The 132,171-nt window shown below is 44.1% G+C and overlaps 6 protein-coding genes and 1 long non-coding RNA gene across 7 annotated transcripts; 5 read left to right on the top strand and 2 right to left on the bottom strand.

Annotated features, from left to right (window-relative positions):
- The first annotated feature begins 64,412 nt into the window (after nt 1–64,412).
- On the top strand, nt 64,413–66,247 carry LOC111858385 (C-X-C chemokine receptor type 4-like). The gene is made up of 2 exons (XM_023840133.1): nt 64,413–64,504; nt 64,744–66,247. Exons 1-2 carry the CDS (start codon nt 64,481–64,483, stop codon nt 65,794–65,796), a joined length of 1,077 nt encoding a protein of 358 aa, XP_023695901.1. The 5' UTR covers nt 64,413–64,480; the 3' UTR covers nt 65,797–66,247.
- A 4,487-nt stretch (nt 66,248–70,734) lies between these two features.
- Nucleotides 70,735–97,792, top strand: dars1 (aspartyl-tRNA synthetase 1). The gene is made up of 18 exons (XM_072700414.1): nt 70,735–70,893; nt 74,354–74,462; nt 75,616–75,645; nt 75,993–76,050; nt 76,650–76,742; nt 78,153–78,255; nt 85,629–85,731; nt 86,029–86,109; nt 89,474–89,533; nt 91,619–91,730; nt 93,439–93,573; nt 94,199–94,346; nt 94,662–94,808; nt 95,505–95,547; nt 95,732–95,812; nt 95,919–96,030; nt 96,154–96,225; nt 97,337–97,792. The coding sequence occupies exons 1-18, from the start codon at nt 70,871–70,873 to the stop codon at nt 97,426–97,428; spliced, it is 1,602 nt and encodes a 533-aa protein (XP_072556515.1). The 5' UTR covers nt 70,735–70,870; the 3' UTR covers nt 97,429–97,792.
- A 352-nt stretch (nt 97,793–98,144) lies between these two features.
- mcm6 (minichromosome maintenance complex component 6) lies at nt 98,145–106,839 on the top strand. Its single transcript, XM_023840152.2, has 17 exons — nt 98,145–98,349; nt 98,814–98,960; nt 99,132–99,242; nt 99,438–99,687; nt 99,898–100,063; nt 100,251–100,396; nt 100,868–101,018; nt 101,142–101,283; nt 101,746–101,887; nt 101,984–102,091; nt 102,438–102,593; nt 102,691–102,819; nt 103,354–103,515; nt 105,343–105,475; nt 105,568–105,711; nt 106,137–106,276; nt 106,362–106,839. The coding sequence occupies exons 1-17, from the start codon at nt 98,252–98,254 to the stop codon at nt 106,482–106,484; spliced, it is 2,448 nt and encodes an 815-aa protein (XP_023695920.2). The 5' UTR covers nt 98,145–98,251; the 3' UTR covers nt 106,485–106,839.
- A 562-nt stretch (nt 106,840–107,401) lies between these two features.
- On the top strand, nt 107,402–108,438 carry LOC111858401 (uncharacterized). The gene is made up of 3 exons (XR_002841578.2): nt 107,402–107,489; nt 107,908–108,154; nt 108,299–108,438. It is a non-coding gene; the product is annotated as an uncharacterized lncRNA (long non-coding RNA).
- Nucleotides 108,439–110,994: 2,556 nt separating this feature from the next.
- Nucleotides 110,995–112,833, top strand: LOC140578618 (zona pellucida sperm-binding protein 4-like). The gene is made up of 8 exons (XM_072700222.1): nt 110,995–111,259; nt 111,341–111,528; nt 111,612–111,709; nt 111,782–111,939; nt 112,034–112,226; nt 112,304–112,451; nt 112,526–112,601; nt 112,673–112,833. Exons 1-8 carry the CDS (start codon nt 111,031–111,033, stop codon nt 112,783–112,785), a joined length of 1,203 nt encoding a protein of 400 aa, XP_072556323.1. The 5' UTR covers nt 110,995–111,030; the 3' UTR covers nt 112,786–112,833.
- A 3,234-nt stretch (nt 112,834–116,067) lies between these two features.
- On the bottom strand, nt 116,068–117,933 carry LOC140578617 (zona pellucida sperm-binding protein 4-like). Its single transcript, XM_072700221.1, has 8 exons — nt 117,668–117,933; nt 117,396–117,583; nt 117,215–117,312; nt 116,985–117,142; nt 116,703–116,895; nt 116,480–116,627; nt 116,330–116,405; nt 116,068–116,258 (listed from the first exon to the last, which is right to left on the bottom strand). Exons 1-8 carry the CDS (start codon nt 117,894–117,896, stop codon nt 116,146–116,148), a joined length of 1,203 nt encoding a protein of 400 aa, XP_072556322.1. The 5' UTR covers nt 117,897–117,933; the 3' UTR covers nt 116,068–116,145.
- A 7,871-nt stretch (nt 117,934–125,804) lies between these two features.
- Nucleotides 125,805–127,670, bottom strand: LOC140578679 (zona pellucida sperm-binding protein 4-like). Its single transcript, XM_072700418.1, has 8 exons — nt 127,405–127,670; nt 127,133–127,320; nt 126,952–127,049; nt 126,722–126,879; nt 126,442–126,634; nt 126,217–126,364; nt 126,067–126,142; nt 125,805–125,995 (listed from the first exon to the last, which is right to left on the bottom strand). Exons 1-8 carry the CDS (start codon nt 127,631–127,633, stop codon nt 125,883–125,885), a joined length of 1,203 nt encoding a protein of 400 aa, XP_072556519.1. The 5' UTR covers nt 127,634–127,670; the 3' UTR covers nt 125,805–125,882.
- Nucleotides 127,671–132,171: the final 4,501 nt, after the last annotated feature.

Below are 132,171 nucleotides of genomic sequence, written 5' to 3'. Positions count from 1 at the left end.
GCAATGCCTCAACTGCACATTTATTCAGCCCGGTCGAGCGGGGAGAGCGGTTTTCTGGGGCAAAGCAGGTAAGAGTGACAATAATGCTGCTCTGAATGTCTTTTCTCCCCCCTCCCCCACCCAATCCACACTGGCCAAAAAAAACAGTACATCCAGTGAGAGTCCCACAGTTTCTTCGATTCTTCACCATCAAGACAAGTGGAATTAGTACTGCCCTGTAATGCTGTGTTAATGCGATGACGCACCTCAAGACAGATGATGGGTGTGTTACTCTTGTGTTACTCCCAGCAGGAGCCAGGGGAAAAGAACTGAGAGGGAGTGTTCAAACTGCAGTTATTTATGCCAACTGGGTTTGGGTTCATGAAGGACAGGAGTCAAAACAAAACCCATTCCAGTGTCAGCAACCCATTGTCAAGGTCCAGCAAAACACCAGAAAGCGCATCCATGTGAATCCTGCGTATCGCAGAATATTATAAGGTAGCTACGGAAAGCTAGTTTAATTTACATAGTAATGAAAAACCAATAAATGAGAGCAACACTTAAGCTGTTGCACGTACAATTAAGCACTGAGCTACAAACAATACATTTCAACCAATAATCAAGAAAGATGGTAAAAGCTATAGAGCAATTTGGAACACTGTTTTGGCAATATTACAGATTTTTTTGTGGAACTGATGCGCTGTGTTCTTCAGTATCTTATATATGAGTCAATATCACTATGAGGTGCCTTTGGTGTCCTTATCACACTCACTCAGTTATCATGAAAAAGTGGCAGAATAATGAAAGTCTGAGGTTTTATTATAAGTGGCCAAACACTTGCACACATATCAGTACAATGAAAAGTCTCTTAAAATGTGTTTCCTTCATTTTATACACTTGTATTTCATTGGATGCACGTGATTTTGGCATGTCCCACACACCGCTCTGCTAACTACAGAGTGTGTAATAAGTGGTTAAATGAAACTAAATTAATTTTTTTAAAACATGGTTTTATTGTCCACAATAAGTTATTTGATAAAACAAGTAATTCCGATCATGTATATTCTATTTTCATAATCATATTGAACATTTTGCATGTGTCCCTGAAATTGCTGTCCACCTTGTCATTATGGGGTAACTGCCCCTTTAAGAAACCCTCTGACGTTCTCAGTGACATCACTACGAGCATTTTGTCTTTTTTCAATGGAGGCTGAAGCAGTGGCTAGTTGCAGAGTAAGTATTTACACTTATCTTTTGTAATTTTCATCATATTATGTGTATAGTTGGATGTTGTCAAGCTTAACATGTCCACCCTGTCATAGTGAAATATCAATTGTTAAAAAAATCATTGAGAAATTTGAAATATATTTATAAAACAGTACACAGTTAGCTTGCTGACTGTAACATGTTGCTAAGTAAAGGTCCACCATGTGCTCATTAAATGCTAATATTAGCCAAAAATGTCCACCCTGCCATTGTCCACCCTGTCAGCAAGCCTTCCATGACAGGGTGGACATACGCATGGTTTAGGCCACATGCTGAAAATGTAACACATATTACAACAGCTATTACACACGTTTTATGACAGTACATGCTATAAATAGTAAGAATGGACAATATGGACAATTTTTGCCGTATCAATATAAGCAAGCCTAGGAGGTATCGGGAACGTCGTGATACTGACCCAGACAGAAGAAGAAAGTATCTTGAGAAAGAAAGGGCCAAATGGAAAAAAGACAGAGAGACTGGAAAGAAGAAGGGTGTCAATGAGCTCAGTGAGAGAGAAAAGAGGGCAAAAAGAAAGAAATGGAGACAGGCAAAAAGTCGAGCCAGAGCCAAAAACAGGGCCATTGCTTTGCTACAGTCAGAAACACCACCCAACTCCCCTGCTGAAACTGAAAATCAGCGTAGGCCAGGGCCCTCCAGGTTAGATCATTGGAAGTTAAGCTGATGAGACTTTTTAGAAAGTTTAAATTTATTTGAAAGACAATTATCAACTGTTTATGTCCCTATAATATTTAACTTGCTAAAATCCCCAAGCGAACTCGATGGGCCGAATGGCCTCCTCTCGTTTGTATAGTTCTTATGTTCTTATGTTCTAAATCCTTACAAATAGTTTGTGTTTCAGGCAACAGCGTCAAGGGGAAAGCATTCGAAGGAGTTCGAAGAGAAAACTGAAAAAACAGATTGAAATATTAGAGGCACAGCTTTTTACATAATTTTCTTGCATTGCTCCTTGCATTTATGAGGCCATTCAATGACATTTCACAACGTGTCCACCCTGTCATGCCCAGGGTCCACCCTGTCATGTCACTGTCCACCCTGTTATTTTCATGTTTTATGAAAATAAACACATTATTTTCACAAGTTAGCAAAATATTTTGTGTTATTCCTTTATAAACAAATGAGGGCCAAATAGTATTGCTTGAAAGATTGACCAGATATCTTTTTTGTTAGATTTTATTTAAAAAAGAAAGTGTAAATCTCGCAGATTTTATAGAGAAACAAATAGTTTGCCATAATTTCATTATTATCCAAATAGTTTTCCCACTAACTAAAATATATTGTTGAGAAAGGGACTACATAGCTTTCTGAAAATGTACATTTTATAATCACTATGTAATTTAAATGTATTTTCTCTGCTTTGAAATTGTCCATGACAGGGTGGACGTATTTTCATGTTTGCATGTAAATTGTCTGCTTGCAGTTAATTTATAAAAAGTGTGGGAGCTTGACCAACATGCATTTCTAACAGTATAACATGTACTTAATGTAATTAATATGAAGTTCAATGGAAAATCTCAGCTTTTTTTTGATGAAATGGGGAAGTCTCAAAGGCACCTTATGGTGATATTGACTCATATATATCTTCTCATCTGCACTCTTTCTCCTTTTCATGAAATGGATTTTGTGGAAGATGGGGAACATCAAAGGTTTGATTCCACGTGGAGGCCACCTGATGCCCTGTGCATGAGGAAAGCATCACCCCTTCAGCCAAACATCCAAACTGACAATAAGATACAAAAAAAGAATTGTTTGTTGGGATCGTGAATGGTCATCATCGGTCTGTTTGCAGAAACTATCAGATATCAGTGTGAAGAAGTGCTTTGATTTGAAAATGAGGAAGCTCCTTTTAATAAAATTACACCTTGCAATTATTTTTGACCTATAGATATGTATAAAAGCAGGAAAGACATAATGTTTACATACACCACAGGCATTATATAATAATGTCAACAGCGGCTTCTGTTTTCTTATCACTTATTTTATACAGACAATCTGCTGGTTGGCCAACGTATATGAGTTTAGTACTTTCTTCTACATAAAAGTCGTGTACAGACCAAAAATGCCTTGTTTATAATTGTCTTGGCATCATGTTCAAAAAGCCTCTTTTTTGAATCAAAAGAAAAAGGTATTATCACTTTGAATGGTTCATGCTCTGTGACTGACTGGGCCAGTATGGGAACCTTCCACTAACCCCTTAGCTGTGCCAAACGCAACTTCCTGATTTGACAGATGCCTCACCACTTGGTGCTGATGGCCAGCGACCTGCGGATGCTCGGCAGGCCCATGGAAGGTTCTGGATGCACCTGTGACAAAATGATACTCTGCTGAAGTGGATGCGGAATGTGGCCAGCAGCGAGCCGTCCTCCGATTGGAGACCGTGCCGTGGCATGCGGAAGGCCAGCAGCGAGCCGTCCTCCGATTGGAGACCGTGCCGTGGCATGCGGAAGGCCAGCAGCGAGCCGTCCTCCGATTGGAGACCGTGCCGTGGCATGCGGAAGGCCAGCAGCGAGCCGTCCTCCGATTGGAGACCGTGCCGTGGCATGCGGAAGGCCAGCAGCGAGCCGTCCTCCGATTGGAGACCGTGCCGTGGCATGCGGAAGGCCAGCAGCGAGCCGTCCTCCGATTGGAGACCGTGCCGTGGCATGTGGAAGGCCAGCAGCGAGCCGTCCTCCGATTGGAGACCGTGCCGTGGCATGCGGAAGGCCAGCAGCGAGTCCCCTTAGCAGTTACTATCGCTTGACACCATGCCGGCATTTTCATTCATACCATATTGCTGCCCTGGGCTATTTTGACAGAAGACAACTGAGCTAGCTTCAGTGGAGAAATGCCTTTGTTCAGTACCCAGGGGGATGCGCTATTCTGTGACAACAGGACAGGAGTCTCTTTAGTATGAACTGGCATGAGAAAAGGGACTCGTTAATGGCTGAATATTAAATTCTGCCAGGTTTTTGCAGCCACAGAAAGCAATACAAACACAGATAAACATAAACCATGTTTTGGAATTGCGGACTTTGCCATTTGATCGGCCTAGCTTCAGATATTAAATAATCACTAAAATTATATAAATAAAAGATAAATATAAAAGATTATTGTTCAGTGTCTAGTACAACGATAAACTATTTACCTTCATTACTTATCAGTTTCAGATAATTATGGTTTATTTCCTATGTCCCCCATTACAATATAATTTAGAGGAAAATACATTTTTACTGTAACAAGCCCCAAGAGAAAGAAAACAAAAGCTGATTTCTGTAGATGATAAACTCAAGTCAACCTCTATAAACGATGACAGAACATTAAAGGGGAAATAAGAAAGCAAATTACAAAGAATTTCTAATTTAAGATCAGCAAATTATTTAAAATGACTGAAAAAGAACAGGGAACTATATAATGGCTAGTCCTCTGAGACCAGGGAGATTTTAATCACATCACATGGCATCGTTTATCTGCTTCTTTGGACTAGAATTAATAGCTTAAATTTTTAGACAGGCTTCAGTTTTAATCTCAGCGATCATATGGCAAAGGGTGAAGATGCTTGTAAGATGCATTTTAGGTTACAGTTTGCACTATGCAAGGTCTGTAAGAACAGAGTGGTTTCGATGTGCAGCCAGTGGTGAAGAGAAAATCATCCATCATTCATCTCTCGTCTTACTGCTTATCTCAGGAAGTCTAGGGCTGTTGTATACCCTGGACAAGCATAGGGCTATGGTATACCCTGAACAAGCATAGGGTTGTTGTATACCCAGGACAAGAATAGGGCTGTTGTATACCCTGAACAAGCATAGGGCTATGGTATACCCTGGACAAGCAAAGGGTTGTTGTATACCCTGGACAAGCATAGGGCTATGGTATACCCTGGACAAGCATAGGGCTATGGTGTACCCTGAACAAGCATAAGGCTATGGTATACCCAGGACAAGCATATGGTTGTTGTATACCCTGGACAAGCGTAGGGCTATGGTATACCCAGGACAAGAATAGGGTTGTTGTATACCCTGGACAAGCATAGGGCTATGGTATACCCTGGACAAGCATAGGGTTGTTGTATACCCTGGACAAGCATAGGGCTGTTGTATACCCTGGACAAGCATAGAGTTGTTGTATACCCTGGACAAGCATAGGGCTGTTGAATACCCTGGACAAGCATAAGGCTGCTGTATACCCTGGACAAGCATAGGGCTGTTGCATACCCTGGACAAGCATAGGGCTGTTGTATACCCTGGACAAGCATAGGGCTGTTGTATACCCTGGACAAGCATAAGACTGCTGTATACCCTGGACAAGCATAGGGCTCTTGTATACCCTGGACATTTTAATATTCAATTAACTCTGCCCCCCACCCCACCCCCACCGTACATGGAAAAATGTGTGACTGTGGGACAAAATACTTATTTCTTACATTAACTGGGCATAATTGAGGGGTGTATACATGAATAGGACACTTGGTACCTTCAAAGGGAGGCACTGTAGATAGTTTGGGCAAAGGGGAGGGGCTTAGCCACCCCCCCATCGACACGTAGGGTAAACCCCAAAGAAAGACGGCACTGCAAATCACTCTGCTGCTACAATCAGAGGTCAGCTCTGGGACCTGAGCCAGGAATGGAGGACGCCAAGCCACAACAATCGAAGATGGGGGCAGGTGAACTATTGTTGATTGACACAGTAATCTGATCACACAGGTGGCCTCCTCACAATAATCCATCCATCCATTGTCTGAACCTGCTTATCCTGGGACCTATCCCAGAGGCTATGGGTACAAGGCAGGGAACAACCCAGAATGGGGTACCAACCCATCAGACGGCACACATGCACGCACGCGCACACACACACACACACACACACACACACACACACACACACACACCTATGGGCAATTTAGTAACTCCAACCAGCCTCAGCCTGCTTTTGGACTGTGGGAGGAAACTGGAGCACCTGGAGGAAGCACCACAACAACACAGGAAGAACATACAAACTCCACACACATACTGTAGAATCCTGGTGGAGACTCAAACCCAGGTACCAGAGATGTGAGACAACAATGCTAACCACTGCACCACCATGCCACCCTCTGCTCATAATAATCAACCACTAAAAACAAACAACATTAAACCCACCAAAATAAAGACGTAAACATAGCAAAGCAGTAAAATGTCAATAGAGAAGAAAAGTTTCTTTAGTGAAATGGTCTTATCGTTAGTTTGAAGGATAATTGCTGGGAGCGCAGCTGACCCCTGAACATTTTAAAACACCCAGTAATACCAGGGTTTTCTCTGATGAAAAGACAGACTTCTGTTTTCTTATGTCATTAACATTTTTCAAACAAAACATTTAGCATCATTTCATGAAACCAGCAGGAACAATCCCAGGATGGGAAATCTGCATTGTCATTCAGCAGAAGGCAGTTTCAAGTCTTAGTGATAAATATCATGATTATCATGAATGATACTGATGGCCCTGTTTCGGTTTGTCATTTCATCCCCACATATTACTTTGTCATTTTTATGTCCCTATTTTTATTTGCCCTCTAGCCTAAAAGAGGTTCCATGCATTCAGTCTGGCGCATAAAGGAGGACGACAGCTCTGGTGAAATTCACGTCACAAGTCTCGCATTAGCTTGGCCTGTATAGTACCACACCGCTCGCAGGATCAATGAGGAGCTACATATTTTCTGTCCTTTTCATTCAATGGCTAGTCAAAGCAAAGAAACTCATCTTTTACAATAGTGTCAGTCTGAAATCCATGCGGAATCTGCATTTTGTTTAGCTCAGAAAAACCCTCATTTCATTCATCTGAGATGAATTTGTGTGAGATAAAGCAATTAGAGGTAGACCGATTTTCATAATGACACAGTGGAAATTTTCTGTGGAGAGGTGATTACAGGGTCTTGTGTTTTTAGCCAATCTCTCAGTTTATCCACCTCGATATTTAATGACAAAATATAAAACCTACAGAAGATATACTGTAGCTGTTCTGGGATTGCAAACAGCCTTCTGTCATAACTAAGTAAACATCACGAGGCAAGCTTCTCATTGTGCGTGCTGAATTCCTACCATGGAGTCAGGAATCTGCATGAAGTCAATAGAGCCTTATCACTGCTCTCGTTCCTCAGAGCCTGTCTGTCATTAAACTCTATGACACAACTTGCCATTTCCAACAAATTTAATATTCAAAAACAGAAAACACCAATTTGAGTCATTTGCCAGTGACAGAGTTGACCCATGGGAATCTGTTCAGGAGATTATGATCATTCGAAGGGCTAAACATAGCTACCTTTAGGTTCCCAGTAGAAATTATCACTAATTACCATTTAATCATTACTATTTTTTTATTTTTTTGTGTGAGTTGCCCATTCACTCCTAACCTATAGACTTTAATGACCTCTAATTGCTTGGCTGGGCGCTTATCCCAAAGAAAAGCCAATTAACTCAGAGAGTAGCTTGGCAGTAGACTTGACATCGTGTCAGCATCAAACCGGAGAGGTGACCCATCAAGAGCAACAGATGAGTGCAGCCTAGCTCTGAGCGATGTGCTTTACAGTTAAATCTCATTCACGCTTGGAAATATGATTGAGAAGGCCGCGCATCACAACACAACACCTATTGTTCGGCGTCTGGAGTCACGAGAAAGCGTCCCACGCCCACAAAGGACATGGTTGTCCATAGAAATTGCCGGAATCTTGGATTTTACAGTTTCATTCTAATGCACGAGGAGGAGCACAACCGCTTCCAGATGGCAGGCCTACCATTCTGGCATCGTAAATGTAAACGGAGACTCAACAAAGGCCATGGCAAACATAAACAATGTTATGGGCTTGTCAGATTTTCAAATATATTACCATGTAATTGTGGTAACTACAGGAATCACAGCAAATGTAAGGTTTTTAAACAAAACCATGAACAGTCTTCCCTATTAAAAGAGGCCATATTTGCTGTTGCCGACTGGGACTGTGCAGGCAGCCATAACACAGCGACATGATTTTCACTTATTGCATTGAAAAGCTTGTCTGACTGAAAGCTGCAATGCTGGGACTTTTTCATAAAATTTCCTCTTTCAGACGCACCAAACTGGTGAGCACAGCTGAGTAATTAAGCATTAAGTTTACATACCGTTTTCTTGTTCAATGTACTTTTTAGTTCCTTAGGGTCTATTTCGGTTTATGGGCTTTATCATTTCTGTGCACTTGATGTAGATTTTCCCTGAAAGAAAACACCCAGGATGTGAGTCAAAGAGCTTGTGGAGGCAATCTGAAGAAAATGTCCCACATGGTGGCAAGTTGACCTTTGTCTTTAGGCTGGGGCAATGATGAGGCAGTGAAGCAGCAGCAATAAGCACCATCTTCAGGCCGGGATGTCAATGAGGGAGCAGTGAGACTATGAAAGAAAGGCAAATGGGGAAAGCAAGAACTACCTAAAAGACATAAGTAGAATAATACAAGAATGGAGCAGGCCATGGCAACTGGACAGAGAACCGCAGAGAAACCTTCACAGATCATTATACAGCTACCTTCACAATGGCAGACTGAAAAGCAGGACAAAGGCAGGCCCTTAAATACACAAATAACAAGGACTAACAAAAGGCAGGTTTGAATCATCAAGACAACCAATGTGCACAGTACGGGGAAACGGGCCACAGATGGAGAAACTTACTAACAATTAACACGCACAGAAAACTAGGGAACTTTAACAAATACCAAAACTAGGAAACAAACTACATACTGGAAAATAAACACTAGGAATTTTTATACACACCTGAGGGCTAACACTAGGAGAGACTAGGAACACAAACACAAGCAGAACAGAAATACGACAAACAAAACTGAAACACTAGAAAACAGGAACCCAATAAACAAAGCAAGTAAGGCTGGGCTCAAACCCATGACTGTAAGTACCACGGACTCAACCCACTGAGCTATGCAGCAGCCCAGGGAACAAGAAAAAAACACTAGGGACTAGTATAAATACGGAGGGAACAGGATGGCCAGCAACACCTGCTGGCCAAACGGGGACAGAACACATAGGACAGGGATGGACAGGCACCGACCCGGACACACGGGAGGGGAATCGATTTATTCACTATGTCCGACTCCGCTACAATAGGTGACGATATGGCTCCTTTCAACTTGTTACTACTGACCTATTATGTCACAAGCATTAAAAAATCAAATTAATAATAATAAAGGCTGCATGGACAAATGAAATTGACACAAGCTTTAATTGCGATCTGGTCGGAAGAACAGATACAACAAAATCAGGATAGCATAACACGCAATAAAGTATTTTGTATAATATACTATGATAGTACGGTATTGGAAAATTTTCAAATATTGCAATGTGATTTTGCTGTAATAAATATTGGGGTATTTATGAAACAAATAAGGAGTTCAACATAAATTTCTCAGAACCCATCTAGTTTTGATTTATAGAGCAAGGATGAAAATGAATATGATTGTCTCAGAGACCACATGCAGCACTCATGCAAAAGCAGGGGAGGAAACTTTAAACTGTTTTTTAAGCATATACTAGATAATCTTGAAAATGAATAAGCACTAAAACTGCAAAACTTTTTAGATTTTTCCTATGACAGAGTACAAGTGTTTTTGTGAGACTTAAACTCCCTGCGCTATGATACCAAATTGAAGGTAAGAAAAAGCCTCATCTTAATCTAGCTGACTAGCGATGTAAGAATTTGATGTGCATAATATGAGATGTTGGTATTAATATCGCATATTGTCTAGTCCTACTACAGCCATTTTTCGAAATCCAAACAAAATACCCTGCCTCGCTTTGTGATGTCATTCGGTGCTGGTACCTGTTTTTACACCAGTGGAAAACCTACACCTTGAAGTACTGTACTTTTGGTACCATCTTGAAGTACCAAAATTACGGTACCTGGTATGGCGGAAAAGCACCCTTTAGCTGAGCTGTGAATTGGAGAGCTTTACAGTGCTGCTACTCTCTCTCTCCGTGCTTCATCTGTTTACTGGTTTCTTCTGCTACTTCCGGGTCAAAGCCCAGGGAGGGAAATTGCGGATCATGCACAGAACACCTAGGCCAGTTTGAGTCCGATTGAATGTATACATGCAGGAGTAAATTGACTCCCAATCGCATTATCTGCGTGTCTTAGTCCGACTTTGAGTAATTCAATTTAGTATGATCTCAGTCGGACTAATATGTTTACATGTACTTTGTCTGGATTTAGTCGGACTGATGAGTGATGAGAAAGTGATGTGGCAGTGATGAGACAATGATGACATAGTGATGAGACAGTGATGCCACAGTAATGTGACTGTGAGAAGACAGCGATGAATCAGTGATGAGGAGTGTGTTCAACCCAGGATAATGGGACAGCAATAATACAGCAAGCAATAAGGCAGTGATGAGGACTGGCCTCAGGCCAGGGCAGCAATGAGACAGCGATGAGGCAGTGATGAGGACTGGCCTCAGGCCTAGGCAGCAATAAGACAGTGATGAGGACTGGCCTCAGGCCAGGGCAACAATAAGACAGTGATGAGGACTGGCCTCAGGCCTAGCCAGCAATAAGACAGCGATGAGGACTGGCCTCAGGCCTAGCCAGCAATAACACAGCGATGAGGACTGGCCTCAGGCCTAGCCAGCAATAACACAGCGATGAGGACTGGCCTCAGGCCTAGCCAGCAATAAGACAGCGATGAGGACTGGCCTCAGGCCTAGCCAGCAATAATACAGCGATGAGGACTGGCCTCAGGCCTAGCCAGCAATAAGACAGCGATGAGGACTGGCCTCAGGCCTGGGCAGCAATAAGATAGTGATGAGAACTGGCCTCAGGCCTAGCCAGCAATAATACAGTGATGAGGACTGGCCTCAGGCCTAGCCAGCAATAACACAGCGATGAGGACTGGCCTCAGGCCTGGGGAGCAATAAGACAGCGATGAGGACTGGCCTTAGGCCTAGCCAGCAATAACACAGCGATGAGGACTGGCCTCTGGCCTGGGCAGCAATAAGACAGCGATGAGAACTGGCCTCAGGCCTGGGCAACAATAAGACAGTGATGAGGACTGGCCTCAGGCCTAGCCAGCAATAATACAGTGATGAGGACTGGCCTCAGGCCTGGGGAGCAATAAGACAGCGATGAGGACTGGCCTCAGGCCTAGCCAGCAATAAGACAGTGATGAGGACTGGCCTCAGGCCTAGCCAGCAATAAGACAGTGATGAGGACTGGCCTCAGGCCTAGCCAGCAATAAGACAGTGATGAGGACTGGCCTCAGGCCAGGGCAACAATAAGACAGTGATGAGGACTGGCCTCAGGCCTAGCCAGCAATAAGACAGCGATGAGGACTGGCCTCAGGCCTAGCCAGCAATAACACAGCGATGAGGACTGGCCTCAGGCCTAGCCAGCAATAACACAGCGATGAGGACTGGCCTCAGGCCTAGCCAGCAATAAGACAGCGATGAGGACTGGCCTCAGGCCTAGCCAGCAATAATACAGCGATGAGGACTGGCCTCAGGCCTAGCCAGCAATAAGACAGCGATGAGGACTGGCCTCAGGCCTGGGCAGCAATAAGATAGTGATGAGAACTGGCCTCAGGCCTAGCCAGCAATAATACAGTGATGAGGACTGGCCTCAGGCCTAGCCAGCAATAACACAGCGATGAGGACTGGCCTCAGGCCTGGGGAGCAATAAGACAGCGATGAGGACTGGCCTTAGGCCTAGCCAGCAATAACACAGCGATGAGGACTGGCCTCTGGCCTGGGCAGCAATAAGACAGCGATGAGGCAGTGATGAGGAGTGGTTTAAGCCCAGGGATTCATTGCTCAGTGACAGCAGCAGACGCTATGACCTGTGGCCATCTGCGAAACACTCACTACTGCAGTCTCTGGAGAGCATTAATCACTCCCATGGTCCAGTAAACTCCCATTAGACACATGGTCCTTAAAAAGGGCAACTCAAAGATGAGGCAAAGTGTGTCTCATTTACTCCATTGTTTTGGAGTACACCTGCAAGGTCTTTGTTCTTAAAGCACAATCCTTACTATCGACCCAAACATTTTCAAGTGCAACCTACTATATATATTTGTCCTCTACTTGTGTACTACATGCATTTACTTCTTTATGTATTATCTGTATTACTTGTGAGTCACTTTGGATAAAAGCATCTGGCAAATAAATAAATGTAATTGTGAATATCAGCATTTTAATCTACCATGATTGTTCAGGATAATGTATAATATATGGAGGTTGCGAATATCTCCTGATGTGATTTTCCCCATCATCCTGTGACACAATCCTGCTAGATTGCTTCCAAGGGGTCTGTATGAGTCATTGGGCTATATTATAGATTTTACCTTGTGAAGAGGATTTCATTTGACTGTGTTCCTGTTCTTGGATCCCAAATAACATGACCCTACCCCCAGAAATATTCCCTCTCATGTGGGCACTAAGTAAATATCCTTCTGCAACCTGCTTGCACAGTCTGATTCTTCTTAAATTAGAAAGTCACAAAGATCTTCTATCTACAGTCAATAACGATTGCTCTGAAAACCACACTGAATGTGCAACCTAAAATTTTAATTTGGTTTTCAGTTAAAATAACTGGAATAAGGGACAGAGAATATAATTTTCAACAAGACTTGAAAACATCCTGTTTTCAATGTGGCAAAGAGTGGTCCATTTTTAACACGCACTGGGAGAGTGTGCAGATGGAAAAACAATACACACACGCTTAATTCACCAATATACAGAATAAACCACCGTGAGCAGCCAGGGTAGCGCTGGGCTTTATTCCTATTCGAAAATCAACTTTGAAAATATAATCTACAATTTCTTAATTACATCCGCATTACTCCAATTTGGCGAAAAGGCACTTACCCATGTGATGTGCAAATGAAAGGCAAAACACCATTTCAGAAGTAGACGAGACCCTGGCTGATTTAATGGGGCGGCAAGCAGCAGCACGGGCACTAAGTGATACATTGAAACAAATCTCAACTTCCCAATCAGGTCCCAACAGTTGATGTCTCAAATGAATTAAGTGGAATTATGATTGTGAGCCCAGACCAGCTCCTCTCGCGTTCAGAGTGGAGAAAACACTCCGGCTGGGCAAACTTTCAGGACTTCCCAAGGGGTGGCCTGCTTCAGACGCACAGAGAACGCCATAACTGACAGACCCTGTTGGAACTAATGAAAGGCATAAGAAGTGGGGACATTGAGTAATTACAGAGCCGGCACAGCCATCCATTACCGCCGAGAAGCTACAGAGTGTACAGGCACGCGACGCGCCGCTTTACATTTAGATAACCCAGCACCCTCCCTTGCTCAACAGCTGAGATTAAGAATCTATTAGCTTGTGAAAGAAAGGTGTTGGTTTAATGCGATTGTAATGGTTATTAGCACTGGTTATTAATCCTCACAAACTGTACTGCTGGTTCAGCGAGTCTCTTCATCTGTTCATCAGTAGCAACTTGCTTAGATGTAGATCCTAAGGGCCCAGTGTTCACATGAGCTAGACTTTGTGTTGTGCGTCTGCAATTACTTGTTGCATCATCGTAAGAAGGATGTTTCTACAAATGATGGACTGGGACTCTCGTATAGTGTCACATGTGTTATGCTGTAGGGTTTGGCACACAGCTACTGGATCTGATCTACGGCTTGACTGAGCACATCTCTACCTCGAAATTCAGCTTCACTAAGTCTCAGGAAAATTGCTTAATTTTGCGATGTAACACAAAAGGTCAAGGTTATATTTGTGGGCTTGTCCACACTGCTGATTTGGTGTTCATAGAACCCTCAAAAAATAATATCTAACTATTAAGACTGCAAAACCTTTTTTTAAAAACTGCCTCGACAATGAAAAGGCTCCCAGGGGAGGTATTGGAAAAAATGTGCTTAGACTGAGCGTGAGCGCTATCAATCACTTGCCATTTAAATCGGAGAGGCACTTACCAGCTGGGTCTGTCTGAGGGACCCTCACTCAGCATCTCGCCCAGCCTCTCTGCTTCCCTCGCTCTCTTTCGATATTTTTGAACGATTAAACGTTCTGAGTTACCTTTCCTTTTTGTTGCCTGGGGTGGGAGTACAAAAGTGGGCCATATCTACCATTTCAAATGGTTGAAAATAACTCCCACTGCCTTTATAAATAATAGTAGAAAGCAGCACTCTCTGCGAGCAGGAAAGCCAAAGAGTCCGTCGGCTTTCAAGGTGCCCCGGACGATGCCTGCACAGAAAGATTAGGGTTGAAGCATTGATAGAGGCAAATGGAAAGCGATTTCTACTACATGATTATATAATTTGTAAAATAAACAGATGATTAATTTCTAATTGTGCACTTGTGCTGTTTTTGCAGCTTTTCACTTTGTTTTAATATCAATTTGGGTGTTTCTGGCATCTGGGCTGACTCTTCTTAGATTATGAGTTGCACAAAGTAACCAGTCAAATGACCAGAAGTGAATAGGCATCTGATTTCATGACTGCGAAAGTACTCTTCTGCTAATTTATAATGGAAATGCATCGTGGTTTTTGATTAGAAAAAAAACACATAAGTAAAATGTAAATGTGTTGCGTGATATTCACATCATACTCTATTATGTGGCTTCGTCAAAATCGCTGTGATAACCTTTATTTTATGGTTGTGTTCTTGTATCACCTGTTCTGGAAGCCTTACAGAAACACACTGTACAGCTGCCACCGTAGTCGACGTGACTGCACATATTACTAAATGTTCTCAGACCATCATAGCTGTCACAGTTCGCTTTGATGCCTGCAGTCTCTGCAAGTGAAGCAGAAACCAGTTTACGCACAGCCTGCTAGTATGAACAAAAGAGAAGAAAACAGTTTTGTGAAATGTAAAGCGGTCAAATCCTCTGCCAGGCCTCGAGTAGTTACACAATGGGAGGGGAGACTGGTTGAGCTTGGGCCTGAGTTGAACCCAAGTTCATGCTCTACTGATGTGGAAATCTCTTACGCTAAAAGCATTGCCCAGTTTTATATTAATACCAGCATTATAATGTGCATAATGGGGAAATTGATTTCCTTGTGTTGCACTAATGATTGGCTATTCATATAAATCATACATAGGACTAACTTTCAAGAAAACGTAAACTAAATATTGTAGGTATTGAGAATGAGAATTAATAAGAAACTGTCATATATGTATAAGTTCATGCTATGTGTGACTGAGACTAGACTAGTTTACATTGACTAAGCGCTTATATTGACTAGCTTACATTCTTGATTACCTGATGCCAAAGTGCAACAAATGGAATAAATACTAGTTACTACTACGCTAGTTATTTTCCTTAAGTCTCTAAAGCATAAAAAGTGCATTTGGATTTATTCACAGATTTACCTGCCTTGCTGAGACTAATCCGATCCAACTTCCAGAGAGTAATCAAAAAAAAAAACACCCAGCTCTCAATATTTATACTGTTTTATTAGAGCCATTCTGGCTAAGCACTCAAAGGTGGACTCCCCTAGGGTTAGGAGTCAATGTCCTTAACCGCTCACCTCCTCTTTTTCACCTGTTAGTTAAGTAATTTCTCTTTAAGAATTAAGAACGATAAAGAGAGACTGGAGCACCCAGTGGGGCAGCTGGTGGCTCAATGGATGGCAGTGATCTGCGGTGGAGGATTTGAATGCTGCCTCCACTCTGTGTGTATGTGCGTGTGCGTGTGCGTGTGCGTGTGCGTGTGCAGTCCAGGTATACATTACATTGTGGGGACCAAATGTCCCCAAATTGTGATAAAAACCTGTCTTATTAATGTTGTGGGGATTGTCCCACCAGGGGAGATATCGTTTTCTAAAAATATGTGAATGTAATCAAAAAACTAAAAATGCCACAGGTCTTGTGTTTTGATTGGTTACTTATGGTTAAGGTTAGGGCAGGGTAGGGGTTAAGGTCCTCATGTTGGGATTAGAGTTTTCCCCACAGAAATGAATGTCGAGTCCCCACGAAGACATGAGTACAGGTCTGTGTCTGTGTGTGTGTATGTGTGTGTGTGAGAGAGAGAGAGAGAGAGACAGCATAGCCTGGGAAGGCCAAACTTCTCTCAGGATGGTCTAAGCCCAACTTTTTCACAGAATTACTGGTTTTAAATATTCAGGAAGAAAAAACTTCCAACAACAATGTGGAAAGCTGTGGGCAGCTAAACCTGTTTGAAGTGGTACATATATCACACGAATCATCGGCACAATTCTGGAGCTGTGACATCTTAAAATGAGACTGCTATAGTCCCCCTTTTGTTAAAAAAAACATGATGGAAAATTGGATAAATGAGATTTTAAACAAGAACCCAGTGTCAAAGCTGCGGGACATCAAAAGCCAGGCCTATGACCACCGCTGTTTGTGAATAGGACTTTGGTTCAGGAGACTATCCAATGTTTCTGCATTTTTTAGAAGTTCTCCAAAATTAGTGAAATATTTACCTAAATATTAGCCTAAAGTTTCCAGATATGTCTCTGGTATTATTCAGCATGTAGAATTTACTTTTACCTCTTCTGAGAAGAAGCATCTGTTCTTGCCATCCTCGTACCCGGGTCCTGGGGGTAGCTTGGCACTATTCCTAATATCCATCCTTATTCATATAGCACTGTTTTAACCACAGGGTCTACAATGTGCCTTACGGACATTTTTGAAAATGAACAAAAAATGAAAATAAGCACAAAAGAATTAGAAAATACGTGCATAAAAAAATTAATAAAATAACTGAAATGACTGGAAATCGGCATACTGTTTTTTGGTGTGCTCGCAATCAAAATATTTATTCTCAACTGCATAATAATAAGAAAGAAGTACTCAGAAATAATGCAGTGCAAGTACTAAAAACTTGATGTAAATAGTGAAAATAAGTTTTGTCATTTAATATGTGATATTTTTAGTCAAAATTGAACAATAATTAGTCGTTTGTGGTCAAAACCAGAGTCGTCTGCGTACTTAATACTAGTCTTCTCACTATCAACTGTCCAGGTCTCAAAGGAGAGAAGATGATGTTAACACTTAACGTTTAATATTTTGAAGGTACTAAACACTTAAAGGTTATTGTTTGAATATTGACAGAAATATATGAAATTGCTTAATTTGATGTACATTGTTAGATGAAAAAATCTGATGAAATGTAAATTTAATATTAACTACAAATGCCATAATGCCATTTTTTTTTTTATTTCTGGATGTATGTACAAGTTACTTTCATGAAAGTAAAGATTCCGATATACTTGTGCAAACGGCAAATGAAGCATTGTTTCATTTTATCAGTGTATAACTTGGTGGGAATCTTACCTTCAGACAAAACAGATGCAAAGATCTGTATGACCTCAGCACCCATCTCTGCGCATTTGGAATGAAAACCTGTTTCACCTTCCATAATCAAATTTGAATCCCCTAATCAGAATATCTCTAGCAAACTGAGTTGTGTGTTATATGTACAACAAAATAATCTTAGTAATTCTGTATTACTAAAGCTGAATGTCTGAAAGTCTGACCTGCATGTTTGAGCTAAAGTAAATGTCAATAGGAGGAATAAAGCTCTTGGACCAGCATGAACACACATGAAGCTGCTGTCTTGGGTGCCCCTGTCCTCGACGTCCCTCTCCACGCCCGGTTTAAAGTTCTCTCATGGCTGGACTCTGCTAAGTCTGACCTTGTCGGTCTCACCAGTTCCGTGTCAGACTTTGTGTACATTGGGACCGGTTTTCACCTATTGATTTGCCTCAGGCCATCTCCTCTGCTTCTCAGGGCCTTTCCCCAAATCACCTTCTGATTTGGTTTTTCTCCTGTCCAGTTTGGCTCTCAGCCGCTCCATGTTGTCTGACTGCTCTGACTGGGTGTCCCTGCCCAGTCTGCTTCTGACAATTCTGCGCCGAAGCTGGTATCCATCATCTTTCTTTGCCAATTCTGAGCCAGCCCCATCCAGTGTGCTGATCACCTGCTGTACATCATCTTCTTGTTTGTCATCAGCAGGACAATCATTGGCCATCTCATGGCTCACTTCAGCCATGTTAACCATGTCTGTCTGTCTGGGCTTCTTCCAGAAACCGAGAAGAGTACCCTTCTTTTTTGGGCCCTGAACATTTTCTTGTCTAGGGCTCTGCACCTTTGTGCAGCTTAAACCCATCCTGATGCAGAAATTATGCAAACACACAATGCAGTTAAAATTTACCTGCAGGGCTGAAACAGCAAGGGAAACCCAATGTCTTCCATACTAAGCAATGTGAAGCTATCATGTAGGCGAGTCAGCCCCTCTGAATCCATTTTGAGAGCTGCCTGTTTTTCCCTCAGACAATGAGAACTGAGCTCAGGAGAGCTAAATGCAGTAGACTCACTGGCTGCTATTCTGGCTGCAGGTGTCCCAGAGAGAAGCCGGCAGAGATGGCGACAGCAAACTAATTGACGGGGTGCAGATAGCTTGCCTGTTAGCTCTCGATGTTCCCGTGCAATTCCTTGACCTTCACCAGTGGGGGCCTCCTAGGGATCGTGTGGAAGAGGACGGCCTGCACCTTGGACTGTCCCCTGGGTTCATTAGTAGGAGAACAAGGGGAGAAAGTTGAGTCAGCTGAGGTGACAAGGAGTTTGGCACATCGCATTCTTAATTTGGTACTAGAGGAACACAGTCATCTCATACACCAGCTGGTAACAACAGCTTGAGTTAGGGATGTTCTAGAGCATGCTGTAGATTGTCTAGCACATTCTGTCAAACTGGTAGAGAGCCGTCTGCCCCTCCCCTTGGGGTGGAGCCATTTTTAGCGGTATATGAGAGAGGAAAACAACAGACCTCACATCCAGTATTTATTTAACCATCTACTGGTGTGATGTAGCATATACTTCTATATGCTTCTATTCAAGCTGGCTCAGTAGATCATTTTATTGAGGCATTTTCATTACAGAAACCCCTCACAGTATTAAATTGATTGCATTAAACCAGTTTTATTTTTCAACTGTTATGGAGAGAATGCTCATTGAATAATGACTTCATACGTTCATTGAGATATGGCCATAGTCCATGTTATATGCGCATATTATTAAAATATGCAAAACTTGTTTTTTACTGCTTTGTAGTGATACCTAATACCACATTAAACAGGGCCAATGGATGTTAAAAACCCAGTGGTTTTGGTATAGACTTTTAACTCAAGAGATTAACCTTAATTAACTAGTGAGAATATCGGACTGTATAACATTTCCAAAGGCATCAAATAACAAACAACAATAACAAGCACTGAAATTCTCAGGGCACCAAGGACCAAATCAAAGAGAGGTAAAAGTCTCCGTGTTGGTGTTATGGATTCCCACATAAAACCAGCCTCCATTACCAAGCCTGGGGATTCTGGGGGCGGGATACTCAAACAGCCGTGCTGTAGGGATGGGAAAGAACTAAGGAAAAATGATCTCTCTGAACTGATTAAACAAATCAGGTAATTAACTGTGGCACTGCTGTTAATGCATCTGGAACAGCCCTCTGGTTAAAGGTGGGGGGTCTGAGGTGATCGTTACTGAAGCATCTTCTTTGCTGTTGAATATCTCATAAAAATTAATACATCACGGTTTGTGTGAAATTGCCAGTCCATTTAGAAAAGCAGAATAATGACTGCGAACTTACGTTACGTAAGTTGCTTCAAAATTGCCTTCTATATGTGTGATCACTTAAAAAAAAACATAATCACATGTACCTTAGAGAAAAGCCAGTGGGCGTCAGAGAAGTGTATTATGTCTGTCTGTAGCAGAAAGTTTGTGGAATATTATGTTATCCTAAACAGCGGCAGCAATAACGGGAGGATAGAAAAAAGCATTCGACTTCATTACACGAACCAGTCACCCATGTGGGTCACACCCATCCTGCATGCCAATGAAAGCATCATCAATGAAAAAGCAGTTGGGGATACGACAAATATTTCCCATAGGCCATTGTTTTGTTTAGGAACATTAACTGTGTCCATTACTAAAGCATGCTGGGAAGTGGGAGATGGGCGGCTCCAAGTAGCGCTTGTACAAAAAGAGATCATGTTCACCGCCACGTGGAAGCCGGAAATGTGGACGAATGTAAAATCAATATGTACACATGCGGTAATCTGTAGACCTCGGCAGCTCCTGGAAGCCGGCTGCAAGAGCCAAATTGGACGGGTTATTGGATCATCCCACGGAGAGCAGAAGACGTTTCCCGGCCTCCTCAGAGCCTCTCTAAATTGGACATGGGGCACCTCAGCTTGATTCAGATGAAGCGAGTGAATTGAGGTTTTTCCAAAGGCACAGGTGGCACAGCTGGAATATTCTATAGTCAAAGTATGGGGAATCGGCTTGACCTAAGCATGGCGATAAATACTACATCCAAGTGATCAGCTGCTTTCTGTTTCTTGAAAAAAAGTTATGTGATTAAAGTTCCCAGTTCATATCAACGTGACTGAAATAAATAACAGTATTTACTCATTTATTTGGCAAGTTAATTGCTGAAGCAGCTATTCAAGTACTTTAGTCAGGGGAACAAACGTTTTCTCCTGGGGACCAACTTTGCCAGTCCCTTTGTCATCAGATCATTGCTTGAAGCACCACCTGTAGCTTGTATTTTCAAAGTTTCGCCCTAAAATGCCCCAGGGAGGGAGAAACTTGGCGAGGACACATTTGCCATTGAACATTAGAGGCTGCCACTCCACTCTGTAATTTGCAGACATAATTGTTATTTTCGGTAATTCAGAACTCATCCCCACTAGTTATTTTTTTTCCCCATGAACTTTTAAAGTTTTTTTTTCAAAGGAAATTCCCTGATCACAAGCCACTGTTTATTTTTCACCATAATAGCTGTAGGGATAGAGATGTGGAGATATTTTCAAGATCCACACTACACTTGATGAATAACTTATAAAGAAACTTATAATTCGGTGTTAATTAGCTCTGGTAAAATATCATGATGGTATTAAGGTATTAACATTACTTACACTGACTTCACATAACAGTTGATGACAAGGGATGTAGATATCATATTGAATTATAGACCTTTTCATTGCAACTCTGTTATAATCAGTAACTAAATAGTATATGAATTGTAAAAGAGAGTAATAGCTATTCATGCCTATTAATTACATTTGATGAAACTGATTCATTACTGAAGAACCGTAATAGTAGCAGTTAATGCTGCAGCCTAACTTCCTCAATCTCCTCGACGGCACCCTGAATACTAAGCTGCTAATCCATGCTACTCTGTAATTGTGCTACTGACATGTGAATCAGAAGGATGGACTGCAAACTACATTTTTGTTTGTGTAAAAATCTCTGCACAGCAACTGCCAAGCAAATGTGTCTTAATAGTAAATTTGGTTCATTCATTAATTATGCATTTTCCATGTAAGGGAACATAGATAAGCCAGTACGATGTATGAAACCGAAAATGGACACGTGGATTGTAGGCACAGGTTAGTGGGGATTCAGGGTTTCCGACGACCCTCCTTCCTTTTGGCTCACTTTCGTCTTTCCTCGCCTTACTCGAGAGAGAAATATGACTTAATCAATGTGCCATGGAACTTCTGGCCATCTCAGCAGATATGCTCCTCACTCCGCCTGCCCTAAACCCTTATGAACACCCATCTACCCGCCCAAACAACATAGAGGGCTGTTTATCTCGTGATTTTATCGCTGGCGCTCGGATTCACATCTAGGGTCAAGAGTCTCTGCTGTAGCAAATGACTTCAGTGGCTGAGGAGATTAAAAAAAAAAGTGCAGGGGATCCCACCTAGTAACTTGGGACACATCTTCCGGGGTATATTGATAGAGGTGGATTCAACGTCGGTCTTGCAGACAACATGACGTCTCACCATGGTGTACGGGAATGGTTGTTTAGACATGGAGGCGGCAATATTAAAAACCGACGTAAGGAACAGCTATGAAGATTGACAGTCATACCAACATGGCAAACACACTCGCGTATATCAACACAGGTCAATACGCTAATGTAAACAATGTGGAGAGTTTTTTTGAACAGGAGTCAGTCTGTGTTCAGGTTCAGGGAGATTCACTGGGCAGTTGGGTAATTGGCTTCACCGACGCTCCGCTTAATAGCCTGTTTCCTCCCACACACAATTTACCATCTTCCATTGTGACAAGCCGTTAACGATGCTTCGTGACCGATCACGGGTCTCTCCAAAAAAAAAAGAGTCCTTATTTATGCACTCTTCAGTCCGTCACCAACAGCTTGCATACGAGGCGCACGGGAGGCAAAAAGGAGACATCTGCTCGCATGGTAGCGTGGCAGGTCAGAAGGGCTCGCGTTAGGAAAAGAACCGTCCTCTCTGTGGACTGAACTTGAGTGCAATTTAAGGCTAAATGGCCATTCCATTGGCAATAGGCAATTTCTCTCCCAAAATCTATTATAAAAGTAGCTAATGTGCTGAGCTTGTAGGGCTCGGATGTGACACTGTTTAACACTAACATGACTTATTTCCCTGAATCGTCCTGCGACTGAAACATGAACTCAAAGTCAAAGTCAACTCATTCCCAGGATGGTACCCTGCTCATGTCACAGTGAGGACTTTCTATGAATAGAAGCAGTGGAAAATTAATTATAAAAGTGTAAAAATAGGAAATATATTTTCAGAAAGGCGTTTTCCTGCATTCCACTTAGATATATTGGTGAAGACATATCCTGACAGTAAATGAATAGCACCGGAACCGCAGTGGACCAGCTACTGGGGGGGCTAGTTGAGAGCATTGGTGCATCCCTCATACTTTCCCTCACAGGGGAGGAAGACACCCAGAATGCACCCTGCCGGTCCATCTGCACAGTGAGTCACCAACCTCTGGTTAGTTGGACATAACATCCAGTAGGAAAGTATTACTGCTCAGGACAGATTTTTATGTCTCAGGAGATGGAGATTAACTCACTGTTGTCCGAATGACTTATCATACACTTGCTACTAGAGAAACAATACAAGAAAATGTTTGAAATGAAATTCCAGTGACATGAGATAAAATTGAGAATTGACACTGAGATACTGAGTGCAGTATAATGAATGGTGTTTGAGGCAAGAAGCAGACAAGATGTTACCGTAATGAATAATTGCGTTTCAAGATGTTTTAGGTTCTTTGAACATTTTCAGACTCACTGGAGTATTATTTTAGATCCATCCGAGACTTCTGTGAGATGTTCAAAGATTGCTTCGTAAGAAAAACGATTTAAAAAAGTTTCAAAGCACTCTGTCTCATCTTTGTGCCTCAATTTTCATTTCTCTCTCCCTTCCTGAATGGAGCAGGAAAATCAACACGACATTTCAGGGCAGCTACACTTGAGGACTTTCCGAAGTTGCCTGAAAATGTGAAGAGGCATTAGTCACAAACTTTGCAGTCACCTGACCGGCCAAGACCGGCCCAGGGTGATCGCATGATTCACTCTTGCTGTTAATATAAGCAGAACCAATGCTTAGAACACGAACATACATTTCAGAATAGGGGGGCTGGTTTAGCTTCTAATATGCAAACCTGGTGACTACATTGCTGCTGTAAATTCCATATTAAACGGTGACTAAGGGACCATTTTGAATGTAAGTAAAGCATTTTCTCTGTTTGCTATCTGCTTTGCTTTGTGATTTCAGATACATTGGCAGGGTGAGGCTGCTTGACTGCAGGCTATTAAGTCATTATCTCGGCTTACAGCGATGGTGACGCCCACCTTCTGTCCTGTCACCACTTAGCCCCCATCAGTCATGTCTTTTAACCTCCGATGTTTACTGGGAGCTGCCCAAGACAATTATCCACCCACGGCTGTTTGAGGGGAATCCTTTAAATCCACGCCCCCCCCCCAAAAAAAAAAAAAAAAAAACATCGAGTGAGGTTGCAGTTCAGAGACGAATCTGAGAAGCAGGGAGTGTTAAGCTGCCAGTTAGTGTTACCTACTGATAGCTTCTGATCATTTCTCCAGACCTGGACACTGTGGGAATAAGGATTTCAGCATTGGACAAATCTAACAGTTATTTGCAAATTCTCTGCAGATAAGCTGTACATTACATGAAATTGCTGCAAATTATCATAGATTACTTAAGGATTTCGCCTACTTCAAATGGAATTCAAATTGGCGACTGGGTAGGTGTTGCATAAATTCAGGAAGGTGCTGATTATAAATTCCGATATTTTAAGATTAGCTAGCAGTGGGGGGGGGGGAGACACACACTAACAGGCACCACATCCTTCATATACTTAAAGGAAATCCTGGACGTTACTAATACAAATGTGTCTATCAGAAGAAAACAGCTATTTATTATAATAATGGAAGAAGTTTAAGGTAAAAGAATAAATAATTAAGTGAAGATGACGAAGAGTGATGACCCTCGAGCATAAAGGAGCGTCTGTGCGGTGACGGGACGGACGGTACCTCTGACAGCTCTCCTCCTCCAGAGTCCACGTTAATGTGTGACAGGGAGCCACTGCACATGTCATCTAATGGTCTGGAAATAAACACTTACCATGATGTCTTCAGGCTTGCCAACTCTCACGCATCTGTCGTGACACTCAGGCTTTCAGACTCTCACGTAAGAAATCTTACAGCAAATCTAGAATATTCCATTATAAACCTGAAAATAGCTACATCAAAACTTGCCAATGTAGTTTGCAAACCCTACAGACTATTTGCAAGGTAATAAAACTATGACATCCATGTAAATGCGTGTGCGTGTATGTGCAGATTGTCTCGAACTGAAAATCTCACGCCAGCCAGCTGACCAAAGTTGCCAACACTAGTGTCTTCCATCCGCTCATGATAGAGGAAGCCGCAGTGCTAGTGGTAATAGTGGCCCTCATGTCCGGGCTGAAGGTGCGGATGTCCCACTTCCCACCTGAAGGTGTCACTCCACGCCTGGCTTTTCTTTCATCACGTTCATGCAGAGGTGCAAAGCCGAGCTTTTGCTGCATTTAACATTGAGCGAGGGAGCATTGGAAGCTCATCATATGGAGCCGATGGCTGAGTGAGCTGAGGCGCTGGGGGAAGCCCAGAGCTCAAGCCAGGGATTGAACTGCACTGGCACATTATTGGCCTCAGTCTTAAGGATCTGTTCCGGAACATCCGGAATACAGCTAGAACCTGATGTGCTGAAAAATGTGCCTCTTCTCAGCTACAGTAAATCTTCCAGTGTCTGTGAGCTCAAAGGGTGGAGTGACAGCCATTGCATGCTGCATGGGCGTGGGTGTGTGTGTGTGTATTGGTATGTGTGTGTGTGGGCATGTAAGAGCTGCTGTCTGGCTGCGCCTGGCTAAGATGAAACATCAGCACCTTGAAATGAGTCATTAAAGCTGATATTAAGGTTAATAATGCATGAACAATAGGACAATAGAAAAACTGCAAAGATGTTAATCACATTTCATTCAGTGTTAAACAGCCACTTCCAACCTGATTATACTGCTGTACATCGCCAGCCAATCAGATAAAAACGACCTTGAACCTTAAACAGCTGGCTCTTTCGGGGGAATGTGTGCCGTCTTCCCCAGGCTGTCGTGTGCTACCAACCACTATGGTTGACGCCATATGTTCAGCTCCTGGTTCCTTTCTTTACAGTGAGAGGCTTCAGCAAGACAGTCCATTGAGTGGGAGGAAAAAATTAATACTTGCATTTAGTGCCACCTCATATTGTACATAATCCACCCATCTTCTAACCACTTATATTGGTCTGGGTATATCCCAGGCAGCAGAGGGCACAAGGTTAGGGTCCAGCCTGGATGGGATGCGGGTCTGTCACTGGGCACAAGGTTAGGGTCCAGCCTGGATGGGATGCCGGTCTGTCACAGGGCACAGGGCTGGGGTACACCCTGGATGGGATGCTAGTCCATCACAAGGCACAGACTATGGGCAATTTAGAGACACCTACACAAAACAAGGGAAAACATGCAAAGTGAAGGTGGGAGTCAAGCCGCCAATCTTCATTTGCGAGACAAAAGCACAGAGGCACTGGCCCCTGAGCTGCACCAAGACATCATCACTATATTTCATAGCAGGCGGTTTCTTCCAAAGCCCTTTAACACTTTAAACTGGGTATTTTAACTGAGCAAACACAGGTTATATTCCTTGCTGCAGGCCACACCTGCCATCATGTACTTAAACCTGCAATCTTTGACACAGAGCATTTTTAGCCAAAACGTTACTTACTGTGCAGGTTAGCCTAAAAGTTTCAGAAACAGTTTCTGGTGGATTAACATGCTTTATCCCACCAAAGTATTCATGGCTGGCTTGCAGTCAAATTACTCATATGGAACTCTGGTTGTGTAATTTAAAAATTGCAAAAGTTTCAAATTAAAGAAATCCATCATATTGGATTTCATCCCAAAGGCATTTTTGCATCAAATAAAATGGTAGCCCTATAATTACTATTGCATGTGGAAAAAAGTAGTCTAATTTATCGTTATCTAGGATAAATAATGATTCCCCTGCCATCACATTAATATCTGATAGGGTGGGATTTAGCAGACCATTTTAGTAAAGTGGAATGAAGCAGATCGTCCCATTGAAGGCCTTCAGCCTGGGTGTCTTCTTCACATAGCACCTGACACCCCGTGATCTACGCTGAACGTTTTGACGGGCCGAAACAAGCGGCTTCACACCCATCACCGAAAACGGTGACATGGGTCCCAACAACCAGCTGCATGCCTGCCTAAATGGCACCGCATGCTGAGCCTCTCACTCACTCATCGTTTAAGATTTAATAGTGACCTCATTATGATCGCCACCTCTTCTGCATGTCACCCGTCTCTTAATGTAGACAAGGCTCGGTGCTGGCTGGCTGCTGTCGGATTCCTTACGCTGCGACCCCCGCGTTAATGGGTGTTGACAAGGCAATGTCGTCCCGGTGACAATGTGACAAAATGGTGAGCTGGTGAGTAGGGGGCGTGTGGCAGGGCCCACGGTGACGCAGTGGGAAAGAATCAATGCTTGAACTGTTCTCGTCCGTCAGCATCGTCATGGGCCTCATCATCTGGAAACAGTACGCGTCCTTCATAGCTGCTTATGCAGTATGGGGTCATTTTGGTCCCGGAGTTTAACCTAGGAAGCAAATGGCATGAGGCAGGAGACTCACACTCACAATCATATTCTGAGCACAGTTTACGGCCGCCGCTATTCTGCAGGACTGTGGGAGGAAATAAAAGTACATAAAGAAAACCCATGCAACACGGGGACAGCACTGATTAAGATTTTCCTTCACGAATATTTGGCAATATCGCGGAAAGAAGACTGCGCAGAGCGGATGAGGGTCCAAATAAAGGGCGAAGGCATCATTTGTGTGGAAGCACTTCACATTAAAAGTGAATGAAAAAGCAGTCGTCTGTCGGTATTGCAAAGTAGAATTTAAATATCTCAACAGCATGACTACAATGCAAATACATCTTAAAAGGAGACATTCAGGTTTGACGTAATCATCCAGTAATGGTTAACCATAGATATCTTCCATTTAGCCTCTCAGAGTAGCCTAGCCTGTCTTTGCCATCACTTTTTGCTTAATTTACTTTCTACGTTTCCTGCATGTAAAAATAATCGCTGCTAAAACGAAGGTCAGCCCCGTCACTTAGTCCCATCATCTTACATAATCATAGGGCTGAATGAAATTGATTCACATTGTGATATTTAAAGTTTTTTCGATATTTGGGAGTTACAAATTAAAGATATAGCCAGTTTATTATCTACGAATGGAGTTTCAAATAAGCTGGTGGTGTTGCTAACAGATACAAAGCAGTGACAACAAATCGCTTATTCAATATCGTCTTTATGGAAAACGAAGAATTAAACACAGCAGAAGACGAACATCTTTTCGCGAACAGTTCTTGTTTGCTTTTCTCTCCTTCACTTACTTTTCTTTGATTTTTCACAAAAGTGCCACACAGTCTATGCAGGAGTCCAACAGCATGGGTGAGAATGATTTTCACTGTTTCGGAGACGGGATGTCGGTCTCGGAGACGGGATGTCGGTCTCGGAGACGGGATTTTGGTCTCAGAAATGGGATGTCGGTCTCGGAGATCGTGTGCAGAGCTCATGCCAAAATAACGGTGGTAAACTTTTGTTTTAATCATATACTATAGATAACACTGAAAACGAGGCATCATTAAAATTGCAGTTTGCTAAGTTTCGTTTCATATGACTGAGTGAAAATGTTTCAGCACAACTTTTTGATGGTTTGAACCCAGCAGACTATCACAGTCCTTGCCACGTGACAATTGCATTTAGATGAAATGCCCTGTCGATATTCACATTGCACACCGTGCAGGCTGAGGTCCTTGCTTTGTGTGTGTGGCATTTGCCAGTTCACCCAGTGTGTGCTTGTGACATTTTGGCAGATCCTTTGTTTTCCTTCCACTGTTCAAAAACATGCAGATGAAGTGAACAGGAAAGCATAAACTGACCATTTGTGTGACTGAGTCCGCACCCTGCAATGGCTGCTTGGTTCCTGCATCACGTCAATTGCAGTGTATATATTATATATAAATGATTACTTAATGAACCATGAAAGCAATCTGTAGATTACCCAATTAGTGATATAATGAACGGTGACAGCAAGCAGCACAGTCACGGAGCAGAAGGCAGGATTCAGTCCCCTGTGAGGTTTCAGTGCTACACACAGAGCCCCTAGATACGAGTGTTCTTCCTGCTGACCCTTCCAGGCTGCGCTTTGCGATAGCGCACATTGCTAGATGTGCTATATAATATAAATTGAATTACTGTTATTAAACAGATATGTTTAATTTCACATTTGCCCTGAAGAATATGTAATTATTTGGTTTTTGGTTTTAACCAGCAAAAATATAGGACAATATTAATGTTTATAGGCTGCCCAAGGCAATTACCAAGCAGAAATTAACCGTGTAAGCAGCTGAATTTTCACAGAAGTTACTTAGCTTAAGTACCCAGTTGAAAGTTACAAAGGCATATATAGGATGTAACCTTATGATCCCAGAAAGTACTCAATTACATTATTTACTTTACTTTGTCCCCATTGCTGGCAAATCATGTAACCTTCTTGAGCTATGTGCGGTGGAAAGTCTATTTATCAAGCAACTCGTTCATGCATCTGTGACGACATGCAAACAGCTTGCCTTGCAGTTTAGACAGGGAAGAGGTAGCTGAGCGTATTTACACATTTAATTGTGGTGAAAATGGTAAAGAAACAGAGCTCATGCAAGCAGGCCCACATTAATCAGTGACAGCAGGCCTCTTCTCCTCTTAATCAATTCCCCCATAATGCACCATCACAAGCTCATCACTTCAGATCCACTGGGGTTTCTGGGGCTGCTGAATCCTGTCTGTCTTCTGTCTTGCTGAAGAATAACATGCCTTTAAGCTTTAAATTCATTATATGTTACGCTCATTCATAATATGAAGCGGAAGGGCATTACGTCGCCCTGATGAAAAGCCGGTTTTTAATCTGGGGGGAAGGGGGGGGGACTTGGGGGGGGGGGGGAATGGGACAGGATGGAGTACAAAAAAACTGTCCCTGAAACACAGACGAGGCCACGATAGTGTCTTGCCTGAAACTTCCTGGCCGAATAATGACATCGGCAAGAGGATCAGCTGCGGAATATAACAACCAAGGGAGCTGTTTCCATGTGCTTAAAAGAGAATGAAGAGCTGAGAAAGTGAGAGAGCTCCAAGGTTTGAGAAGGAAAGTGAAGGAAAGCAGCTATACAGCAGCACTGGACATAAGGAACAGATATGGATTAATACTGACTTGAAGTAAGAGATGTACTTTTGGACTTTGGGGGGGGGGGGTATAGGAGACCCTCATGACGGCCTTAGTCCTGCTGATGGCCTGAAGAAAAACATCCTGGGGGAGAAGGATGAAAAGCAAAGTGAGAAAGGCACAAAAAAACACATAAATATAGATCATGAATATCTCCAGGCATCAACTCCATGGCAGGTAGAAACCTCTGCAAATTACCAAATGATTTTTTTGTTGTCACTCATTTGAAGGAGGTTTTTTTTACCACCATGCTGCTAACGGTGGCCATATATTTCACATGACATCCAGACAAAACAAAATGGAACATGTCGACGGGAACAATCTGCCGCATACATAAAAGGACGTCGTCACCTTTTTCGTTCTGTGTCATGCCACAACCCTAAAGAGCGCAGAATGTTTTCCATGCGGTAGAAATAAACGTACTGCGGCAAGTGCGTGAGTCATTTTAATAAAGGAGGTGACAGATTTTTTTTAAATGGACGTTACTCTCTTCATTAACAGCCACTATTGGTCTAATACTAGCAGTGACACAGACAGGGAAGCCAACAATTTACACAACAGTCACAGTTACACGCTAACGAAACACACACATTCCACAGCAAACACTACACAGTTACGCGCTAACGAAACACACACATTCCATGGAAAATACTACACAGTTACGCGCTAACTAAACAGATGTATTCCCTCGGAAAATACTACACAGTTATGCGCTAACGAAACACACGCATTTCACAGCAAACACTACACAGTTACGTGCTATTAAAACAGACACATTCCATGGCAAACACTACACAGTTACGGCACAGTTTACTATTAACAGAAATACACGAATACACACATTAATTTACAATATATAAAGTATGTTGCAATGCAAAACATGCTGGTAATGGCATATAATTAGTTCTTCCAATTGCAGTCAGTGGGTGGGATCAGATCTCTGCACGCACGGTGTGCCAAAATGGTGATCAAGACCGTGATTATGCATCGTACAACATTGAATTGCCAAAACAATGTTGATACTATCAATTTCATCTGAATTATACATCTAGCATAATTACGGGACTTTGGAGAACTGAGGTGTTCAGTCAATGAAAAATAGTGTTAGGACAAGCCTGAATCAAAGGGAGTTTGCTCACTCGGCCTGACACAACGACACAAAGCCACCAGAGCAAATATTCAAAACGATGGTATGAGCGGGACCTAGAATAACTGTGTAAGAACGTTCTCACGGCCCTGTTCACACCTCGCTGCTGTCACCACGCTGCTGTGTCAGAACGAATGCATATGCTGCCTTTGTTATATTTAAATCAGGTACATATATAGTACAGGGTCCCTGAAGCATCGCTGAAGAAAGACTTAAGGTCGCCCCAGAAACAACATTTACCTGGAAACAGCAGGTGCCGCACCTCTAGGGGGCAGCGTTCTCTGAAAGCGCAGTACCATGGCAACATGTGATGCGGTTTTGCTGACTGATATGTTTTCTTTGAAGGCCCGACAGCCTGGTCGTAACAATGTCATTTAATTTCAACTAAAGGTCAAACATATCCTCCTTCATCCTTGTTTAAATGGATGGACAAATGCCAGGCTGTAAACGGTTACAGGGTCAGCACTTACAGACCAAAATGCATTACAAAAATAACAAGAACATTAAATAATCATAAGTTGTTATTTCTCGGAATTGATACAAGATTGTATGTGAAATATAAATAAGCATTTGAAACTATACATGTTATTTTTACCTCGATTACCTGAAATAAAAATGACACACATACATATATAATGGTGTAATTTTCTTCATGTTATATATTTTAATATGTATGTATTTTTTCAGAAAAAGCATAAAAAAGGTCTTTCCATGTGGTTGTGGTCGAAATAAATAAAACATCCATCTGGGATACCGTCCCAATACATCTGAATGGAATCCAATTATTTTGATTGTTTCTATTTCCTGTTTTGTTTATTTACATGATTTCGACGGACGTGTCTCCTTCCCTCGCCACCAGATGCTCATTTCTTGGCTGGCAACGGAGCACCAGTTTCAGCCCACTGTGTGTTTTTTTTTTTCTTTTTAATGCAGGTCTTCTTTCAGCGACCGAATGAATAATGCATGCGTAACGGGAGACATCAGTTGTAAAACTTGTGAATTTCTTCACCTTGCTCAGTTGATCACATTGCTCGAGATCCTTCTGCGCAAGCATTTTTTTTTTTAAGTAACGCCAGGCAAGGAAACTACCGTGGCTGTTAAAGGTAAATTATAACGACTGCTTTACGGACATGATATCCCCCAAAGACCTGTGTGCTGTGATGAGACAAAGACATCACGAAGAGATGTAGGACCACAAGAAGCCATCACGTCTTTCTAAAAACAGATGATGGTTGGTAGGGACTCCGGCTGTGTGCTAATGTGAGACCCAGTGTCTGGCCGCCTCCCTTAGCTTTTTGCTGCGGGGAATCGGCAGAGGTGTCTGAAGACTGAATCACCAGGGGACGGGGAGCACTGAGCTGCAAGACAAGGCTCATAAATTACACAGTATCTCAGCCTCCCAGGGCGTCGCTTCTCTCTCTGTCATTATCTTTCATTCGTCTCCCTCATATGGGTGTAAGGTAGCGACACCTGGAAATATCTATCGCGGAACGTTTGCCATCCGGGAAGTAGAACTGTTGCTTTTCCTTCCCTGGCATCATTCCCCGCTTCTCTCTATCTGTCTGCCTTTGGCCACTGTGTCCTTTATTCCCACCAGTGAGCGTGTCAGGGGTGCAGGGTGTCCGCCGGCAGACGAAGGTATGTCACCGGGATGCGTCCCCCGCTGCAGTCACAGGCCAATTAAGTTATCCAGGCAACATCGATCCATCGTCCTGCAGCTGTGCTTTGGGTCAAAAGCCTCCGTCTGTCAGACCGACCCTTTTGTTTTTTAACAAACATGTCTATATTTACCAGACATTAAAAGGAAGAGGTCTGCATTGTGAGAAGGAGAAAAAAAAACCTGCCAGGGTAACTGAAGGCACGAGTCTGGGATCCTGGTGAAAGATATCACGCCGCCTATCACTAAAGCTCCACAGAGCAATTCCCAAATACACACTTGCAATCCAGCAAGCCCTCGACTAGCACAAGTGTGACAGGAAGCATAGAACCGACAAGAGGCATGATATAGGCAGAGGAATGTCACTTCACAGCTATAAAACTTCACAAACTAAATTAGTGATGCTCAGAAGCTAATAAATATCTTTCTTATACATGCTTAGCAGCAGCCAACACAGCAACGCATTAAATCAACTTTTAATCCACACAAGGTCCTTCACTGAAGCAAAAAAACACAGCACATGCTAGTCCTATAATTATAGTCAAAAATGATCAGAATTTGCAAAACAACTTTTTTTTAACATAAGACATATAGTGTGCCTCCACTATAATGATTCAGTTTAAGTGCCTGTAGTTAAGGGTTCAACAGCAGGGACCATTATGTCTTAGGGGCACAAACCTGCATTCTTGGCCAACACACTGCCATAAACATAGAGCAGCAGTTGTGTACATGCACAGAGGAGATGTCTGTCCTGATTCCTCCTGGACACTGTGTACGAGCATCACTGGCAGCTCAATGAATAATACAGCACACTTCAAAAAGCCAGTGCATGCTCCTTACCTCTCTCTTGCTTCCATGCATGGAGGGACAGAAGCGAGGGAATGAGGTTTCAGCCAAAAAACTCAGGAAGGAAGACTCAGGAATCCCATGCTATGGTGACACACAAAGAAGCAAAGAAGAACCCAACGCATCTCCATGCATGTGGAAGACCCTTCCTTTGTGCATCTCAGGAATCTTTCACCGCTCACCTAACCCCCATGTGATCCCCAATGAGGCAGTTAGCCTAACCAGGGCCATATGAGGTTCATTAACTGGGCACCTGTAGGCATAAGACTGGTCATCAGCTGCTTTGGAAACACATGACACCATCATCCAAACTCACATGCATGCTCTCAGTTCACGTCCCCCTGGCTCATGTCTATCACTGAGTTTTCGTGATGCGCAAGTTCCAAATTTATCGACCTAAGAGAGCAGCAAGGAGCCGACCCCGGGCCGAACAGGGAATGCGGTGTCTGTCGAAATGTGTCTACTACAGAAATCACCAGGCAGAGCTTATATTTTATGAATGTTACTGGTTGGAGGTCATTGTTCAAGGTCAGCCAATGTTGCTTAAAACTACAATACTGTAGAATCTCAGTTGGTCAGCCTGTGAAAATGGGCAAATCTACCATGAACATATGATCATCTGTTATATCCATCCATCCATCTGCAAACCACTGATCATGGTCAGGATGGCGGGGAGACCCTGAAGGCCATGCCAGGTGGAGAGGGCACTCGCTAGATGGGGTCCACATCTTACACCCCCCTGAGAATTTAAATGTCAGTGCTGTCCCAGGCCTAGATGAACGATAATTATTGGCAGCGTTTATAATAAAGTAACGTTATTTCTGAAGACCGCAGGGTGAAGTGTCCAGACGTTCATAATGCCACAGAAATATCACGACTGAGACAGAGCAGCTATAATTAGGAAGAGCAAGAAATCCAGGCAACACCGTCCTGTGGCAACACCTTCCTGTGGCAACACCAAGTTCCTGTGGGGTGAAGCCGTCCCTGGCCATTTGCTCCACAAGGTGTTCGTCTGTCACCTTTTTAGCTCCAGGGAGACAGAACTTTTCCACTGGGCCACATTCCTTGGATAATGTGAGAAGGCAGGAGACCGAGAGCACTGGCACGAAGTTCCTTTGGGGTGAAGCCGAACAGAGACTGAGAACGTGCCCCCCCCCCCAGGGTAGGATTAGCATGGTACCACCATGGTTAAGGTTAGGGCTGGGTAGGGGTAAAAGTTGTCATTGTTGGGATTCATGTTATGTTCATAGAAATACATGGAGAGTGCCTAATCTGTGTGTGTGTGTGTGTGATGTGTGCACATGTACTTTTCCAATTCATCCATGTGAAAATGATAAGCATGCACTATTTATCACAGAGGTTAGAGCATCCTCGGCAGCAAAGGGCCGCCTGCAGCAGCACCCATGTAACTGGGGGGTTGGAGCTTTGCTCAAGGGCCCACAGACATGTGACTATTCTGCGGAAGCTAGAGTCAAATTGGCAACCTTCCAATCACAGACACAAAGGTTTAGCCCACTGAGTCACGCGCTGCCCCCAGGTCATCAGCTAAAATATATTATCATCAAGATTTAAAATACCTCAACAGCCCTGAGGTATGTCTCCGCCCCCCTTTCATTGATCGGTCCCAACACCGAGCAGCAATTCCCCCGCCAAGCCACGATGCATCGCATCACCACACCTGAACTTGTCTGACGCCTTCCCAAATTCAAAGTTACCATGGTAATATTCAGGAGCTGTTCCGATTTTGCTGCGCCCATCACCAGAAATGCTGAAAAAGGTTGGTTTCTCTTGCAGCGATAACGAACGCGGCCGTCCTGCCTGATCGGTCTCCTCACGGTTTCCTTAATCAGGCACCGGTGAGACAGCGTTAACGATCACAGTACCTGAGACGCGTCAGATCACGCCATCCTTACATGTTAAGACCCAGGTTGCACCCATTATGATTCGCTGTACCGAGGAGCAGCGATGCTCAGCAGTCTAACTCATCTATTATCATCCCTTCCTTCATCTTTATCTGTAATTATCCCCTCATGCTTGCTAAGGGTTTAATCTTCATTCCACGCTCTCTGAACATTAGCCTCCAGCTAGAGTGACTTTTAGGAGCATAAGTGATGCCAACAATAATAATAATAGTAAATCTCTCCATCCGCTGCACTAGCATCCGCCCTGGGTGGACCCACCTCGTGGCTTTTCTTCTCGGGCAGAATCCAGGCTCACTGCTTGCAAATCATTGTGTAAGAGGTTCTGGGAAGACAGCTAAACGAATGTGTAAACGTCCATCCATCCATTTTGAAGAGCTGCTTATCCAGTTAGACTGTGGCAGCAATATCGAGAAGCACGGGGCGCCCTGCAAGGGAGGCCTGTCTATGGTGGGATCCATCACATATACACATGTTACGCCCTAAGGGAAATTTACTGTCATTAGTTTACCGAGCATGGCAGCACCTTGGGTGACAGCATGACCCAGCAAGAGACCACAGAATTAGGGGCCGTTTTTTCAAACAGGAAGCAAAGTGCACATGACACTAACTTGGAGCAGGTCCATTCTCTCTCCGCCACGACAGGCTCGGAAAGGATGGCCTGACTTTTGTCCTCTCATATCCTGGATATCTGAAGAGCTCAAACTGCAGCGAGGAGAGACTCCTCGAAGCAGCACTGTCCCACACATCCCGCCTGCTCAGGATGCTTGTGCTGTTCAGCACTCGCCGGTTTACAGCCAGGGGTCTAACTCCGGTGGGATGGTGTCACCAACGTGACAAGGTTCGAGATGGAGGGACACCACATGTACTGCAACTGTAACAAATTACACCATCTGGCATCCACAAAAATGCCCCTTCCGCAGCTCACAGAGCAGTAATATTAGCCTGCTGCTAAGTGGACATTTTCATCCAGATTCAATTACAGATTTATTTATCTATAGTGCCAGATTTTTTATAGAAGTCAGCTATCACTGGGACTAAGACCTACAACCTTGAGGGCAGAGATCAGGTGCAGAAGGGAAAAAGAAGGAACGGCAAGAAAAAAAAGAAGAGGAACATTAACACTGCGCCACCGGTTCTTAAAATACACATTTCTTCAAATAAATAAAAGGGCATTATGCACATATCTTGCCCAGAACTTTACTTTGTTTCCTGTTAGAAACTTGAGCTAATAAATTACAACAAAAAAAGAACCAAGTATGCGTCTGTGCCGCATTTACACTCCATTATCTAAAACAGAAAAAGAGCATATACCCTCCACGATCAATTCTTTTCCAGCACGGTGAGTCTGAGAAGAAAAGCTGCCATCTAGTGGTACGTGTGGGTAAAGACTGTCCAGAGGCAGTTTCGACCCAGCAGAAATTAAGGCTGCCTGTCTGCGCTTTGGCTTTGTGTGTATTGATACCTAAATCCACGCTAATCCTTTAAAACCAATTTACTCCTCCAAACAAAAGGCAGCAAGATTGTGTAATGAGCTGGCTTCTTAAAATGAAAACAGAGCTGTTTGAAATGAACGCGGAGGAAGTAAATACAAATATATAAAAAAATATATATAAATGCTTTTGTGAACCGAAAAATAAGAGGCATTTTTGGTGTTGATTATTTTCTGAAAGCAGCACAGTCATCTCCCTTAAACGGCAGCAGGCTCAACATGCTGAAAGGTTAGAAATTCTGCAGGATAAGTGAAGGACAAAGCTGACAGCTATACACACAGAAATACTTTTTTCTTCACACCTGGGTGTCTAATGCAGCTGTATGTGTGCTGGGGGAATTCCAGCTACCTCACACGCAGGTACAAAAGCATCGCCCACTCGAGATCTTAGTTAGAATCCTTCTGCTTCATGCATGTGCAGAACTTTAACAAGAACACCACCCCACGAAAGACATCAGATACTCCCCTCAACTGAAAGGAAGATGTGCCCTTTACTCTAAAACATTTGTCCTTGGAGTATATTTTTACTTCTTAGGTAAAGGCTCCATGTCGCCTTCTATCTATCCCTGTATTCAGAGCATCCATACTATTATCAATATCATTGTGCTGTGACTCAGCTGAGTTCTGGTGCCTGTTACACTTCTACACATTCATACAGCTGGATGTTGCACTTAAGATTACATCATTTTCTCCATGGAGCTGCCTGAGTCCTTAACCACTACACAGCCTAGTGGCCAATAACGCGATGGTACCCTTGGACCCATTTAGCGGTGGCACCACACAGGACAGCCAAGTGGTATAGAGCAAGGGTTCCCAAAGTGGGGGGGTCATGAGATGATTACCAAAAATCTGAAAACGTTCCAGGGGGTCAAAAGTCTCTGCCGTTGTTATTTTGAGGGTCGTGGGCTGAACATTTAAGATTAAAGATGTCACCTCTCACCCTGAAGGTCACCCATTCACGCCCCAGGCGCCGCTCTCTTGTTCTTCGCCATAATATCTGACCGGAACTGTGTAAAAAAAATCCAGCACTCAAAGCCTCTTTGGGTACAAGTGTCAATCAAATAATAATAATAATAATAATAATAAAGGACCTTAAAGCTTTCCACAAGGTACGACAGTAACACCTATCCCCCAGCCACGCACGACTGCTGCAAACAACGTCAACCAAAACCCCAAAGATCCCAAGTGCAGAAGCCATCAGCAGTGAAAAGCCGTGGTAACTCCGCAGTGTGTGAAGCTTTGCCGGTACTGGCTTATCGGATACTCGCCTCCGCATTACTCTGAGTGGTGAAACAGAAAACCAGTCAATGCCGGCTGACGGGCAAATGAATAAAATGGGACACTGTGCTGGAGTAGGACTCAATGCTGCCTTTGTTGCCCTGACTCAATACCCTTCCGATAAGTCTTATTTAAGACTTTACCTTCCAATAAGTCTTATTTAATTAATTGAGATTAATTAACTGGATTCTAACATTGATTTAACATATCTAAATTCTTTATGAAGGAATTCTGGAAGGTGTGTGTTTTAATATTTATTCATAGATTTAATTCATTTTACTTTTTAAAATAAACATTAGCATAAGAGACCTGATAATGACAATATTATATCCCTAGCCCTTGGCAGATTATTTAACTGAACATTTAGTGAGATTTTACCGCATTTGAATGATCTCGCTTGAGGGCATAAATTAATTAGGTTTCTTATACTTGACATGCATTTGACTTCGTTAGAAAGTGCAGTTGTAAAACTGCCTGCAGCTGAAAGCTGTTAACCCATATGGCATTTACATCAGTATTTTATAAGGGCCTAATCCATTAAAAGGTTGGTTGAATCAGGACTAACATAAACAGATGCCCCCCCCCCCCCCCACCAGAATATGAAAGGGGAACAATATGCATATACATAACCGGTGACAGAAATCCTGCTGTGTGACATCTCCAGGATGACCTGGCAAACACAGGGTATTCTGGGAAAAAGTGAAGCAACTCTGTTTCAATGATCCATTGAAAGCAAGGGAAAATGGTCATGTTTGTTTGATAACATGTGGTTTCATTGTGATCCTTCATAAATGTAAAGTGAATGTTGATCAGAAGGTCTTCACCAGATAAGCATTGCACTCATCTTCATGAAATTCATAATCTCTGGGGGGAACACACTGGAGAGGACGTTTTGGACTAATTCCATGATAAGCAACCACATCGGCCAGCATTAGCCTGGGAAGTATGCATGGCATACAGATGCTGATGTGCCCTAAGGGTGTCACCTCTGACGAGTCACTTCCTGCTGGCCCGAGAGAGGCAGATCCCAGGCTTTGTGGAGAATAGCAAACCCACAGCGGTCTTCAGTGGTTAAAGGTGATCTGCCAGATGCTGTGTGGAATCTCAGCTCTTCGGACCCTGCTCTGCACCACCGTGGGCCTGTTTCCATGGAGAATCTTGTTACTGAGAAGATGGCACCACTAGATGGGCAGATGCTGCACTCCTCCAGTGCTGATGTTGTTCTCAAATGCAAATGGGTGGAGCACCATGAATGTGCACGTTTGTGGTGCAAAAATACATGATCTCAATGCGCTCATTCTCTACAAGCCGTCAACTCAGTTAATGGGATCAAGTTATTTATGTGTACAAAACTTCAATAACTCAATGAGCCATTGGAAATCAGTCAATAATTCATGCAAATTCATTTGTTCACCTGGAAGTAAACAAATAAAATGATGTAAACAAATGGGAATTTCTAATTACTGCTATGTTCTGCTATAAGAACCTAAATGTCTGTCTTCTTGCAAACGCCAGTATCATCGATTGGGAATAGCGTTGAACATCTTTGCTTTTTGATATTCTCATTAAATGAATACTTCAAAACACGATAGTAGTGCCTTCCAAATTTAATGCATCTACTTAGGGAGCAAGATAAAAATCTTAACAGTGCGAGGCATCTGATCTATGTAATTAAATAATACTAATTACAGTACATAATTAAACTCCTAATTACAAAAAGTATGCCTAATGCAGCGATAATGCACCTTACAGTGGAGCGTGTAAAAACTAATGATGCGATTTCTAAGATGGGTTCAAAACACTCAGAAGGGGGAACGTCCGTCCGTCCCCCCCCCCCCCCCACATTTCCAATCTGTGAAGTTTAAGCCTCACATGACCAAACTGCTGAACATCCCAGGAAACAGGACACCAAGAAGAGTTGCTTGTGGTATGAGCTTGTGTTCTTTGGACATGAGGTTTGGCCAAAACAATGGCTGATATGGGTGACGTTCCAGTTAAGGTATTACAGCGAGAAACTCATGTCAAAGTAAAGAGCAGAACGCCTAAGTGTCTCTGTAAAACTTTCTATTCTGCGTCTCCGGAGTAGAGTAGGACACTGCATAATATTCCCAAATCTGCCACAACATACTGCAATCTCGTATGCTGAGCTGTAAAGCCCAAGTCGAAGAAAGGATTTTTTGATAAATACCACTTGGAACTGCGGGACAAGGTGTCGCAGTTTGGTCACGGCTGGCGAGCCGTTCTATGAGTCAGGGCGTACACTGGTCATCAGACCCTGGGAGCACTCCACATTAACATGCTCACGGACACAGAAGGCCGCTTCTCAGATGTGCCTTGCTTTCCTCTGGCGGATTTGCCATCGTCTCAGAGAGCCTCAGGGTGGATCCAGCAGAGGATCCCAGGAAACAGGAAGCCTCCATCGAGAACCGTGATTTATGGGGGAATGTTCTGGCCTGTACCTGCTGAATTTATAAACAAGATTGATCAGGGCCTTGCAGGCTCACCAGTGGGGGGGCCATTAAGAAAAAAATGACAGACCATTAGCATTGGTGTGAGGCCTAATCGTACACAGGACCATCGCCCTGAAGAAAATTCAATATGTTTGGAGTTTGGATCGAATAGTAAAATCAATCTTTTGTAAAATAAATACACTAAAAAAAAACGCCCAGCTATACAGCACATGGCACCCACACAGGCACATGTGCCCAGTCTATTAACAACTGTGTCTGGTGTTGAAGCAAACTGTTGAATGGGGTGGTGAAGCGTTGCTTTAAAATCAGACAGCCAACGGGTACCCTGTGACATAACTGGGAGGCCACACTGTGGGCTTACATTGTCAGACCAGACACCCAGCCCCCCCACAAATGTCAACCGGACTATAACATGATGATTTGTTCCCCACCAGCCTACGTGAGATCTTTGCGAGTAAAAATGCGGAGCGCCAAGGACATCAGCGGCATGACAATCTTCTAAGCAGAGGAGTCCGTGCCAAAAAAAGATTCCACCAGAATTACTGCACATCTGCAGTGCAGAGATAAATTCACAGGGGGAATGTTTAAAAACCTTCAAAATGTGACTCGGTGGTTGTCAGGACCATGCGTGTATCATAGGACGAAGCGGAGAAGACAGGACACGTTCGGCAGGAATCGGAAAATGTTCCTCCAGAGGGAATTACTACCATCCACACCTGCTTTTATACAGACATGTTCAGCTCTAGGTTGCCCTCAGATACTCTGTGCTTCTGATGTTTGTGAATTGGCTACACAGAGAAGCGCTGATTCCTTGTACTAGCCATTCAAATCATCTACCCTGCCGATTATCGACTTGCCACACTTGGCGGACACTTTTCCCAGAAGAAAAGAAATTTTAATTTTGGGAAGTGGGTACTGCGACGGTCACTAATGCATGCTGCATGAACCTTGCATTATTCTAAGTACCTCAAGGACCTCAGGGAGAAAGCATGCAAAGTCTTTAGCTCAATTGCTTAATTCAGTAAAAATATTGCAAATGTATTGGTTTTTATAACAAAAACCCTAAATTTATTCATTTGTTTATAATAAATAAATAAAAATAAAAATATATATATCACTTTAGAAACAACCAGTAGTTTTAAAGCTGTTGTGCAGTTTATTTTAAAACATTCATTTCAAGTAGTATTAGATTGAAACCTAAATTATGTAAAAGAGCTGTTCTGAGTTAAAACATTAATTGACAAGCTGTCTTACTGGGCAATAGCCAAACAATTGTGTTTAGTATCCCTTTGGGAGCCAGTGACAAAAATTGCAACTGATATCAAAACGGCAAGAACAGAACTGAATGAGTCAGTCAAAAAATTGATGACACTTAATAAAAAGAAAATGTCTGTGTGGAAGACATGTGCAGATATATTAAACATTGCACGTCAATGAAACAACAAATTTGCAACATTTTTGCAGAATTGAGCAAGCATCCCAAGACTGTCTGTGAGCACTCCACATGTAGGGGTAAAGGACTGGGACACATAAGATTATTATAAATCACATACATGAAAGAGTTCAAGTGGCAGTCCAGTCTTCCCTCAACATCCCCATTCAACCAGTGGTATCCCATGGGCTGCCATTAAAGAAGAGGATGCCTATAACCCACAGTTCACATTGCACACGCTTGCCTCCTTCAGCAAAAACATTTTCATCCCTAATGACCGTGTGTGAGGAGTCTGAGACACGTATCTCCAAAAGCATCATCCACGGTCACAATGACCTTTCCATCTTTTCTTCAATATTTCCCATTATGGAAAGTTCTGGAGGAAAATAAGTAATTCCTTTTGGCACGTCGCTGGACAGCTGCCCAGCAGTTAAAGCCCATTCACTGACAGCCACTCAGACGCATAAACGGGTATGCATGTGTAGTGCTGTTATATTTAAGTGCAGATGCAACCCCAGGAATGCAGTGATAATTGACTGGGGGACAAACTCTAAAGAGCACCTGCCGTTGGGGGAAACAGTCCATGAGTCAGCATGCAGAAAACAAACAGGAGAAAACAGTGACATGCTCCCGGCTGGGGAGATAATGAGCATTTCAATTCGGTCTTGTCATTTTCCCTCCGCAAACTACTCAGTTTTAGGTTCGGCTAATTATTATTGAAATCAAACACTGGTCCACAAAAAGGTGTTTTTAAGTTATTACATTCTAGATGGAAGAAATTTTAGCAATTTTTTCAGAAAACTCAAACTTCGTCATTTTTACCCCGGGGACTCGAGCACCCACCCCATGCCCTTTCACCCCCACACGCACCTCCAGCCAAACCTGCTGACCCCCTCTGCCCAGTCAAATCAACCCCGTGACCAATGAAGGTTTTACACCACACAAGTGAATGTCATTCGGCCTTTATGAAGTGAATTGAGTTTGACACCATTGTTCCAGTTGATATTCCCAGTTGCCTTCCCACACATAAATGCCAGTTTTCTACACACATTCCCTTAATGATAAATTGCTGTTCCTCCAATCATGCAGCCTTTGCTTTTTAATCTTGCACGTCATTAAATCCAACAGTCCTTGTGCTGCTCTGAAATGCATTTACTGTTAATATTTTCATTGATTTAAGTATCATTCTCCAGATATTTTGCAAAGAAGTCTTGAGCAGAAATATATAATTATGCCTGGGAAAGGGGAATATGAAACTATGACGAATGAGTTCTGGATCCTTAAAATAAAAAAAGCCAGACAGATATGAAATCGAGCAAACCCATGTAATGTGATAAAAATGTTACAGTTGAATAAGACACAACTAATGAAAACCCTAAAATAGGTCACGTAAACTGAACAGGCAAAAACCGGCCGTGTGTAATTAAAAAGCTGAGTCAAAACACAGACCATTACTTTAATTAATATTTAATATCAATGGTTACCATCTTAATTGCTTCATGTGGAGGCTAATGGAAGACAGTAAGTGGAAATGAGAAAATGTACTGAACTTAACACCTACCTATTCCACGTTTTAGCCACACCTCTGAGCTCAGTCTCCATTACTAATGACACCTTAACCAGTACAGACTGATAGCAGTACTAGTAGTACTGATGACACTAAAAAACACAAGGTGTAGGTTTGGCGTTTCCCCATTGCACTGCACTACACACACGTCATTCCTTTAACCTTCTTAGGAGACCAAGGACTCTCCAGCGGCTGTATCAACACACTTTTAAAATTATTATTTTTATTTTAATCCCGGAGATCTCTCGGAGAAGGGAGACACTGTTGTCTCATACCTCTATGGTTGGGAGCTCTAATCCCATGTGGAGTTCATTCGGAGTTGCTCTTCCGGTGCTCCTGGAGGAAATCAGAAAAACCCACAAGCGACTCTTCTTGGGACATGCAGAGGAAGGGTTCTTCAGGTGGGTGAAGACCTGTAACCTGGACAGACCCTACTGTTGGACTCGAACAAGGAACTTCACCTGAATTCCATCCACCCATTTTCTGTAACCGCTTGTCCTTTAAAAGGTTGCGGGGGGTCAGGAGCCTATCTTGGAGGCTACAGGCACATGGCAGGGAACAACCCAGGATGGGGCACCAACCTAGTGTAGAGCAACCTCACCGTTCACACTTACAGACAATTTGGCAACTCCAATTAACTTCAACATGTGTTGCAACTGGGAAAGCAGAGTGCCCAGAGGAAATCCCACAAGGATACGGGGAGAACATGCAAACTCCACACACATGGAGCCATGGCAGAGACTCGAACCTTGGCCCCAGAGGTATGAGACAACAGTACTAACCACTGCATCACCCCAACCACCTCAATTCCTCCAGCATATTAAAAGTCATATAAACAGGGAGTTAGTCTAGATAAAAGCAACTAAGTGAAAACCCCATGTTCAGTGCAGATTTAGAAACAAAGTTGGGGATTTTCAGTTCCAGGCGATGCATCAATGCCCTCAGTAGCACTGTGTGTAAGCATGCCAGCCTTCCATCCGTCCTCCTCCCTGCCCCCAAAGCAGCTGCTACTGCAGCGCCCACCTGCCATCGGGCGCTCCACAAACACAGGTAACCCCTGGCATCATGTCCATTTACCTGGCAGGCGCTTGCCTCTAGAACCTCACCTTGGTCCAGACGACCCTGACCTCAGGATTAACAAACGCAGAGGTGATCTCAGGTTGTTTATCGGGGGGGTGTTCCACGAAGAAGGATTTCTCAGTTAGCTCACTTAAGCTAGAAGTCATGATTGTCTGATAGGAATGCTCCTTACCTAAACTCTTATTGGACCCCCCCCCCCCCCGGTCTGTCGAATCAAGTTGGACTTAATGAAATCAAAAGGAAAGACAGCTGAATAACAGGCTGAGGAGATATTGTGCCTATGTAACGATGTGTTATTCAATTAGATAATTTCCAAGCAATAGAATTGTCCGAGTGACTGAAATCACCTGACAGACTAAAAACTCAGCTTTTAGGGCCACATCTTGGCATGTGGAGTGAACACTTTCAAGATGGCTGATTAATGTCATGCAGCACAGCACACAACATACAGGACATGCTGGCAAACATGAAAGCTGTGGCTTTTCTGCAGCCGGTGACCACAGTTTACACAGTGAATGGTTTATATTTTGGCACCTCAGGTTGAATGCAATGTTCTGGATTAGTGACACTAATAAATAATAAAATGCAAAACCTACACCTAAGGCACAGTTCATGCCTGATGTCTCAATGCTTGCATTAACAGAAACCTCTAACTTAAAGTGTCTGGTTTGTTCCACATATTTTTGTCACAAAATAAGTCTATTAACATAAATGAATGTTTCTATTAAAAAGAACACAATACAGAATTATGGCTAATTTCCTGGGGATGCCATCTTTAATAAGAGAAATTTATTGTAGTGGCTCTTATTTTTTCTAGGTGATACATTTCGAAGTCAACAATAGTACCCGAATATGCAAATAGAAGGCAGATGAACATGTAAAATCTGGATAATTGTCATCATGTCTGCTTATAGGGGCCAAAACTTCATAACAAGGGGCACTGAATGAAATGTATTGGAGTTACAGTCTGAGTTCACAAAGGAGTGTCACAGCATCACAGGCCAGTGAAGAACAGCGACCATTTCTGAATACTGAAGAGGCTTTGATGTCTTGCTGGAAATGCAATGTGCGAATTCTCCCCTTATAAACTGCACTAATAACTACCCCAGTTTATGAAAAGCTGCAGTAATACGTCAAAGCTTCAGGCTTCAAGAAGTCACTTAACCACCTGAATCCGTCTATTCTGATTCCACCACAATTGCTGCCTGGATGAAACGGATCATGGGAAGTATGAATGATATGAGAGGCTACACACTTTATGGGCGAGGAGGACCAGGATGAGTGGCTTGCCTACACCACTAATAATTCCACATGGTCCAGAAGATCAAAAGCTACTCCCCTTTAAATTACAGAAGGCTATAGGGGAAATGCTGGCTTTAAGACCGCGGGTTAGTACTGTACTTGTTTATATGGCCAGTTTATGGCCACAGTAGGACCAGCATAATCTTAGATGGAAGAAATTTCTTTCGAGGTTGCTTTTGTGTTGTAGGATTTATATTTTTAAGGTAACGATTCATCTTGTTGGATATTTTACTGAGGTAATTTAGGTTTAAGCACATTATATTCAGCGGTACAATAGCAGAGCGCCAGGTGAAACCTACTTTTTTAAATTGAGTTTCTTACCCACAATGTCACCCCTATGCAATGGATTTTTTTTGTCTCCTGCTGCGCCATAGGTTATCTTTTCCTCAAAAATATCTCCACGGTTAAATACCGCACTTACAGAGAATTTGTCTTTTTAAATCACTTTTAATAATGAAACCTGAGAGAATGACTGTTCCTACGCCACTCCAAAGTTGACAGGGGTTACAGAACCGTTTTTAACCGGCGATGTTCTCCGCGTTTATTCCCGGATTTCTCGCCATTAGCACCATTTGTCTGGAGGAACAGCGCCACTTAAGGGGTCGCCAGCGGTCCTTATAATAAGATGACTGCCCGGCACTGAGCTCAACTTTTCATTGTTCACTTAGACACGCGTTTAATTCGCTAAATTAGCCACCGACGAAAATAGCCGCATGCACGCCGACGCTCGGCTTCAAACTATATAAAATATAATTTGATTTCCATGCATCGCTTTTCGTCATCAGGTTTGTTTACCTCTCGCTAACTTTTCTAAATGCTGGTCTACACTAAACCTACAATTAATCCAATGCAAACGATCGCAATACAACACCTAAAATGCATGGTAGGCTATATTACGACGTGTTCTGCGTACTAAAACACCAGAATACATAATGTAATAGTAGACCACATATGGAAAATATATTTTAGGTATTAGGTAGCACATAGGTAATAAGCAGTGTCCTATGCAATCAATATTATATGAGACAGTCATGGTCACCTGCCGTGCTATAAAATCGTTGATATGGCTATTGGGGGCAGGAATTAAAATGGAAGCGATATTGCAACATTCACGATGTAGTAAGAAGTGAGTACTGCGTTAGAAATACTTGGGAAACGCAGCTAAAGACTAACAACAATAGGAAACATGGTGAAGCGCGAGCTACAGATAAAAATTTAACTACAAGAGAAAACCCACAACATTAATTAATTCATAAACACATTAAACTCATTACCCACATAGCCCCACGTTATTGTTTCAACGTTGAGTTGTAGTTAAATGCGTTGAATTATAGTCAGTGTTAAATTATCAACGTTGAAACTGAATTGATTTTTGGTCAGATTTTCAATATTGGAAAATTGATGGTGGGGGCAAAACATTATTCAATGTTAATATAAAGTGAGAGATTGAAGACCAACCTTGTTTCAACTTGTTTTTGCCTGATATGGAATAAATGTCATTTCAACATATATGCGTGCTATCTGGGTATTTGCTATGCAATATGTATGGATTCCCATAGGAACACTATACATAGCCTATATCTAAAACGGATCGCCGACTAATTTAAAATAAGCCCACCTGACAGTCCTCCCGACCCTTCTCAGGATTAGAGGCTGGATAAGCATGGATGAATGGATGGACATATGACAGTTTTATAACATGTCATTAACTTCAGTGTGATACACACACACACACGAGGCAACAACACGGAGCGATTTACAGCAGCTGCATCCAATTCTTTTAAGGCAAACTAACTATTCATGCCTGACTTGTCTGATACAATGATTCCGTTTCGTCCTTCAAGTGAGCCGGCGAATGCATTAACGCGGCGTGTGGGACCTGACAATCTTCCGAGATTACCAAATCAGCCTTTAACGTGACAAAATCAAATTAGGTTTTAAAAAGAAAAACTTTACCTATTTCAAGCAAACTTTCCACAAACACATCTTATTAAAAAACATTAAATGAATGTTACTTAACAGTTCAGGCACTTTCAGTTTTTTCGCCTCTTATTAACATGTATAGGCCAACCTTTACGTCAGCGTGCGTCGTTGACTGCTTTGAGCTTTTCCGCTAGATGGCGGCAAATCCAAGCGCAGTCTCAAAGCGCCTGTCTCCACGCTCGCTTCAAACTCTGAAGTCTACAGAGGTAGAGCCCCGAGCTGGGCCGATTACATATTACATTGCAACAACAAATATGCTTTATTTGTGTATTGGTTTCCGCAGAAAAGTGAAAATAAATGTATTGTGTTTATTAAATTCTCTGTGTTGATATTAATTTAGACAATGGTCATAAATTTGACTGTGTTAGGCAGGGTGCTTGGAGGGCACAGCCAAGCTTTTTGCCTAGGGCCCCAGTGTCCCTAGAATCGCCTCTGTGCAGAGGATCCCATGTAAAATCTGCTCTTCAGTCAAATCATTTCTGCTCCAAATGCAAGAAAATAAGCTATACTGTGTATCCAATTTATACCTATGCTTGTCTTTAATAGCACATAAATAAAATAAAAAAATAAAATATACTATTTTATTATTGAGTGTTAGCCTTCTTCAATGATCAAATTAAATGCAAACAGAGAGACAGGCAGATGTAATTTATTCAGATTGCTTAGTAATTAAGAGTGATAGTTGAAGCACTATCTGCAACGATACATAATATCAAACAAAAGTTCAAAGATGTCAAGCAATTAATGCATATGGTAATTGGGCATTATGAGTAACAGCAGCTCTAAAGCTTATTGTCAAAACAGCACTCAGCGATGAAAGATACCACTCGTAAGCAAAATGACTATTGAATACATGTGTTTCATGCAGTATCAAACCCATTATGAAGTGTCACAATAGCTTTCAAACGAGCAAAAAAAAAAACATGATAAGAACAGTGTGTTCCACTCAATTCAGGAAGTGTGGCTGCTCAGCAGACTGCTCACATGCTCCCGCCGGGTTCTCTGCCAGCCCCCCACCGCAATCACCCAGTTCCACCCTGCTCACCTTTAAAGAAAAAAAAATGTGCGAAGCCACAATATTTACATTTATGTTACCTAACCTTTCCTGAACTTTCCTGAGCCAGCCAAACACAAACTGTTTTCAAAATCTATTGGTGATTAATACAGAGAAAAATGTTTTGTACCTAGTAATCTAGGCCAATTTAAAAAAAAAAAAATTTAATACTGCTTGAAAAGACTGAAAAGGCCACACAGGTTTTGGCAAAAAGAAGCAGCACCATAAATCTGTTGCTGATCCCAAAGGGTGAGAGGCGTCACGTGACTCGACTCCCTCCCCGCTTCTCTCCTGCATGTCTGCAGGGCTGCTTTTCATTTGTTCCCCTTCCCTGAATGGCCCCCAGGCGCTCGGTCACCATGTGACAAGATGGCTTTTGTTTCCGTGGAGGACGGGTGCCCTGGGATCAGGATGCAGATGCACAGGGGAAAGCTATGCGTCGCCGGAGTGCAGGGCCCCCGCTCCCCAGGGCACCGGTGGAGAGAAAGGGCGAGAGAGGGTACAGCTCCTCTCATTGATTAATGAGGCAGGGGGTTGGGGGGTGGGGGAGCAAGAGCCCCAATTAGTCTTTGGCTTTAGACAGAAACTAGAAGCGCCCAGTGGCCCTTGGAAGGCATGGGAACCTGGACTTTTGAGAGAACTCAAAATAAATACACACCCACACAAACACCAACGCATAAACACATGCAGACCCATGTACACAGACCGACACTTACAAACACACATACTGAGGAAGGTCACATATACTGATGTGTATACACACATACGCAGCAAAACCACACACCAGGGACCCTGACAAACACACACTTACACACATACATACAAGTGTTTGTGTTCCCATCTTTGTGGAAAATTAATAATAATTCCAGATCCAAACCAGTAAAAGTCAAAGCGAATTGAAAAGCGATAACCTAAAGGTTTTCACTTCATTTTTTAAGCAGATAAGACTGAAAAAAGGTAACTGTCTGAGGAGATGGCTACCATGTCTGCTTTTCCGGTTTTGGTGTCTTTACACGTGCATTTTCCCAAAATTTATCTTCACAGGACAGAGAAGCATTAACAGGGACATAGACTATCGCACACATGTACAATTTCAATGACACCGATACAAACACACAGAAACAAGCAAACATACGCAAACACACCACAGAGACACTCTCCCACACACACAGACACAGTCTGACTCAAAGACTCAGAAGGCCCACACCTGGGAGTCACCTGACTCCTCGTAATTAACTCCGTCTGTCAGATATCCACCTGGCTAACCTGTTTTTTTTTGTTTTTTTCGTTTTGCTGGGTGTGTCTCTGGTGCTTGAGAAAAATTACACGCTATAGGTAAACAGTGGGTCCCATTTAATACTAGCCAGGTCAGTTGCATTTTCAATTGATGCCTTTAAATATCACTGTGATGAAACAATATTCATGGCGACCAGTGATGTTTTATGATATGCACTTAGTGCACTTGTATGAATCAAAGCCTCTTCAAGTATCTGCAGGAAAATTAATGCATGTAAAAGTTAAAGAACACAAGTTAGACTTTCCACTCTTCTTTTAGCTCAGCCTGGCTGATTATCATCTTATATATTTAGGGGAACAAGGGCACTTGGTAAGTTTTTTAACAGCCTGGGAAAGGAATACAAAAATTATGCAAAAACCAAATTTCTGGCCAAACTGTCTCGTTACCTTGAATTTCGTGAAAATTTTACACCCGGTTTGTATTGAAGGAAATATGTCGCCTCTTTGTATGTAAAGGCGGCACTTCCTAATTTCCTAATTTGATTGCTCTCTTAAGTTGCTTGTGTGCACAAAGGCTCGCATGACGGACCAGATGAACAGGTCACTGGTGCACTCAGGTGAGGGTAACCACATGGGGGACACATGCCCAGCCCTAACAGCTGTGCCTACACATGCTGAGATGTGGACCATAAGTAGTCTGAAATGAACAGTGAATGATGGACAGAAACATTAGCTTTTTCCCCAGGGAGTTTAGCGCCACCTGGTGACTGGTTTCATTAATGATTGGGCACAGATGTAAAAGTGCCCCCGCACCCCACCCTGCCCAGATAAGTGGCTGTCCTGCACTGTACTTTGACTGCTCTCCAAGACACTCATTAAAAGGAAGCTTTTAAAGAGCAGTTTAACTCCAAAGCAATGAAGCAGACAGGAAAAGATTCTGAAGTTTCACACCATTCAGTCCAGTGCAGAGTGATATGTAGGAACCACAGAGCAGCCTGACCATGTCTCACTGCTGTCAGGTAGAGATATAGGAATCTGTGCTATCCTTCTTCTGTTTGGATAAGCAGTCTGAAAGAGGTGGGGGAGAGGTGTGGATATCCCCAGTCAGGGAGAAGTCAGGTGATGAGCACGTTCATGCACCAGTCACAAGAACCTTAACTCTGTTTTTTCTTTCAGGCCCTGAAAGTGCACACAGACACTAATAGCTGAGCCCACACCCAGCTGTGACACATCTCCAACACTTTCTTCCCATTGCTGAAGGGGAGCCTTTATGTGTTCCAGCATTCACAGGAACACGAGGATTTCATTTTTTCAACATATACACAGAATTTCAGGAATATTGGACCAGTTTACCTATAGACATTAGTGGGGACTGAGGTCAAGGAACTGGAATAAACCTCATCTTAGAAACATCCCTTTTCTGAAAACAGACATTTTCAAAATCCCTCAATACCATGTAGTCTGACTTGTTTACGTCTCAAAAGCTTGACAGGAGTCATATTCCTGTCTGACATGGTCCCACACGTTTCGTGTCAGTAAAACATAAAAACAAGTAAGTTCAACTTTTTACTTCTCATTTTTACATAAGCAACAGTGGGGGGCTGGATATGATAGGAATCTTGTGGGAGTGACTCATCGATTGTGCGGCATATAAATTGTGGTCTCACCGGGTGAGGGAGTGACGTCACCCGCCAGACGGGAAGAGAAAGCGGCCCGACGCCGTGACAGAGAAAAACAAGGCAGGTTCAGTCAGGGTTCATGCTCCGGAGCACCGGCATGGTGTCGTCACGGCGACCGCCGACAGGTGTTGCGCAACAGAGAAAACAGATGCACACGCATGGCACTCGAGAGGATGAGATCGCACCTCTCACTAGACCTGGGCAATATCTCCATCGCAGGGAGGTTAGGAAACTTGCCAGCAAAACTGCTTCTCCATAAAGTCTGGAGACGGTTATCTCTCTGAAGTTCGAAAGTAAACATACAAACAGGCAATAAGATTCTCATGAGAACATGGGTGCTGACTTTCACTGTGGTTACTGCGGCCCCAAACCATAATAAGAAAAGTTCCTTAACCTGATTCTTGCTTCTCCCGCAAAAGCACGAGGTCACACAATCATGACAAAGCAAAAACTGGAAGTGCTCTTCACATGCTTTGGTGATATAAAAATAAGTACAAAGGCTCAGTTGAAAAAAAGTATTAAAAGAGGCTAACAGCAATTCAATATGACCACCCTGTGGAATATTGTTAACTGTCGTAGACCATTATGTAGCTATTGTGCTGCCAACAAGACAAGAATGATGGAATATAAATTTGTGGAAGTTAATTAAGACATTTGGACTATATAAAAAGTCTGAAATTTACATATCTGGTAACAGTGACTGGCTACATTACATTGTCAGACTGACAGAGTGACAGATGCTGTTATTTTGGGGTACGGGGATTAAGTAGTAACTTGTGTCACAGCAGGCAGATGAGTCTGAGTCAGGGTAACAGACAGAGTAACTGTAAAAGAGGGTGTGGTGCTCCCTTGTCCCATAATGAGTAAACCTGAGTTTAAGTGTGAAACTTCATTGGGAGCAAGCAACACTGCAGGAAACCACTGAACTCAGGTCTGAAAATAAACTCACCATCTTAATCAGGTTTTTCCAAAATGACTTACTGTACGTCACAGCAAATACTATGCTAGCTATTCTCAACTCTTCAATACCATCATTGCGTTTTACAAATTAAAACTCTTCTTGGTTTAATTTTGCAGCTACAAGTGAAAAGTCCTCAGTGTCTTCCGTCTATATGGATGTGCAGCATAAGCGAATTGTGCCCGTTTTCATGCGAGCACGCCCCCGAGTTTGGCGTGCGTGCCCGTATCTGCCGCGCCCTGGCGGGTCTGGGTGATGCATCTACCGCTCCTCCCCTTAAGTCGCATTTCCAGTGAAACCAGATGGAGGTGCTACCCTCTACCCTCCCCCTGGGGAAACGGCGCCACTAATTGAATTTGTCTGGATCGAGCAGAAACAAGCCACAGCCCCAGATACCGGCGACCAGTGGACGCCCAAGATGAAAGCCCAGTGGCTGACCTCAGTAACCCCCTGCAGGCCCCTGTGTTAAGATTGATCAGACATTGATTTCATTTGAAGAGTGGGTAAGATGTTACATATGTTCTCTGGCTGGCAGTTTATAAATGAGCTGAGAGAATGGGCTTGGGGGGGTTTTCAGTCCCCCCAGCCAGGGTCTAAACGGCACAATATCTTTGTGTAATAAAGGAACTCATCAAGTGTCGCCTGTTTACAGTGGGTTTATCCAAATTTAACAAATAAGGAAGTGAGGATGTCAATTGACGTCAAAAAGGTTAATCTTAATATGGGGAACAGCGTCACACTGCCAGTGTTTTTTCATTATAGTGAATTCTAGACTCTTGGTTTCGGTCATAGCCTTGATCACAAGGAAAAGCTGCTTCACAGAGAGGGACTTAACTGTTGCATTCTTCACTGCTGCCAAATCTTGGCTATCTATCGATCCAGAACTTCTCGCGCCGCTAAAGCCATGTAGCGCTGCTCCTGTTAGTCGCAGATAAGTTAAGTACACAACTCCTGCGGTGTAGCAGAACGCTCTGATAAGCCCTCACATCTGGAGGAACCCTTCTGACAATGACACACGCTGCAGCCTGCAGAGCTCTGCTGTCAGGTGTCCAGGCAGGATGCAGAGGTATCAGACGGGAGAAGGCGTGGCTCTTCAGGCTGGGTCATAAAGCCAATCACACACTCCCTTCTGTGGGGACACAGAGTCACCACAAGAAATGGGGTTAGGTGACGTACAGTGCTCACAAGTCTTGGGACACTTGCTTGATTCAGTAAAAATCTTGCAAATTAGTTGGTTTCATAACAAAAATCATTACTTTTTGTTTACACAAATTATATATGACATTACAAACCCATAGTTTTCAGTACATTAATTTCAAGTAGTATGTGTATGAAAGGCAAATTATAGTTTACAATTGGCAGTTCTGAGTTAAAAAGTTAATTGACAAGCAGTCTCATTAGGGGCTTTTTAAAATTAGTAACACCTTAGTAATAATATGAAACACTAAACATTTGTGTTTAATATCCCTTTCAGAACCAATGACTAAAATTGTAATTAACAGCAAAATGGCAAAAACGGAACTGAATGGATTAGTAAAAAAAATGATGACACTAAATGGAACAATGTGCAGTTATGTTGCACACTGCTTATCAATGGACTTTTTTATGAAGCCAATAAATTAGCAACATTTTCACAGAATTATGCAAGCACCCCAAGATTTTCTGCAAGCACTATAGCTCATAGGAACCTAAATGTTTTGTTCCTTTACATGGAAATCAGGCCTGACCTTGAGCCCATTTGCTCAGAAAGAGGTTCTTGCTTCTGCTACAACATAGCACTGCTGACACTGCATTCACGTCTTAGCCAGCTGTACCAAAGCCTATTAACTTTTTTGCTCTAGGAAGACTTAGAACCAAAACTCAAAACTGATTGTCAAAATGGATGGATGAATGACTTTCGTGGCCAACCTGCAGAAAAATGCATCGGAAAATACCGTCAAAACATCTTTATGTCCATTTAACTTGTTTAGCTGACACAGCAGAGAGACCGCTTTATACAGCTGGATAAATTCAGGCTCCATGCTCAAGGGCACTTCTTGGGAACTGAACTGAAAACATGAAAAGCCCCCTCCCCCAATCTTCTGTCATGCTTTCTACCGTATTGTCAGCTTGGTCTCTGGTACGCAAAGCACTTCCATTAAATCAGAGGCAATCAAGCTTAAAATAAATTTTTTATGCTGCATAGAAGTGGATGAGTCTGAAAGCAGTCTTCCAACAATGTTCCACCATAGTCTTGATGTCACTCACCCTTTAGATTTAGACAGGAAGGCGCTTCGAATTTTTGAAGGTGGGGTGGGTGGGGGGGGGGGGGGGGGGAGGTGGGTGTCAATAAGCAAAAGAAAAAGGTCATTATCAGACCCAAGATCAAGCCTTCCTGGTATTTATAAAGAGAAAACAAGAATTCTGAGAAAGGGGACCCAAAGGAGCCGAAGTATAAACACCCAGTAAAAAAGATCCTGATCTGTGCATCTACAAAGGCCAGGAGTTGACCCTCGTGAGGGGGAAATGCAATCTAAAGCTCAAGAAGTGTTGTGTTTACACAAATCAGAGCTCAGTGGCTTGAAATTCTCACGGGGTGTGTTTGTCTTTGTAATTTTTATGTAAATAAATGATCCACTTCATCATTAAAAAATTATTAGCTTAATAATAAATGTAGAAACAGTCAACGCAGTGAGCATAGCATGTTTGTCAATACAATACTAAGACTCATTTTGCATTATTCTGGAACATACTGGTGTCTCCCTGTACATACACTTATATCTAGTATTTAACCAGAAAAGTGTCAATGAGATTCAAATTGATATTTCCAGAAAGATCTGGCCAAGACAATTACTGCTTTATTTAAGGGTCCAAAACAATACAATCACTTGTAAGGAAACTGACATGGCAATAACATAATGACAGAAAAAATGATCAGAAAATGTGTAATGTTCTCCTTTAGAGAAATTTACATAATAGATCATTCATGTTCATCTTGTGCCTTTGCCCCTAGTCCCTGTGTCATTCAAAGGCAGTTAGTAGCAATTGAATGTTTTTATTCTTGATTGGATCCTAACCTACATTAGCGTAAGTTCTCCTCAATGAGTTTTATTTTTTATTTTATTTGGGGGGGTAGTGTGTAGCTCAGCAGGGTTAAGACTCTATGCCTGTGACTGGAAGCTCACCAGCACACATCTCAGTGTTGGCAGACTGATTTTACTACTGGAGCCTTGAGCAGGGCCCTTAATCCTAAGCTGCCAGTGGACCAGTGTCCGGGGGCGCTGCCGCGCTGGACACTAGCTAACCCAGCACTGTAATCCCCAAGCCTGCTCTCACATGTATGTGACTCTCATGGACAGTATGGTGTCCTCCATTCCTCCTTTTTGTTACTGTCCATTCCTTCTTATGACTGAATTGTTTGCCTGTATTTCATGTTCCTCTTACTAAGTTGTTTTTTTTTCAGTCATTGCACAGAAGAATGAGAATTGGTACATTCTGATCATCCACATAGTTCATAATTGCCTTTATGGAAGACATATCTGTTGCTTTTTAGGCAATATCTTCCTTACCTATGGTGAACACATTCTGCATTTTGTGTTATTAGATACCTTAATTGTTTAAAATGTAGACATAAATATAATATTTATATATTATATTTCCAATAAATATAATATAAATGCTTTATACAATAAGGTGTGTTTATGTCTGATATAAAAATAACACAAAATTTCATAACATTTATATTCTGAGTAACAGGCATGATCATATGGATTTTTTATACTTTAGGGCAGAGGTAGCTTGGGGGACTGTGATAACGAAGGTGATAACAATATCACTTATAAGCCGTGTAATTAAGCCTTGTGCATTGCGTCTGTGCTCACCCCTCCCCCCCTCTCCAAGAGAAGTACTGAAAGGCAACAATTTGTTTTCCTCTTGCCTTGGGAAAGTACTTAAGTGTCACCTTTCAGACCTCTCGGCACCAAAACAGGCCCCAGGGCCTCTTGGACATGCAGACATCGGTTTCCCTATATGTCCTCCGTCCACTCTGCAGATAAGTGTCAGTCACTACAAATTTCTTCTGTAAGAGGGCCCTGTCTGGACATGTACTGACAGAAATCAAGCAGGACCCTGTGCACATGGTCAAATTTCAGTAGGTCATGCTGTTCATAGGAACTGGACAGTGAAAATGAGTTAAGTTAGTATATTAAGATATAGCCAGCATTTTGTGGCCAAAGTGTTTCCTGCATTATGAATATTGCCAAAGGAGCACACTGGGTTTCTCCTATGTTACACTGAGAATAAGCAGTATTATCAGTCTTTCGTGCTTATTTGTACATGTGTTCAAGGTGCACATGTGACAATAGACACAGTTTCTTTCTGATAATGGACAGCATGTTTATTTTGTTAAGGAAAGTCCCCATGGGACAGCAAACAGCATGTTAGTGTTTTTTTCCCCAAGAGACCCTAAAACATCTGCGTGTGTTTGCTCCACTGACCTTCTTACATATCTAGATCGAATCACAGTTAACCTGCCAATCAGGGGGCGAGATTTTGTTTATATTAAGAACCTCCGTATTCATGCTAAAATAGGAACCAATGGGAAGGCATAACATTCAGATAGCATCAGCTCTTCCATCAATGTAAACACCACAGACAATGGAAGCTTTCACTGAAAATTTAGGCCTTCATTATTATTACTGTTATTATTATTATTAACAACAACAACAATAATAATAATAATCCTTTCTTGCTCAGCAGTCTGTGGCACTCACGCATTCCATAGGACCTAACTGTTTATCTTAATTAGATGGAGGGTCCACAACATATTCATTACCTATTCAGTGGTTTCAGTAATGTTATAAGATGATTGTGAATTTCCAGCACTTGTAGAAAAAAGTACACGTGAAATATAACAGGGAAAACCTTCTCCTAATTGACGCCATGTACTGTAGTCATATCTCATTTGCAGATCATTGTTCCTATGAACATGTGAGGGTTTCCCTACTGATGTAAATGCAGGCCTACAAACAATGGGTATTCAGTGAGAAGCAGATACTGTAGTTCATTTAGCCCTGGCGCCAATTCAAACCACAATTTAGACGTTAAGAAAAAAGGGAAAAGATATTGCACTTATCATATGAAGACAGAAAACACCCTTCCTTTGTGTATTTTGACACCACAAAAAAGGTTTCTCAACTGTTTGGGGGATTCGCATAGGCTGAGCGCCAAATTTGAACATGAATCAGCCAACCCAGTTCAGGCTGACTTTTAATTGGCCACCGCTCTGCGAAATGCCCACCTTTTTTCAGGGAGGGGCCGCTTTGCTTTATAACTGCAATTTCACTTCAGGACCCACGGCCCTGAAATTGTGTCTATCACAGATCTGCTCTAACCCCAACTGCCAACTTCCTGTTTTCACTGCCATGTGAAACCAAAACTTGCTCCTATGTGTACATTATGTTCAGAGGATTTACATGATACATATTTTTATGCACATGCATATGGTAAACAATTCTGCATAGCAAACCCTAGCTGTGGTTAGTTTCCAGGTATGTCCATTCATCTGGCTGTCAGTCTACACCAAACCAGGTACTGAACACGTAAAGCAGCTTATTTTTAACTGATGTGGCAGCTGAAAAACTTTGCCTTATGGATGGTGTGCCGTGGTAGAAAAAAGGTTGGGAAACACTGACCTAAAGCAAAGCAGGTCATGTGGGAGACGGTATTTTTTAAATGAAAATAAGGTCTGATAATGACCTTTTTCTGCGTGATCCAAGGGTAAATCAGTCAATAAACAGGAGGATCTGGGCATCATCTTCTACATGGCCAGATCATTTAAAAGGCTTCAGTGACAGACAACTTTTCAGTCTGAACCTCATGTTGCTCTCCTGATGTGACCCATGAATGACCTACCAAACATTAACGCCTAATAACTTTAAACAATTTTATGCTGAATGAATAGTGTATTACTTGACAAATCAATGGATACAGACCAACATTTCACAGAAACCTACATTTTAAGTGTTAAAGCTACTTTAAAACTCACAAGTAGATTGTTTTATCTAAAAATATCCAATGCTCACTATGCATGGGCTCACCCTTGTAAGTTACCATGCAGAACTACTGATTGTTTTTCACAGACTTCATTTGTAGTCCATCATCAAAAAGTAGTTGTGACCTTTCATATTGTATGTCAACATTGCAGTATGGTTACACTGTCCTTCCATGCACATATTTAAATTATACACAAAAAAGATTTTAATATAAGTTCCTCTATTCAACTACAAGTGGCCCTGTCATTTTACATTACAAAAAACAATAACAAACTATAACTGGAACCTATCCACAGAATACCAAGCAGAGGTATTCTCTGCTCTTGTTTTTTGGCAAAAGTTTTTGTACTCATTTGCTATTTTCAGTTTGCTGTGTACATTTTTGAAGTTGCCACCTGCAAAAGCCTTTCGCAAAAGAAAAAAAAAAAAACGCTGCAGGTGTCTGATGTTGACAGTCTTAGCACAGCAATGCCATTCTAACTGTGAATCATTATACTGCAAAACAATTCCAAAAAGAGAACTTAGGAATTCAGTGGGAAAAAAGTGAGCAATATTTGCCTTGAGTAGGTAGCGTTATAATGTCAAACCTCACGTTAGCACATGATTCTTCCGAGTGCCATCCAAAAGTGGCAGGGAGCCAGTCTGCTGCATGCTTGGCCATTGTTTCCACAATTCAAAAGCACAGACGATGTTTTCGAAAGCACCCATCCATAATTATCCATATGCACCTACCAGGGCTTTCTGCATACGAGCAATTCCTTCTTCCATTCCCTTGGACTTTGAGCTGCAAACAGGGACTGCACTTAGATCCCCTTCCGAGGAGCACTTGCATCCTACAGACAAAACGTCAGTTTCTTTAGTGTATGAATACAAACAGGAAGGCAAAATTTTGTCCAATGCTTTAAGTCTGCCTGAAGAAGGCCCCAGTTATTGCACATCTGCCAGGTAGAATGGTGTTCTACATCATCTTCATTTAGTACTCTACATCTAGGCCATCACATGATGCAGATTGGACTGCTCAACCAGGCCTTATGCTGCATTCCGTTTGCCTTGGAGGTCATAAGTTGGAACTGGGAATGACGCCACGCCCAAGCACAGCCAGTACAGGTACAAGTCAGAAAACCATTTAGCAACACCAGGGACCAGTTTGAAAAACTGTAGCCAGGTTCATTTTTAGCCACTGTTAGCAATTTCATGAATAATGGCACATACAAACACCATAGCAACATGTCCACAGATAGCGGTTGGAAAGTACTGAGTGTACGACCAATTTAATGAAACACAAATAAGACATAAGTGCTAATAAATAGCACACAATTTGAGTTTTCACTTCTGTTAATAAAGGGCGCAGCCATCTTGAATTCTGAGGTCAGAGTTGCAGTGTCGGAATTACAGCTTCAATGGGTGTTCCAACTGAAATTTCCAACTAGGAACACAGAATTTCCAACTTCTGAGTTCAAATGGAAAATAGCATCACACCCACAGACTGTAGATGACAAGAGCACACTGTATGAAACAGGAAATGAACACGCAGATTCAATGAGAGAAGATTTCAAACTTTCAAAGGTGATGAAGAAGAGCGATCAGCCCCCTTTTCAGGCAGCCAACACCAAGACCTTCGTTCATCGTACCTTTCAATGTACAAACTGCATCAGAAGCACAGAAAACAAGTTTTTGTGTTTTTTTTTCTTTTGCTCCATTCCCATGCAGATGTAACTTGCTTTCCATTTTCAGTTTCAGTTATTTACATTAAACTGTTGATTCACTGAATCCTTCTATATACCTTAGTGTTTAATTGTTCTCGTAAATTGTTCTCCTTCATGCACCTTTCTTTCTTTCGTATACATCTTCCTTTGTGATGAAAATTTAATTACCTTTGACTTTGTGAAATTGAGAACATCTAATATCAGCCTTAGACTGTTTGGCTGTATCATAATAAACAAACACTTTAAGGGTGCCCTTATCCAAATTTCATAGCCTGTTAATCTTAATTGCTTACATTAAGCAATACAAACCACCACCCTTTGTGGATGTATAAAAACATAATAGGTTGATGATGCATGTGAACAAAATTCTCCATTGTACTAACGTTTAATAGTATCTTGCTTCATAAGGAAACATCCCTCATTCCGACTTGCTGACACTAATTCATACAACTGGAAATTCTAATTTAAAAAAAGCAAAATTACTCATACGTATCATCAGTGCCCCAATGGGTATTAACCCCATGCACATTGCTCACAAATTGAATTACATAAACAGGGAGATCTGCTATATGACTGCAGTTAATTGGCTGCTGATGTAAAGGAGATATCTGCATATTCTCACCTTCATTCATTCTCCAAATTTCAACACCCATTCTTCTCAAGAGATTCCTGATCACTCGTCACACTGATTTGTTGTTCAAGCGCAGAGCTCCTGCAGTTTTGCTAACACCATTCCCTCTGTGTTAAAGCCTTTTTAAGAAGACTGTTCGTCATCTCAAATGTCTTCTGTAGCAACAACTGTGCTAACCAAACACTTCAGCCAAGAGCAAGATCTGAAAGCAAGGAAGGTGTGTTCCATTACATCACTTCTTGTTGTCCAAAGGGACTAACAGTTTTTACATATTTATTCACCTGGGTATCTCAGCAAAACAATTCCGTTTAAGTAATTTGGTATTAAAGCAGAGTACCTCGGGCCATTTGAGCCCATAACTTCCAGAGTCTGCATCCTTATCCACTTTGTCACCTGCAGGTCAATCTAGAAGTAGAAAATAGTCATCACAGTCATGTACTGACATTCATATCCCAGAGCCACCTACATGTCTGATATCTAACAATTAGACAGTCCAATAAAATTTAAATGAAATAAAATATATAATACACCGTTAGACAGTGCCTCGATGATTAGCACTATAGTGTCATACTTGCTGGGATGTGGATTTGCAGTCCTAAAACAGGTGGTTAGTTAACCTCTGAATTGCCTTCGGTGTGGGTGTAAGCTCTGTGACGGACTGGTGGCCCCCACCCCATGGCCTGTGCTTTTACAAGGGGCTTGCTATTTCATGTGAATACTTCTCAGTGCAGTGCTATGGCTAGAGCGTTCATATAAGACAAGTGAAATATTTAAAATTTTAAATTTTGGTGATACGGTACAGTCTGGTTTCAGCTCTAACACTAAGCAATGAGGATTACTTATGGTTAATGTTCAACATGACTATAGCAAAGGGGAAAAGTACTCCATCCCAAAACATCCCTACTTTATTTGCCTGTGACTGCAAAAAAAGATTAATAAATTAACAATAGGTAGACCCCTTCTCTGGGACTCGAAATATCAATTATTTGGGTCCAGTTTCATGACTTTCTGACCTTAGCAGAAATTTTGGGGAACTTACTACTCAGTCATCGTGAGTTTAGATCCCTTTGCCACATATAAAGATATGATAATTACTTAAATTTCATTTAGGGAATGACCAGCATGTTTTTATGACCTTGAATAATCCCAGGGAATATTGTGAAATAGGTGCAATCCAAGCAAAAAGGCAGTCGTCTGTCATCACTTCAGAAGAAACCACCTCTCAGAATTCCTAGTGCAAAGCATATTCAACACCGGGATTTTCAGCCGTGAGGCAGAAAAACAATCTTAACCATGCTAGCGTATCCATTTGGGTATAATCAACAAACCCTAAATAAACAATAGTTTCCAAAGTCCTGCATATCATTCACTAAGCGCACAGTTCAAACCCAAAAGGCATTTGCTCTAGATGACAGGGAATAAATTAGTGTTATGGCAACCGAAAAGGCAAGCCTGCGTGTTTGTCTCACACCCACCTAATGCAGTTCAAGTGATTGTACCCATATTCAGATCAGTACACCAGTTTCATGCACAAGGTCCTTGTGCTGCTTCAAAGAAAAGGGAGTACAATTACACAGGCATACTGAGAAACCATCTGTTTGAACTCAAGCCTTTTCAGTGATGAGGTTCTCCCCCAACCCATTTTTCTCCTTCTGTCCTACATAAGGACTGATGTTTAGCGACTTCAACCTCCAGCACCCGCGGGATGTGGGATACGGACTAAAACATGCTTCTGCATCAGCACACCTTACACAAACACACTGAGGGGGCCTGGGGATGGAATCAATCAATCAGTCAATCATCTCGGATTTCAAAGGACAAGCAAAGGTGCTCCAGTCACTCAGTGAGAGTTTAAGAGGGATGATGAACGAGCATTACCTCAACGTGCAAAGTTTCTCCCGATGCTATTATGAGGTTGGGGTCGGGGGGGGCAAAGAGTGGAGCTCGAGTGACGTATCCCAGTCTTTGCCTTTCTAATAGTGTCAACAGACAAAATTCTTAAACAAGAGCAAAGCCTATACGGGTTATAATGAAAAAAAAAGGTTAAAAAAAAAAAAAAAAAAAAAAAACAGGGAGACCAACAGAAGGAAATGACCCAGTCAGCTCAAAACTGATAAGCCACTTACAAGGCACTGGGCTGGTTACAAGCAGGATTTCCTTCACAATCCTTTAGGTAACTGGGCGAAACCCAACACAGACAAAACGGCACTAATGTGATGACAGGGTGTAGAGTGACGGCTGAAGCTGCGGACACATGTAAGAACGCCCCCACAAAACCTGAATAAATGTTTTCCTAGAGACGCGGGTGTGAGCTGAGGCCAGACAATACAGCAATTCACCTGTCAACCTCTTATTTCTAATTTGGGTATCCATAAATAACGTCCATAAATTATGCCAAATCTTACTTTTCAACTGATATCGTTTGTGAGAGGGTATTTGGGACATCTTGGATTAATGTACCTTTCTTATAATATGAGTAATAATATAAAGTTTAAATATAACACCACTGACCAAAAACGTAGCGGCCAACTAACGACACCTGGAGGATGTGAAAGATATGAAAGATTAAGAGCTTTTAGTTTTACATTTGTTATCTTTACATATCATAACATATACCTCGTCTTTTCTCGCCGGGTAATACTTAATTTATTTAACGAACTCTTACTGATGTTTTCGCTCACAGAGCAGCGCTAGCAATCCAAGTAATTGCCTTGGACCCTCATAGAACACCTGGCTTCGCAGCCTAGAGCACTTGACAAACCAGTAATATAAATATTAATAAAACTTATATTAAGTGCGGTACGTGTAACGGCAAGGTCGCTTCCATGGGACTTAATGTCACAGAAATTCTGAAATTTTACCGCCGGAGTATGAAATCCTCAGAGCGCCAGGGGATAGCGCTCACTCGGCACGCGCCCTCGCCTCCGCCCGAGCCCGCGTGACCAGCCGCCCCAAACCCCGCCCTTGTGGGTGGAGCGTGCCGAAGGCACGGGGTTTAAAATCATTCGCGTGCTTTCTGAGCAAAGCAAAGCTGCTCTTATAAGGAAAGTTAAGGAGCGTGTGCTGCCAGGGGAATTCACACCAAAATGTCCGACTTACAGTTTGACGAAGTAAGTGTGTTCATGTGTAATCGTAAAATGTGCTTTACATATGCAAATAGCTTGGTTATATTATAGGAAATGTATATATTAAAATAACACTAGAATATGTATTTTGCGTATGTGCGGGTTAATTTATTTTTTTACTACTACGGACGTTGCAATATCGGCATTTTTAATGAATGTGGATACATGCAAAACTTTTCATTTTAAAGTATTAAATCCGGAATGTTACTTGTGTTTTTTTTCAGAGTTTTGTACTGGAGTTTAACGACTCTGATATTGGATCGGGGGAATGGATGGAAGATAACTTTGAAGAGCCGTGCTACCGAGCTATTGACCCCAAATTAAAGAAAATCTTCCTCCCAACGGTTTACGGAATAATCTTTGTTTTGGGAATAGTTGGCAATGGACTGGTGGTCATAGTAATGGGCTATCAGAGAAAGTCCAGAACGATGACAGACAAATACAGGCTTCACCTCTCTGTGGCAGACCTACTGTTTGTCCTTACGTTGCCGTTCTGGGCTGTGTATGCAGCAAGTAGCTGGCACTTTGGGAGCTTTCTCTGCGTGGCGGTCCACATGATCCACACCGTGAACCTCTACAGCAGCGTTCTGATCCTCGCTTTCATCAGCCTGGACCGCTACCTGGCAGTGGTGCGTGCCACCAACAGCAATGCCCCAAGGCGCCTCCTGGCTGAGAAGGTGATCTACGTGGGAGTTTGGTTGCCAGCCGTGCTGCTCACTGTGCCAGACATGGTGTTCGCCAAGGTGCACGACTCTAGTACTGGGATATCCTGCGGGCGCACGTACCCGGATCCGGGCGACATCTGGGCCGCCGCATTCCGCTTCCAGCAAATCCTGGTGGGATTTCTGCTGCCAGGGCTGATAATCCTCACCTGCTATTGCATCATCATCTGCAGACTGTCCCAGTGTTCTAAGGGGCAGCACAAGCGCAAGGCGCTGAAGACCACCGTGGTGCTCATCCTGTGCTTCTTCAGCTGCTGGCTGCCCTACTGCTTGGGGATCTTTGTGGACACCCTGATGATGCTGAAGGTGATACCCTACAGCTGCTCCTGGGTGCAGAGTCTGGAGAAGTGGATCCCCATTACGGAGGCCCTGGCATACTTCCACTGCTGTCTCAACCCCATCCTTTATGCCTTCCTGGGGGTTAAGTTCAAGAAATCTGCCCGCAACGCCTTGAGTACGAGTCGGGGATCCAGTCGTAAGATGCTTCCCAAGAAGCGTGGTGCCATCTCCTCGGTCTCCACCGAGTCGGAGTCTTCCAGCTTCCACTCCAGTTAGCCGAACTTCACACAAAACCAACTATGTTCCAGAAACCAAAACTTTGGAATACAGACTGCTTGTAAATATATATATTTTTTTTCATTTTGTTTATTTAACTTAGCTAAACGTTTAATGCGCCAAAGCAGTGGTTGAATGTTCAGGCAGAGCCTGCTGGCTATTGTTCACCTGTATGTTAAACTGTAAATACGTATCTGATGCTTCGGCCCGTGGGAACAGACGAAGTATTGTACAAAAATAGGCGACTCGCCAGTGTATATGGTTTGTGACTTGCTAGACCTTTTTATGTCAGCACTTACACCTGTTTGTCTGCAAAAGGAGTGGTTATTTATGGACACTGTATGCAACACTGTTTTTTTTCACTGAATGTCTATGTGGTTGTCTAGTGTTTTTCATCACAGCTGTGATTATTGTCTAAATGCTAATAATAAAAATCTTGATTTCCTACTTAGACACTGAAGTTGTTTGCTTTCTTTTTTTTTTAAATGAATGAATCACACAATCGCATGTTGACTGCACTTATCTCGCTTTCACTTAGTTTAAGCATGAAGGAGGGGAGGTTGGGGTGGGGGTTCCTCTTTTACTTAATGCAAATGCCTCCACTGCATCTGGCTGAAAGGGGCATTCGAGGAGGAGCTCTGCTCCGTCTGGAACATCTGTTCTGTTTACATCTATGCTATTCATTTCAAGCACAATGAGACAAAACCAGAGCCAGATTGGGACTCCTTAGGTGTTTCATTGATTTTACTTCAATTCCCCTGCCTGGTCGCTTTTTCTTTTATCATGCACATATTCTTGAGACAACGGTTGCCTTTAAAGAGTACCAGTTGGCCTGGACTTGTATTTTGAAAAAATGAGCACATAGTATCTCCTGCCATGTGGTTTTTACAGAAATCTGATAGCAACCCCTGTTTTTTCTTTTTTTCTTTTTTTGTTCTGCCAATAAAGATATTTCAAGATACTTGATGAGTGTGAGATACCAGTGTGCTGCACATTTAAACCAGCAAGGCCACGTGCACCACAGCGACATGCTGCTTTGACGTGATACACATTAAATTCCGGAACTAAGATTTTCTCTTGAATAAGCTGAGCATGATTGAAAATGAGATTGATGAATAATGAAAATTAGAATATATCGATCTTTCTGGTGTTGTGAAAGTGAAATTCCTGAGCTGAACGGACTCACTGTTTTTGGTGTAAAGATGGATTGTAAAGGGATGACTAAGAATGTTATGAGATATAACATGTTTCCTCCACCTACATTCAAAATTAGTTTCTTAGGTCATTCATTATAATTCAGGTGACATAAATGTGTAAACAAAATCTAGATGAAAAGTAAGATATGTAGGACAAAGATCTCGACATATGAGTTGTGTATACTATTGGTTTTAGTGTGAAGTGGTGCATTACCTCCTGAAAAGGGTGAAGGAATGGAAATCATATTCAACAACCCCCCCCCCAAATAAGGGATCATATACCCCCTAGTGATGCATTGACCCCTCATGCACAACCGTCGCTGAAAGGAGGAAGGTAACAATGACCCTGACGGCGAACTGAGTGCCCACTGCCAGATCTCACAATATTTTCATTCAGTCATCCAACACCTTCACATTTGCATGTCTTTACCCAGAGCACAAAAGGTGAGAAGTAGCCGAACCATCAGCAATAGCCCAGTGAATGTGAAATACTGGAGAAGATGCTGTGAGGCTTTCCTTTGGAAGGCAGGAGGCGTGGTTCAAAAAGCAGCCCACTCTGTGCGCAGCTCTCCATTTTGTTTGTGTCGCCTCACAGACACTATGGAGCCAGCACTTGTCACTTGCCTTAGATCTGTGTACTGATAACTGGGTGGGTAACCATGGTGATGAGCCCAGCTCAGGGGAGGGGGGAGGGGAGTCTACGGACACCTGCTTCAGTTTATGACCTCCTTTTGATGCGGACGAGCCTCTATAAAAGAGTCAGTCTCTCAAGGTCTGCAGACCAGTGCAGTGAGACAGCAATCTGGCAGCAGAACTGGTTCTGGAAATTCTGCAGTAATACAAGGACAGATCTTGTGACATAACTCTCTTTCATGGCAGATGTCAGTTCCCCTGTGTGCATGTTTACACTGTGTTATTATGCATGTTTTATTTGTTCAACTGGACCGTTGGACACATCTCTGTGTTTTAACTGGCACTAACAACACCAACCCATCCAAAAGCTCCTATTCTTGTGTGCATGAAATCTGTGCACAAAAAAAATCATTGCATAATTACTGCCTCCTGAAGCCTTTCTGAGACAATGATCTTCTACGGCTCCTGGCTGTAGGATGGAAGTGGCTAAATGCAACCTGATTATAGTGATGATAACAGAATTGTAATAATACTTGGCCATGCACTAATTTACATAGTATATCAAGGTGTGAGACGTCTCTATCATCGTCTTTCGACCTCAGGCAAGTGGGAGTCGTCCAAATGATTATGAGAATCAGAGCCTCATCATCTGGGGAACAATACGATGATCTCTAAAAGCAAATGAGCTCTCTTGGAATGTAACCTTATAAAAATGGTACAAGAAACCATTAATCAACTTTTTGTGGAAATTCTACTCTGAGTTTTTACCACCAGCTTTGTAACTGTGGTCATAACTGCAAAACTACACAGTATACACATCTGAAAGAATAAAGCAGAATATGATAAACATTGAGGCTAAAGCTGGAACCATGAACAGAACAGACATTTCGGTTTTGGGTCTGAATTAAAGGTAATGCTTTCTCATCATCCATAGATTACACAACCTGCTAATGCTATATAATACATTATAACTAGGATGTTTATTTTACAAAGTTTCCATTGTCCTAAAATATGAAGCCTATTAATAGTTGAGATTTGCTTTAACTGTGCAGTGAAGCTGGGCATTAAAGTCCAAGTGCACTTTGAGACTTCATGTTTCGCAATGTTGGTATTGTTTCAGCAGGGTAGCTGCCCTTCCGGAAGCAATTTCCTGTGGCAGAAGTTCCTGAGGAAAAATAGGTGTGGAAACAACCTGCGGCCTGGTGTTAAATCAGATCCAGTATTTTTTAACTGCTCTGCTTCTGGGTTGTCAGCTTTCTTCCTCACATTTCACATCTACCTAAAATTATTTATATTCGCACAAAGTAAAACAATGTTTGAAATGGCCACAGTTAAATTAATCCCATGTACCAGAAGTCAAATAACACAGAATATATTCACAAAATATTCCAAAAAACTACATGCCACCCAGATTATAATACAGTTGCAGCAGAAAGTCTTCCCTAATTCCTTAAATCACAACATAATTTCCAAAACCACAACACATTCATTTACAAAATGCCAATACTACTTTATTAATTCTTCAAATAGTGCAGCGTGTGATGCACGGAGACATAGCATACTCACATACAGCAGCAAACTGACTGCAAGTCTGTATGACCACAGGATGAATTCATTGCCTAGAATACTTTAAATTTTGTTTAAAAAAACCAAAACAAAACCAAGCCATCATAAATCACTGAATGAAATTATATGATTTTATATTATTAATCATGGATGTTAAAGATTCTAGATGAGTATGTACTGTCTGAAACTGTTTAGTACTGGGAGATCATTTTAGCAGGACAATATTCACCTGTTCTTTTTGCATAATCACTTATCAAGCAGGCACAAAGCAGGGGATGCCACGCACCACACCACAAGCGATCGAGCCACCAGTCTGACTACACCGCATATTTGCATCCATAGTGGGAATTAAACTCAAAATCCAAAATCAGTGAGTCACCATATAGTCCAAAATAAAAAATGAATAAACAAATAATCCAAATAAAAAAAAAGAAACAATCCCTACCAGTTAGGCTTGGTTCAAATAAATAAAGACGTTTGTATTTTAATTCTCTTACTATGACCAAGTTTCTTTTTTTTGGCTCGTTATTTGTTTGTGAAAAAGTATTTGAACCTGATTATTTCGGCACATTTCTGAACCAGACCATGGAGTATTGGGTTCTGACTCAGTAGGAATGTGACTCCAGGGCTGAATTTCACAACAACCTAACAGTGTCTAACGGCACATCCTACACATTTTCCATTGCAAAATTCCATACTTTCCAGGCGGTATGAGGTGGGGGTGGGGGAGTGAGAGACAGTAAAAGTTGTTTGGGGGGGGGCAGTGGCGACGTAAACAGTTGTGGGGGAGGGGGGGTGGCAGTTTGCTAGGTTGGCGCCCTCCCAGAAGGCAGATCTGGGCAATTACTCATCCTGCACAGCAAGGCTGCTGCCCGCCATGTGACTAACAACTTGCCCAAGTTTGAACAACATTACACATTCTTTGCATTTTGGGTTCCGTTCACATTTTGGATCTTTAGCCAATCAGTTACCGTATTTGGGATTGGCAAGCCAGGCAGGTGGAAACTTGCATTTCCCCATCATAAGCATTGTAAACTGCAAGGCAGTCTGTATCAGCTCACATTGATAATTTAATTAAAACAGTCATAAGTATATTTGGATTTTTAAAAATACAATGTATAGTAGGCCAATTTGTTATGTATCTCCATACTTTCTTTCCTTATATCATACTTATCCGGACTTACAAAATATCAAAATCTAATTCCATACTTTACCATACTATGTAGGAAGCATAATCGTATATTTAATGTCAGTGTGTGCCAAGGTAAAAGACAAAAATACAATAAAGAGTGAATTAAAATATCTGCATTAGATCAAGCCCCAAATTATAATACTTTATATTATAATACTTTTCATTATATAAATCAGTTTGGCCAGCTATATAAGACATGGCGATTAATTTAAGAATCTAATATTACTGCTGAGTTCAGGTAAGACATTTTAATTAGCCTACTAAAAGATTGAAGTGCGAATTTAACGTGACATATTATGCTATAGGAACCAATATTTGCACCTATGAGTTTCCGCACGGAACATCGCGATGTTCGTTAGCGGTGGTCCGTCCAAAATAAGCCATTTCCTCTCATGCTGTCCGTGTTATAGCCGGTAAATGGTCTGGTACTCTAGTAATATTTAAATAATTTAGTATCCTTTTCGACAAAATCCATCTTTATTCAGACATGACTAAAGAAGAAGTTAAAGGGTAAGAAATTCTTCAAGATGGTAAATAACTAGGTAGCATTATCCTAAACAGCTTAGCTATCTTTGTACCTACGATATCTTGCATTGGATTGCATCACTGCCACTTATATTTGTTAAATACACATATGAATATAACAGAACTCGTATTTAAATATTCATTTATTAAAACTGGTTCGATTGTTATGTTTCATTATATTTCGTTAGGCAATCAACTTTAGCTGGCGTTTTCACTTAACTTTTGTGGCGCTGGCCAAATATAGTCAAATTAGCAGGCTGTCTGTCTTTTATTACCCATCCACCTTTGTCACGTTTGATGATATACGGCACGCATGTTACCTAACCGAAAACGAAGTAAAACACAATGTGGAAACGTATATCTGCTATCATACTATCATGCCTGAATATGTGAAATTCTAATTTGAAAACGCACCGTTTTCAACTTGGTATTCTATTTCGGACATCAATATGCCAAAGAAAAGTAATTTTAAATGTCCATATACTCAAAAAACTCAAAAACAACTTGTCAGTTTCACTTTCAATATAAAAAACTTGTTCCAGTCAATTGCCAAATTTTAGGACTGTTTTCTGATCAACCTGATTTTCGACATTCCGTAACTCGCAGAGTTGCTTCAAAATATCCAAAAGGCATTTGACGATGTGCTTCAAATCTGTAAATGGATTTTAACAAATGCTGGTACTGGAAGGCTAGAATCAACTCAAAACTTACTAAGGAAATTGCCCAGATAGATATAAAATATGTTCCAAAGGAGCTGGTTAAATATTTCAGAGATATATGCTGGAGACAACTTACTGGCACAAAAACAGTAATGTATGCTATGCTTGGTATGTCACTAAGGCCTGAGAGATCAGACATCTGATATCTCTATCGGATTCTGTGAAGTACAGCTGCACTCTGAAAGAGGCTAGAAAATGGACATGGTTAGAGAAGGTGACCTGCTGAGGATACTATCAATTGGGGGGTTTGACACCAGCCCAGTGATGTTTTGCATTGTTTTTTTTTGTACTTGTCTGGTGAGTGATGGACATCTGGTTGCCATATATTAAGCTGTGAGAGATGGCCCTTTCCCTGCATTGCCTTTGATCTTGTGTCATCCATCCATGGGGTGACACTCTTTGCCACACCCTTCTCACTCTGCCACTCCCCCTTTCCTTTCTAGCTTTCTGTCCTTGCACTTGTAAAGTTCTTGAAGCATATGCTTTCTTTTGGTGCCGTCCTGTATCCACCCAAAACTAACATGTAATCCCCAGGGTCAAATAACAATGCAAAACTCTGCCATTAAGTCGATATCTAATTTGTTAAATTAAGATTTGCTCTAGGCCATTATAATTATAACATTTGCTTTTAAAGGACTAAACTTCCATACAGTATTAAAAGGTTTTGCGAGAGAAACTGCATTGAATTAAAATGATTATCACATGTAAACATTGTCCCCCCCCCCCCCCCAAACTCGTCACTCTATTAGCCTCAGAAAGATCATCTCTGCTTTTAATTGTAATCCTATGTCAGCTAAAAAACTAGTTGTAGTTGTTTTCTCCAGTACTGTTAAGAGCCCTGATACCTGATATGGCATATACACAGATATACCTCTTTGTTTTTCTCAATTCTGCACGGCACCTTGGGGGAAAGGAGGTACAAAAGGCCCCCAAAACAAAACAAACCACAAGGTGGTATTTAATTCTCAGCAGGTGCTTTGCTACCTTCTCCACAGGGCGGGTTCCAAGGTGTGGGCACCTGTGGCTTTCATTGTGCCGTGTCTGTATTGTGTTCCCCCCTGACTCACACCTGGCAGCCACCATCCGATGCTCTTCCCAGACCTGTGTTATTTCCTCAAGGGCTCTTTATTTGAAAGGGAGGCAGGGAATACTGGTTAAACCCTCATGCTGGACTGGCTCTAGCGAAGTCAGCAGTGGAGGTGATAGGAGATAAGGCTTTTTGCTGGTCTCGCCGTTCTGCTCACAGTCACAGTGTGGCAAGCTTCAGTATGACCTTAAGCAGGGCAACCAGAGTGAGGTTTCTTACTTTTAACCTGTGTTCAGCTATTTTCAACCAGGGGTCTCCAACTGGATTGTCCTACAGGACTGGAGTTGGAGACCCATGTTTTAAACGCAGCATCCGAATGGCAAATGATTCCTGCTGTGATTTTTATTTTGCCATGGCTGTCAGTTATGTGCCTGCCTGGATCACGAGAGGGATATTTTGTCATTGTGATGTTTAGTAGGCATTCAAATTTCTGGCAGTTCTGAATGATACCCAAACACGTTGCATGCGTGACCTAAAAACTGAAACCTGAAGCTTGTAATCTTGTGACAATAGACATAATTATGGACATTTGATGTGCTCTGCAGCTCTGGGCGTGGTGACGCTGTTGTCTTACTCCTCCAGGGTTGCGGGTTTGATTCATGCCCCTGGCTCTCTGTGCGTGTAGATTGCATGTTCTCCCCGTGTTTTGCGTGGGGGGTCTCCGGTTTCCTCCCACAGTCCTGAGACTTGTGATTAGTTGGATAGATGTCCTTAAATTGCCCTTTGTGTGTCTCTTCGTAACTCCCTGCCCTTTTTCCGTTTGCTTCCTAGCATCAACTCCAGGCTCACTGCGATCATCAGCCAGGGGTCTGCAGAGTAGCTTCGGGGGGGGGGCTGCAGACACATTTTTGTAAAACTTTGTAAGACAAAATGCACGTTGATGCTCCCTTGCATTATATATAACATATGTTAGTAGCCGCTAAATAATAAGCACATCACTCTTTTGTTTCTCTCAACAAAACAAAGTTTCAAATATCCTTCTCAAAGTAGCCTAATTATGTGACACATCAGCGCTTAGGGGTCTCTGTATCTCATCCGCTTTCATATAATCATCCCTGTTTTAAGAAACGTTTAAGGCTCCACTGTATCAGTGGTTATGGAAAATTGATGGACAGATGAATGGATATATAGCTTTGTTGTTTTGGTCAAGCTTGATAATGTCAGAATACTTCCACATTTAATTCCCCAGTTGACTCTTATCTGAAGCAATTTAAAATATTTACTCTCTTTTAGCTGGACTTTTTACTGGAGCAATTTAGGTTAAGTACCTTACTCAAGGGGATGAGGCATTGGCCCCACCTTTGGCTTGAACCTGCTGCTTTTAGCCTGTGCGTTCACTTCCAGCTGGAGTGTAGAGCCATTACCCAAACTTTCAGATAGTCACTCATTTCTAACGGTGTTTATCTGCCTGTTTAATCTCTGACCCCTGTCTGAGTAAACACCTTTGTGCACCTCCAGAGCTCAGTCCTTGAGTTTGCATGCTCTCCTGCGTGGACAGGTGCAAAGACAAAGGGATCTGAAGTGTGTAGATTTAATAAATCGCTGGGTCTTGGGAGAGCTGAGGTCTGCTGAAGTGAGGAAAGTGGGCCCTGGAAGTCCACTCAGGCCTGTGTTTCTTTGCGGTGGCTTCCCGCGGCAGGGCCACGTCGGCGGAGGAGGATCTGCAGACCCAGTCGAAGAAGGCGCTGAAGAAACAGCAGAAGGAGGCAGAGAAAGCGGCAAAGAAAGCGGAGAAGCAGGCCAAAGCGGTGAGTGCGGGGTGGGGGTCGGGGGCCCAGGATTCCTGTGTTCCCGGGGGGGGGCAGAAATAAGGTGACGCCTGTCGTGGATGCGGCTCGAATACGTGCAAGCCGCTGTTAGCCATACACAATGAATGAGCATTAACTAGCGCGATGTCGTAATGTTAATAACATCATAAACGGAATAACAGAATGTCCATTTCAGAATGACTGGACATCGATGACGGGCGTGAAGTACCTGCTCAGATAGTATTTGCTCATCCCCCCCCCCCCCATATTAAATGTCAAGCCCTTTCATCAATGTCTCACACCTATAATAAATGTCTCCCAGCTGAATCTCCCAGTCTAACAAGATGCATTATTTGACTTATATTCCCTTTGCAAAAGGTTTCTCTGTTTAACACTTTAGGGACTATACGGTGTTTACTAAACAGTGATAGTGAGTCTTGTATGAGTAATCGCTAATGTCAGAGCATTTTTCACAACTCTCCTGTGAGTTAAGAAAGAAACCTCAGGATGTACTGAAAAATAACATGACTTTTATTTTGTGATATCCCTTTTGCAACCTGCTCCATTGCTGGTGCTTGCTGCGGTAACCTACCACTTAACATCAGTATGTGCAGTGAACCTGGAGAAATGTACATATTTCCTTATAAATGAATTTGCTGGGTTAAATATGGCCCTGCTTTTGTGTTATAGTTGCAGCGAATGGTGAGCCCAGATGAAATGTTAAGGAGTAAAACCGATATTTTTATCAGGTTAAATGCATTCTGCATTTTTTAATAGTTTGTGTGTGGTTCCCACAACGTGATGATAAGCTGTTATTCTGACATTGCGAGGACCATTTTTTGGGTCCCCAGAAGGGGAAATTAAATTTTATATAAAAAAATATATATATATATATGATTACAGTAAAAAAAAAACTTAAAATGCCAAAAGACTTGTATTTTGTTTTTGTTACTTATGGTTAAGGTTAGGGTTGGGTAGAGTTAGAGTAGGATTAGAGTTTTTCCCATAGAAATGAATGGATGGGCCCCACAAACATATGAGTACAGATCTATGTGTGTGTGTGTATAATATACACACGCTCATACATAAATGTATGTCTGTAAGTTCAGTCTCTCAGCTTCTGTTTCTGGCCCCTTCCCCATGTTCCCTTCAGGAGGCTGAGCAGCAGATGACCGAGGAAGATGTAAGTGACCCGTTCAGGCTTTACCGTCGCCGCCGAGGTAAAACGGACCATTATAGTGACTCCGCTTTGTGCACCAGATTTAGCCCACCGTGGAATTCATGCTCTATAATGAGAGTGAAACTTGGGTAAAAATAATGTTACGCTGCTCATTTCCGTCACCCAGCTTTCAACACCCAGTAAAACAACTCAAGTATAATTACTGGTTTATTTTAAGGTGTGTTTATGTGATAAGGATATTGGGGAAAAAAAAACACACATTACTCAAGGAATGTTAATTTAGCTGTGAGAAAGACCGGCTATACGGAAGTTTATCAGTTGTTTAACTTCAGGATTTGTCTTCTGCACAGGATTTTGCCAAGGAGCGCTATGGGATCCCTCCAATGGTGCAGTCCCAGCAGAAGCTGGGTCAGTAGTTTTCTCTTTCATCGCGGTTATGTCAGTGGAGCGGCAGCCATTAATCTGCTCACGTTTACTGTGCCGGGCAGCGGGAGATGGGGCTGCATGTCCCGCATGCTCTGCTGCATTCTGTCAGGCATCAGATAGGCGACTCATTTGCAAATGTTCTTCCTCGTCCTGTCGTCGGTCTGTCTGGCTGCTCTCTCGGCGATGACGCCAAAGAACAGAGCTCAGTACTCAGCTTAACGCCTCCCTGCCCTCAGACAGGAGAATAATACAGGTGCCGTGGGGGGGGGGGGGGGAGAGAGGCGTCTCTGAGCCAGCCGGGCAAGCGAGCCTGAAACGTGCGTCAGTCCAGCGTACCGTTTCTGCACATTTCCTTTATCTCCAAGTACAAATATACAGTTATACGTGGGGGGGGGGTGGCAGCCCGTTTTTTGCAAATGTGCAACTAGTAGAAACATACAGTCATATTTGTGTGCTCGCCGGGGGGGCTGGGGGTGCAGCTCGTCACTGGGTTTCATATTAAGAGGGCAGTGTGGGTGGGGGTGTGTGGGCTCCTTTGATGTGGCCTTACTATGCCCCTCCCCCCCCCCCCGTTAAGGCAGACAGGACACTGGTCCGTGTCCAGGAGTTGACACCTGAGAAGGCTGACCAGCTGCTCTGGGTGCGAGCCAGAATTCACACCAGCCGAGCCAAAGGTGAGACCCCTCATCCTGCATGCTCTCCCCCCCCCCCCCCCGCCAGCCAGACCTGCCATAACCCCCCCATCGCCCAGCTTTCTGCCAAGGTTCCAGTCATCTCAAGCAGACCTGAATGAAAAGCATTTAATGCATGTACGTCAAGATCACAGCTATTTTATCTGATTGGAGAGCCCACTGAATATTTCATTTGTATGTTAATATAGTGTGAAAAGGTAACCAGTGGCAGCCAAAAGCACCTCTGGTCCTGCCCAAGGTGATGAGTCCCGTTTGAAGAGAGTGGTGGTCTGGTCTGGTTGCATTTCGCTACTTTGCAGTTCTGTTCTGTATTGGGCAGTTCTGTGTTCTGGAACGCTGGTTGGAGATCCTCGGAGTCCAAGCCACCTGACTTGTTCTCCTGATCAGTACCTAGATTTCAAAGATTTCGTCAGGTGCAGATTCACGCTGGTTGCGGGTTACATTAAAGGAAACTTTGAGTATTCCTGATGTTTCGATATGCAGTTATTTATAATTCCTGTCTGCATGTCAGCCATGCTTAGGAATGCTGTTTTTGTTGGAAAGTGGTCTCTTCACACTTGATTCTCCTCGTCTTTGCTTTCCGTGTTTGTGTGGAGAGCGCGGTGTTTCGCCTTTTGGTAATTTGCCCTGACTCAGGTTGGAACACGATGATCTGAAGAAGGTTCTGACCCCTCACTGGTTCGCTGGCAGGTTCCTGCTGGTATTACCAGCGGAGAGTTACCTTTGAGTTACAATGCCGACGCGATGGTTTCCTACTACAGCGGAATGTCTGTCAGGTGCTGTTTACCCTCTTCATTAAGCCCCCCAGTAAAGGAAGTCCTGCATGGCAGAACAACATCCTTATTTACACTGAAATTAAGTTGTTGTTATAGATTGCCATGTTGTTCCACTCCCCACATATCCCCCCCCTCCCTGCTCACTCCCACCTGCTGGAGGAAAAAGGAAAAAAAAAAGGTCAAAGCTTTGGTGGTCTACTTTTGGTGGTTCCTTCTGCCATGCAACCATGCAATGTTTTCTCCCACTCCTTACTTCGGAATAAGGGCACTTTTTGCTCACAATCTTGGTGGGGGGGTGAAAACTCAGCATACGTTAATAATTGAAAATGAAGTGAAAATTAAAATGGGCACATTTAAGTCTTCCTTGGAACCTTCTTAGGGTCCATCCATTACTACATAGACAAGTGAAGTAATTTCGAGTTTAGCCCGCAGTCTTTCAGTTTAAAGTTCTTTCCGGTTTCATTGTGACAGCTTTCTGCGTGCAGGTCAGCGTAAGATCCCAGCGGCTGGGATCAGTGATGTTTGTTTTCCTGTGTTTCGTGGATTGATCCTGAGGTCTGCTCTGGAATAGCGGTGCCAGTTGACGCGACCCCCCCCCCCCCAACTGTCTTTTCAGGGAAGCAGTGTTTCCTGGTCCTGCGTCAGCAGCAGTTCAACGTGCAGGCCCTGGTGGCAGTGGGCGAGCGCACCAGCAAGCAGATGGTCAAGTTCGCCGCCAAGTGAGTCTGGGGGCCCCCCCCCCCATTTCCTGTTCGCCCCCGCCAGCCACCGAGGCCAAACAATGGTGGGAAAGGCCGTGCCTCCGTGCCCGGCTCCGCTTTCACGTGTCCAGGAGGAACCGATCGCTTTTCAGCGCCGGCTTCGTTTTCATCGCGGGCCCTGAATCTGGCTAATGAAGCGACTCCCATTACAATAACAAGCCGGTGTGGCTGGGGGGGCCATTTAAGAGCCCGATGACAGCTGATCACCTGGGCCTCAGCCTGAGCTCCGGCGTGTGCCGAAGGCTGAGCTTTTTGCCTGGGGGAGCGTCAAGTAATGCGGACTCATTATTCGTTGAGATGATCGTGCTTCGCGCCTCAGATCGGGCTGCGATTTGTTTAGACATCTGTTGCAGAAAAACAATTCCGAAAGGTTAGTCTGTAAAGCAGAAAGTCACAGCCTTAGGTCAGAACATTTACTGTCGACGTGGCTGTGTGCGAGTGAGAAAGGGTCAGACTGAACTTCACCACGGCAACTGCACTGAGAAGGAAGTTGCCCTTGGGAACTGTGAGTGACCCAGAAGTGGGTCAGGTCATGGGTGAAGGAGTCTTCACTTTTTAACAGTGTCACGGTCAGTCCTCGTGGATGGGGGAAGGGGGGGGGGGGAGGATTGGGGACTGCTACACCCAATATGTCTCTACAATAAATCAGTCACATTAAACGTGCATAACAAAGATCCTGAAGGATTATTTTAGATGGAGCTTCCGTGGGCTTGGAGTAAGATGGTCCCTTTTTACGAGCTTCAGACTTGCTTATAAAATTGCTTTGTCAGTTATTTGTTATGCATTTAGTCTGGGACAGCCACTTCTGGGAAGGAAACTTTAAAATGTATATTTGTTGTTATTTAGTTCTCTGTGAACCAGCATTCACCTTCTCCTCACTGCCTGTCATGCAGTCCCGCTCTCCTCCAAAATAACTACAGTTTTCATCCCTTACTGTGTTACCTTATGTGGGCAGCACAAGATTTTTTTTAACCAAAAAACAGTTCTTTCAGTGTAAACAAACGAGTTCCCCTTTTTTATGCAATACCCTGTGGTTTTAACTGCCAGTTGGGTCTGTTGCACGCAATGCAGCCATGGGCTCACCGATCAGAAGTCATGTGAAATCAAGATGTGACGAAACGGCTCAGATGGGCTGCGGCGCTGGCGAGGCTGGGGACGGACAGCGTCTTCATGCTTTCTTCAGAGTTTATGAAAGAACTTCAAAACCTGACTCTTTCCATGGCCTCAAATTGGCCATGTGTCTAAAAATTGTTCCCTGTTTTATTTTATGCAGGTTCCGTGTTGCGGGCTGATGAGGACACAAGGTTGTCCGCTCTAGCCCTCAGATCGATACTTTCTTAACTTGAATCCCTGCAGCAAAATGTCTCCTCGCTTTACAGCTAGACACCATTAGCCATTTGGGATGCAGGCATCTTTCAGTGCTCCACAGGAAGAGCGATCTGTGTCATGCTTGTATGTATTTGAGCCCAAATTTTAAGGAGACTTCACAACTTAATAACCATAAGCCATATTGGTTTAAAAAAAATATCCAGGCTGCCCACAAAGAACAAAAATTTAGGAGATCAGCAGGAAAGCGAGGACAGATTTGAGAAAGTTGTATGTAGTTGTGTGGAATGTATCAGTGCAGAATGGCAGTTAAAAGTTTATTCCATAGGAATGTGCTAATGATTCATGTTTTTTGCAATCAAGATCAAATACCTTTTTTAACGCCGTGATCATTGCATGTTTAAACGAGTAGCGTAGATTGTGTAGGACATGCAGAGCTTTGCTCCATCGGTTCAGGCTGATGTGCTTCAGTCACTAACCTTCTCTCTCTCCATGTGTTTTACGAGAGCAGTTGAGCTGAAGGCATATTGGGATGTGAGCCAGAAATTTCTTCATGATTTTTGAAACAGCAGCTTCTCGCATTGTGTTTCGCTTTCTGTAGCAGAAAAGGGCTTTTCCTACTAAATCTAAATCAAATGTTAATCCGGCCTGCAGTGGGACCCCCCCAATCCGCAGTTTCGGCAACCGTGCTTTTGTCACCTGCGGCTTACTGCGGTCCGAAAAATTCCTAAGTTCAAAAATTTCATGCCAAGCAAGTACTTGCTGCAAGCTGTCGAGTACTTACAATAGTTATTAGTTAGATATTTTTTTAAGCAAATCTTTCTCATAACAGGTTCTGTACAGGTATTTGCTATATATGCACTATATTTTACAATTGTAAAATATATAACAGTATTTTTTAATTGTTCCTTCATCCATTGATGAGAAAAGTATGATTTTCATTGCTCTGTCATCTCTTGATACGTAATGTTTTTTCATTGTGACCATCTTCTCTTGAGAATTAGGTTAAAACGTCAGCATCCTTTTATATCGAGACACTACCGTGCTGTATAATTTACAAAGTACTTTATTGTTACTCTAATGTTGGTAATGTCTTACTTGTGTGTAATTAATTATCATATGTAAGCACACAAAAATCACGTTATATATGGGGTCCGCAGATGGTTCACTATTATCCGCACCTTCGGCCGTCCGCAGTTGGTCTTGGAACTTATCACTAATGGATACAGGGAAACTACTGTAGAAACTTCCAGTAATATTGTGATAAAACCCATCACATATAACTGAAAATGACAGAATTATGATTAAAATGAATGAAGTGGGGTTTACGAAATAAACCACAGAGCAATGACCCTTCTGTTCTACTCGTGAGGCTTAAAACACGAAGTGTAAATCCAACCACATTAAAAAAAATGTTGGTGGCTAATTGCTAAGATATAGGCAAAGATATAGTACAGTATAGCTTCCTAATTTAGCTGTGTAAGTACCAAAGGCTAATGCTGCACTGGCAGAAGGTCGCAGGTGAACCGAGCGATAAGGTGGCCCCTGTGGCCCTCTTTGGGCCCTTCATATAACCAGGCAGCTTTTAGCTGAAGTAGACATGCTTGATGTTACTGGTTCAAAGTCCGGTTTCTCCAGTTGGCTGAAAGTTCAAGATTCAAGAGGTTTATTCGTCATGTACTTGTATTCATATTCATTCACGTGCATATTTATTCTTGTATTTGTGTATTTTGTACACCACTACTGCTTGTGAAGCTTGCACACAAGAACTTCACTCTCATGTACTTGTACCAGTAATGTGATGTGACAATAAAAGTGATTTGATTTGACGTACAGTTGTACACATACACCACGTAGTGGAATGTAACCCTGATCCCTCCAAACAGCTGTGCATGAAAAGATACAGAGAAAAAATTAGGAAAAATTATAATATAAAATAATCATAAAAAATTATTATATATATATATATATATGAATGTGAATGAATGAATGAAATGTTCAGCTGTACATAATCTATACATAAGTGATAGGTAAGAGGTATTTTGCTGTGCAATATAAGTGCAATGTGCAAGAGGCTTGGGGTATTTGCCAACAATTTGGACAGTGTGAAGCAGTACCTGCAGGCATTGAGTATTGTCCAGTTGCTCTAGTGAATCCTCCAGCTCCCCCAATGTATCTAATTGATGATAGCTTTAGGTACTGGGTGTCTAGAGGTTTCTACAGGTGTTTGTCACATTGCTTTTTACTTTTGGAAATCAGCTTGTGACCCTTGCAGATCGCTGTGTCGGGCGTTACTGTACATGTCTGAATGGCACCGGCCAGAGCAGAATGCATTACTGATGCTTTATGCAACAAGCAACACATACGTTGCTGACATGCAAAGAGTAAAAACCGCATTAAGATAGAAACTACGGTTGGTATTGATGCTGATGCTGCTGTTAGGTGTGTTTTACGAATGGTGAAAGTCTAGGGTCTCTTTCTCTCGCTTATTTGGTTGGCTGACACCAGAAAAAATAGGGAACAGGGAAAGCGGAAGCAGCCAATGGTTAAGGGCGGTGTTTCTATGGTAACACACAGCACCCAAGCACAATATTTGTCAGATTTTCCATCCTGTTTTTTTTTCTATTTTCAATTTGAGTGGTCACATGACCAAATGATTACAGCATGAAAAGGTATACTCTGGTATACTTTCTGTTATGTTCCACATGGTATGTTGAAAGCTGAGGACTTAAGGCGTAGATTCTACACAGAAGAATGAATCGGCCTTCATTTTAAATGCGTTCAGGACACTGCAGAAGAGTGCGCCTGTGATACTGATGAAATGTTTCTGACTCTTGAGTAGCTGTCCATGATCGTCACTCACCTGTGAAGTGGTTAATGTGTCTCTTCTCTGTCGTTTAGTTTCCATTGTTTTTTTTTTTTGGTAAACTGCAGGTGTTCAAAGTGAGACCTGCCCAGTCCGATTGCTTACAGATTATCCTGTTCTCGTTAAAACCGCATTCTGAGAGTATCAAGTATGATTGAGGTGAAGATTTTTATCATCTTGTTAAAAGCGGCCTCCCAGCAGGGCTCTGTCTGGGCTGCTCTCTGTACTGAATAAATCATCTAATTGGAAATGAAACTTTGTTTCGCTAAGTGGAGGTTGATTTTTAATTAATGAAATCACTAAAATGAAACTGAAACGATTCTTGAAGTGGAGTTAACTAGGGGTGCACCGATTGCAGTTTTCTGGCCGATCAACGATCACCGATCCTTAGGCAACCTTACCTGCCGATCTCGATTTTTTTTTGCCGATCTTGTTTCTTTCATAACTAAAAGACAGTTACTTCAATGTTTCCATTTTTATTGAGTAAATTGATATGAATACTCACAAAACATGAGGTAGTGTCCTCAAATATAAATGAACATATAAATGAGCATTGCTGTTTGAAGTACAAAATCATATTTTTTCTTCCAGACTTTAATTTCTCTAATTTTGTAAAAAAAAAAAAATATATATATATATATATATATATATATATATATATATATATATATATATATATATAGCTGTTATGACACACTTGTCCAAAAAATAGGGAGGGAGGCAGCCTGCACTGCACCTCTCTCGGGAATGGGAGAAAAGGCTGATTTAACCCTCTGGGGCCTAGGGGTAGGAAACACACTTTCACTGACTGGGGCATGATCACACATTTCATCACACTTAATTCATGGCAAATAAATTATTTCTTATATATTTGTTTTGCCATTACACTCATCTTTATTTTAATATATATTGTAAATATGTCAGATTTTTGTTAAGTTTGAAATTTGACATCAAAGTATAGACATTGCAAAATGCAGTTTGGAACACTTGCAGAAACATTATAAAAGTACATAGTAAGCAATGCTGGCAGTTTGTTTTGATCCCAGATATCTGATCACCAAAGTCTTGGCTACATGAAGATGACTAAATGGTGTAGATGCAACATTAATTTGGATAAATAAATAAGAAAAACCTAACTCATGTCACTATTTCTGGCTCCTTTCATTGAATATGTAGCAACTTTCATGTGTATGAATGAGCCATTGTCACCTGGCCACGTCCCCAACCCCCTTTTATGGCGCTGAAGGGGATGTATCTGGATCGCGTTTCACCGTTGCGCTGTTAATCAAATTACCATGCGAATGCGATTTGAATACGCGCTAATGCGGCTATTTAGAATGTGAATAGCGATCTTCGGGTGAGAGCGGTACTACACGCCCCCGATGCAGGTAAAACAAAGTAAGATGACATGGTTTACTTTTTTGCCGATTTAACCTAATTAAAAAAACTTTAATACTTCCGACAATGGACGTTTTGAAAAGAAGACAGATTACGGATTTAGCCAGCGTTTTTTTCATGATTATACATTAAGATTTCAGCGAGATATTTATAAACTGAAATAGACGCGAAAAGTACGCGATGTCGTCGACGACATACTCGACCCCAAAGAGTTAAAAGCATATAACTAAGATCGGTGGATCTCATGGGAATATGGTCGATTTCTGATCCCCTCAAATTAACGTGATCGAGGCCGATCGATCGGTGCGCCGATCGATCGGTGCACCCCTAGAGTTAACTGTAAAATAATCACTTAACTTCTCATACCTGAACCGGAAACGAAATGGTCCTTTGTCTCACCCCCCTGAGCTGGGGGCTGAATTTTGCCCCCGCTCTATGTGTCAGAATTGAATATACGCCTGTTTCCTCCAGCAGAAACTTGCCATAGCATGTGAATATGCAATGGGATCCCATCCAGGATGTATCTTTGCTGCCTGTGATAAACTCCTGGCCCCTCCTTATGGCCCTACACAGAGCTTCCTCACTTTCTGACCAAGTTCCATTCCTACGACTAGGTCGATAAGCGAAGAGACGCCCCTTACTGACATTTCAAGCATTTGTAAAAAGTGGGTTTGTCACCCATCTTTAGGTGTTGTTTGAATGACACCTTTGCACCTTTTACAATGTGTCTCTTCTGAGAATCCTTGGGTACCGCTGGTTTGACTTTGTGTCGAATGAGCGGTTGCTAGGGGAGTCCCGAATGAGGCACATTACCTGCATTGTGTGGGAGTGTCAGTTACGGTACTACGGCCATGTGACGCTTTCCTTGACGGTGATCCGGCTCACAGGATCCTCATTGCTGAGTACCTGAGTGGCTGGACCAGGCCAAGGGGACGCCCATGCAGCATCTGGCTGCGGCGGATAGACGGCCATTTCCGGAGGGTGGGACTGCCGGGGGGGATCGCTAACTGGGATCCCGAGGAGTTTAGCCACGCGGTGGGTGCGGCAGTCCGCTGCATCGGTTCATGCTCCCCAGCTTGACCTGGCCTGACCTGTAGCGTACTGTATGAAATCTGCTGTAATATGCGTAGTTCTGCAAACTGTAAATACAGGTAATCATTTTTATGTATTCTGAAAGAAAAGGTTTAAAGGAAACTCCAGCTTAACTGTTTTAATTTGCACATTGATATTTCTTCAGACTGAGAAAAGGTGATGATAATCGATACTTCAATGATCTTCGTAGGGAAATTGTCTTTACACCCCTCCGTCAGCTTGCTCTTTCTAGAGTAAGCTGTCCACGAAAGGCAGCCACCTGTTGGGGGTTAAGGGCCTTGCTCAAGGACCGGCAGACGTGCTGAGGCTGGGTTTGAACCGGCGACCTTCTGATTACAGGCACACAGGCTCAGCCACACGCTGCCCCTCAATGATGTGCCCCCCTAAGTGATGTGAGATGAGGTGCTTGACACTGGGATGCCACGCTGTCATTTCCACGACCAAAGTTTTCGTACAGCGTACAATACCGCCTGGCTGGAGAGCTGGTCATAAGACTGGGTGGTCGTTAAACTGGCAGGTTGTTAAGTGAGGAGTGTCTGTACTGGATAAGTGGTTGCAGGATGGATGGATGGATGAATATCTTTGGATGTCGTCTTTCCCATCTTTTTTCAGTTCCTTCTAATCCCTGATCTTCCTCCATTCTTGGCAGCATCAACAAGGAGAGCATAGTGGACGTGGAGGGTGTGGTCCGCAAGGTGGAGCAGAAGATCGAGAGCTGCACGCAGCAGGATGTGGAGCTGCATATCGAGAGGGTGTGAGCCGCCGGCCGCCACTCCTGATCGCCCCGCCCCGCCCCACCCCGCCCGATGTCTCGCCACGACGGCCCATTACCGCAAGGAGAGGGGGACTGTAGACTGACACCCGAAAAGACTGATATGATAAACCCGAGATGAACAGTCTAGTAGAAGCATGTTGTGGTTTCCTGTTTGTTACCCTTCACAGAAAGCGGGAGCTGCCCTGTGCTGAGATTGGTGTTCTTTTTGGTGCTTACCCATGGGTTTGCCAGCTTAGGGGAGCGGGGATTTACGGCCCTTTGTCCTCTTTCTCAGATATATGTCGTCAGCCAGGCTGAGCCCCGTCTCCCGCTGCAGCTGGAGGACGCCGTGCGGCCTGAGGGAGAGGGCGACGAGGTGAGGGCACGGGCGGGACCTTGTTCCAAACTGGAATCTGCTTAGGAACTAACTTAGGCGCCATCTTTGGTGCAGCACGCAGTGTGACAGTGAAGTTTTCTTTCTGAAACGCGGCATGGACCTTGGAGACAGTTTTGATTCACACACTCGTGGCTGGCTAAGACAACGTGCCTCTAAACAGCATCCTGTAGTCTGAAGCATCATACTAAATTATATTAAAATAATGGAAATTCGTTCGACTTTTATGGATTTGACCATGTTCTGCATACCTGCGTGTGTTAATCGAGGGAAATCGGCTCTTATTTATAAATGGTGTCCATACTGCTGGCATCACCTGGCTCTGGTACCCCACACCTCTACAGCAGTGCAGGTTTAAATGTCAAGGTTTATAGGGGGAGAGTTAGCTAGGTCCCTCTCTGAGTCTTTTCACACAGGAGGCTATAGTCTACCCCCGCCCCCCCCCGAGTGACCAAATGGAGGGTTAAACCCATGATGCTGCTGTACAACCAAGATTCAGCCCGATGCCAGCTACCCCACCATTAGTGCGAAGAGTACTGTGCACAGATCACTGTCACTTGGTGGCGTGTCAAACAGCAGTGGTGTGCTGGCATCCGTTTCGCACTACCCCCACGCCCCCCCCCCCCCCCCCCCCCCCATGCCGCCGCTAACAGCAGCCGGTCCCCGAATGCAGGTGTTTCCATTGGGCACGCCGTCGCATGCTGCCCTCGTCCCACTGGGGAACACGTGCATGTGCCAGACGTTGCTCTTCAGCCGCGACCCCACAGGAGGGACGGTTGTCTGTTGTACGTTTACTTCTCCCGTCTGCCTGAAATAAATCCTGCGTCTTTAACGACACCCAGGGTGACACTGTGACTGCGCTTTGCCCCATGGCTTCACACCTTCAGGGTCGGGGGTTTTGCAAGCTGTCGGTATGTTTACATGCACATTAAGAAAATCAAATTATTGCGTTAGTCTGACTCAAACCGAACTTTTAAAGTACATGTAAACATGTAAGTCAGACTGAAATCGTACTACAGTTTTTTCCAATCATTTTAACTCGTGTCTCAATACCATGTCCACTTTTTCAAAACACTTAACACATGCACCATTGGACCATGTGAGCTAAACTATGTATATGTTTGCATTGCTTTGACACAATATGCATTCAATCACCACTTCCCCCAAATTTCATGAATACTTCTCTCAGTCAGTGTTCGCCACCAGCAAAACTTTGTACAACTACAGCCGATTTTTCAGACGTTTAGATAATCTGTTCAAAACAGTTAACTTTCAGGTCAAAACCTAATGAAATTTAGAGCACTGTCAATTGAAACATGCTGCATTTTGACAGACAAAGGACACTATGCACTTGCACTAACACAAATAATTATGCTTTTAGCAGAAATTTCCTAATTTTGTTTTTGTTTGCTGCTTCGTTACCATCTACACCATCTATACAAATGAGGCCATGGAGTGTCCCTTTCCTTTTTGCAAGGCAACACAATGTAATCTGTGCAAAAACAGTGGGTATGGCAACACATATATTACAGTATAACATTTACATTCATTTAGCAGACACTTTTATCAAAAGCATCTTATAGTGAAGTACGGTAACTACAGGGACTGTCCCTCTGGAGCAAGTTGGGGTCAAGGGCCTTGCTCAGGGGCACAATGGTGACACCCCCTGGGAGTGAACTCACCATCTTCTGGTGTTCCTAATGGGAGCCCAGCCAGATCCCTAACCACTAGACCACCACCATCCCCCTATATCAGGGATCTCCAAGTCCGGTCCTGGAGAGCTACTGTCCAGTAGGTTTTCTATCCTACCTGGCTTCTGATGAGCCACACCTGCTCCTGGTATTTACTTGAGTATAGGTGTGACTCATCAGAAGCCAGATAGGATAGAAAACCTACTGGACAGTAGCTCTCCAGGACTGGAGTTGGAGACCCCTGCCCTAGATCACCCCAAGCATTTTACAATGGTTGAAGCTGGAAAGCTGAATGAAACTGCCTGAAAGAACCTATCTAGGAATTTGTTTGGTTAGTGCCAATTTGCCACATGTACAAAAGGGGCCATCTTTGGATTGGCATTTTCTGCTAGGAATGAAATATTTACATACTGCAAAAAAGAAACAGAAACACCTACATGATTTCTAATGAAATATATTACAGCATTTTGGAATTGGTTGGTATTACAATTTTTACACGCAAAAGTAGTTCTTGTTTATTTTATTTTTACAGTGCAACATGACAGTAATTCGTGCCTGAACTGGAGGATACAGCCACACTTTATATATGTAATTTGCAATGCTGAAAGTTGTTAGTGTTTATTAGCCCATTGAACATTGAGTGCCCCAGCAGTGTTGTTGGGTGACAGCATTTGTCATTGTTATGGCAGCATGAGTCACTTTTGGGTGAATTGTGAAACGTTTTGGTGGTTGTAGGGCATTTTGCACCAAAGGTTAAGTGATGTGCTCAGGTGTGTATTGGTACAGCCCACTGTGTGAAGTGTTGTGAAAAAGTGGACATGGTATTGAGACAGGCGTTAAAATGATTGGAAAAAACTGTAAATTGAATTTCTCAAAGCCGGACTAAGACACCCACATAATGTGAAGTGCCAGATCTACTCTTCTCTCAGTCTACTCTTCTACCCAGATTTTGTTGTATTTGTTCTTCCGACCAGTGCCTCTAAGCTGCCGTTAGTATGTGTGCGGCTGCGGGTGTGTGTGATTATCCAGGGTTGGACTGACTTCCCACCCACAGTGTTCCCCTGCCTTTAGTCCCTGGGATGGGATCCAGGCTGTAACACCCTATGCTGGATAAGAGATTATGGAAGACAGAAGATGGATAAAGTAGATCCTAGCCTTTTTTTTCAGCAAAGGGCTTTTATTTACCTCTTTAGTTCCTGCTTTGATTCGCATTAATTGCAATCACATGATAATAAAAAAAAATGTAACCAAATCTTGTAATTTTTGTTAATGTATATTAATTCAGTTAAGGTATGTTATGAGGTTATGGTACATTAAAGAAGCTTATAGTACATTAAAGGAGGTTATGGTATACTTGCATGCTGCTTGAGAATGTTCTATGAATGTATTTTGAAAGTGCAGTTAATGAATATTGGGATCAAAATAATCTGATAGGATTTTTTAAGGCTGTTGCTTGGCGACTGTTATTAAGTCTCCTTGCATTATTTTGTGGTGCCTTTACATGGCGTCCCTTTGTACAGCTCGATAAACTCTGTAGCATCTACACTTTAGTGCAGTGTTCCCTGCCCTCTTCCAGCGGCATGGCCGCCTTCCTGAGTTTATAACGGTTATTACCGTTTAACACAAACGGTAACAGGTCACTTTGTCTCTTGCAGGAAGGGAGAGCTACCGTCAATCAGGACACCAAGCTGGACAATAGGGTCATCGACCTCAGGGTGAGTCCCGGCCCTGCCCTGCTTTCAGAACTCAGTCACTCCACCCTCCCACTCCCTCAATCAGCCTGGGCCTCTTCACATGCCGACTCCCCAGAAACGGATCTGGCACGATCAGGCGGGGAGCAGCTCTTCCAGCTCTTTGTAAAAGGGGTCAGGATTTGCCATTTAATTTGTAGCCCCGCCCACACCCAGCATTCTAAGCAAATCGGCTGCTCTTCATCAGGCGCTGCGGCTGCAGTGGTAAAGCAGACACTATGGGCATAGTCACGGCCTTTTACAGCCGTATGCTGGGCACCACGGCCCCATCCGAGGCTCAGAACGTGCCGTGGCTTTGTACCGCTGCGGTGACTGAGCAGGGCAGGCGCTGGTCTTGAAGTAGGACACGGTGAAGACGTTGGTGCCCCCCCCTCGCTGGCAGCTGCGGGCCCCCCCGTCTCAGCTCAGCCCAGTCTCTCCACACGGCATCCGTCTCTGCCCTGCCAAACCACACGCTTTTCCTGATGCTGCGAATGAAAGCCAAACCTTATCACTGGAACAGAGCATCCCTCAGTTACTGCCTTTGCTGTGTAATTGGGGGGGGGGGGGGGGGCTGCTCTGAGAAGGCAAAACAGCATTTTAGCTTGGAGACTGTGGGATTAAGGTGCCATATCATGGCAGTCTGTCTGTAAGCTGCAAGACCTGCTTATTGCATTTAAAGAACAGGCAGCCAGGTGGTTTTTAACACTTTGGCTCAGATGGTGGCTGCAGTGTGGTTCTGACCCGAGGAGCTGGCAGTGGGATTTGGCAGCTGCAAACTGTCGGAGATGGAGGTGAAATGTCTCTTGAGGTCTGATCCTTACCACAATGTTTTTTCTCTGATTAACAAGAACATAGATAATGGGGTGTAGATGGTATCTAAGGTCATTGGTACACAAATATCACTTGATTTTTTAAAAAAATTTTTTTTTGCTGGAAGGTTTCGGGGTTTTTGACTTGATGTAAACATTCAAAGGAAAAACAGCACTGATGGCGTTTATTGTTACGTCAGGTAACCATGGTGATCTAGGTTTTTTTTTTTTTTTTATAAAAAAAAAAAAAGCCGTGAAAATTAGAGCGTGTGGTTTTGGAGAGCGAGGTCGCTGTCAGTGAGAGCTTCATGGCTCAGACGCTGGGCTCCAATCTCACTTTCGCCCCGAGCAGCGTGTGGGCGTACTCCACGCTCTGTAAACAGTCTCACGCAACGGGCCTCTGACGCCAGAGCCTTGCGACAGACGACCCCACACAGGTTTTGAGCTCTCAGAATAAATGACAGCTAAACAATAAGGAAATCGTGACAGTCGCTTAGTAAATTCCCCACTTAAGTTGTTAAATGGCCTTCAGATTAAACTCTCACTTTACTTTACTTACGGGTTTCATACTTGACCTGGATATGGATAATGCAGGCTTGTGTTAGATGACAAATACTTGTCTGTGATTCAAGTTTGAGTTGAAAGTCAGAGCCGGGTGGGTGGGGGGGGGGTGTATTTAACTGCACCCCCTGGGTGCTTGTGGGTGTCGAGTCCTGGACACTAGTACCTTATGCTGTGGTGCTGAGAATCATCTATGAGAGCTAGCATTGTATTCTTGGGTTTCTGCAAGACCTGAGCAGGTGTGTGGGGGCCCTCTGTCTTTCTGGGGGAGGGCAAGCCGCCGCTTTGAACCTCGGATGGAGTGAATGGAGACTGAGGGCAACCGAAGGCCCCAAAACCCAGCTTGATGTAGTCACCGGCCCTCAATGAGATCCTTTTTTCACTCCTTAAAACAGATGTTGTTTTGCTAATACGACGCCCTAGCAGAGACTGCAGATTGCCCACCGTATAATTTCTGCAGCATATGTATAATTTATCAAATTCCTTGCCTTTTATTGAGAGCTGGGTGTTAAAAGATGACTCTGCCTGCCAGATCCCATGAACATTTTTCCATAGCCTGACTACAAAGGTAATTTGAGACTGTAGTTAATGGTAATGACTGTGGTTGACATCATTATTCAGTGTGTCCTTGTTCGTCTTTCTGAGCAGTGACTTACGGCCATCGGCTTTGCTTACACCATTTGCCCCCCCCCCCCAGACCACCACCAGCCAGGCCATCTTCCGTCTCCAGTCAGGGGTCTGTCAGCTTTTCAGGGACACCCTCATCAACAAGGGCTTTGTGGAGATCCAGACCCCGAAAATCATATCAGGTACCTCATGCATTTCTGTTCTCCTTTTTTCCCCTTTATCCGCACTACACACGATATTACACTGCAGCTGAAAAATTGTGCCAGTTTCTACAGTTTGAGATTACTGAAGTTAAGTACCATGCCGAGGATACTATAGGCCAGCCTATTCTCTGAACTTTTGGGTTAAGTCCACCTTTTTAATCACCAGAGATAGAAAGTTCATGTCCAGAAAATCCAGACCCAGGTTTTGTTTCAACCAACCAGTCGCGTACTCTGTGACTGTGACTCTTTATACTCAACTGGTTGGTTGGAACAAAACCTTGGTCTGGATCTGTACTTTCTGGACATGAACTTTCCATCTCTGTTAATCACTGCAGTATCTGTTGGGCATCCTGGTGACCCTACTAGCTGGAACACGGACCCACCTGCAGTAACCTGTCTTGGGATTTCATTCTTATTCCTACTCATTTCATTTCAATTTCAGGATCTACGTAATGCTGCACCGGTATAGCATTTATGCTAACGCCTGACCGTAAACCCTTAAAGGTTGTTAGTTGAACAGCATCTGGGTTTTCTTTCACCTCACATGAACGGGCCTTCTGGTTCTGCTCATGCTGTGATACCTCCCAGTGCAGGATCCAGCCACCTCCCTCCCAAGATCAGCTCCTGAGAAATGCCATTTAACCCAGAGTACCACCGTCCTGATCCTGCTGGGCCAGGAAGCCTCCCTTCTGGCTCACTGCTTAGCCACTTAATCGAACTATTGGTCAAGTTACGTTTCTGCCCGTGGAGTTAACCGGTGATCTTGTGCAATGTTGTAAATAAGCATTTTTTCCCCTCACGTGTCGTGTCCGTTTAATCACACGCTGGCCCTTTAAGGGGCAGAGTACCGGCTGTGGGGTCACTCCGCTTCCCTCCTTTTTGAGGGTCACTTGTGTGAAGCTCAGCTTAACAAGGGGTTTATGGAGTGTAGCTACATGCTAATGGAGACTGTAGCCAGCTCTGTGGCCTCCACTGATTTTTAATGAGACGGCTGTTCTACGAAATGGGGTTGTGGGAGGGGAGCTGCTATAATGTGTGAACCACATATAACTGACTTCATTAAACTCAGACACACTCACTCATTTTGCAACCTTTGTAAATTGCCCGCTTAGCCTTTCATGAGCCACTTAGAATCGATCTTGAACCCCAACTGGCGGTGCGCTGAGAGTGGCAGTTGGTGTCTACGTGCTGTGAGATGTGTTCTCGGAGAGTTCTGGCTGTTCCCCTTTTATTTTGGCTTTTTTTAGACCAGCCAATCAGGACGCAGCCTGCTGACGTCTTTCAGTTTGAAATTGCCGCCCCAGTGGCAGAGTTGCTAACCCCAGAGAACACCACCTCTGACAGAGTGTACTCTAACAAAACCACATCTTCCGTTTAGCTACGCCCAAACAGAACAAAGTGTATTGATTGACCACCCATTGGTACAAATTTAATACCCATGTGGGGGTGAGATTTTTGTGTTTACACCAATGAGCAATACGTCACAGGTGGTGCCATATCAAACAGGCGTGGATTCTCTTTTGCTTGTCGTTGCAAGGTATGAAGAATCTGAAGACGCATTGAAAGTGGATGTTTGCATTTGTTTACTTATAATTTGGTTCATTTTGTCCCCGGGACTGTGATAATGCGGCACGGTTTGGCCACTTTGCCGTCACTCTGACAGCCCGTCTGTCGTTTGCCCCCGCAGCTGCCAGCGAGGGGGGCGCCAACGTCTTCACCGTGTCCTACTTCAAGACCAGCGCCTACCTGGCTCAGTCTCCGCAGCTGTACAAGCAGATGTGCATCTGCGCAGACTTCGACAAGGTGTTCTGCGTGGGTCCAGGTGCCGCTCTGCCTCCGGACGACCCTTCCCGACCCCTTCACCACACACTGACGTTTCCAGTCCCTCCATTTCATGGCAAACGCATCAGATAATACAAGGAAGCAGTCGTTAGTTGCCCTAGTAACCTCATTGTATACACTGGAGAACACTAGTTATAAAACCACTACAAAGATCTGTGGTCTAGAATGCCAGTATACAGCTTTGACAATGAAAAATGAAAATGTTAAAGCGCCTACGTCAAACAAGTGTCTCAACTGCCGATTCTTCTTCAAAATTCACGATTTGATCAGAAAAACCCCCATAAATTTTATATTTGGAAAATCCCTACAACCACAGAATGCAGCGAAATCTTAGGGGCTTTTGATTAGAATTTTTTTATGGCTCAAGATTGCCCCCATCTGGCCAAACACGTGTAATTAGTGAGTGTTCATAAAATGAACATGCGATTTTCATGCACTAGAGTTGATGCTGCAGTGTTTAGTGGTTCGTGTAAAATTTTGTACATTGTGTAAAGTGTGCAATGCACAGTTATACATGCTTCTAACCCTAAACTCCATCTGAGTGTGAGTCGCTTCTAGCAAGTTGTGGTTACCGCAGTCCTCATGTTAGACTTTGTTGCTCCCAGTGTTCAGAGCTGAGGACTCTAACACACATCGGCACCTGACGGAGTTTGTGGGCTTGGATATCGAAATGGCTTTCAATTATCACTACCACGAGGTCATCGAGTCCATCGCCAACACCATGGTCCAGATTTTTAAAGGACTCAGGGACAGGTAAAACACATGGGCGACTGGGGGGTGGATTACAAATACTCAAGTAGGAATGTAGCAGTTTGGGTTCATTAAGTTACTTGTGTGTGGTAGGAATGTAACTTTCTAAAAACACTGAGTATGTGAGAGATCTATCGGGTACCGTGTTCCGGACTCCCAACTGACACTCACAGTGATGAATTTGATTGATCTGCTGTCCCAAATGAAGTTGTTCTCGCCTCTTGATCAGAAAAAATGCTCATCAGGATCTCAGGTTTTTATCAGGATATGTCTCCCGCCAACCCCCTTTGTACATGTGGGTCTTTGGGGGTGTTACAGATTCCAGACAGAGATCTGCACAGTAAACAAGCAGTATCCCAGTGAGCCCTTCAAATTCCTGGAGCCCTCCCTTCGTCTGGAGTTCCCTGAGGCCGTGGCCATGCTGAGAGAGGCGGGGGTGGAGATGGGAGATGAGGAAGATCTCAGGTGAGGGAGAAAGGGTGACATGTCCACATGTTGAGCTTAACTTGCATTGATGTTCTATGAATTTGGTTGGTGTTTTCATTCAGAGTGAAATATGTGATGTACATTTTTACAGTTCACTCTTAACATTAACCGTGCAAGGAAGGTTTCATTTTAAAGCTTGCGGTGCTGTTGGAAAACATGAGTATTTTAAAATTTATGTTGTAGTTGTTGGGAGCATGTTTCATCACTAGGGGGCGACAATAGGCAATGAGCACCTTCTGGATAATTCTGATTGGTAGGGAATTTCTGACACTTTGTGTGTAGTTTTTGCCATCGTATTCTGTAGAAATACAGCCTTCAGAGTTTTAAGCTGCATTGTAGGCCAGAACCAGATTGTTTGACTTGCATGTGGCTGAGAATTGGAACCTCAAAGAGTGAACTCAAGTTTGACTAGCATGTGTCTGTGTTGGTATAAAAGCAAGGCAGAGATTTTTTATATACACACAGCTCTGTAGTGTCAATTTACATTGTTTTGTTTAGCTGTTTAGTCAGACAGCAGTTTATTTCCAAGTTCAGTATGTAAAACATAACTACTGAAATATTTTAGGTTGAATATCACTCAAAGCCATTTTTCTATAATTTGAGTGACATTTGAAATGCAGCTGTTTGCAGTCCATTGATATGTAAATAATCTCCTTAATTTACCTGTTTATACAGCACTCCCAATGAAAAGCTGCTCGGCCGTCTTGTCAAAGAAAAGGTAATTTGTACAACCGTAATGAAATAGGCTGATATTTCTTGACATTTAGGAGGCACTTTCCAAAGAAACTAGAGATGTGTGTTTATCTGACCAGTTAAAAAAAACGCCTCATTGAACATTATATAAATTTACTTAAGCAGGATACTTAAGAATCTCACCTTCCTGTGTGACTTTTTCCTGCTAGTATGATACTGATTTCTACATCCTGGACAAGTACCCACTGGCAGTGAGGCCTTTCTACACCATGCCTGACCCCATGAACCCTGTGAGTGCACCGCCCTTCCCCCCCCCCCCCCTTTAATTTTCTATGATGCTTCCTGAACGGCAAAGCGATCTGATCGCATAGACCACACCCCTCATCATGTTCCCAGAAATACTCCAACTCCTATGACATGTTCATGAGAGGAGAGGAGATCCTGTCGGGGGCTCAGAGGGTCCACGACGCCGAGCTGCTGACAGAGAGGGCCAAGCACCACAACATCGGTGAGCCGCCGCTGGTCCCTCGCACTGGAGACACAGGGAGCAGGGCAGAGTCCCACCCTTGGGGCGGCTTCACTGCGTCAACCACAGCTTCTGTCTAAAAGATGCTTCTTTTGTGTCTTGCAGACCTGGAGAAGATCAAGGCTTACATCGACTCCTTCCGTTACGGGGCTCCCCCTCACGCCGGTGGCGGCATAGGTAACCCGTCTGGCCGCGATTGTGCGACGCGTTGCCAGTGAAATGAAGATGAATTCCAGCTACAGTTACACCCAGTGCTTAATTTGTAAATCAGAAAGTGCCGCAACGCAAAGGGTAGTGAGAGCGGAGAAGTAACGAAGCAGAAGCAGGTCCCAGAATACGTTTTTAAATTTTTTTTTTTTTTACTGAAGAACTGCCGGATCTGTGCAAATAAGTTCCGGAACGCAGATGGTCAAAAACCGTTCCTGTCAGAACGTATTCTGACAGGATTTGCCACAAATTAAGCACAGGCTCACACCTGTTAAGAGTTCAGATGGAGCTGAACATCAATGCAGTTACAAAATGTAACAATCGTTTTCGAAATTCTTCACTGATGATATTAAATCCGAATAGCCATGGCAGGTAAATTAATGTCAGCTGATTTGGAAAATGCTCTTAGTCTAGGTGGCTAACATAGATACCACAGTGCAATACACTTTTTTTGCTCCAAGGTTGTTTGCGGTACAGATTTATACTTTAATGTATAGTAGTAATTTATGCTGATTTCTGCTTTATGGAGACGGTGATCAGAAGATGAAACGAGTCAGATAACGTTCGCTAGGCTGTTCATCAGCGCGTTGGCCATGTTTATTTTGTTGTCATGGCTAAGTAGGTATGAAATAAACTCTTTAAAGGGAGTTGGTCACTGTCGGTACTGTAACAAACTATATATGGCATTTCACACGTTGTGTTGCTGGTGATGTCCCACTGTTCGATTCTCTGAGACTTTGAGGTTCTGGTCGACTTTATAAGTTTCTCCATTTAAATTAAGGAAATTCTTTCGGTTCTACAGAAATTACAATGAAATTTATTTTAAAATAGCCACAAATTTCTTTCTTGTACCAGTGTAGAACATGTTAACTGCTACGTGTGGCTCAGCACGTTAAGACCCTTGTACTTGTGACCAGAAGGATGTCAGTTCAATTCCCATGACTGTCAGAATGATCTCACCATTAGGCCCCTGAGCTGGACCCTGATCAAATGTATATAACTGGATAAAAGCGGACGCTAAATAAATAAAATGTAAATTAACTGGTGTATGGTTGTCCTGACAGTCGTCTGTTCTTCACAGGACTGGAGCGAGTCACCATGCTGTACCTGGGTCTGCACAACATCCGCCAGACCTCCATGTTCCCCCGTGACCCTAAACGCCTGACCCCTTGAGGAAGCACAAGCGTGGTGGACCGCTCCTGGATTCTGCGTGAAGGGAAAAAGATTACTGTTAAATGAAGTGCCACAGCGATTCACAAAATTAAGATGTCAAATCCTATTAATAGTATGATTTTACAAAGCTAAAGAAAATTAATATTAAGAAGGTGGTTGGTGATGGAAATCCACGATTTATTCAAACAAATCCTTCCTAGTATCTTAATCCTTTTCTACACAATTCGTCTCTTGACAACTAGTTCTCTATAACAATGTATAACTGCAATTAAGAACAAACATTTTTCTTGTAACATTTTAGCGATGGTGATCTTTTTTCTAATCTGGGGAAAATCCTTAAGAATAAAAGTATTTAAAAATGCTGTCTCCTGTGTGTACTTTTTTAATAACTTTTTTAAAATACACAATCTAGAAATGTACAAAGTATATGTGTTCGGTACAGTTCATAGTTTTGCGATTTGATAGGCTTAATAAATGTTATAATACTACAACGGAAAATATTTTGATTTTGACTGAACTCCACGAGCTATATTTTAAGACGCAAAGCTTCAGAACACACTACTTGACAGCACGATGTAATGCCGTCCATTTTTAATATATTCCACTTAGACTCCACCTATATATGTCTCTGATTGGCCAAAATTTTGTAACCAAAGCTCTAATGCGGAAATAGAGCAAGTGATTGGTTGCTAGTGGCGGGAAAATTATTACGTGGTGTGTGCTTGGCGCGAAAGTGGTCAGAGGTGAGCTGCAAGAGAATAGTCGGCTTTTCTCCGGATCTGTAGTCCGTTTTTTTGTTTGGTTTGTTTTAACGCATCCACACATGGATCTTGCAACACAAGCATCTGATAATTCAGGACAAGTTATCAAGGATGATTTGGCAGAAAAGTGCCAGAAACTATTCCAAGTGTTCTTAGAAGAGTAAGTAGGACTCATGGTTTACTGGATACGCAGTATTCTGTTTATAGTAAGTGTATCAATATATTTAGTTAGATGCCAGGTTTCAGAAAAAAGTAAGTAGTTTATTAGGCATTTAATATTAAAGATTTGCTTGATCGTTTATTTAACTGATAATTTGCAAGATATACGGAATATGTTCGGTTGATTTTCATACTTTTCGTCATTTGGCAGGCCGAATAGGAATATTTGTTTCTGTGGATGTTTTACTTGAATGTGAGCGATTCCGTGTTTTTTGAGCTCGCTAGAATGTTCATTGTAGATCAGTGGCCGCCGGGTCCTGTACCTCCGGACTTGTCTATTGTTCTTTTAACATGGCGACACTGGCACTTACTTTTGTTGGTGAGCTAGCGACAGCTTATCTGCGTACAGACTTGCGGTCCGCTACTCCGTCATGCTGACAAGCAGGGTCGTGCTCGTTTAATAAGATTTCAGAACAGTGACGGCGAAGTGAAGTATTTGCGCGACGCGGAGGAGCTTATCCGGCCGGAGAGGAACACGCTGCTAGTGAGCTTCCAGGACCTGGAGCAGTTCAACCAGGAGCTTGCGACCACTATTCAGGAGGAATTCTACAGGTGAGGCCCGGTCCTTTTCTGGCTTATAATACCCAAAGGGGATCATCAGAAACTGTATTAGCCTTTATTTATAAGTCAAGATTGAGAAATGCCAAAATTACTGATCTCGTGACAGTGTTATTCCTGATACCACGTGCGTGACATTAATGTTGCGTCTTCCTGTTTTTCCAGAGTTTATCCTTATTTGTGCCGGTCTGTACGAAATTTTGCTCGTGATCACGGAAATGTTCCTCTCAGCAAGGAGTTTTACGTGGCAATACAGGACTTGCCAACAAGACACAAGTAAGATGAGCCGCTGGGAAGCTTATAGGTCAAACTAATTCCTTTGCACATATAGTACATGTATTTATGATATGATGTTCTTCATTACCGGACATACTAGTTGTTCATCTTTAGAGGAGTCATTTGGATTTGGTATTGGCATTTGGGATTTTGTGGTGGGGGTTCAGCCGTGTAATCAGACGGTGCCCTCATCAGGATCCGTGAGCTGACGACCGCCCGGATTGGCACGCTGATCCGGATCGGTGGTCAGGTAGTGCGCACCCACCCGGTGCACCCCGAGCTGGTCAGCGCCACCTTCCTGTGCCTGGACTGCCAGATGCTGGTGCGCGACGTGGAGCAGCAGTTTAAGTACACGCAGCCCAACATCTGCCGCAACCCAGTCTGCAACAACCGGCGGCGCTTCATGCTCGACACCAACAAGTCCAAGTTCATCGACTTCCAGAAGGTGTGTGCCCCAGTGTCGTAGTTTGCTCCTCCTCATCGAATTAGCTACCTGATTCAGTTAAAAAATATATATAAACTGTTTTCCAGTGCATCACTGTTTAAGACTTATTATGTGTGACACAGTATTTCTGCGTTGCTCCTGGGTTGAAGCTGCCAGCTAATTGGACAAGAGCTGCTGTCTGAGCCGGTTGAGTTTTTCTCCGTCTGGCAGGTGCGTATCCAGGAGACGCAGGCTGAGCTGCCGCGGGGCTCCATTCCCCGCAGCGTGGAGGTCATCCTGCGGGCCGAGGCCGTGGAGTCCGCGCAGGCCGGGGACAAGTGCGACTTCGTGGGCATGCTGATTGTGGTTCCGGACGTGGCCATGCTGGCCAATCCAGGTACAATCCAGTGTTGTGCAGGGCAAGTATTACATTTTTTTTCCCCGGACAGCATAGTTGTTACACTAACAACATACAGCAGGATGTTTACAGGTCCCCAGGAACACCTGGCGACATTTGTGCCACAAAGTATTTTGTGTTTTGATCAAAGCAGTAATAGGGATGGACTGTTATGCGTCTCCCCCAGGTGTCCGAGCTGAGACCAGCTCTCGCACGGCCGGGGCACAGGGCTACGAGAACGAAGGAATCCGTGGTCTGAAGGCCTTGGGAGTGCGAGACCTTTCGTACAAGCTGGCCTTCCTGGCCTGTCATGTGGCGCCTACGAACCCCAGGGTAAGGGGCTACACACATTATATTTTACTATGTAGCCCATTATTTCGGACACGCTGTCATCATTACTGTCATCATTACTGTCATCACTGTGCTACATGTGTCTGCACCGGAATCCCATTTACACATTTGTTTTAACCAGCACAATGCCACTTTCAATTATTTGAGTACATATTGTTTATTTGTAGTACATACTGTGTATTTATGTATTTGTTAGATTTAAGCTATTATTCTTAGTTCATAGGTCTTAGTTTTTTATTTAGCGTTTAGTTTGTCAAATCTGTTTTTAGTTAAACCAGCGCAGGAGTGATTCATGACTACGTTTCACTGCACGTTGTGCGTGTTTAACTGCAAGTGACGAACTTCTTGAATCTTGAATAATGAATTGAGATGTCGTGAAGGTTTATTTTTAGGTGGTATACGTCTGTCGGCTGGTCCGAACACAGGCTTATGACATTGGTCACTGTGTTGCAGTTTGGTGGGAAGGAGATCCGGGATGAGGAGCAGACTGCGGAGGGTATTAAGAACCAGATGACGGTGAAGGAATGGGAGAAGGTGTTTGAGATGAGTCAAGACAAGAACCTGTACCATAATCTGTGTACCAGCCTCTTCCCCACCATTCACGGTTAGTCAGCTGCCGTCGCCGTAGTGATCAGCTCCTCATTACAGTGGCAAGATAAATGTATTTATGTAATTCTCACAAAACTGCAAGAAAGGGTTAAACTCAGGGGCTCTCGTGTGCCTTCAGGTAACGACGAGGTGAAGAGAGGTATTCTGCTCATGCTGTTCGGCGGAGTGCCCAAGACCACCATGGAGGGCACGTCTCTCCGAGGGGACATCAACGTTTGCGTTGTGGGAGACCCCAGCACTGCCAAGAGCCAGTTCCTCAAGTGAGACCTCTTCCTGTGAAATACAGTTAGTCTCTTGGTTGGTACATAAAGGAGTCTGCCTTTGTATAGCTGGATTTGTTTACTGGACCGACTCTAGGTGAAGTACTTTTGTTCTGGGGTTTTTGTAGTGGGGGGAGGGGGTGCTTCAGGGATATGCAACAGTAATCTGCAAGCTCAAGGGTGGCAAATCTTATCCAAAAAGGGCCGTTGTGTGTGTGCATGTGGGTCTTCGTTGCATCTCCCTAATTAGATTACAAATTAGATGACTTATTTGCTGAAGAGTCCTGGGTTTGAACAGCTGACGTACAGGTTATTCCAGAAGCCTGCATATACACTGGCCCTTTGCAGATAAGACTGTCCATCCCTGTTCTAGCTGAACTTCTTGAGATGTTTACCCACTACGCCGCTTTTTCCACCTGCATGGCTGTGGTAGATGTGAGTAGTTTCCCTGTCTTTCTCCAGGCACGTAGAGGAGTTCTCGCCCCGTGCTGTCTACACCAGTGGCAAAGCTTCCAGTGCCGCTGGTCTGACTGCAGCTGTGGTCCGGGACGAAGAGTCGCACGAGTTTGTCATCGAAGCCGGGGCTCTCATGCTGGCCGACAACGTGAGCTGGCGTCTCCTCCGCTCAGGTCTTCAGCGTTCTTTGCATTTCAGCAAGTCTAACTTTCTCGTTTTGGTGCTCTGGTCCTTCACGCTCCAGGGTGTCTGCTGTATAGACGAGTTTGACAAGATGGAGATGAAGGACCAGGTGGCCATCCATGAAGCCATGGAGCAGCAGACCATCTCCATCACCAAAGCAGGCGTCAAGGTGGGGCCATCGCAGGCTGCTCTTCCTCGTGGAGTTCAGCGGTTTCAGTTCCTCTGCCATCTTTATCATTGTCTGTATCATCATTTCACTCGGTAATGGGGGAAACTAAATTCTGTAACTTCCTCTTCATGTACAGTTTAATTGGAGATTGACGTATGTCGGTTATCATTGGCTACAGAAGGTGCTGTAACCTTTTGGTTCATCGTCCAGTCAGCTTGTGTCATCAAATTGTTTCAGAAATTGATATTCAGTTCAGGTTGAGCTAAAAGCCGCCTGCCATTCCTCCTGAACCCAAGCGCTTCTGACAGCTTTGCTGTTGCTTTTCCTTGCTGCTTCCTTGCTACAGGCCACACTTAATGCCCGGACCTCCATTCTAGCAGCTGCTAATCCCGTCGGCGGTCGGTACGACCGCTCCAAGTCTCTGAAGCAGAATGTAAATCTGACTGCACCCATCATGTCCCGATTTGATCTGTTCTTCATCTTGGTAGATGACTGCAATGAGGTGAGACGTCCAGTGTCCTGCACGTTGAGGAACACACTAAAGCTGCCAGATATGGCCTGAAATCTGTTGGTTTGACGTCCCGTGTTTGATTTTGAAGGTCACAGATTACGCCATAGCCAGACGTATAGTTGACCTCCACTCCAGAATTCAGGAGTCTATCGATAGGCTCTACACCTTGGAGGAGATTCGTCGATACCTTCTTTTTGCCAGACAGTTTAAGCCAAAGGTAAGGGGCTCTGTTGCAGTCTTGCAATTCATTTGCTGGTGTTAAATAAAGCCCCCCCCCCCTTTTAGGGGTGTAGTGATGCAGTCCACTCACGATTCAGTTCCATAGGTGATTTAGGGTTTACGGTTCAATGCACTCACAATACATTCAACAAAATAACAAAATATGATTGAAAGCAAACTAAAATCTCACAGTTCTTGTTTGTTCCTTTTTAGACACCTACAAGGTACTTTCTTTGACATGAAAAGTGCTATATAAAGAAAATGTATTATTACTACATTTCTTTTTCTATTGAAGTGTTATCCATATTCTGCAGACTCCAGTGCAAAATGCAGTAATGACATCTCCAAGCAAAACTGAGTCTGTTGCGCCCTCTTGTGGCCACATTAATAAGTGTGGTGCATTGTTACACCCTTACGATGTGCATTGTCGTCATATTTTTGAACCGTGAAATATTGTGCCGCCGTGCATTGTCACTTACTCCCCTTACTCTTGTTAATTTACCTGCGCTCTCGCCGCCTCCGATGTTCTCAGATCTCTAAGGAGTCCGAGGACTTCATCGTAGAGCAGTACAAGCGTCTGCGGCAGAGGGACGGCTCCGGAGTCAGCAAGTCGGCCTGGAGGATCACCGTGAGGCAGCTGGAAAGCATGATTCGTCTGTCCGAGGCCATGGCCCGGATGCACTGCTGCGATGAGGTGAGCTACCGGTCCTGCTGCAGGTCGTCAGCGTCGTCATCAGCATGTTAAACATGCGTCATCGCTGAGCTGCGGCCGGCCACTCCAGGGTCATACTGTCCTGCTGAGCAACCATGCGTCCAAATAAGCCCACTGATCAAGAGCTAGGCTGCGTTCCTCGTAAGGCGGGTCACCATGACATGTATGTGTTTTCGTATGTGAGGGGACCCACTCAAACTCCGGGTACAGAGCATGGGAGTGTCCTGCAGAATCCTGCACGCTGCTCTTAGAGTTTGCTGCTCACAGGGATGAAAGTGCTCTGACCGGGAGTCCGATGATCTTAGAGCAGACTTTCACTGTGTTGGCAGGCTGGTGGAGTGATACCAGCAGGCAATGGAGAAACAGAGGACACTCAATGAAGGAGTAGTAGCAGGTTCTGAGTATGACCTTGTTGACCCCAAAGCTGTTGAGCTTCCTTAGGATATATCGTTGACATCTTCTTAGAATGTTCTCAGTGTTAGAGGCAAACTTCAGGGTGCAGTCGAAGATTGTGCCCGGATATTTGTACTCCTCCACCACCTCCACTGTCTGCCTGTGGATTATGCTGACAGATCCTGTCACCAGCTCTCTCTGTTCACTAGAGAACGTCACCACCATGTCCTTAGTCTTCTCCACGTTTAGCTCCAGGGAGGCATTGCCACACCACTGCACAAACTCACTGAGCACTGAGCTGTGCTGATGTGAGGAGCCAGAGAGCAGAGACAGGAGAACTGCGTCATCCGCGTACTTCACTAGATGACAGTCTGGGTGAGAGGACCTGCAGTCATCGGTGTACAGGATGAACAGAAGAGGTGACAGGACGCAAAGAATGGGGACCACAGTGGAGTACTTCCACATTTGGGGGACTGTGCTGCTGTCCATTGATCTCTGAAACACGCCCCCCAACTGCTCTGCACAGCACTGCAGGACACGGTCACTGAAACACACCCCCCAACTGCTCTGCACAGCACTGCAGGACACGGTCACTGAAACACGCCCCCCAACTGCACTGCACAGCACAGCAGGACACGGTCACTGAAACACGCCCCCCAACTGCACTGCACAGCACTGCAGGACACGGCCACTGAAACACGCCCCCCAACTGCTCTGCACAGCACTGCAGGACACGGCCACTGAAACACGCCCCCAACTGCACTGCACAGCACTGCAGGACACGGCCACTGAAACACGCCCCCCAACTGCACTGCACAGCACTGCAGGACACGGCCACTGAAACACGCCCCCCAACTGCTCTGCACAGCACTGCAGGACACGGCCACTGAAACACGCCCCCAACTGCACTGCACAGCACTGCAGGACACGGCCACTGAAACACGCCCCCCAACTGCACTGCACAGCACTGCGGGACACGGCCACTGATGTTGTTTGGGCCAGGTGCTGTGCTCACCTTGGTCCTTCTGAGGGCTCTCGCCACCTCTGTGTCGAAGGAAAGTTCTGTTCCTGCGGGCGTGAGGAAGGAGACCATGTCTTTGAGACGGGAGGTGTTGTCAGTGTCAAACCTAATGAAGAAGGAGTTTGTTGAGGTTGTTGGGGAGGGCTATTGGGCTGTGACCTGCCACCTGGATGGACCTGTGGATGGTGGAGACGGTCATGTTCTTGCGGCCACGTTCTTGATCCCCTGCCAAGCTGAGTGGAGGCTTCCTTGGGTGAATTTCTTCTCCACCTTGTTTTTGTATTCATTCTTTATGAAGTGTAAACATGTTCAGGTGTGTCTACAGATTGTACCGTTTGCAATTTTTGACTTCTGTGGTGATGGATGTCATCAAAGTATGATCTCGGTCTGCGCAGGTCCAGCCAAAACATGTGAAGGAGGCCTTCAGGTTACTGAACAAATCCATCATCCGGGTGGAAACACCAGATGTCAACCTGGAGCAGGAGGATGAGCAGCAGGAAGAAGATGAGGAAGCTGACCTTGTGAATGGTACAAGTGCGATTTGCTCTTGGCCTATACCAGTCAAATCTGTGATGCACATAGTCTGTTTGGGAGTGTTTCTAATGGCCTGGTTTCACTAGGTCACGGAGAAGCTGATGGCGTGAATGGACACGCCGAGACCCCAGAGAACGGTGATGCAGCAAAGCCGTCTCTCAGACTTTCCTTTGCTGAGTATCGCCGCATCTCCAACCTGGTGGTTCTGCATCTGCGCAAGGAGGAGGAAAGTAAGTGCTGGTTTTCCTGAATGTGTAGACTTCTGGTAGCCCTGTAGAGGGGCGGATTGTAGACTTCTGGTAGCCCTGAAGAGAGGCGGATTGTAGACTTCTGGTAGCCCTGAAGAGGGGCGGATTGTAGACTTCTGGTAGCCCTGAAGAGGGGCGGATTGTAGACTTCTGGTAGCCCTGAAGAGGGGCGGATTGTAGACTTCTGGTAGCCCTGAAGAGGGGCGGATTGTAGACTTCTGGTAGCCCTGAAGAGAGGCGGATGCGTCTGCAAGGTGACTTGACATCTGTTGTTGTTTTTTCCTGCCCTAGTAAGTTTTGAAAGTTTTTGTCTGAAGGAGATTCAATTTCTTCATTTGGGTGGGGACGGACAAATTTAGTTTATAATTATTTTTTTTTTCTTTCTTTTAATTTCTCTCCTATGACAGATGATAATGAAGCTGCTCTGAAGAAGTGCGAGGTGATAAACTGGTACCTGAAGGAAATTGAGTCTGAAATTGACTCAGAAGAAGAGCTTATAAACAAGAAGACCATCATTGAAAAAGTCATCCACAGACTGATTCACTATGTAAGCAAACATGCGACCAGACCGGCAGATGTTTTATTAGCTAATTCTCATTTTGACTGCGGCATAACCGTTTGATCCTCTTCAGGACCACATTCTCATTGAACTGGCCCAGTCTGGACTGAAGGGCTCCTCAGAAGCAGCTGTCCCAGAGTCGCAAGCAGAAGAAACGGTCCTGGTCGTGAACCCCAACTACGCCCTTGAGGACTAGTAACTAGGACTGGTAACTTTGGCTGCCTTCTTGAGTTAAATAACTGTTGAAACTGAAGACTGGAAGACAATGTGTTTGAAATGTGACAGATGGTGTGAAGATTTTTTTTTTTTTTTTGAGGTTTTGTTTATGTAAATATGTTTTTAATTTCTGCATGGCGTTGCTATTTTAATATACAGAACTTCAGTTTTGTAGCTTTTTTGATGGTTTTTACCCCAGATGTAATATTACAGCTTCATGTTTTATTTGTGATCTTGGGAACAAAACTTAATGCTTTTATTAGGTGAATTTAACTGTACCTTCATATAGGTGTCTTCAAAACATAATGAATAAACTTGAACGATATGAGCAAATAGTACTTTTTTTCTCCACATTTTATATTTTACCTATTTGTGACATTTAAAATAGGAGCATTGTTCACATGTGAGGGAAGAAGGGAGTGGGAGATGGACAGATGGATTGGTGCTGTGTTAGCAGATGCTGTACTGCTGTAAGCCACAAGGCAAAGCTATAGATTGACTGCTCAGTCTATGTCCCTAAGCTCGCCTTTGGTCACGAGCTTCGGATAGTGACTGAAAGAATGCGATCACGGGTACAAGCAGCAGAAATCAGAACTCCCCCTGCCCAGTTCACTCAAAATCACTCCAATTTCCCCATTACAGAAGTAAGCATCTCACACAATCTCCAGTCCTAGTTTGATATACTTCCCATATACTGTGCCATGCGAGTGAAAATATATTTGCGAAGCATAAGTTTAATATGCACACAATTTCGAGACTTAAATTAATACATGTAAGACTCTACAAAATCTTACTGTAATTCAATGACAGTGTTGATGCCTGCTATAACGTCTGCAATGCACCAGATGTCGCTGCTATGACTCGCAGCAAGACTCGTTCCGTGGTGTGTCGATGGTCTTTTTTTTGCACATGCGCAAGTGCAAGTCAGTGTAACTAAACATGGCAGCCTTGTATGGGAAACATACGAGATCGTTAGTCGAGAAGGGTAGGAAACTTTCTTTTGCAGCTTGACCTGGTAAAGACTAATCACACTTGTAATCAGGTTTCAACCTAGTGCCGTGTATTACCGTGACAGGTTACCCTATAGTCATGAAAGGGCCCTGTTCAGAGTTTGCATCTTTAACTGCATATATTTCACAGGTTGCTAAACACCTTCAAATGCTGGAGGTTATTTTTTAAAACAACATGCCGTATGCGATTATAAAATGCAAGTTCTTTTTAAACATATCGCCTGTAGAATTACTGTCACGTTTAGGAATCACGGCTGCAGCAGTTTACGATCGAGGCACACTTTATGCCACCCTCTTTGCGTGTTGTGACGACTGTTATGACTGAAATGATGATTGGCGATCTCCGTATCCAATGTAAAAATAAATGTAATAGCTTTATATTTTTTATTAAAGGGTTTTGTATACTGTCTAACCGATTTCCATGGAGCCATCGGCTTACAGCACTGGATGCCCCTTGCGTCGAGGCTGCGCATCGTGTGCAGCACAGCCGCTCATTGCGGTGGAGCTGGGGGAGCACGCTAATGACTGCCAAAACGGATGCACAGAAAACGAACGAATCCTTTAATATCCCACCTGAAGAACCTGAGTACATTCCAAAGAGGAAAGCCAAAAACCCAATGGTTAAAATTGGATATGCCTGGTAAGAGTTGTGAAATAGTTAATCTTTGTATCTCTTATAGTATTGATACTGTTACGCGATGTTTCACATACCAAAGTTGGAAACGTGCACGTCGATTAATATGTTTTATTGTAAGCTGATTTTTTATTTTTTTTTCATTTTCAGGATGATCGGACTGCCATCCGGGATAATAGGTTTTCTTCTTGCAAAGAGGGAGGTTGACAAGAACCGCCTCAAGCAATTAAAAATAAGACAACGCATGAAGAAGTCTAATGAAGGGGAGTACGACAGCGAACGATATGGGAGCGTCTCAAAAGCAGAATGAAATATCGCAGTATTCCGGATCTGCTAGCATATTATAATGTCATGCAGTACACACCGACGTATATGTATGACGTGAAAATGACATCTCTCAGCTCTTGTGTAATGAGATTTTAATAGGGATGGATGTTGTTGAGCATAGTGGTGTACCTATGCTCAAGGTAATTCTAATACATGTTTCACAATGCTATACCTTTTTCATGTGTTCCTAATTTAAGGTAGCACATGTAAGTTAATTTATACCACTGTCAAATTATTTGTGGCTTTAAAAAGATTGTGGATATGAAGATTATGGACAGATATTTTCAGTAAAGAAATGTTAAGATGTATTCATTTATGTCTGTGGCAGTATTTTACTTATCTTTAAAACTGAACTGAAACTTTTTATTATAATATCTTTAAATCCGAACAGTCTAAATAATCGCATGTCCAGTACAGACTACTTGTAAGCATAATACACAAAAATTATAATTCGCCTGCTAAGCTGTCTCGCAACCAAAGGATTGTGAAATAGTTGCCATGAACGGAAAGTGCAGAAGCAGTATCTCGTTAAAACTGAAATCGTTTATTTAAGAGGTTAAACAAAACCAGAAAAGGGCTTGAATCTGTCTAATCGGTGTGTAACGCTGTCTGTGTATACTTGACATCAAGATTCTCTGATTAAAAACCACCTGGCTTGAACTGATAAAAGATGTTACAGCCGGAAAACGGAATATGAATGGCGTTGTGAGATATTTCAAGACTGAAGAATTTTACGAGATGTGTTCGCCAATCCATGTTCACGTAGGCTAACTGCGCTCAATACCCTAATTAATTATCTAGTGCGACCAGTATAATAACCTAACGATCAGTGGCGTGCACAGACATTTTGGGGGGCAAGTGCTCCAGGGGGAAAAAAGGGCACTTTTTGCATATGTGGAAAACCTTTTCTTTTTATAATAAAAAAAACGCACAGGTTAAATGCAATTTGACTTTTATTTCAAAACATTCTCTAAAAATAGACCAAAATGTATGAGAACGAATAAGACTGACTGTGGTCATTACAAGAACAGGGCAGAATGGTCGTTTTCACAGGCAATTGGGAACTGCCTATTTTTCCTTTAGCAAATTAATGTGTTAATGTTGCCAATATGTTACACCAAAAAAAATTAACATGTCTAACCAGTGCTTCTCAAAACTTTTAACATGCACCCCCAACACCGTACCCTTCAAACTACCAATAACAACGTCACTGTTCTGTCACAATCAGGTCACAACACAGTGCGTAAATGTCTGCGAGCATCGCTGAGTCAGTAACAACCAGTTAGGCTAAAGACTGCATCTTTAGACAGTTGGACGGTGTTCTAACTTTCTCACAGGAGACACCTACTAAAGACAGTCAAAGACATTAATTTCAATCTTACCAAAGTAGGACAGTAGTTGACGTTAGTTATGGAAAGGCTAATCCACAAAAACGGAGAAACGTCCATAATTCTATTATTCATAATCATGTCAAGGTTTTAGGTTTTTCTGCAGTTCCATCTCTAAAAAGTGTGATGTCTTCCCGTCACTGACTTCAGTTTGAAAACTTTGTATTTATTCACAGATTTCCGTGAGATCATCCTAAAATTTGTAACGAAAAATGGGCTCAAAAGAGCCCTCTGCCTAACGGCATGTAGCCTATAGCATAACGTGATATTTTCAATAGTGTATGCAAAAAGGTCGGAATTGATGGAGAGTGGGGTTGCCTAAATGGTTTAGGTTACATTTTAAATGTGTCGTTTTTTTGTTTATCCATATGGATGGATGGAGGGGGCAAGCTGGCAAAGTTTGTCATGTGCAGTTTCTGACAGGCTACTTCACAACAAAACAATTGCAGGTTGGTCTTAGAGGGCAAACAGAATAATTTCACTCGATTCATGGGTTACCTGACTGGTTGGGAAGGGAAAGAGCTGCCGTGTTGTCCGCCGTGGCTCCCAGTCGCTATAGTTAGCCTACTATGCCTACTCCAAGTAGTCCTATGTCATGCCGCTGCTACACGCCTCACAACAAATGAACTGCAAGCGTGTTCACGTGACACGGTGACAGTGAAAAAGCGACAGGGTTCGGGTGTCTTTGAAGAAGGGGCACAAATCAAGCCATTATTTTCACACCTTTTTAAATCGCGCAGCTTTAAAAAAAAAAAAAAATCACGTCTTTCAAAAGGGCACTTTTTTGGACTGAGGGCAAAAGGGCAAGTGCTTCAGCACCACCTCGTCTCTATCTGTGCACGCCAGTGCTAACGATAATATGTCTGTTGTAATTATATAATGTGCGCTCCAGATACAATTTAACTTATAATTATTACATTGTGCATACGAAACATAATAAATATCCTTTTGGGGATTTAGTGGGCTGCGTACATGTTAAGTATAGATGAGGTACGTGGAATCAGTAAATACTGGGTGCAAATTACTCTAGTCGGATCCAAGTAGATTCCAAGCAACCTCGTGTGGTTTCCCTATTAACCCGATTACTGAACTGAAGCGCAAATCGAGACAAGGAGGTATTTAAAGAACTAATTCAGCCTACTGCCTATCACTTCACTCACATTCATCATGGAGAAATCGCGCTGTATTCGGCAGCTTTGGGTTCACACAAGCGTTTTGCTTGCTGTTCTCACCGTGTCTTTCGCACAGAATACGGCTGTGAAGGGTTTCGTTTCCACTTCTGCCAAATGCCAAGTGTATGAGAGGGTTCCGTGTGGGGATCCTGCTTTTGGCAAGGCTGCTTGTGAAGCCATAAACTGCTGCTTTGATGGCCAGCAGTGTTACTATGGGAATGCCGGTGAGTCTGATGCCTTCCTAGTTATGCTTCTTCTGGCTAATTATATGTGAACTAAATCTAGGTGTGTGGACCCCCTTACAGTGACTGTGCAGTGCACAAGGGATGGTCAGTTTGTGCTTGTGGTGGCCAAGGATTCCACTGTGCCCCAGCTGGATGTGGCCAGTCTCTCCCTGCTGGGTGGAAATGCTGCCCCTTGCCTCCCTGTTGCCACTACAAATGCCTTTGCCATCTACACCTTCCCTGTGACTGCCTGTGGTACTGTGGTCAAGGTGGGTTTCTGCATCCTTGGAAGCAGGCTGTGGATGAGGCTCTATTGCTGAGGTGTGTAGCTTACCCGTGGTTCCCTTTCTAGCTGGATGGTGACTATGTAGTGTATGAGAACAGGATGACTTCTTCATATGAAGTTGGTGTGGGCCCCCTGGGATCCATCACAAGGGACTCCCTCTATGAGTGAGTGGAGTCTTTGGCCCTGTAGCCCTCCTTGCTGGTGTCTGTATCTGATGGCCTGCTGTTGCCTGGCAGGCTGCTCTTCCAGTGTAGGTATTGGGGTGCTGAGGTCGCTTCCCTGGTGGCTGCCGTGAATACAGTTCCACCACCTCTGCCAGTAGCTGCTCCAGGGCCTCTCCGGGTGGAGCTGAGGCTGGCAAATGGCCAGTGTTTCACTAAAGGGTGTGATGAAGGTACAATACAGCTTGGGACCTGCTACTGTCCCTGTAGGTATGTGGTGACTGGGTTTCCTCCCCCCCCCCCCCCCCCCCGCTGGTATCTGTGCAGGAGCTGCTGCATATACCTCCTACTACCAGGACAGTGACTACCCTATTACCAAGGTGTTGCGGCAGCCACTGTATGTAGAGGTTCGCATCCTGAATAGGACAGACCCCAACCTTGTCCTGGTTCTGGAGGACTGCTGGGCTGCAGCTGGCCTTGACCCTCTGAGCCTGCCTCAGTGGAACCTCCTGGTTGATGGGTGAGTGACAAGCTGGCCCCTGTGGGGGTACTACCACCAAGAAATGAGCCTTCCTTACTTGAGGTCTCCTGGTACAGGTGTCCCTACCAGGGTGACAAGTACCAGACCACCTTGGTTCCTGTGGATGGCTCCTCTGGGCTTCCCTTCCCAACCCACTACAAGCGCTTCATTGTCAAGATGTTCACATTTGTGGACCCAGCTTCCCAGCAACTTTACCGGGGGAAGGTAACGGCACTGAGCTGTGGCTGTTGGCTAGCCTGTAAATGTGGAGTAATGCAAGCCCTGCTGTGTCTCTGCAGGGGTTCATCCACTGCAGTGTAGCTGTGTGCCGCCCTTCGGCCACTGACAGCTGTGAGCAGAGGTGCTTCAGGAAAGGTGAGCTCCAGGCTGGCTGGCTTCCCCTTCAGAATGGCTGTGTGTCTGACTCCTGCCTCCCTGCATTTCAGGTAGGGATGTTGCTGCTGTACGCAAGACCTTCTCCCATGAGAAGACTGTGGTGTCCAGTGGGGAAATCGATCTGGTGGCCCCCAGAGGCCGATACATGGCTGGCCGGTGGTGACGGAAAGCTGTGCCTAGTGGGTGAATGTGTTCTCACAGCTTCTGTGGAATTGTGCCTTAAAAGGTGGTGACTTTACATTCTGCTTGTCCTGTTGTCTGTAACAAAGTGGGTGTGGAGTATTAGCTTTCGGTGGGAGGGGGGTGAATATGTGAAACTGCATAAGTTGGGCAGACTTCTGTCATTTTAAAACTTCTCAATGCTATGATGACTACACTTGTGTAGCAGCCACAAGAACACAGCACCCTACCCCCCCAAAACTACTTGCTGTCTAGACATGACCCATGTGGCCAGGCTGTCTGCCAGCACTGAAATCAATGCAGCAACAGCAGAACCTTCACCTGCCCTTGAGGTAAGGGCCAAGGTGACTGCTGTAGGATGCAACCAGTTGAAGCCAAGTGGTTGTCTCCCAGGGACTATCCTCCTTGGAACCCTCTCCTGGCAGAATCTGACACGTCTACCAGAGCAAACCACACATGGCATTTGGTTAGCCTGACAATCCATCACCAACCCCCCCCAAATACAGCACAAAATGGCTGAGCTGGTGATGTGGCTGAAGTGTCAACTTTCCACAGCAGAGACTGGCAAATTGGTCTTGCGGAGTTTCTATCAACTGGGAAAGGGTCACATCAAGCTGTGACTAGCAGCTAAGTGTGCTCCCACCAAACCCAGGGCCTCACCACAGGACCCCTTGTCCATGTGTTTCTTTAAATATTTCCAAAATACTCAGCCCTCTTTAAAATGTTGCATTTCATAAGGTGTATACTTATTTGATAATTTCTGATGGTAGCCATAATTGAAACACTAGTTTTTCAAATTTTTAAATGCTGTTCCTTATGACTATCACAAAATAGCTTTCTCTTTTGCTTTGAATATACACTCACCTAAAATTATTAGAACACATACTAATACGGTGTTTGACCCTCTTTTGCCTTCAGAACTGCTATAATTCTACGTGGCATTGATTCAACAAGGTGCTGAAAGCATTCTTTAGAAATGTTGGCCCATATTGATAGGATAGCATCTTGCAGTTGGAGATTTGTGGGATGCACATCCAGGGCACGAAGCTCCTGTTCCACCACATCCCAAAGATGCTCTATTGGGTTGAGATCTGGTGCCTGTGGGGGCCATTTTAGTACAGTGAACTCATTGTCATGTTCAAGAAACCAATTTGAAATGATTTGAGCTTTGTGACATGGTGCATTATCCTGCTGGAAGTAGCCATCAGAGGATGGGTACATGGTGGTCATAAAGGGATGGACATGGTCAGAAACAATGCTCAGGTAGGCTGTGGCATTGAAACGATGCCCAATTGGCACTAAGGGGCCTAAAGTGTGCCAAGAAAACATCCCCCACACCATTACACCACCACCACCAGCCTGCACAGTGGTAACAAGGCATGATGGATCCATGTTCTCATTCTGTTTACGCCAAATTCTGACAACATAAATCGAGACTCATCAGACCAGGCAACATTTTTCCAGTCAACTGTCCAATTTTGGTGAGCTCGTGCAAATTGTAGCCTCTTTTTCCTATTTGTAGTGGAGATGAGTGGTACCCGGTGGGGTCTTCTGCTGTTGTAGCCCATCCACCTCAACATTGTGCGTGTTGTGGCTTCACAAATGCTTTACTGCATACCTCGGTTGTAACGAGTGGTTATTTCAGTCAAAGTTGCTCTTCTATCAGCTTGAATCAGTCAGCCCATTCTCCTCTGACCTCTAGCATCAACAAGGCATTTTCACCCACAGGACTGCCGCATACTGGATGTTTTTCCCTTTGCACACCATTCTTTGTAAACCCTAGAAATGGTTGTGCATGAAAATCATAAGTACTGAGCAGATTGTGAAATACTCAGACCAGCCCATCTGGCACCAACAACCATGCCACGCTCAAAATTGCTTAAATCACCTTTCCCATTCTGACATTCAGTTTGGAGTTCAGGAGATTGTCTTGACCAGGACCACACCCCTAAATGCATTGAAGCAACTGCCATGTGATTGGTTGATTAGATAATTGCATTAATGAGAAATTGAACAGGTGTTCCTAATAATCCTTTAGGTGAGTACAATAACCAAAAAAGATGTTTTTTGTAACCTGTTTACCAAGAGTGCCAATTTATCAAGAGGCATGGTTAATGGATGTCAGAATTGATGACCATTTGCTCTGGTGTTCCGCTGAAGTTTTTCTGTGCCTCAGCAGCAGGGCAAGATTGAGGTATGAAGCAGCAGTATTACCCATTTCCCTGAGGTGTTTCTTCTTTCATTCTAGGGAGAATGTTTGACAGCATTGTGGATGCACTGCCCTCATCACTGGATATCGTAGGTGCCCTCAGTGAAGACACCCCTTTTATGGCCTGGTAATGGAGTGATGGGATCCCCCCCAACCAACACATTGATGAAAGGCGCTATATAAATTGAATTAAGTAGATAATGGCACACAGTTACTACACAAAAACTGTTTTCCCTGTCTATGCATCGATGCCGAAAATGTAGTTTCTGAAAACCTTCACCCTGGAAAAACTCCAGAGGAAGGAAAACCTTTGGAGGTCCAAGGTCAACTGGCTGCCAACCCCACTGGGCTATTAACGTCACTGAAAACGAGTTCACCATTCACTGTCAGATTTGCTTTTGCCAGCATGTTATGCTTAAGTTCCTAAAAATTTGGATGGGATTTATAAGCCTGAGCCAGTCACATGTGGACAAGGCCTTGCTATGGGGTCCTGTGGTGAAGCCCCAGTCTTGGTGAGAGCACAACACTTAGCTGCTAGTCACAGCTTGATGTGATCCTTTCCCAGTTGATAGGGACTCTGCTGTGGAAAGTTGAGGCTCCAGTCACAGCAGCTACATCACCAAGTCAGCCATTAGTTTTGCTGTGTTGGGGTGGTTGGTGTTGGATTGTCGGCCTAATCAAATGCCATGTGTGGTTTGCTCTGGTAGACCCATCAGTTTCTGCCAGTAGAGGGTTCCAAGGAGGATAGGTCCTGGGGACAACCACTTGGCTTCAACTGGTTGCATCAAGGGCAGGTGAAGGTTCTGCTGTTGCTGCATTGGTTTTACAGTAGTGGCAGCCAGCCTGGCCACATGGGTCACATCTAGACAGCAAGAAGTTTTGGGGTAGGGTGCTGTGTTCTTGTGAAGGCAGTACAAGTGTAGTCACCACAGCCTTGAGAAGTTTTAAAATGACACAAGTCTGCCTAACTTATGCAGTTTCACATATTCACCCCCCTCCCACCCAAAGATAATACTCCACACCCACTTTGTTACAGACAACAGGACGAGCAGAATGTAAAGTCACCACCTTTTATTAAGGCACAATTCCACAGAAGCTGTGAGAACACATTCACCCACTAGGCACAGCTTTCCGTCACCACCGGCCAGCCATGTATCGGCCTCTGGGGGCCACCAGATCGATTTCCCCACTGGACACCACAGTCTTCTCATGGGAGAAGGTCTTGCGTACAGCAGCAACATCCCTACCTGAAATGCAGGGAGGCAGGAGTCAGACACACAGCCATTCTGAAGGGGAAGCCAGCCAGCCTGGAGCTCACCTTTCCTGAAGCACCTCTGCTCACAGCTGTCAGTGGCCGAAGGGCGGCACACAGCTACACTGCAGTGGATGAACCCCTGCAGAGACACAGCAGGGCTTGCATTACTCCACATTTACAGGCTAGCCAACAGCCACAGCTCAGTGCCGTTACCTTCCCCCGGTAAAGTTGCTGGGAAGCTGGGTCCACAAATGTGAACATCTTGACAATGAAGCGCTTGTAGTGGGTTGGGAAGGGAAGCCCAGAGGAGCCATCCACAGGAACCAAGGTGGTCTGGTACTTGTCACCCTGGTAGGGACACCTGTACCAGGACCTCAAGTAAGGAAGGCTCATTTCTTGGTGGTAGTACCCCCACAGGGGCCAGCTTGTCACTCACCCATCAACCAGGAGGCTCCACTGAGGCAGGCTCAGAGGGTCAAGGCCAGCTGCAGCCCAGCAGTTCTCCAGAACCAGGACAAGGTTGGGGTCTGTCCTATTCAGGATGCGAACCTCTACATACACAGGCTGCCGCAACACCTTGGTAATAGGGTAGTCACTGTCCTGGTAGTAGGAGGTATATGCAGCAGCTCCTGCACAGATACCAGCGGGGGGGGGGGGGGAGGAAACCCAGTCACCACATACCTACAGGGACAGTAGCAGGTCCCAAGCTGTATTGTACCTTCATCACACCCTTTAGTGAAACACTGGCCATTTGCCAGCCTCAGCTCCACCCGGAGAGGCCCTGGAGCAGCTACTGGCAGGGGTGGTGGAACTGTATTCACGGCAGCCACCAGGGAAGCGACCTCAGCACCCCAATACCTACACTGGAAGAGCAGCCTGCCAGGCAACAGCAGGCCATCAGATACAGACACCAGCAAGTAGGGCTACAGGGCCAAAGACTCCACTCACTCATAGAGGGAGTCCCTTGTGATGGATCCCAGGGGGCCCACACCAACTTCATATGAAGAAGTCATCCTGTTCTCATACACTACATAGTCACCATCCAGCTAGAAAGGGAACCACGGGTAAGCTACACACCTCAGCAATAGAGCCTCATCCACAGCCTGCTTCCAAGGATGCAGAAACCCACCTTGACCACAGTGCCACAGGCAGTCACAGGGAAGGTGTAGATGGCAAAGGCATTTGTAGTGGCAACAGGGAGGCAAGGGGCAGCGTTTCCACCCAGCAGGGAGAGACTGGCCACATCCAGCTGGGGCACAGTGGAATCCTTGGCCACCACAAGCACAAACTGACCATCCCTTGTGCACTGCACAGTCACTGTAAGAGGGAGCCACACATGCCTAAGTTTAATTCACATATACTTAGCCAGAAGAACCATGACTAGGAAGGCATCAGCCTCACCTGCATTCCCATAGTAACACTGCTGGCCATCAAAGCAGCAGTTTATGGCTTCACAAGCAGCCTTGCCAAAAGCAGGATCCCCACACGGAACCTGCTCATACACTTGGCATTTGGCAGAAGTGGGAACGAAATCCTTCACAGCCGTTTTCTGTGCGAAAGACACGGCGAGAACAGCGAGCAAGACGCTTGCGTGAACCCAAAGCTGCCGAATACAGCGCGATTTCTCCATGATGAATGTGAGTGGAGTGATAAGCAGTAGGTCGAATTAGTTCTTTAAATACCTCCTTGTCTCGATTTGCGTTTCAGTTCAGTAATCGGGTTAATAGGGAAACCACACGAGGTTGCTTGGAATCTACTTGGATCCGACTAGAGTAATTTGCACCCAGTATTTACTGATTCCACGTACCTCATCTATACTTAACATGTATGCAGCCCACTAAATCCCCAAAAGGATATTTATTATGTTTCGTATGCACAATGTAATAATTATAAGTTAAATTGTATGTGAAACGCACAGTAGATAATTACTAGTTATTTGCAGCAAATATTTACCGATTGCACCATATCTACTTGACATCATACATTCAATGTAAAATGTATTAAGTAACAGCCTTGGACGCCGATCACACGAATTTCTACTGTCTAGGTTTTAGTAGAGTGTTACCTTTCTTTGTGTGATTAGTGGTTTGATGTGTGTCTCGGTTGAGCTACATTTGCTGCACATTAAACTTTCGTAGATGGGCAGCGTGTTCTTTATTTTTCGGGATACCCTAAGCATGTTTTTTGGGGGGGGGGGGGGGGGTCTTAACATTTTAATTTTGTTGTAAAAAAAAAAAAATGATAACTTTACCTTGTAGGAAAATTTTATGTAAAACGATTTCAGACACCCCTAATGTGGACCGTACCATTTTAACCACCTCGGCGCTAGAAGCAGCCAATCGGTTGCGTCATTCATTCTCATTGAGTGACCTGTTTATTATCTTCGTCTGTCATGGTACTGTTTGTCGTGCATTGGTAAATGTAAGTAGCCAAAAGAATTGTAGCCTGTTGAAAATGTGTTATTTTACAATCTTCATTTATTCGTTCAAGTGTTTCATCTACTGATGAAATCTGACGTCTTTATAAGTTGAATTACTTACCATTGTCCTTCTGAGGCAGGTGTTCTGTCGAGTTGAGCTACTTTTTCTCGAGGTAAACTACCGTAGTGCTAATCGATAGCCCTAACCATAGCTTACCTCGACAAAGTAGCTCATCTCGACAGAACACCCCTACAGTCAACGTTAGTTACGTTAACTAGCAAGTTAAGCTAAATTCTCTATTTAAACCAGGCTTATTTGATGAGGTAAAAATCGATCATGGTCATTCTCCAAGGAGATGAACTCTCTATGTTTTCATTCTCATTTTATCATGAATAAATTGTACCTTTCTGAAATTAATTTGCCACTTAGCCTGTGTGGTTTGTTATTAGGCTAATGTTAAAGCATAAGAAGGTCTAACGTTATGCTCTGAAAAAACATTACTATAAGTGAAATCTATAGGGGCAAAATTTTTTTTTGCTGTTCAGCCAAATGGCTATTTCAGTATTAGTTTAAATACTAGAACTCGTGGCCATAAGTGGGAATTAGCAGGAGAACATTTTAAAACAAATTTGAGGAAGCACTTCTTTACACAGTGTGTAGTTAGAGTATGGAATAGTCTTCCTGCTAGTGTAGCGCAAGCTAAAACCCTGGGTTCCTTTAAATCAGAGCTAGATAAGATTTTAACAATTTTAAGCTATTAGTTAAGTTCTCCCCAAACGAGCTTGATGGGCCGAATGGCCTCCTGTCGTTTGTAAATTTCTTATGTTCTTATGTATTGATTCTGCATTCCACAATTTCATATTTATGGACATTTTTAGAAGCTTCATCTGATAGCCCAGATACTATTTGTTAAATATAGATTAGATTTTATTCACATACACACTATGAGTAAAAGGAAAGATGGAGACATCAGACACACTTTTGATAAAAGAAGAGTAAGTAGGAAATATTAGTGGTAAGAGCTAGAGGACATTACACTAAAACTATAGGTGCAGTTTTGCAAACTTTTAATGTGTATGAAGGAAAGTGGTGGTCAGCAGAAGGCAGGAGAGGCACAGGAGCAGGGAGATGGCAGGATGAGGACAGTGTGCAGGCAGCAGGAAGATGGCAGGATGAGGACAGTGTGCAGGACAGTGAGCAGGCAGCAGGGAGATGGCAGGATGAGGACAGTGTGCAGGAAGATGGCAGGATGAGGACAGTGTGCAGGACAGTGTGCAGGACAGTGAGCAGGCAGCAGGAAGATGGCAGGATGAGGACAGTGAGCAGGACAGTGAGCAGGTAGCAGGAAGATGGCAGGATGAGGACAGTGTGCAGGACAGTGTGCAGGCAGCAGGGAGATGGCAGGATGAGGACAGTCAACAGGCAGCAGCGAGATGGCAGGATGAGGACAGTGTGCAGGACAGTGAGCAGGTAGCAGGAAGATGGCAGGACGAGGACAGTGTGCAGGCAGCAGGGAGATGGCAGGATGAGGACAGTGTGCAGGCAGCAGGGAGATGGCAGGATCAGGACAGTGAGCAGGCAGCAGGAAGATGGCAGGATGAGGACAGTGAGCAGGCAGCAGGGAGATGGCAGGATGAGGACAGTCAGCAGGCAGCAGGGAGATGGCAGGATGAGGACAGTCAGCAGGCAGCAGGGAGATGGCAGGATGAGGACAGTGTGCAGGACAGTGAGCAGGTAGCAGGAAGATGGCAGGATGAGGACAGTGTGCAGGCAGCAGGGAGATGGCAGGATGAGGACAGTGTGCAGGCAGCAGGGAGATGGCAGGATGAGGACAGTGTGCAGGCAGCAGGGAGATGGCAGGATGAGGACAGTGTGCAGGCAGCAGGGAGATGGCAGGATCAGGACAGTGAGCAGGCAGCAGGAAGATGGCAGGATGAGGACAGTGAGCAGGCAGCAGGGAGATGGCAGGATGAGGACAGTGTGCAGGACAGTGTGCAGGCAGCAGGGAGATGGCAGGATCAGGACAGTGAGCAGGCAGCAGGAAGATGGCAGGATGAGGACAGTGAGCAGGCAGCAGGGAGATGGCAGGATGAGGACAGTGTGCAGGACAGTGAGCAGGTAGCAGGAAGATGGCAGGATGAGGACAGTGTGCAGGACAGTGAGCAGGCAGCAGGGAGATGGCAGGATCAGGACAGTGAGCAGGCAGCAGGAAGATGGCAGGATGAGGACAGTGAGCAGGCAGCAGGGAGATGGCAGGATCAGGACAGTGAGCAGGCAGCAGGGAGATGGCAGGATCAGGACAGTGAGCAGGCAGCAGGGAGATGGCAGGATCAGGACAGTGAGCAGGCAGCAGGAAGATGGCAGGATGAGGACAGAGTGCAGGACCAAGAGATGAGTTAAATTAGGCTGTACTTTAAGATCTACTGTATCATCAAGACAGATATTAGCCTAATAGGCAAATATTTATTTCTGAAGGCTGTTGGAGCTGGGGGGACTGTGAGGGCAGGAATAACACCAGACTGCTGGACCAGACCAGGCTGTTTGTAAATGTATAGGCTTATTACTTTTACTAGTATACTTCTCCTAGGATAATTCCTGGGAGTTATCAAAACCAAATTATAGAGATAAGGATAATGAGATCTTCTGTATTGATTCTCATTTTGTGACCGTGTGTTACATACATGTTAGTAAACATTTCTAGCGTATCTTGCACTCTTAACATTGATCCTGGTGGCGACTATTCGTATTGATGCGGTAGAGGACCATAATGGTCATAGAAGTGTTATGAAGGCAGTACTCCCCAATTATAGAGGGGTAATTCGCACTCTGACCCTAAGTATATCGATACTGTTTCTGTGGTTGATTGGGTGCGTTCGACTACCTGCAACCGCTTACGGCGCTGGCTTAAAGCAATGCATTCTGGTCCTGACACAATGCATCATGGTTAAATTTTTATTTTTATTTTTTTTATTGCCCACCACCACCCCCCCTCTTCGGAGGACAACTTTATTTTACATTACATTCAAGAGCAAAGAGTGTGGCTGATCCAAACCAGAAAGAAATTATACTAGTAGCAATATTGTACTGTATTTGTAGGTTTTCTTTGAATATTTCCATATTTCCAAAATACTCAGGCCTCTTTAAAATGTTACATTTCATAAGGTGTATACTTATAATTTGTTCATAATTTCTGATGGTAGCCATAATTGAAACACTAGTCTTTTCAAATTTTTAAATGCTGTTTATTTTTAATAATAATTATGACTATTACAAAATAGCTTTCTCTTTTGTTTTGAATATACAATAAACAAAAAAGATGTTTTTTGTAATCTGTTTACCAAGAGTGCCAATTTATCAAGAGGCATGGTTAGTGGATGTTAGAATTGATTACCATTTGCTCTGGCGTTCCGCTGAAGTTTTTCTGTGCCTCAGCAGCAGGGCAGGATTTGGAGATATGAAGCAGCAGTATTACCCATTTCCCTGAGGTGTTTTTTCTGTTTTCATTCTAGGGAGAATGTTTGAGGGCAGTGCATCCACAATGCTGTCATCACTGGATATCGTAGGTGCCCTCAGTGAAGACACCCTTTTATGGCCTGGTAATGGAGTGGTGGGACCCCCCCAACGAACACATTGATGAAAGGCGCTATATAAATTGAATTCAAAGTAGATAATGGCACACAGTTACAAGCCAAAAACCATTTTCCCTGTCTATGCATCGATGCCGAAAATGTAGTTTCTGAAAACTTTCACCCTGGAAAAACTCCAGAGGAAGAAAAACCTTTGGAGGTCCAAGGTCAACTGGCTGCCAACCCCACTGGGCTATTAACGTCACTGAAAACGAGTTCACCATTCACTGTCAGGTTTGCTTTTGCCAGCATGTTAAGCTCAAGTTCCTAAAAATTTGGATGGGATTTATAAACCTTAGCCAGTCACATGTGGACAAGGCCTTGCTATGGGGTCCTGTGGTGAAGCCCCAGTCTTGGTGAGAGCACAACACTTAGCTGCTAGTCACAGCTTGATGTGATCATTTCCCGGTTGATAGGGACTCTGCTGTGGAAAGTTGAGGCTCCAGTCACAGCAGCTACATCACCAAGTCAGCCATTAGTTTTGCTGTGTTGGGGTGGTTGGTGTTGGATTGTCGGCCTAATCAAATGCCATGTGTGGTTTGCTCTGGTAGCAGAGTCAGTTTCTGACAGTAGAGGGTTCCAAGGAGGATAGTCCCTGGGGGACAACCACTTGGCTTCAACTGGTTGCATCAAGGGCAGGTGAAGGTTCTGCTGTTGCTGCATTGATTTTACAGTGGCGGCAGCCAGCCTTTACCGCAGTGAACGAGAGGGTAGCCTCCCTTCGCCTTCGGGTGGGGGGAAGGGTCCTGACTGTTGTTTGTGCTTATGCACCAGGTGGCAGTCCAGATTACCCACCCTTTTTGGAGTCCTTGGAAGGGGTGTTGGAGAGCACTCCTCCTGGGGACTCTCTTGTTCTACTGGGGGACTTCAATGCCCACGTGGGCAATGACAGTGAGACCTGGAGTGGCGTGATTGGGAGGAACGGCATCCCCGATCTGAACCTAAGCGGTGTTTTGTTGTTGGACTTCTGTTCACATCATGGATTGTCTATAATGAACACCATGTTCAGGCATAAGGGTGTTCATATGTGCACTTGGCACCAGGACACCCTAGGCCACAGTTCAATGATCGACTTTGTAGCTGTGTCATCGGACTTGCAGCCGCATGTCTTGGACACTCGGGTGAAGAGAGGGGCGGAGCCGTCAACTGATCACTACCTGGTGGTGGGTTGGCTCCGCTGGTGGGGGATTAAGCCGGTCAGACCTGGCAGGCCCAAGCGTATAGTGAGGGTCTGCTGGGAACGTCTGGCGGAATCCCCTGTCAGGAGGAGTTTCAACTCCTACCTCCGGCAGAACTTCTCCCATGTCCCGGGGGAGGCTGACTGGAGCTGTGGCCGTAAGGTGGTCGGTGCCTGTCGCGGCGGCAGTCCCCGAACCCGCTGGTGGACACCAGTGGTGAGGGATGCCATCAAGCTGAAGAAGGAGTCCTACCGGGCTTTTTTAGCCTGTGGGACTCCAGAGGCAGCTGACAGGTCCCGGCAGGCCAAGCGGGGTGCGGCTTCGGCGGTCACTGAAGCAAAGACTCGGGTATGGGAGGAGTTTGGCGAGGCCATGGAAAACGACTTCCGGACGGCTTCGAGGCGATTCTGGGCCACTATCCAGCGGCTCCGGGCGGGAAAGCGGTGCAACATCAACACTGTTTATGGTGGGGGTGGGGATGGAGTGCTGCTGACCTCAATACGGGACGTTTTGGGTCGGTGGAGGGAGTACTTCGAAGACGATCTCAATCCCACCAATATGGAAGCAGAGTATGGGGACTTGGGTGTGGACTCCCCTATCTCTGGGGCGGAGGTCTCTGAGGTGGTTAAAAAGCTCCTCAGTGGCCAGGCCCCGGAGGTGGATGAGATCCGCCCAGAGTTCCTTAAGGCTCTGGATGCTGTGCGGCTGTCCTGGCTGACACGCATCTGCAGCATCGCGTGAACATCGGGGGCAGTGCCTCTGGACTGGCAGACTGGGGTGGTGGTCCCCCTCTTTAAGAAGGGGGACCAGAGGGTGTGCTCCAACTATAGGGGGATCACACTCCTCAGCCTCCCTGGTAAGGTCTATTCGGGTGTTCTGGAGAGGAGGGTCCGCCGGATTGTCGAACCTCGGATTCAGGAGGAGCAGTGTGGTTTTCGCCCCGGCCGTGGAACAGTGGACCAGCTCTGTACTCTCCACAGGGTTCTGGAGGGTTCATGGGAATTTGCCCAACCAGTCTACATGTGTTTTGTGGACTTGGAAAAGGCATTCGACCGTGTCCCTCGGGGAGTGCGGGGTGCCGGGCTTCCTTTTAAGGGCTGTTCGGTCCTTGTATGACCGGTGCCAGAGCTTGGTCCGCATGGGCGGCAATAAGTGGGACTTGTTTCCGGTGAGGGTTGGACTCAGTCAGGGCTGCCCTTCGTCACCGATTCTTTTCATAGTTTTTATGGACAGGATTTCTAGGTGCAGCCAGGGCTTTGAGGATGTCCGGTTTGGTGACCTCAGGATCAGGTCTCTGCTTTTTGCAGAAGTGGTTCTGTTGGCCTCATCGGACTGCGACCTTCGGCTCTCGCTGGGACAGTTCGCAGCCGAGTGTGAAGCGGCTGGGATGAGAATCAGCACCTCCAAATCCGAGACCATGGTCCTCAGATGGAAAAGGGTGGAATGCTCTTTCCTGGCCGGGGATGGGGTCCTCCCCCAAGTGGAGGAGTTTAAGTACCTTGGGGTCTTGTTCACAAGTGGGGGGGGGGGGGGGACGATGGAGCAGGAGATCAACAGGCGGATCGGTGCGGCTTCTGCAGTGATGTGGGTGCTGCATCGGTCTGTCATGAAGGAGCCGAGCCAAAACTCGATTTACCAATCGATCTATGTTCCTACCCTCACCTATGGTCACGAGCTGTGGGTAGTGACCGAAAGAACGAGATCGCGAGTGCAAGCAGCCGAAATGAGTTTCCTCCGCAGGGTGGCTGGGCTCTCCCTGCGAGATAGGGTAAGGAGCTCGGTCATTCGGGAGGGACTCAAGTAGAGCCACTGCTCCTCAGCATCGAGAGGAGCCAGATGAGGTGGCTCGGGCATCTGATTAGGATACCTCCCTGATGAGCTGTTCTGGGCATGTCCCACTGGGAGGAGGCCCCGGGGAAGACCCAGGACATGCTGGAGGGACTATGTCTCTTGGCTGGCCTGGGAATGCCGTGGGATTCCCCCAGAGGAGCTGGATGATGTGGCCAGGGAGAGGGAAGTCTGGGTTTCCCTGCCGAGACTGCTGCCCCCGTGACCCAACCTCGGATAAGTAGGAGAAAATGGATGGAAAATGGACGGATGGCAGCCAGCCTGGCTACATGGATCATGTCTAGACAGCAAGTAGTTCTGGGATAGGGTACTGTTCTATACAAGTGTAGTCACTGTACATGAAGTTTCAAGTGACACAAGTCTGCCTAACTTATGCAGTTTCACATATTCACCCCCTCTCCCACCCAAAGCTAATACTCCACACCCACTTTTGTTTGTTGTTACAGACAACAGGACAAGCAAAATGTAAAGTCACCACCTTTTATTAAGGCACAAGCCCACAGCAGCTGTGAGAACACATTCACCCACTAGGCACAGCTTTCCATCACCTCCAACCAGCCATGTATCGGCCTCTGGGGGCCACCAGATCGATTTCCCCACTGGACACCACAGCCTTCTCATGGGAGGAGGTCTTGCGTACAGCAGCAACATCCCTACCTGAAATGCAGGGAGGCAGGAGTCAGACACACAGCCATTCTGAAGGGGAAGCCAGCCAGCCTGGAGCTCACCTTCCCTGAAGCACCTCTGCTCACAGCTGTCAGTGGCCGAAGGGCGGCACACAGCTACACTGCAGTGGATGAACCCCTGCAGAGACACAGCAGGGCTTGCATTACTCCACATTTACAGGCTAGCCAACAGCCACAGCTCAGTGCCGTTACCTTCCCCCGGTAAAGTTGCTGGGAAGCTGGGTCCACAAATGTGAACATCTTGACAATGAAGCGCTTGTAGTGGGTTGGGAAGGGAAGCCCAGAGGAGCCATCCACAGGAACCAAGGTGGTCTGGTACTTGTCACCCTGGTAGGGACACCTGTACCAGGAGACCTCAAGTAAGGAAGGCTCATTTCTTGGTGGTAGTACCCCCATAGGGGCCAGCTTGTCACTCACCCATCAACCAGGAGGCTCCACTGAGGCAGGCTCAGAGGGTCAAGGCCAGCTGCTGCCCAGCAGTTCTCCAGAACCAGGACAAGGTTGGGGTCTGTCCTATTCAGGATGCGAACCTCTACATACACAGGCTGCCGCAACACCTTGGTAATAGGGTAGTCACTGTCCTGGTAGTAGGAGGTATATGCAGCAGCTCCTGCACAGATACCAGCAAGGAGGGGGGGAGGAAACCCAGTCACCACATACCTACAGGGACAGTAGCAGGTCCCAAGCTGTATTGTACCTTCATCACACCCTTTAGTGAAACACTGGCCATTTGCCAGCCTCAGCTCCACCCGGAGAGGCCCTGGAGCAGCTACTGGCAGAGGTGGTGGAACTGTATTCACGGCAGCCACCAGGGAAGCAACCTCAGCACCCCAATACCTACACTGGAAGAGCAGCCTGCCAGGCAACAGCAGGCCATCAGATACAGACACCAGCAAGTAGGGCTACAGGGCCAAAGACTCCACTCACTCATAGAGGGAGTCCCTTGTGATGGATCCCAGGGGGCCCACACCAACTTCATATGAAGAAGTCATCCTGTTCTCATACACTACATAGTCACCATCCAGCTAGAAAGGGAACCACGGGTAAGCTACACACCTCAGCAATAGAGCCTCATCCACAGCCTGCTTCCAAGGATGCAGAAACCCACCTTGACCACAGTGCCACAGGCAGTCACAGGGAAGGTGTAGATGGCAAAGGCATTTGTAGTGGCAACAGGGAGGCAAGGGGCAGCATTTCCACCCAGCAGGGAGAGACTGGCCACATCCAGCTGGGGCACAGTGGAATCCTTGGCCACCACAAGCACAAACTGACCATCCCTTGTGCACTGCACAGTCACTGTAAGAGGGAGCCACACATGCCTAAGTTTAATTCACATATACTTAGCCAGAAGAACCATGACTAGGAAGGCATCAGCCTCACCTGCATTCCCATAGTAACACTGCTGGCCATCAAAGCAGCAGTTTATGGCTTCACAAGCAGCCTTGCCAAAAGCAGGATCCCCACACGGAACCTGCTCATACACTTGGCATTTGGCAGAAGTGGGAACGAAATCCTTCACAGCCGTTTTCTGTGCGAAAGACACGGCGAGAACAGCGAGCAAGACGCTTGCGTGAACCCAAAGCTGCCGAATACAGCGCGATTTCTCCATGATGAATGTGAGTGGAGTGATAAGCAGTAGGTCGAATTAGTTCTTTAAATACCTCCTTGTCTCGATTTGCGTTTCAGTTCAGTAATCGGGTTAATAGGGAAACCACACGAGGTTGCTTGGAATCTACTTGGATCCGACTAGAGTAATTTGCACCCAGTATTTACTGATTCCACGTACCTCATCTATACTTAACATGTATGCAGCCCACTAAATCCCCAAAAGGATATTTATTATGTTTCGTATGCACAATGTAATAATTATAAGTTAAATTGTATGTGAAACGCACAGTAGATAATTACTAGTTATTTGCAGCAAATATTTACCGATTGCACCATATCTACTTGACATCATACATTCAATGTAAAATGTATTAAGTAACAGCCTTGGACGCCGATCACACGAATTTCTACTGTCTAGGTTTTAGTAGAGTGTTACCTTTCTTTGTGTGATTAGTGGTTTGATGTGTGTCTCGGTTGAGCTACATTTGCTGCACATTAAACTTTCGTAGATGGGCAGCGTGTTCTTTATTTTTCGGGATACCCTAAGCATGTTTTGGGGGGGGGGTCTTAACATTTTAATTTTGTTGTAAAAAAAAAAAAAAAGATAACTTTACCTTGTAGGAAAATTTTATGTAAAACGATTTCAGACACCCCTAATGTGGACCGTACCATTTTAACCACCTCGGCGCTAGAAGCAGCCAGTCGGTTGCGTCATTCATTCTCATTGAGTGACCTGTTTATTATCTTCGTCTGTCATGGTACTGTTTGTCGTGCATTGGTAAATGTAAGTAGCCAAAAGAATTGTAGCCTGTTGAAAATGTGTTATTTTACAATCTTCATTTATTCGTTCAAGTGTTTCATCTACTGATGAAATCTGACGTCTTTATAAGTTGAATTACTTACCATTGTCCTTCTGAGGCAGGTGTTCTGTCGAGTTGAGCTACTTTTTCTCGAGGTAAACTACCGTAGTGCTAATCGATAGCCCTAACCATAGCTTACCTCGACAAAGTAGCTCATCTCGACAGAACACCCCTACAGTCAACGTTAGTTATGTTAACTAGCAAGATAAGCTAAATTCTCTATTTAAACCAGGCTTATTTGGTGAGTTAAAAGTCGATCATGGTCATTCTCCAAGGAGATGAACTCTCTATGTTTTCATTCTCATTTTATCATGAATAAATTGTGCCTTTCTGAAATTAATTTGCCACTTAACCTGTGTGGTTTGTTATTAGGCTAATGTTAATGCATAAGAAGGTCTAACGTTATGCTCTGAAAAAACATTACTATAAGTGAAACCTATAGGGGCAACGTAAAAAAACTAGCTACCAAATAATATGCCCTATTATTTGAATTTTAGTGGTATCTCAAAAAGGCCTACGATGTGATCTACTTAGATTTCCAGAAGGCCTCTGATGTTGTCCCCCACAAACGGCTCTTGCTTAAGCTCAAAGCTGCAGGGATTTTAGGAACTGTAGCAGCTTGGATCGAAAACTGGTTAACTAACAGGAAGCAGCAGATAGTTATTAGAGGGACAATGTCACAGTGGGCCTGCGTTCATAGTGGGGTACTGCAGGGTTCAATTTTAGGACCACTGTTGTTCCTAATTTACATTAATGATATTGACACCAATACATACAGTAAACTGGTTAAATTTGCAGACGACACCAAGGTGGGTGGTGTAGCAGATACTGATCTAGCAGCAGAGAGGCTACAATGGGATCTGGATTTAATTAGCGAATGGGCTGATACCTGGCAGATGAAATTTAACATAGATAAATGTAAGCTAATCCATGCAGGGAGCAGAAATATAAAGTACTGTCATGACCTGCATGTCCAGTCCTCGTTTGTGTGCCATGCCCTCCTCGTTAACCCCGTGTCAATTCCCATCGTATCAGCTGTCTTGCATTTATTCTGAGGTCACGTCCTGTATTTAGTCTGTGTTGAAGTCTGTTTTCCCAGGTCTGTCATTGATGTTTGTGGAAGTCTGTGCCCTGTCTGTCCGTCTGCCCTCAATAAATCCCTTTGCCTTGGATTTACAACTCCCGGACTCTGCTTCACTGCGCCCTGCTCGTTCGCCCTTTTTTCGATTCACAACAGAATGACAGACCTCGCATGGAAGGTACCCCCCCCCTGACCGAGGACGTTTACCTCGGTCTGGTCGACATGGTCCTTTACTGGCTGGCCCAGCTGGAGGTCCAAGAAGACCCGGTAACCTGGGCATTAGCCAGCCAAAGCCGGGACATTTTGGAGGAGATGTCCCTCGCTGAGGACGCACATCTTGTGGAGGATGTGCGCGAAAATCTCCGGCTGCTACGGGAGAGGCTGACCGAGCAGAGGACCCAGCTTATTGAGCCTCCACCAAAAGCCCTGAGCCGGAGAAGGAAGAGAGGAGGTAAGAAACCCAAAGAAGGGCCGGCGATCTTCTTAGGAACGGCTTCTCTCTCTGCTTCTTCCTCCACCGGGTATCGGAAGGAACCCCTTCCGACCCTGGATCCAGTGGTGTTTACCCCCGACGTCACAGCGGCCGCTGCACTGCAACCACCTGACGCCCGCAACGCCGCTGCTTTGTGGCCAGCACCAGCAGCCTGCCCTTTTTCAGAAGCGTGCCCGGCCCTTAAAGGGCCCAGGTCGGTTTGGGACGTCATTCCCCGGATCCCCAAGGTCCTTAAAGGGGCAACGCCCGCTGCCAAGGCGCAAGCCCCAGCCATGCCGGTGGCTGATGCAGCGCCCGCTCCGGTTCCTGTGTTGCCTGACCCGCTGGTTCCTGTTTCCTGACCCGCTGGGACATTCTTCACCCTTCAAGGTCTGTTCTGGAGGGTGATGGATGACGTGGCAGTGCAGAGCTCCCCCGAGGCTACTCAGCTATGCACGCAAGGGGAGTTCACAGCATTTACTCCAACCTCATCACCACGCGAGCTGGACAGAATCTCCGAGATGGTGAGGAGGCTGCTCCAGTTAAGGAGGGAGTGGACTCCCTCAACAGCGGTTCCTGACATGCCTGTCCAGCCAGCTACCGTGCCGCCCAGCGAGGCTCTGGCTGCAGCGCCCCCTGCTGGCCCAGAGTCAGCGGTTGCTGCTGTGGCGCCCCCCTGCTGGTCCAGAGTCGGCGGTTGCTGCTGCAGTGCCCCCTGCTGGCCCAGCGTCGGCCAAATGACATAAATTCTGTAATAGAACACGTAAGGTAGTTGTTTATTTATTGTTAGTTACTGTAATGTTGCGCGGCTTTGTTTAATCTTTTAGTCTGTGATGAAGGCATTCAAGTAAGAATTGCATTGTACTCTGTACATGACAATAAGAACTTTGAATCCTTGAAATAAATGTATTTGATCTTTTTCCTGGCAGCTATGTTTTTACACAGGGCCCCTATACACAATAGTTTATTTTTTCACTGCTAACAGTTTGGATGAGGAGTTGGTTATTGTAAAAGAAGCAATGTGCATGCAGGTGATATTTGTATAGATTTATCTACACCCTTCTGGCAGTGCTGCCATTGCAGTCAGGTCTCGCAGACTACGAAGAGTAGAAGTTGTCCGACTTGACTGCAGTCAGTTTATACTCCACCCCTGCAGCCGCCGGCAGATGGCGCTCCACGTCACGTCAGCCGCAGACAGACCAAACCTAAGCCCAAGTCGAGCGCACCCGTTAATTTAAATAAATGTGTACTGCTGATACAGGCTTGCCAACTATAACGCATCTGGCGTGACACACGTTCAGACTCTCACTCACGAAATATTATAAAGGTGTGGTTACCACGATTGCAAGGGTTAGCTTCCCACCCCAGCTGTGTGTGTGTAGAGTTTTGCATGTTCTCGTCATTGCCCGTCGTGAAGGTGAATACAGGGCTACCAACTTTGGCCAGCTGACTGGCGTGAGATTTTCAATTCGAAATAAGTTTGCACACTGATTTAAATGTATACGTTACAGTTTTATTAACTTGTAAATAGTATGTAAGCTTTGCAGACTAACCCAGCGCTTTTGATGCAGCAAATTTTAGTTTTATAATTGAATAATATACATTTGTCGTAGGATTCCTTGCGTGAGCGCGAGAGTGAGAGTCTGAAAGCGTGAGTGCCACACCAGATGCGTGAGAGTTGGCGACCCTGTGAATGTGTATGAGAGAGATATCCATGTTTGCTTCATAGTCCCAAGGTTCTTTTTATGTAATAAGGTCTCCTTATGGCTCTGCTGTTGAAATCAGAGAAATAAAACAGAAAATGAATTAGCCTGAAAAATGAGTCTTGGGTGATTGCTGTAGATTCTAGGGCTGCTGAGAACGCATTTGTCTGAGTTTCTAAACCAGAACTTCACACTTTTTTATGAACAAGGTCTCTGCATTTTTGCTGTTGTAGGAAGGCCAGCTGGTCTCTGAGCTAATTGTTGGCTTGATAAACTTTTTCCAGTTTTTTCTCTTTCACTTTTAACGAGAATGTGTTTTATGGAGTTAGACGGCATCTAAGGGAATGCATTAATGAAGGAATACAGCTTTTAGTGCATTTGTTTTCCTGACTTTTCAGTGATTCCAGAGCAGATATAAATTGC

This window comes from Paramormyrops kingsleyae, chromosome 16 (genome assembly GCF_048594095.1).
Source record: "Paramormyrops kingsleyae isolate MSU_618 chromosome 16, PKINGS_0.4, whole genome shotgun sequence".
Taxonomy (NCBI): Eukaryota; Metazoa; Chordata; class Actinopteri; order Osteoglossiformes; family Mormyridae; genus Paramormyrops; species Paramormyrops kingsleyae.
Note: the sequence above shows the minus strand (reverse complement) of the source record. Positions and strands in the feature narration are given on the sequence as shown.

Excerpts from the sequence above, each read along its gene's own strand:
- LOC140578617 (XM_072700221.1), bottom strand. The coding sequence starts at position 117,896 with ATGGAGAAATCGCGCTGTATTCGGCAGCTTTGGGTTCACGCAAGCGTC. Across the intron at positions 116,896-116,984 it reads CACTAAAGGGTGTGATGAAG|GAGCTGCTGCATATACCTCC; the intron begins GTACAATACAGC and ends GTATCTGTGCAG. Across the intron at positions 116,628-116,702 it reads TGGAGCCTCCTGGTTGATGG|GTGTCCCTACCAGGGTGACA; the intron begins GTGAGTGACAAG and ends GTCCTGGTACAG.
- dars1 (XM_072700414.1), top strand. The coding sequence starts at position 70,871 with ATGACTAAAGAAGAAGTTAAAGG. Across the intron at positions 78,256-85,628 it reads ATGGTCAAGTTCGCCGCCAA|CATCAACAAGGAGAGCATAG; the intron begins GTGAGTCTGGGG and ends CATTCTTGGCAG. Across the intron at positions 94,347-94,661 it reads TTTAAAGGACTCAGGGACAG|ATTCCAGACAGAGATCTGCA; the intron begins GTAAAACACATG and ends GGGGTGTTACAG.
- LOC140578618 (XM_072700222.1), top strand. The coding sequence starts at position 111,031 with ATGGAGAAATCGCGCTGTATTCGGCAGCTTTGGGTTCACACAAGCGTT. Across the intron at positions 112,227-112,303 it reads TGGAACCTCCTGGTTGATGG|GTGTCCCTACCAGGGTGACA; the intron begins GTGAGTGACAAG and ends CTCCTGGTACAG. Across the intron at positions 112,452-112,525 it reads AGCAACTTTACCGGGGGAAG|GGGTTCATCCACTGCAGTGT; the intron begins GTAACGGCACTG and ends GTGTCTCTGCAG.
- mcm6 (XM_023840152.2), top strand. The coding sequence starts at position 98,252 with ATGGATCTTGCAACACAAGCATCTGATAATTCAGGACAAGTTATCAAG. Across the intron at positions 105,476-105,567 it reads GGAAGCTGACCTTGTGAATG|GTCACGGAGAAGCTGATGGC; the intron begins GTACAAGTGCGA and ends TGGTTTCACTAG. Across the intron at positions 106,277-106,361 it reads TCCACAGACTGATTCACTAT|GACCACATTCTCATTGAACT; the intron begins GTAAGCAAACAT and ends GATCCTCTTCAG.
- LOC111858385 (XM_023840133.1), top strand. The coding sequence starts at position 64,481 with ATGTCCGACTTACAGTTTGACGAA. Across the intron at positions 64,505-64,743 it reads CCGACTTACAGTTTGACGAA|AGTTTTGTACTGGAGTTTAA; the intron begins GTAAGTGTGTTC and ends GTTTTTTTTCAG.
- LOC140578679 (XM_072700418.1), bottom strand. The coding sequence starts at position 127,633 with ATGGAGAAATCGCGCTGTATTCGGCAGCTTTGGGTTCACGCAAGCGTC. Across the intron at positions 126,365-126,441 it reads TGGAGCCTCCTGGTTGATGG|GTGTCCCTACCAGGGTGACA; the intron begins GTGAGTGACAAG and ends CTCCTGGTACAG. Across the intron at positions 126,143-126,216 it reads AGCAACTTTACCGGGGGAAG|GGGTTCATCCACTGCAGTGT; the intron begins GTAACGGCACTG and ends GTGTCTCTGCAG.